General features: G+C 32.3%; 5 protein-coding genes, 1 long non-coding RNA gene and 1 other non-coding gene across 47 annotated transcripts; 4 read left to right on the forward strand and 3 right to left on the reverse strand.

Annotated features, from left to right (window-relative positions):
• Positions 1-9,453: 9,453 nt before the first annotated feature.
• On the forward strand, positions 9,454-14,958 carry LOC107958623 (uncharacterized). Of its 16 annotated transcripts, none has more exons than XR_005916434.1 (10): positions 9,468-9,616; positions 9,728-9,812; positions 9,926-10,047; positions 10,424-10,519; positions 11,106-11,167; positions 11,273-11,341; positions 11,447-11,531; positions 11,734-11,823; positions 11,926-12,038; positions 14,667-14,958. It is a non-coding gene; the product is annotated as an uncharacterized lncRNA (long non-coding RNA). The 16 variants fall into 16 exon arrangements; XR_005916438.1 differs by having other exon boundaries at positions 9,469-9,616; positions 11,273-11,374; positions 11,470-11,531; positions 11,962-12,038; XR_005916436.1 differs by having other exon boundaries at positions 9,469-9,616; positions 11,962-12,038.
• Positions 14,959-15,090: 132 nt separating this feature from the next.
• Positions 15,091-15,197, reverse strand: LOC121219717 (small nucleolar RNA R71). Its single transcript, XR_005916608.1, has one exon. It is a non-coding gene; the product is annotated as a small nucleolar RNA R71 (small nucleolar RNA).
• An 11,424-nt stretch (positions 15,198-26,621) lies between these two features.
• Positions 26,622-30,183, reverse strand: LOC107958620 (casein kinase 1-like protein 9). Of its 2 annotated transcripts, XR_001700677.2 has the most exons (9): positions 29,950-30,183; positions 29,752-29,816; positions 29,518-29,639; positions 28,734-28,911; positions 28,561-28,601; positions 27,922-27,991; positions 27,346-27,493; positions 27,169-27,264; positions 26,622-26,872 (listed from the first exon to the last, which is right to left on the reverse strand). XR_001700677.2 is itself a non-coding variant. In XM_016894447.2 (8 exons), coding segments are annotated over exons 4-8 (336 nt in total). In that variant the 5' UTR covers positions 28,810-28,911; positions 29,518-29,639; positions 29,752-29,816; positions 29,950-30,111; the 3' UTR covers positions 26,622-27,263. The 2 variants fall into 2 exon arrangements, 1 of the variants encoding a protein (XP_016749936.1); XM_016894447.2 differs by having other exon boundaries at positions 26,622-27,264; positions 29,950-30,111.
• Positions 30,184-61,607: 31,424 nt separating this feature from the next.
• Positions 61,608-65,517, reverse strand: LOC107958619 (oxysterol-binding protein-related protein 3A). 8 transcript variants are annotated; one of them, XM_016894445.2, is made up of 4 exons: positions 65,149-65,517; positions 64,795-64,934; positions 64,050-64,228; positions 61,608-61,957 (listed from the first exon to the last, which is right to left on the reverse strand). In XM_016894445.2, exons 2-4 carry the CDS (start codon positions 64,855-64,857, stop codon positions 61,897-61,899), a joined length of 303 nt encoding a protein of 100 aa, XP_016749934.1. In that variant the 5' UTR covers positions 64,858-64,934; positions 65,149-65,517; the 3' UTR covers positions 61,608-61,896. The 8 variants fall into 8 exon arrangements, with proteins under 8 accessions (XP_016749934.1, XP_016749933.1, XP_040953929.1 ...); XM_016894444.2 differs by having other exon boundaries at positions 61,631-61,858; positions 64,795-64,929; XM_041097995.1 differs by having other exon boundaries at positions 61,642-61,865; positions 64,795-64,929.
• Positions 65,518-65,537: 20 nt separating this feature from the next.
• LOC107958621 (tubulin alpha chain) lies at positions 65,538-70,465 on the forward strand. 16 transcript variants are annotated; one of them, XR_005916425.1, is made up of 12 exons: positions 65,538-65,743; positions 65,837-66,045; positions 66,193-66,244; positions 66,482-66,543; positions 66,649-66,699; positions 66,833-66,987; positions 67,073-67,196; positions 67,585-67,624; positions 69,298-69,430; positions 69,559-69,643; positions 69,757-69,883; positions 70,037-70,465. XR_005916425.1 is itself a non-coding variant. In XM_041097991.1 (7 exons), exons 1-5 carry the CDS (start codon positions 65,733-65,735, stop codon positions 66,690-66,692), a joined length of 378 nt encoding a protein of 125 aa, XP_040953925.1. In that variant the 5' UTR covers positions 65,538-65,732; the 3' UTR covers positions 66,693-66,987; positions 67,073-67,196; positions 67,585-67,624. The 16 variants fall into 16 exon arrangements, 5 of the variants coding, with proteins under 5 accessions (XP_040953925.1, XP_040953923.1, XP_040953924.1 ...); XR_005916427.1 differs by having other exon boundaries at positions 66,193-66,287; positions 66,833-67,196; XR_005916423.1 differs by lacking the exon at positions 66,833-66,987 and having other exon boundaries at positions 66,193-66,287; positions 67,003-67,196.
• An 18,351-nt stretch (positions 70,466-88,816) lies between these two features.
• On the forward strand, positions 88,817-91,141 carry LOC107960790 (uncharacterized). Its single transcript, XM_016897069.2, has 3 exons — positions 88,817-89,293; positions 89,339-90,900; positions 91,042-91,141. The coding sequence occupies exons 1-3, from the start codon at positions 88,817-88,819 to the stop codon at positions 91,139-91,141; spliced, it is 2,139 nt and encodes a 712-aa protein (XP_016752558.1).
• A 14,799-nt stretch (positions 91,142-105,940) lies between these two features.
• LOC107958618 (ABC transporter B family member 19) lies at positions 105,941-112,435 on the forward strand. 3 transcript variants are annotated; one of them, XM_016894440.2, is made up of 10 exons: positions 105,941-106,551; positions 106,671-106,725; positions 107,089-107,264; positions 107,534-107,734; positions 107,833-108,092; positions 108,168-108,484; positions 108,573-108,796; positions 108,864-109,683; positions 109,765-110,006; positions 111,021-112,435. In XM_016894440.2, the coding sequence occupies exons 1-10, from the start codon at positions 106,306-106,308 to the stop codon at positions 112,227-112,229; spliced, it is 3,750 nt and encodes a 1,249-aa protein (XP_016749929.2). In that variant the 5' UTR covers positions 105,941-106,305; the 3' UTR covers positions 112,230-112,435. The 3 variants fall into 3 exon arrangements, with proteins under 3 accessions (XP_016749929.2, XP_016749931.2, XP_040953931.1); XM_016894442.2 differs by lacking the exon at positions 106,671-106,725 and having other exon boundaries at positions 106,416-106,551; XM_041097997.1 differs by lacking the exons at positions 105,941-106,551; positions 106,671-106,725 and adding an exon at positions 106,764-106,992.
• The last annotated feature ends 31,744 nt before the right edge of the window (positions 112,436-144,179 follow it).

A 144,179-nucleotide genomic window follows, 5' to 3' on the forward strand; every position in this document is an offset into this window, starting at 1 on the left:
TTTCTAAGCTCAATTGTAAGTGATTTCTTTCCCCGTTTTTAATTATTTTCGTATTTGTATGCTTATTGAAGCTTGAATTTCATGTTTCAACCATTTAATTTAAATGAAATTAAAGTTTAAAACTTGAACCATTCATGATATAATTGTAAATTGATTAGTGATGTTAGATAATGAATGTTTGAAGTGTTAATTACAAGTTTTACTAAATGAATTTCGATGAAAATGTTGAAAAAAGACTAAATTGTGAAAGATGGTAAAGTGTGCAGAAAGTTGTGACTTTGTGAAACTGAGGGCTGTTATGAGCATGAAATATGATTTAGTGAAGTTTGAAATTTAAGAATTTAGTAAATTTTATTTTTACGAGCTTTGGGAGAAAAGTGGAATTTTTGAAAAGTTATGGGAAAAAAATGTAAGTTTGCCAAAATATTGTGTATGAATTGTATTTGAATGGAATATTGATAAAATGCATTAAATTGTGTTAATATAGATCAAGAAAGAAGAAATAGTGGAAGTGATCGGAGAAAAGAGAAGGTTATTGACTAAATTACAAAAATAGTTGTTTTGCATCCGAGGTAAGTTACGTGTAAATAATAGCAATATATTTTTATAAATTGTGAATTATATTTGATATGTGAATTAATATTGAATGTGGAAGGAAAATTGTTCATGAATTATTCAAGTGATAAAGTGTTTAAAATAAAGTGTTAAGTGTAAATTCCCGGTTGAACTTAGGAATAAAGTGGATACAAGTGACATATCACTAGAGATCAGTGTTACAGTGTTACAGTGAGTCCCGGGTGCTGGGTGATCTAGCATATGTTGCAGACACCTGACAGCTTGTGTGAGCAGGCCCGTGGACATTTCTAGTGTTATTGATCAGTGGTAGCTTCAGCTACATATCAGTGTGGCACTTATGTGCTAAATCTCTACGTATCTGTGTATATTTCGAGTGTTCAACGGGATTAATAATGAGTTAAAGTGAATATGAAATGAAGTTTGTATGCAGGTACGTTTAAAAGAATGAGCATATGTGATAAATGTCAAGTGTATAAGTGCATGTGCAAGTGAAATGGGTAAGATTATGCATGTGTAAGTGATTGAAATTGCTAAGAAATGTTTGATTAGTTATATGAGAGAAATGTCAATTATTAAATGAGTACTTATTATTTACATGTAACTTACTAAGCTATTTGTAGCTTACACATTTTCTCATTTCCTTTGTTTTATAGTGATTTGAGCTTGTTTGAATTGGGGATCGTCAGAGCTCGTATCACACTATCATAACCATCTCGGTATTATGTGTTTTCAAAATGTTTAAAACTATGGCATGTATAGAGTCTTAATCATTTTGAGTATGTTCATATGATATGGCTAAGATGAGCTATTGAAATGGTTAGTAAAGATTATGTTTTGGTATTATGTATGTTTAAATGATAGCTAATACAAAGAAGCAGTTTCTTTGACAGCAGCAGTGATGTGAATGTGAAAAATCACCATAAATAGTAGAAATGGAATTAAGGAGTGAATGATATATAGAATTAAGTCTTATCAAGTCTATTTTTACATGAAAGAAACGGTGTAGGCAAAGGAATTTTATATTTTGAGATATTTGAATTTTAGTGAGACAGGGTCAGAATGGTTTTTGAAGTTTCCTATTCTCAATTTAGAAAATCATTATAAATTTTACAAAAAGAATTATGGGTCATAATTTATATGTATAGATTTCTTAGTAATTCTATTTTCAAAATAAACAAACTGTAACATTATATGAATTCTGTACAATGAGATAATTGATTTTTAGTGTCAAGAGGTCAGAACTGTCGAGTATTGAAATAGGGGAGACTTTAATGAATAAACTATACTAATTGGCTAAACAAAAAATTCTAAAGATTTTATGGTAAGAAGGTATATGAGTCTAGTTTCAGGAAAATTTTACGGATTTAAATTTTGAGTTTTGTAACTCAAGATATAATTAAATTAGTGACAGTCGCACAGGTGGATAGTTTTGTTGTGAACAGTGAATTTAATTTTGAAAGTAAATTTTTATGCTCCGAATTGGTAAGTTAAGTTGGATGACATCTCGTACTCGATTCCAGCGATGGTCTCGGGTAGGGGGTGTTACATTTAGCCTAAATCCATTTTTAGTGACAAAGATGCTATTAGACTAACATGAAAAAAAGTCATCCAAAACTATGTTTCTTGTAAAGCTTGTCAGAAAACAAGGAGAAACACTTGAGTCCCGCAGGCATGCTGCAACCACTAGAATAGCCAAATTAGGTTTGGCTGACCTCTCTATAGACTTTATTAATAAACTACCTAAGTCTCATGGGAAAATAGACCTCTTCGTGGTGGTTGATCATTTTCCTTAGTATGCTCATTTTATTGCTATCTCTCATCCTTATAATGTTCTTTTTTGTGGCTTGAATTCTCTTTGATCAAGTGATTTGTTTGCACGGGTTACCTAAATCCATTATTAGTGACAAAGATGTTATTTTTACTAGTAATTTTTGGAAGGAACTCTTTCGTATTTGTAGAACAAAGTTAGCCTTTTCCTTTGCCTACCACCCCAATCCAATAGCTAAATAAAGATAGTCAATTGCATAATTGTGATGTATTTACATTACTTTGCAGGGAGCAACCTAAGTGGTGGTTGACTAGGTTCTTTGGGTAGAGTTCTACTATAACATTTTCTTCCGTACAACCCTTTGCACATCACTATTTCAAGTATTTTATGGTCGTACTCCTCTAAGATTTCTCTCATATGATTCTGGGTCCTCTAAAGTTGATGTTGTGGACTAATCCTTGATAACTCGTGATGAGGCTTTACAGCTCATCCATGTCAAGCTCAACAATGCATGAAAACAACTTATGAAAAAGGGCATCATGATGTTGAATTTGAACTTGGCTCATGTTGGAAAATCGGGTTTAGAAAATACAGTGAAAATATATTTGAGTAAAAATTAGAGTTTTAATTTTTTTTCCAAAACTAGAACTTGGTTGTGTATCTAAACTAATAAATACTTAATCAAAATTGTACATTTTCGATTCGTCTAGATTGAACGCTTCGACTGAGTAGTCTTTCCCGTCATCCTCAAGCTCACGTTTGTCAAGTGTGAACTTGCTTCAAATTAGAAAAATTTTCACAAAATTACTAGTACGGCAATTTCGTAATTTCTTTAAACTTTAGGGGTCAAGTTGTAAATAAAAAAATATCCCTAGAAATTTTTTGAAGTAATTTCTTCGGAGAAATTTCTCTCTCCAACTTTCTCTTGAATTCAAGTGTGTGAAAAATAATGACTCATGACTCTCTTTATATAGGGAGAGTTTAAAGAGTTCAACTATGATTAAACTTAATCATTTTAATATTAAATTAATATAACACTTATCAAGATAAATATTAGATTAAATTTAATATTAAGATAATCACTTTAATATTAAATTAACAAAATGCTATCAATATAAGAATTAAATTAAATTAAATATTCAATCTATTAAAATAATATTATTTTTGGAATCCGGTAGAGTCCCAATAGGAGTATGATTCCTCCATTGTTCAACCGCCGAAGAACCACCTGCTGGCCACTGGAATGTCGCTGTTATCGGCACAGTCATGTCCAGTGGTGGCATCATAGGTGTGACACCCTCACGACACCCTGAGCCGGTTCGATCTGAGCTTAGTGACAGCTTGACCAGTTCGGTCTAACCACCAGTTGGACCATTGAGCCGATTTCTCATATCAGATCGGTTCGACCAAGTTTTGGGTCTCGGTCTCGATTTTGGGTTTATAGGCCCAATTTTCGATCTCAGGTCCAATTCTCAAGTTCAATTACTTATTAGGCCAATTGTTTGACTTAAAATTTAATTTCCAAAAATGTCATATTAATTTTAATTAATTTGATTAATTTAATTTTGTTTGATCAAAATTAATTTTCTAAAAAATCACTACGATTTTCCAAAATTATTTTTTCAAGAAAATTCTTTAATCAGAATTTCTAGTTGAACAATTCCCACAACTGCCTAATTTAATTCAACATCGAATAAATTGACTCAATTAAATTATTTCTAAAGTCGTAGAATTTTCTTCTGATTCAAATGCAATTCAATCGAGTTTTTGTTGAGCTAGTGGAGCTGCCAATCAAACATTTACAATTAGGCTCTAGTAATTGCAATTATGTCTAGAAGCATCGTTCTGATAATTCACAATTTACTTAATCATGGAGTTAGTGTAACACCTTATACCCGGTCCAGTGGCCAAGCTTGAGCTATAGGATGTTACAACAGTAAACCGAAACATTCACAAGCAATTTATTCAATAATACTCAATAATAAAAAAATGCAAGTTAATTCCATGTTAAATATGCATTACAATCAAAATCAAGTCTTAATTGGGCTTACGAAAACCTTTGAGCAAGTTCGGAACTAAATTGGGATCAATCTTAAACATTTACAAAATAACATGCATAAATACAAAACAGGGTTCACACGGCTGTGTGGTGCAAGGCCACACGCCCGTGTAACTCAGGGTCACACGGCTGTGTTGCTAGGTCATGTAACTCACTATGGCTATGCAAACTAAAAATCACCCTGAACGTGTAGCACACACGACCATGTCAACCACCCGTGTGTGACACAGGGTCGTGTGGTAGCCTGTGTGCAGCATAAACGACCTATTTGAGCAAGCTTTCATACCATTTCCTCGAGTGACCTATAATGTCATTTCATGCTATTCAAACCAACACAAAACATGCATATTTCAAAGCCCAAAATACCAATTCACCTAACTATTTTATCAAACAACCAATATGCCCTCATTGGCACCAACAAATCAATAACTCAAATCAAACACCATTCAAACCAAGTCTTACACCATTTCATACCACAATTCAATTCGCATGCATATTACCAATTAAGCTTTGCCATTTCTTTAACATTCAAACATACTTAACTTAGCAAATACCATATATATCAAACCACAACCATAGATTTACATATACAAGGTTATTATACCAAACAGACTTTAACGAGCTTAAGTTCATTCAACCTATGTACATGCCACAAGTAACCAACTTTAAACATAAAAAAGCTACCAAATTGAAATATGGTGGATGTGAGCTTTTTGCTGATCTGATCGACACGTTTCGGATGTCCAAAATCTACATAAAAAGTAATAACATGATAAGAATTATACAATACTTAGTAAGCTCATACAATATAAACAAATTGCTTACCTTAATCATTAAACAAATACATGAATTAATATAAAATAATTTCACCTATGCTAGCATCCAAAAACAACATCAATCAAGTGAGATTTAAATCAAATCCACACACATAAACTCAAATGGTGAAACACCACATTCAACTTAAAATACAACATGAATTCATATTCTAATTTATCATTTTTTCCTATTCACCATTTAATTTGCGTCATATATCCTTATTAAGATTTAAACAACAGTATTAAACACATAAGGTTTTGAGTTTAGTCATATATACAACCACAATTGTTTACATTTTCATTTCAAATCATCTTATATCTTATATCCAAATCATATACATTACTTTGCTATATCTTCACCTTTTCATTTACAACTTTACCTGATGAAACTTTGTAAAAGAACTCGATACATAGGTGCAAATAACATCTGATGCTCATCCAAGCTAATCATATACATCAGTGTCAGGTTACCCACCTGGGCTAAACCTTTAACGACACAATAAATAGTCTAGTTAGAGTTGTATATACATGTAAGGTTACCAGTCTTAGCTAAACCTTTAAAACGACAACAGATTAACAGTCCAAGCTAAATTTGTCACATGTATCTTCAAGTCCGCAACAAATGTTGGAGCTCAGTACCATCAGAAATCAACCTGTACCCTCGAGTACGAGACTTTACTAAGTTCATCGAAATTTAACCTTAATATTTTCATTTCGTATCAATCTATTTTAATTAAATTAAATCATCAATTTATGTAACAATTCATATAAAATTAAAATTATTAATAAAACATTAACATACACTCAAATATAAATTCCACAACAAATTAAACTTATTTATACTATATGAACATACTTGACAAAACAGTAACGCTTTAGATATTAGGGACTACTCGACAGTTTTTCCTTTTTTGCCTAAGTCAACAACTTGATCTAAATAATATTTAAGATTCAAAATATTGACACCAATCTCATAATACAACTCAAATTCATGCTTATAATATTTAAATTTCATTTTACATAATTTCCCTAAATTTTTACATTTTATTCAATTTAGTTCTTAAAATCAAAACAAACATAATTTTTTCAATTGAGCTTCGTTTTTCATTCTAATTTCAATTATGTCCTTCTACAGCTCCAAAAATCCAATTTTATAGAAATTTAATGTCACTTTTGACATATTCACAATTTAGTCCCTAAATGCAAAATTAACAAAATTTAATTTATCAAATAGTCCTTAAACATTACATACCTTCCAAATCTACCATTATCTATCAAAAATATTTAAGATTCATCAATGAAAAGTTTTGAAATATTTAAAAATTTTGAAATCGGAGTTACAGGTTAGTTGGACCTAGTTGCAACGATTACAAAATTATAAAAATTACAAGAAACGAGTTAAAATTAGCTTACCAAATTTGAAGAAAAACTTGGTCGAAAGCTTAGTTTACCCATCCATGGAGAATCGGTGGTGAAGGTGAAAAATAAAAATGATAATGTATTTTCCTTTTTTTCATGTTTTTTAATGTTTTATAATATTTACTTAACTATTTAATTTAATTTAACATTAAAACAAAATATAATTGAACAAATAATAAGCATTGACCGTCCACCCACATTCAAAAGGTGGTAAATTTCCACTTTAGACCTTAAACAAACATTAATTATGCATTTTAGCAAATAAAAATTAATAACGAATAACTTTTACGTCTTTACAATTTAATCTTTTTTCCTTAATTAACTATCCAAACGTTAAAATTTCTAAAATAAAATTAAATATACCAATATAAAAACTTTGTAAATATTTAATAAAAATATTTATAGACTCGGTTTATAGAAATGAGGTCCTGATACCTCATTTTCTAAAACTAATTGACTTTAGGGACAACCTACTTGTACTTAACTAATTATCTAATTAAATAGAAATTATCAAATAAAAATTCACTATATCATAATACTTAACTCGTAAATATTAACTAATAATATTTACAAACTCACTCGTCAAAATTGTGAATTTGAAATCATTGTTTCTGACACCATTAAAAAATAGGTTGTTACAGTCAATCTACAAAAAGTACCATGATTGAAAACTCCTTATTGTATACTCTTTACAAAAGCAATTCATCCAATTGATTTATCCAATGATCCCGTCATGTGTGCGTTACCCTCATATGATATCATTTATTCCTTTCAGCTAAATCTGCTCGTTCAATACAATATTATTTTATATTATTATCACCATTGTGTCTTCTTAATGATTAATATGATCACTATCAACAAATGACTATGATAAATTACTTGTTCGAGAACAAATAACCTGTGGCCACATTTTATATTTATCAATCCACATAGTCGTTTTCCACTTATCTTACCATTCCTATTCAAAATTTTAAACCCGCCTGTCTTCAAGTTTTGTAATCTTTTTCCACCTATCTTACCTTTCTTATTCAAAAATTCAAAATCCCACTTCCTTTTTCTACCATTTTAAAAATAATTTATTTAAATAAAAAATCCACAACTTCCTAAATGGCAATTTGGGGTTGGCACATTAAAAAAAACAATTTTGGGTTGAAATTTTTTTTATCAATAAAAAAGTGTGTGTATTATTTTAGTAAATAATTTTTTTTATATATTATTTTAGTTAAAAAGCTTAATTTTCATTATTATTTAAATAAAAATATTTTATTCAAGAGAATAACTTATATTAGGATAATATTAAAATATATAAATTTAAATCCTCAATAATATAATGTTACCACTAGATGTGCTCATGAGCCAAGTCAAACAAATAATTTTCCTTACCATCCCTATTTAAAATTTCAAAGTTTCAAATCAAATTAATTAAAATAAATATGATATTTTTAGAAATTAATTTTCAAGTTAAACAATTGACTCAATAGGTAATTGAACTTAAAAATTGAACCTGAGATTGAAAATTAGACCCGTGAGCTCAAAACCGAGACTGAAACCCAAAAATTGGTCGGGCCATCATCAGGCCTGGACCAAACTGGCAATAGCCAAACTGGGTCGACTACTATGTGGCATGGCATACAAGTGGACTATTTTTTGGATGTCATTTTAGCAAAATTAACAAACATTAACTTTTCACTTATTTTATAGAAATTTGATAAACAACACAAGTTTAAAGTGCTAAAAGAGGAAAAATTAAATTGAATGTTAAAATCATTTTCTTTTTTGTAAAGTTTAAGGACCAAATAAATTATTATATCTTTTTAATTTACCAAAATTTAAAACAATGAAAATTTTAAAATTTGAAGGGTGAGATAAAATAATGGAAAAAAAGTAAGAAGTACCACTTTCTCTTTTTACCATTTTAAAAATAATTTAGTTAAATAAAAAATTCAAAATTTCTTAAATGACAATTTGGTGTTGGCACATTAAAAAAACAATTTTGAGTTGAAAAAAAGAAGTAATTTTGATAAATAAAAATTGGTGTATTATTTTAGTAAATAATTTTTTATACTATTTTAGTTAAAAAGCTTATTTTTCATTATTATTTAAATAAAAAAATCTTTTATTTAAATGAATAGAGAATATTAGGATAATTTTAAAATATATAAATTTTAATTTTCAATAATATAATGTTATAATTAGAGGTACTCATGGACTGGGTTTGGGTCAGGTCTAAGTATGATATTAACATACTTTATACTTGCTCAAGCCTGGCTCGACCCAAAATACGGGCCTAAAATTTTGTCCAAACTCATACATATTTGCAAAAAGACTAACCCAAACATATTTTAGGCATGCTCATATTATTTTTTAATTTTTTTAAAAAATATTTATATTATATTATTTTAATGTTTACATTAGAGTGATATTATATATTTAGTATATGTTTATTTTTTAATATGTTCTAAATTACATAATATAAAGTACTATAAATTTAAAAAAACAGGCTGGGCTGAGCCGGACTTAAGCCTTAAATGTTCAAGCTCAACCTTGACATATTTTAAATGGACCTAATTTTTTTGCCCAACCTCTCTTAAATTTCGGACAGATCTTCGAGTCTGGAAGACAACCAACCCATAAACAGATCTAGTTACAACATCAAATTTTAAAAATATAAAAATTTTATTATATACTCCCCATATTTAATATATTCTCTAATTTAATTAAATTACTTAAACTATTAAATTTTTTTGAGAAAATGAAAAACCATACCAAAATATTCGAAGTTTCAAATATTCGAAGATCTTTAATTCAAATATTCGAAGTTTCAAATTTTCAATTCAAATTTTATATTCGTTCGAAAAACTCCCCCTTGTTCTTTTCTTCTTGATTTATAGCAGTTTCTAAGCCCCACTCAGTTTCTTCTTTACCCCTAAACCCCTTCAGCCTGAAAGGAAGGTTGCTTCTGTATTTCCTGAGAGGAAGGTTGTGTATATGATCACCCCATGCTCATTTCATTCATAGTTCTATATTGTTTCTTGTTGCTGAATCTTTGTTCTTAGTTTTCCTTCGCATTGATTTTGAATTTGGATTCAGTTTGCACCATTTCTTTGCTTCAGCCTTCCCTGGAAGGGGCTAATATGATAAGATTAGCGAAAAGAAAGTGTCGACTTCTATAGAGGTATGTTTACTTGCCCCATCCCTCGACAGATTGGTTCCCTCTGAGAAATTTAATTTTTATGATATCACTCTTGCTTCGTTGTTCATTGGTACTGGTTTGTGCGTGTTTAATAGGTGCTCTGTAAGTCATATCCATCTGAGTTTTTCTCTCGTATACTGTCGTTCTCTGCGGTTTGAAGATAAACCCGATTATTCCTATTTGAAGAGGCTTTTCCGAGACTTGTTTTTAAGAGAAGGTTAGTTATCATCATTGTGGCTATGGATTCTGTTACTCTTTCGCACACATACACACATACTCAAACCAGAGGATGTTGTTGAACTTATTTCTCCATGGAATGTCAAGTTCTTTGTTTTCTGTTCATTAGTACTGGTTTATGCGTGCTTAATATTATAAAAACGCAAAATTCATGCTTTAATTTCAATATTATAAAAACAACTATTAAAAAAGTCTCCTTCTCTTACTTTGTGTTTTTTCTTTTCCTTTTCATTATTATTTCTCTATGGAATGTCAAGTTCTCTTACTTTCAGTTAGTAAGTATAACATTCTTTTCATGATGAAGAATCAGTTCAGTTTTTTCATAATATACTTCCTTTTCAACTTTTTTTTTTCAGATTAATAGAGTAGAATATATGCATTCAAGAGGTTTTCTTCGCCGTGACATAAAGCCTGACAACTTCTTGATGGGCCTAGGACGCAAGGCAAATCAGGTATTTAAAGTTATCGTGTCTTTTATTTTTTTGGCAAACAAAACATGCACATACATTACTCGTTATACTGCTTGCACAGCAACTTTCAAATTTGAATTTCTGGTCACGAAAAAAATATTATTTCATTTCTACGTATAGGACTTTGTTACACTTGAAAAGTATGAAATATTCTGATGTCAATTTTTCATTACTGTTACTACAAGTATATATCATTGACTATGGTCTTGCGAAGAAGTATAGGGATCTTCAAACTCATAAGCACATCCCATATAGGTGATTATCTTTTTGTTGACTTGTTAACACAGAAACTTGAAGATCTCAAGATTGTTTAGTTCTCATCATATTGCATGACTATCAAGTCAAGATACTAGATAAGAAAGTTACTTCATGGTCTAGCCACGTTTTTCAGCTCAGTTTTTGCTTTACTTATGCAACTTATAATGCCTTGGCATTTTGTACAATTCGAGGAAAATCATATTGCCTACTTTCCTTGTATCAAGTTCCTACTTGGTAAAGATATACCGAATATTTGGTGCAACCAAATACGTTTGTTTGCATAACGACTGATCAGATTCTTTTGCTGCAGAGAAATCAAAAACCTCACAGGCACTGCTCGTTATGCAAGTGTTAACACTCACCTTGGAATTGGTAAGTTGTTTTATTTTGCGACTCAAATAGTAGCAGTAAACCATATATCATAGATGAAAGTTTACTTGTTACTTTTTTTTATACATTCTTCTATTTTATCGGCAGAGCAAAGTCGCAGAGATGATTTGGAATCCCTTGGTTATGTGCTCATGTATTTCCTGAGAGGAAGGATGTGTATATGATCACCCCATGCTCATTTCATTCATGGTTCTATATTATTTCTTGTTGCTGAGTCTTTGTTCTTTGTTTTCCTTCGCATTGATTTTGAATTTGGTTCAGTTTGCACCATTTCTTTGCTTCAGCCTTCCCTGGAAGGGGCTAAAAGCTAGCAATTAGCGAAAAGAAAATGTCGACTTCTATGGAGGTATGTTTACTTTCCCCATCCTTCGACAGATTGGTTCCCTTTGAGAAATTTAATTTTTAAGATATCACTCATGCTTCGTTGTTCATTAAAACTGGTTTAGTTGTGTTTGTCTTATGGGTTGCGAATTAATGCCCGTGATAAATGCACACAGAACTTCTCATGAAGTTCAACTAATTAAATGGTGGATCTTTGCCTGGATCAGGAAGCTAGCAGATAAATGTACTGGAGTTCAAGGGTTTTTGGTGTTTCATGCTTGGATCACTGCTTCTTGAAACGCTTTCAGTGGATTATGGTAAGAAATCAAAATTGGGTTTCACTGTTTACCCTTCTCCACAGTTTTCCACATTTGTTGTAGAGCCTTACAATAGTGTTTGATCAACCCATTCTCTGTTAGAGCATACTGATGTTGCTGTTCTCCTTGATAATGAAGCTATCTATGATATTTGTCGAAGGTCTCTCGATATTGAGAGGCCTGCTTACACTAACCTCGACAGGCTGATCTCTCAGGTACAATAAATGATGGTTTTTTTAATTTGATTGTTTGCATTGTTTGTGTCTACTTATAATGTTTGGTAACTATGTTAATTAATTATCTTAATTATATGACCTTGTATTTTTGGTAACTATGTTTTCCACGAAATTTGGAAAACTAATTTTCATTAACTTTCTTCGTTTATGATAATAAGTTACTATAATTTTAGGTTTATTATTTCATAAATTATATTCATTAAAAATTCTAGGCAATTGCCATTTTTGTTTAAGTTATATGCTAATTAGTTTGCTACCTATTCATTGCATGTGATATGAATATTTTTAATTTAATTTGATATATAACTAATAATTTTGTTTTTTATTATTATCATGACCCATACCTCACGTCTTTAAATTTGATGAAATATAGGATATTGTTCGACAATCATAAGTTCTTGAACAAAATTGTATTACCAATTGAAGTGGGAAAGTTGGATGTGAATTGGGTTCTTTAGGATAGCTTCATTTTATCTAGTGTTCATGACAACACTCATTAGAAAGTGCAGAAGACTTTGTAGCTAATTTGTTGAAATTTATTAGACTTGTAAAGTTTGTCAGCAAAACAAGGAGAAAACTCGAATCTTGCCTAAATCAGGTTTAATTGACCTCTTTATAGACTTTATTGATAGGCTACTCAAATCGCTTGGGAAAATATCTCTTTTTGTGGTTGTTGATTATTTTTTTCTAGTATGCTCATTTTATTACCTTCTCCCATCCTTACAATGTTGTTTCGGTGGCTTGAATTCTCTTTGATTAAATAGTTTATTTGAATCCATTGTTAGTGGCCAAGATGTTATTTTTACTAATAATTTTTGGAAAGAACTCTTTCATATTTGTGGAACAAAATTAGCCTTTTCCTTTGCCTACCACCCCACATCGATGATTAAATTAGAGTTAGTCAATTTTACAATTGTGATGTATTTACATTGTTTTGCAATGGGGCAACCTAAGTAGTGGGTTGACTAGGTACTTTGGGTAGAGTTTTGCTATAACACTTTCTTCCATAGCTTCTACATATCCTCATTTCCAGTAGTTTATGGTGATACTCCTTTAAGATTGTTCTTATATGATTTTAGGTATTTTAAAGTTGATGTTGTTGACTAATCTTTGATAGCTCGTGATTCATATTGTGAAAAACTAACTTTTTTAAGCATATTTAAGTGACCATTTTTCATGATTCTAGTGATAATATGACCAAATCTTAATTGTTTTACATCCATCTATTACAGATTAAAAAATTATTTTTGTGAATAGCAATCCTTACTTGAATGTCATAGAATATATGTTATTAAATTAATAGACACAAAGTCCAATTACATGCCAGGCCCAATACACTAACAACCCAAAATAAAAACCCTAACCCAAAGCTACAAACCCAACACCCTAAACTTTTCAACAGAAACCCTAGCCCTTTTTACGTTGCACCCTACCCTAGTGCCACCGCCGCTCTTAGCCTCTACCACCACCAACTCCTCTGCCATAGTCGGTTGACTTCAAAGATGTCTGCAAAAACGAAAAAGCAAGAGTAGCAACGACATGCAAGAAACAGTAGAAAAAAATATAAAAATAACATTGTAAATTGTCTATAAAAAGCCTAAAAAAATATTATAAAGGGTTGGTTTTTTTGAAATAGAAATCGAGCAGAGAAAAGTACAAAAAAATCAAGTTTCAAAAGGTAGCCATTTTTATTTTCTGATTTTTACTTTCAAAGCAAATAAAAAAATTGTTACCTAGCTTTTCATTTTCGCGCCGCCATCAGTGTTTCTTCAGATCTGTCGTCGAATCCTTGGGGATTTTACCAGGGTCGCGAAAAAGGGCGTCAGGAGTTAAAGGGTCCTTTTTTTTTAGAATTTTGGCCTTATTCTGGCGATTTCAACTCCAAATCAGAGTTATACATGAAAAGGGGAACAAAATGGAGTTTTCTTGATTTTTAGGCCATTGAAGGCGGCAGTCGTCGATGACCGATGACTGATGGCCATGGCGGTCCACGACGACTTTGATGGTCGGACCCTAGGCCGTGTTTCAAAAAAAAAAGCAAAGAGGTTTCTCAAAATTTTTTAAAACTAAGCTGAAAATGAATGTTTTTTGGCTTTTTAACTTAAATAGGGGATCAAAACGACGTCGTTTTGTGATGTGAACCGATTACTGACCTGACACGCCTTAGGATCCGTGTGTTTTTGTTGATATTTACAACTTTAGTCATTCTGCTTTTTAAGTTGTTTTAATTTAATAGGTAAAATCTAGGTGGATTCTTTCTTGGGAATTGTCTCTCTCATTGGTTAATATTCGAGTATTTTCTTAATTCATTCTATGTTGCGCTTTTAGTTAAATTAGTTTAGTAATTTTAGCTTTAAAACCAATCACTCCAATTTGCCGGCTAAATAATAAGAAAATGGTAATTACTAATACTTTTAGTCCTCCTGGATATGATATCTTTACTTACTGTAGCTATATTATTATTCGATAGGTGCGCTTGCTTTTGTCATATTCATAATTAGTTTTGTGACCATCAAGTTTTTAGCGCCGTTGCTGGGGACTAAACACTTTATTTTTATTAATTTAGCCATTTTACATTTTAGTTTTCTTTTTATTTGCTTTTGGCAGATTCCTTTCGTTTCTGATTAGAAGAATCGTCGAGATCATTGATTTACGATCGTAAGATTGAAAGAACAGTTACTGCAACTTCTGTTTCTCGTACTATTACGATTATGCCAAGCTTACTCTGACTGGGGCTAAATCGAGTATTGTGAGACCCACCATTGTTGCAAATAATTTTGAATTGAAGCTGAACACTATTCAGATGGTACAACAGTTTGTTCAGTTCGATGGTTTGTAAGACGAATATCCAAATATTCATGTAGCTAATTTTATGGAAATCTACGACGCCATTCGCCTACGATTATTTCATTTCTTGTTGAGAAACAAAGCTAAATAGTGGTTGAACTCTTTACCATGAGGTTCTATCACCACATGGGCTGAAATAACCGAGAACTTTCTTCTGAAGTACTTCCCACTGGCTAAAACAACCAAGTTGAGGAATGACATCTTTTCCTTTGTTCAAATCGATTTAGAGACTCTATATGATATATGAGAGAGGTATAAGGACTTATTAAGAAGGTGCCCTCACCATGGGTTACCTTTATGGCTACAAGTTCAAACATTCTACAACAGTTTGAATCCCTCAACTAAACAATTAATTGACGCAGTAGTCGGTGGTACTTTAAATGATAAAACACCCGAAATGGCTTATGAATTTATTAAGGAGATGACACTGGATAATTATCAGTGGCAAGTTATGAGGACAAAACAGATAAAAACAATCAATATCTTTTATTTAGATGCAGTTACTATGTTATCAAACCAGGTAGATTTGCTTAATAAGAAAATTGATGGTTTATATCTTTTTACGTAGGTACATCTGGTGATGCAATGCGATACAAATGAAGGTGGAATGAACAATCTAGAATAAAAAACGAGCAAGTCAATTATATGGGCAATAATTTTAGGCTTCAAAATAATCTTTATAGTAACAATTATAATGCAAGTTAGAGGAACCATCCCAATTTCTATTGGGGTGGTCAAGGAAATAAAAAAGCACAACCTCTTCTGGTATTCCAACCACCACCTTATCAGCAAGAGAAGAAGCCAAACCTTAAGGAGATGTTGACAAAGTTTATCTCAGTGTCAGAAATGCGTTTTCATGAGACAACACTAAAAAATCAAAAAGCATTGATTTAAGGGCTCGAGAACCAAATAGGCCAGCTTGTTAAGTTACCTACACGAAATACTAATTCACCCAGGTCGTGTAGCTCCTAAAAACAATTTTATTTGTCCAATTTTGGCTCGTTTTTCTCTCTTTCAGTTCCAAATGCTCTCTTAAGTATAGAAACATGAATTTAAAGGATTAGAAACATCAAATTCACAAATTTTCATAATTAATCATCATTAAAATATATTACTTTTATAACTTATTAAATATCCTTACACTTAAGTGTTTGCTTGTCCTCAAGCAAAATCTTGAACTCACATTTAAGTTAATATTTCTCAACTTGTAATTCCTGTCAATAATGTCTCAAAATAATTTACAAATAATCATGCATTGGCAATTCAACTAAAAGTGCACTAAAGTCTCAAACAATCCAAGCTAACATTTTTAAGCATGAAAACGTAGGTGTCTCCCTTTATTTAAGTAGTTCCTTTAATTAAAAAACAAGAATTGACATACTCACTAAAAATTCACTGAAGCATTCAAAGTGCTTAAGGCTCAATAAAATGAACTCAATAGTCGAACAAGAAATGTCATTACCATAGGCTTGCATGAAAATTAAATCTCCACCACTATGAAATGATATGATATACTAATCAAAAGGTCTTTAAAATGTTGTAATGAGGTTTAGGTTAAGGGTGTGGAGAAAGGCTAGAAAAGTTTGTTCTAATCGAGATTGAATTGATAAGTTACCAAACTGAAAAAAATAAACAAATGTTGAATTAAAAACAAGTCTATAAATCAATAACTATTCAAAAACAAAAATGAGCTTCTTCTCAAAATATGAATTTAACTATTCAAGCTCAATCAACAAATAAAACTAATTAATAATCAATATTTTTTTTCTTTTTAATCTTTTTTCTTTTTCTTTTACAAGAATAATAAGAAATAATTCAGCAAATCAACAAGAATAGTATAGCTAGGCAACTAACCAAATCAAATCTCGACAAAAAAAGGGAGTAAGAAAAATAGGGGATCAAAACGACGTCGTTTTGTGACGTGAACCGATTACTGACCCGACTCGCCTTAGGATCCGCGTGTTTTTGTTTAAAGGGGATATTTACTACTTTAGTCATTCCGCCTTTTGAGTTGTTTTAATTTAATCCTATTTTCGCTATTCTTTCGTTTTAGAAATTTCGCCATTCAATTTTATCCCATTTTCAATTAAGTCCTCAGTTCACTGATCTCCAAGAGAAAAGACGCGTGTCCTGGGGGTTGGAATAATTTTGCACTTAGTCCTTGTCTATTTTTGCGCTTTTCATTTTAGTCTTTATTTACTTATTTTATCATAATTTATACTTATAACTTCATTTTCATTCTAATTTAGTCATTGATTTATTTAATTTTAATTTTTCATGAAAGTTTTTATTTATTTATTTATGTATTTATGTATTCATTGATTCCTTTATTCTTTTTGTATTTAAAGTTTATATTGTTCTTTATATTTTTATTTTGCACATTTTGTTCTTATTATTATTCTCATTATTATTGTTCTTATTTATTTTTCATTTTTTTATTTTTTAAATTTTTTATATTAATATTTAATTAGTATTAGAATTAGTAATTATAATATGATTATTGCCATTGTTAATTGGTGTTTTATTATTATAATATCATCGTCATTTACTAGTATGGTATTTTTTTTTGTACATCATCGTTTCATTTTTATACATTTCCCTTTTTATTTTATTTTGTTATAACAATGCCACGAGTTGTGTTTAAATGTACTTACCCATTTTTATACTATGCCCGAATAAGCTAAATACATCTTTTTTTAAATATTGCATTTGTTTTTGCACGAGGCACAAAAAAAGAAATGTTTTAAATCAAAGTCATGTTCTTAACTTACGAAATATGGCTTCTTTTTAAAACTGAGATAGTCAAATATATACTTTAAGATAAAATAAAAACCGGATTTAAGTGATGATTAAATGGCGTTCATTTTTGTTCTCGATGATCTAAGGCATTGTGTCCTAACTTATAGGACATGATCCTTTCTTCTCGATCAACTTGAAATAAGCCCCTTTCCGTGAAAATTAATTTAGTTAAATGATGTTTTAATAAAGGATCGTATTTTAAAATCTCTTCAAAATTTCAATTTTCAACATTAAAGACATCAAGTAATCAATTAGGTACTAATTTTGGGCGTAACGAGGGTGCTAATCATTCCTCGTGCGTAACCGACTCTCGAACCCATTTTCTAGATTTTTGTAGACCGAAAAATATTGTTTTAATATATCAAACCTCTTATTAAAATGGTCAAATTACGAGGTAACCTGATCATGCCTCTTAAAAGTGGTTGGTAGCGACTTTATTTTCGCTTTTTTAAAATAAAAAATCTATTTCAAAAAATAATGGTTTCGACAATTTGATGCCTCCACTGGGACACAAAATAAGAGAGTCAAGCCACGAGTTGATTACTTTTTGTCTTTTTGGCAAAAATTAAAAATTTGGTTTAAATTTACGATACTTTCATTGCATTTCATTTGACTTTGTTGCGATCTTCATTATTTTTGTTGAGTTTTTGATATATTTCTGCACATTGCATCGAGTAATCGATCGATTTTACCCTTTTAAGTGGGAGTGAGAAGCTATTCATTCGTGAGTTCTTCACCTCCGTATAGGATAGTGGATCGCTTTTCGTACCTATATCTTCATGAGATTTTCATCTCCATATAGCCATAGGAAAATGTATTTTCCTGAACTGAACTCGGTTCATATGAGCCTGTAATGGGTAAGGATCGAGAAATCTGCTGGTTCAGGTACCTTTACGTTAGAACCGAACCCCATATAGCGAGCCTTAATAGCCAACCTTAGGTAGAGTCATACCAAACCCTAGTAGTTACTGGAGTAGGTGCTTTACTTATTATTCTTCGCTTGCTTTAAACTGTGTATGAAGTATTGACTTGTTTTACTTTTGTTGTAACTGCGTGGCATTTTCATTAAAAAATATGTTGATTCACATTCGATTACTAAATAAATAACTTGTCATGGAAAATGAGTTTCTTGATAAAATGGAGGATGATGCGACCATCTGGATATAGGCTGAGACAACGCAGCAAGAGAATGGTGATAGTCTTACAGAGGGGTACGTGTCAGAGTTATGGGATTTTACTCGTATCAGCGTAACCCAAAATAATCTCTAAGAGATGAAAGAAATATGGGATGACGAGATCAAGTAACTATTCTACTGTAATTATGGTGATTTGTCCTATCTACTCGATATCAAAGTTGACAAGTACTTATTCTAAGCTCTCGCCCAGTATTGGAACTTTGCTTATAGTTGTTTTACTTTTAGAAAGGTGGATTTGTTACCTACTGTGGAAAAGTACACGGCTTTGCTTCGTTGCCCGAAGATTTAAATTGACAAGGCTTATTCTAGAGCTGCCAACGTCCCAACATTCTTAAAAAAGCTTATTTAGAGTTGAAATTGCTAGACTAAGGCCAAAATTCTTTAAAAAAAAAGACCCTTCGACTCCCGACGCCCTCTGTCGCGGCTCTGGCGAATCCTCAAGGATTCGACGGTCTCTTGGATCTGAAGAAACACTGACATGGCGCGAAGAGCAAAGGGCAGGTAACAATTTTTTTAATTTCTTACTTATTATTTTTTATTTGCTTTGAAAGTAAAAATCAAAAAAATAAAAGGGCTACCTTTTGAAACTTGATTTTTTTTGTACTTTTCTCCGCTTGATTTCTATTTAAAAAACCAACCCTTTACAATATGTTTTTAGGCTTCTTATAGCCGATTTACAATGATATTTTTATATTTTCTACTGTTTCTTGCATGTCGTTGCTGCTCTTGCTTTTTCATTTTTACAGGCGTCTCTAGAGTTAACCGACGGTGGCAAAGGAGTTGGTGGTGGTAAAGGCTAGAAGCGGCGACGGCACTAAGGTAGGGTGCGATGCAAAAAGGGCTAAAGTTTCTGTTGAAAAGTTTAGGGTGTTGGGTTTGTAACTTTGGGTTAGGGCTTTTGTTTTGGGTTGTTGGTGTATTGGGCCTGGCATGTAATTGGACTTTGTGACTGATAATTTTTGTTATTTTTTTAATTTTAATTGTTGTTTAGAGCCCAGAAAAAATTAGGCACTTATGTCACGGGCCGTAGTTCAAAGCCCGTGACCATCGCACCAAATGCATCCAATGGAGGTCTATTACTCAGATGGGGATCATTTGGCTTACGAGAACTGGCCCGATTCAAAGAGCTATTGGACAAGCCTATCAGATTGAAGCCTAGTTGGCTCGATAATGAAGAGATGGCAACTTAGGCTAATATGGTAACTAATCTTAGAAGATAGAGGGAATCATATCTTGTAAAGATTAGATTAGATTTGATAAGGCTTATCTTGTAAATCCTTAAAACTAAGGGATATGGTTAAATCTCATCCGTCGATGTAAATGTATCTTGACCGTCGGTTTTGGGAGAGCTCAACTATAAATAGAAAGCCTCCCCCTCATTTGTACTCACTTCATTCATTGTTTCATTATTCTTTGTGAATAAGAGAAATAAAGAGCATTTACTCAAACACTTTGCGAGCGTTCCTTCTGTTGTTCTTTGCTGTTCTTCTTTTGGCATAAATCGCTTCTACTCTTCAATTGGTGCCTTGAAGGAGTTCTAAATGAATCCTCACTTGAGTTAAGGCTGACTTGGGCGAGTTTGGATGAACTGATCACCTAAGGTCGTACAGATTGCGAGACGAAAGGTCTAGCCCTGTGACAAGTGGTATCTGAGCCAAGGTTTGAACCAAGTAATATTCGAGTTGTTGGTTCAAAGGCACCATTGGGATGTTGAGAGAAGAGTTCGAACAAAGGTGGGCGAGGAAGTCTTTGAGGTAGATGTTGTCAGCTGTTGAGGAACGCGTGGGTAAACTTGAGGAGTCCATGGAGGACGCAAAAGAGTCGGGCAATGCACTTGGGGAAAGCATTGGTGACTTGAGGGAGCAGTCTAGGGACTTTGTTACCACATATCTCACTTCCCAAAGGGATAACGTGCGGGAATTGTTAGATTCCCAAAAGAAGAAGCTGACGGAGAGGAACAATGCTCTCGAGGCCACGATGATGGCTTTGAAGGAGGAAACAATGGCCACGACAAGGGCTTTGAGCACAAGAATAGAGGAGCTCGAGGGAGAGCTGGCCTTGTGTCGAGCAGCAGTGGGGAAAGGAGTGGCAAATGCATCACTCAGTAATGAGGATGTCTCGAAGCCGAAAGAGTTGGTGAGGACAAGGTCTGCATGCGATGTGGACAATTTCTTGTGGATGATGGAAAACTACTTCCGTGCCAAAGGCATCATGAATGATGCGGTTAAGGTAAAAACTGCTTCAATGTTTCTTACTTACATTGCGCTTTTATGGTGGCGAGGCAGGACCACAGATAAAAGGCAATGTGAGATTGGGACGTGGCAAGAGTTCCAATGTGAATTGAAAAGATAGTTTTACCCAAAATTTGCCGAGGAAGAAGCTCGGGCAAAGTTGCAAGGGATAACGCAACAGGGCACAGTGGGGGAGTATGTTCGAGAGTTCAAGGAACTCATGCTCTAAGTTTCAGAGGTGACCGAAAGAGAGGCATTGCTTGCTTTTCAGAATGGTTTGAAGCCGGGGGTCAGACAAGAGGTGGAATAAAGAGGTATCCAAACGCTGTCGGAAGCCATGACGGTAGTTGAGTCATTGGTCAAGCTTGGTCTAGGGAAAGACAAGTTTGGGTCTTCCAAGTCCGAGGAAAGGGGCGTATGTGAAATAGATCACAAGAAAGATATTATTGATGGCAATGGCAACGGCGACAATGGTGGTAAAGGGAAACCACAAGTTGGGAAGAATAAACCCAAGAGAAAAAGGGACAAACTGAAATGCTTTCTTTTCGACGGTCCACACATGTTGAAGAAATGTTTGAAGAAATTCGCGTTTATGGAGAAGCCGGTGGGTAAGGTCTTGGTACTTGGTTCAAGCGCAAGGGGTGTCGAAGCCAAGGAGACCGAAAGCGAGAAGAAGCCAATGAAGTGCTTCTTGTGTCATGGTCCGCATAGGTTGCGGAAGTGTCCGAGGAAGTCTGTCATCAAGGGGAATGATGGAGCAGACAAGGAGCCCAAGAAGTTTGGTTCGAGCAAGGGAAAAGTCGAAGCCAAGAGGGTAAAGAGGAGCAAAAATAAGCGAGTAAAGTGCTTCTTGTGCCGTGGTCCGCATGAGTTGCGAAACTGTCCAAAGCAAGCCGGAGTCAAAAGAAAGGCAACGTCTGAGCTTGGTGAGTCATCGGAGGGGCTTCCACCTAAGGAAGAGGTGAGTTTGTCATCGGACTTGGAGGAAAGAGTTGCGATGAAAACAGTGAAGTTGGGACCAATGAGGCTCAAGTTGAGTGAAGCATCGGAGTTGGCCGAGTCATCGACAAAGCTTCCACCTATGGAAGAGGTGGGTGGTGCATCAGACTTCAAAGAAAAGGAAGTGATGCTTGTGGGACAGTTTACTAGAGTAAATGTGAAGGTACATTCCGAACACTGTGATAGTGTTTTACATTCTAACTTGTTGACTTGGCAAGAACGTAGGGACCCTTTCGAAGTTCTTGAGCAAAGAGGCTGAGAGACTGTGGGTAAAGTGAAGCCAAGTGTGGTGAATCAAGAGGATTCTGTTCGAGTAAAGTTAGAATGTGGACAAGAGAGTGACATAACTTCTTGTCATCGAGATGTACAAACGAGTAGGACGGTTCGAGTGAAGAAGCGATGTAAGCCGAAGCAAAAGTCTCGAATGAAGGAAAAGGCTAAGGCGTTGAGACGAGACCGAGGCGAATCAAGTCAGTGCCATTCAGAAGTTGCAACGAGGACGTTGCGAGAATGGGTGGGGGAGAATGTCATGGGCCGCAGTTCAAAGCCCGTGACCATCGCACCAAATGCATCCAATGGAGGTCTATTGCTCAGATGGGGATCATTTGGCCTACGAGAACTGGCCCGATTCAAGGAGCTATTGGACAAGTCTGTCAGATTGAAGCCTAGTTGGCCCGAAAATGAAGAGATGGCAACTTAGGCTAATATGGTAACTAATCTTAGAAGATAGAGGGAATCATATCTTGTAAAGATTAGATTAGATTTGATAAGGCTTATATTGTAAATCCCTAAAATTAAGGGATATAGTTAAATCTCATCCGTCGATGTAAATGTATATTGACCGTCGGTTTTAGAGAAGCTCAACTATAAATAGAGAGCCTCCCCCTCATTTGTACTCACTCCATTCATTGTTTCATTATTCTTTGTGAATAAGAGAAATAGAGAGCATTTACTCAAACACTTTGCGAGCGTTCTTTCTGTTGTTCTTTGTTGTTCTTCTTTTGCCATAAATCGCTTTCACTCTTCAATTGGTGCCTTGGAGGAGTTCTAAATGAATCCTCACTTGAGTTAAGGCTGACTTGGGCAAGTTTGGACGAACGGATAGCCTAAGGCCGCACGGATTGCTAGATGAAAGGTCTAGCCCCGTGACACTTACACTTACAATATACATATATTGTGATAACCAAGCAAAAATATAATGATATCAGTGTCTATTTATGGTTACTATTTATTGTAGTAAGTGTAGTTCTGAGTAAGTTAAGTATTAGTTATGGCTAAGTCTGGGATTCTGTGTATGCACCAATTGGCAAAATTTATGGTTTGGCGGATTCTTGTTGAGTATACGCCACACTAGATGTTTTGGCGAAGACGTCAAATTTGTAGTTTTATAGATTTGTTTATTATATTTTTAAGACTATTTAGTTAGTCGAGTGAGAACTGGTTAGAGTGGAACTAAGATACTATAGTTGATAAGACTAAAATTATGATAAGTGCACTTATTCACGAAATTCAATAGTGTTAGTAGAATAATTTGATCCTTCCACTAAACCTTGTCTCCGTGCTTAAGTATATAAGGATATTAGTGTCTTCACCAATAAACTTTTGCATTTTCTTTACATTTATCTTTTTCAAAAACCTTACTTATTGGATTTTTTATGAAGGAGAGGTTGAAACAGAAGCAAAAAGATGAAAAATAGAGAAAATTTTTGGTGAACTATTTCATTAAAAAATTGATGCATACTTTACATGAAAAATCATGCTTAAATAAGCTAAAAATAGTAATAAAATATTACAAAACTTAATTTAGTGACTAGATTTATATAACTTTCTTTTTCATTAGCTAGTTTCTATCTAATCACTTGTCACAATGTTTAATCAAAATTTATCACAGTTTCAATGCAAGTTGGCAACTTGCAAAATGAAAAGCTCGCAGGTGAGATCTCATGCTTGGTGAGCTCATAGTGTTGGTAAGCTCGCGACCTTGGTAAGTTCACAAATTTGGTGAGCTCATAGTTCGCAGGTGAGCTTGCAGTTCGTAGTTTGTAGGTGAGCTCGCAGTTCACAATTAGCATGGATGGTCATTTCGCAACACTCCTCTTTGAACTCTATGCTTCGAACTCCAATATCATAAGGCAGTTTTTCAACCCTCATCTTCCCAAAGGGTTTTGTTAGGGTACCAATAGGTTTGCATCTTTGCCTGCTCTCGAGCATGCGCTTCGATGAGCTCACATTTTTATGGCATCGTACTTTTGCAGCACACGTTTCATTTAGCTTGTAGCTTGCACTTTTCATAACTCGCACATCTATCAACACAAAATTTTGTTGAGTTCACAACTTGCATTTTGGTGAGCTCACAGGCTCACACTTCATCTTGATGCTTGCTTCTGCATGACTAGCCAACTTTGAACGCTCTTTCTTGGCCATTTTGCAACAAGCACCAATGTTATTTTCTTGTGAAACTTCTTAAAAAATTGTAGGCTCTCATATTGCTAAGTCATATCTGTGATAAGTTTCAACAACAGACCTGGTACCTTTAACAGGAAGATTATCAAAGTCTTTATCTTCATCTTCAACTTTAGTTATCTTCACAATTGCTTTTGGTTTGCACACTTGACTAAGGAACTTATTGTTCACATGTCCATTTCTTTTGTGCCAACTATATGATTTATCTACTGAATTGGTATAGGCTCTCAATGCCATAAAATTTCAATCCAGCATAAAGCTTTTATTGTTCATTTAGACAGTCACAACTTTCTGTCCTAATGAATTAAATATAGTGCAGTATTTATCTTTGAAAACAACAATATATTTCTTCTCAATCAATTGACCAATGCTAAGGGGATTATGATCTATCTCAAGAAGTAAAAGCATATCTGTAATTACTTTAGTACCTATAAGAGTGCTGATTAACACATTTCAATTTCCTACAGCTTTGATGTACTAGCCATTTCCAACTCTAACTTTTGAAGTGCAACTTCTTATCAATCCGCTTGAAGATGCTTTCATATAAAGTAATGTGGTTTATACAACCACTATCAACCAACCTATTTTTTCTTACTTTGTCGGAGGGTTCACATGGTGCCACGAACAAGACTTCATAAGGGTTAGCGAGTTTGGCTTCGCAAGAGGCAGTAAACATCAGTTCTTCTTGATTTACTTCTACTATATGTGCTTGAGCATTTTATTTTGTGTGTGCCAATTATTCTTGCACACCCTCTCTATATGACCAAATTGTTTGCAATTTCTAAATTGAATATCTGGCCTGAACCAACAATATCTCTCTAAGTGATTAGTCTTTTTAAAGTGAGAACATGGTTGTTTTTTCTCCTTGCCACCATCTCTCCAATTATCCTCATTCTTTTATGTCCAGTCCTTTTCTTCATTGTTTGAGGAGCTCGAGCTTTCTCTGTTTCTGGTTTAAAAGACTCTCTCAACATACCTCTTTCTTTGCTTACCTTTCTTTGTCCTTAACCGTACAAAGCTTTGATTAGTTCAGAGATTGAGGTGGTTGATAGATCCTTCGAATCTTCCAATGAGGATATCTTTGATTCGTATCTCATAGGAAGTGTGGTAATCACCTTTTCATGGAATTGATCGCCTAGTAGTTTTATCTGGTTCACCACTGCCATGATTTGGTTTGAATATTACTTCACCGTCTTAATTTTCTTCATCTTGAGGTTTTCAAAATCTAGTATAAAATTTATCATTTGCTGCTGCCTTGTCTTTTGTGATCCCTGGAACTCATCCTTGAGCTTATCCTAAGCTTGTTTAGGGATTTCACAGACCATGATTCTTATAAAAATCACGTCTGAAATATTATTTTGTACGCAAAACATCGCCTTATGTTTTTTGGCACATTCCTCACTGTGCTGTTTCATTTAAGCAAGAGTGGGATTAGCCTTAACACTAGTGGTTCTATTTCAGCATTTACAACCTCCCAAAAATCAAATGCTTAAGGATATGTTTTCATTTTTACTACCCAAATGTAATAGCTTTCACCTATAAAAACAGGGGGTGGTGATGGTGTAAAGTTTGCTTAAGACATTTTTATGAAAATAAGCCTCAAAGATAAATGGCTCTTGATACCAATTGTTTGATTTTTTGTGAAGGAGAGGTTGAAATAGAAGCAAAAAGATAAAAAAAATTGATAAGTTATTTTTTGGTAAACTGTTTTATTAAAAAATTGATGCATAGTTTACAAGAAAAATCATGCTTCAATAAGCTAAAAATAGTAATAAAATATTACAACTTGGCTTCATTCAATGACTAGATTCATATAACTTTCTTTTTCATTTGCTGGTTTCTGTCTAATCACTTGTCAAAATGTTTAATCAAAATTTATCGCAGTGTTGGTGAGCTCGCAATTCATAATTAGTATGTATAGTCATTTCGCAAATTGTATCGATATGGGGTGGTTGGCAAATGAAAAGGCTAACTTTGTTCCACAAATACGAAAGAGTTCTTTCAAAAAATTATTAGTAAAAATAACATCTTGGTCACTAACAATGGATTCAAACAAACTATTTAATCAAAGAGAATTCAAGCCACAAAAACAACATTATAAAGATGAGAGAGGGCAATAAAATGAACAAACTAGGAAAAATAATCAACCACCACAAAGAGAGATATTTTCCCTAGAGATTTGGGTAGCCTATTAATAAAGTAACTTTCTTATCTAGTATCTTGACTTGATAGTCATGCATTATGATGAGAACTATACGATCTTGAGATCTTCAAGTTTCTGTATTAACAAGTCAACAAAAAGGTAATCACCTATACGAGATGTGCTTATGAGTTTGAAGATCGCTATACTTCTTCGCAAGACCATAGTCAATGATATATACTTGTAGTAACAGTAATGAAAAACTGATATCAGAATATTTCGTACTTTTCAAGTGTGAATAAGTAGAAATGAAATAATATTTTTATCGTGACCAGAAATTCAAATTTGAAAGTTGCCGTGCAAGCAGTATAATGAGTAATGTATGTGCATGTTATGTTTGCCAAAAAAATATAATACACGACAACTTTAAATACCTGATTTGCCTTGCGTCCTAGGCCCATCAAGAAGTTGCCAGGCTTTATGTCACGGTGAAGAAAACCTCTTGAATGCATATATTCTACTCTATTAATCTGAAAAAAAAAAGTTGAAAAGGGAGAATATTATGAAAAAACTGAACTGATTCTTCATCATGAAAAGAATGTCATACTTACTAACTGATAGCAAGCATCAACAGCGTCTTTAACGAAAGTTTCCGGTTGCAGTAGTTGAACAAATCTTCCAAACTAGGTCCAAGAAGGTCAATTACCATAACATTGTAATCTGCCTCAATTCCGAACCACTTAAGGTGTGGAATACCCGCTGTATCAAGGAGAACCCTCAACAAGTAATTTAAGGATAAAAACAATTGCTTTCTAAAAATTTATCCAAAAAAACTAGCAACATTATTTCAAGATAAGACATCAACCTGCTAGCTTGACCAGGAAAAAAAAGAGTTAGTAATTTGTTCAACAAATTGTTTAAAGACTAAGTTGATAGTGCGATAATCATGTGAAAGAAAAGGCCAGCTATTCACTTTCTAAACCAACCACTACCAAGAGCAATCGTAAATTGAATGAAGACTGGTTTATGAAGATATAAATCAAAGAAATCATCGCTTCCGCAGAGCTTGCATGTTTTTCTCTCTTTTTTTCACTTTCACATAATGGCATTAATGGAACTGCAGTGGACAAGGCTACCAGAGAAGACCATAGTCAAGTTAGGAGAGTGAAGCACAAACATAGACTTACTTCCTCCTTGAAGAAGCATATACAACTTTGACTCGTAATGAAGCTGTGGATGCTTGGTCTTTGCAGATTCCTGCAAAAAGGAAGAGAGAAACAAAGGGTCAAATTAGAAAATAAAATTAATGTTTTGTGCCCATCAGTGTTATAATGGTTAGGAATAGGAAATTTTCATTCTCTTCACAATCACACCTAAAATGACACATTCTAACATGTAAAGATCACCAGAACACTTCATTTCAAAGAGGCCAAAAATAATAAACTGCAGATTGGGAACACTTGTCAATTAGTATAAATTTGTGTAGAATTAGAAAACACTTTTTTCCCCTTCTTAGAATGGAAATCACCAATAACAAATTGTCTTCCCCTTTATATGCTTCAATGAAGAACCATATAAAGCTAAAACAAGGCTGGATATATGAAAACATTCTCTTGAAAAATATAAGCTTTCCTTTTTTTTTGGTCTGTCCAAAATTTAATGCATTTAAAGTCCAAAGCAAGGATAAGCCAAAATAATAATAATAATAAAGCTTGGTTTATTTATAGGTATTCAAGGATCCAAAATCATCATTATAAATACCAAAACTAGAAGCAGACCAACAAAAGCACTACCAAAAACACATTCTCAAGAAAAGATCACCATACCAGTTTGACAGCAACTTCCTCTTTAGTTTGCACATTTACCCCTTCAACAGAAACCCCCAAAAAGATTAGGAAAAGAAAAGCACAAGGCTGACAAAGAATTAAAGAAACAATACATATTTTCCATTAATAAGAAAAGGGAAGAAAGCCATCACAGGGCTTTGGGGATACCATACCTAAATAAAGCTCTCCAAAAGAGCCACTGCCAATCTTTCTTCCAAGCTTGAACTTACCACCAATCACATTATCCATTCTCAAGCCAAACAAAAACAAAACACTATCTTCAAAGCTAAGGGATTTACTAAATTGACAACTCCAAGCCTCCAACAGATCAACAAAAAGGGGGGGGGGGCGCTGAGGTTTTGACCAAAAGAAGAAGATAAATGAAATCCTTTGAAGAAAAAAGCTAAAAAATCAAAGGGAAAAATTAGAGATTCATATCCAACTTCATCAACTACACAGTTTGAAATTGATAACAAAATCCCCAAAATTTTGAAACGGAAAACATAATTAAGGAGAAAAACGCAGCTACATTGACTTGAGAGGAAGCCGATGATTCAACTGGTAAATCCAAACGTCAAATTATATAGAATAACGGTTGAAAAATCAGAAATGGCTGGAAATAATAAATCAGATTTTTTTTTGGGGGGGGGATAAAAATAAAAACCAGAAAACAGTAAAGAAAAGATTTTCAGGTGTTTAACGATGAAAATGAAAAGGAAAAGAAAAAACACAAAGTAAGAGAAGGAAACTTTTTTAATAGTTGTTTTTATACTATTGAAATTAAAGCATGAATTTTGCGTTTTTATAATATTAAACACGCATAAACCAGTACTAATGAACAGAAAACAAAGAACTTGACATTCCATGGAGAAATAAGTTCAACATCCTCTGGTTTGAGTATGTGTGTATGTGTGCGAAAGAGTAACAGAATACATAACCACAATGATGATAACTAACCTTCTCTTAAAAACAAGTCTCGGAAAAGCCTCTTCAAATAGGAATAATCGGGTTTATCTTCAAACCGCAAAGAACGACAGTATACGAGAGAAAAACTCAGATGGATATGACTTACAGAGCACCTATTAAACACGCATAAACCAGTACCAATGAACAACGAAGCAAGAGTGATATCATAAAAATTAAATTTCTCAGAGGGAACCATCTGTCGAAGGATGGGGCAAGTAAACATACCTCTATAGAAGTCGACACTTTCTTTTCGCTAATCTTATCATCATATTAGCCCCTGCCAGGGAAGGCTGAAGCAAAGAAATGGTGCAAACTGAATCAAATTCAAAATCAATGCGAAGGAAAACTAAGAGCAAAGATTCAGAAACAAGAAACAATATAGAACCATGAATGAAATGAGCATGGGGTGATCATATACACAACCTTCCTCTCAGGAAATACAGAAGCAACCTTCCTTTCAGGCTGAAGAGGTTTAGGGGTAAAAAAGAAATTGAGTGGGGGTTAGAAACTGCTATAAATCAAGAAGAAAAGAACAAGGGGAGTTTTTCCAACGAATATAAAATTTGAATTGAAGATTTGAAACTTTGAATATTTGATTTGAAGATTTGTAACTTTGAATATTTTGGTATGCTTTTTTATTTTCTCAAAAAAATTTAATAGTTTAACTAATTTAATTAAATTAGAGAATATATTAAATATGGGGAGTATATAATAAAATTTTTATATTTTTAAAAGTTGATGTTGTAACTAGATCTATTTATGGGTTGGGTTGTCTTCCAAACCCGAAGGTCTGTCCGAAATTTAAGAGAGGTTGGGCAAAAAAATTAAGCCCGTTTAAAATATGTCAAGGTTAAGCTTGAACATTTAAGGCTTGAGTCCGGCTCGGCCCAGCCTGTTTTTAAATTTATAATATTTTATATTATGTAATTTAGAACATATTAAAAAATAAACATTTACTAAATATATAATATTACTCTACTATAAACATTAAAATAATGTATAAAATTATTAAATATTAAAACAATATAATATAAATATTTTTAAAAAATAATATGAGCATTCCTAAAATAGGTTTGGGTTAGTCTTTTTTGCAAATATGGATGAGTTTGGATAAAATTTTAGGCCTATATTTTGGGTCTGGTCTGGCTTGAGCAAGTATAAAGTATGTTAATACCATACTTAGACCTGACCCAAACCCTGTCCATGAGTACCTCTAATTATAACATTATATTATTGAAGATTAAAATCTATATATTTTAAGATTATCCTAATATTCTCTATTCATTTAAATAAAATATTTTTTATTTAAATAATAATGAAAAATAAGTTTTTTTTGACTAAAATAGTATAAAAAATTATTTACTAAAATAATACACCAATTTTTATTTATCAAAATTACTTTTTTTTTTCTAACTCAAAATTATTTTTTTAATGTGTGAACACCAAATTGTCATTTAAGAAATTGTGAATTTTTTATTTAACTAAATTATTTTTAAAATGGTAAAACAGAGAAAGTGGTACTTCTTACTTTTTTTCATTATTTTATCTCACCCTTCAAATTTTAAATTTTTCATTGTTTTAAATTTTGGTAAATTAAAAAGATATAATAACTTATTTGGTCCTTAAACTTTACAAAAAAGAAAATGATTTTAGCATTCAATTTAATTTTTCATCTCCTTTAGCACTTTAAACTTGTGTTGTTTGTCAAATTTCTATAAAATAAATGAAAAGTTAATGTTTGTTAATTTTGCTAAAATGACATCCAAAAAATAGTCCACTTGTATGTCATGCCACATAGTAGTAGACCCGGTTTGGCTATTGCCAATTCGGTCTAGGCCTGATGATGGCCCGACCAATTTTTGAGTTTCGGTCTCGGTTTTGAGCTCACGAGTCTAATTTTCGATCTCAGATCTAATTTTTAAGTTCAATTACCTATTAGGTCAATTGTTTAACTTAAAAATTAATTTCTAAAAATATCATATTTATTTTAATTAATTTGATTTGAAACTTTGAAATTTTGAATAGGGATGGTAAGGAAAATTATTTGTTTGACTTGGCCTATGAGCACCTCTAGTTGTAACATTATATTATTGAGGATTAAAATTTATATATTTTAAGATTATCCTAATATAAGCTATTCTCGAGAGATTTACCAAAAAAAGCCAAATTTTTTATAAAATTACCGAAATAGGCCGGTTTTTTAATTATTTACCGGACTGGGCCGTTTCCTCCAAAATCGCGCCACGTCAGAGCGATGTCAAGAGACGGGGCAGAAGGTCGCGCTGACGTGGACGCGATGTCGACGCGCGCGTGAACAGTGCCCAACGGTCAAAAAATTGACTGTTGCCCCCCCAAACGGTCAAATTTTTTTTTTACTATATAAACCCCCCACCCCTTTTATTTTCACAAACAAATTCAATATCAATTTCTTTCAAAAATTCTCTCAATTCCTTTCAAAATTTCTCTCAATTCCTTTCAAAATTTCCATCAATTTCTTTCCAAAATTCTCTTAAACTCTCAAATTCCTTCCAAAATCCTCTCAATTTCCTTCAAAAAATCTCCAAATCCATATTAAATTTCTTTTTCCATTAAATTTCATTTTTTAAGAAAATTTTAAAATTTTTTATTTTTTTTAAATAATTTTAAAATTTTTAATATTTTCAACAATGGCCGGATCATTGATTCGTCTTGATAGGAATCACATATCGGTGGAGCAAATGAACATGGTAAGTATTAAATTTAAATTTTAAATTTTTTAAAGATATTTTTATTTATGTATTTTTAGATATTTATTAATATATTTTTTGTAATAAAAGGCTGAAGATCGGGTATTGGAATGCAATATTCGGAATATGCATGCTCCATCACCGTTAGTAGAGAACTACCTACGGGAAGCGGGATTTTGGCACGTGGCGACGGTAGGCCGGGGATGCAAGTTGGAGCCGAAACTGATCAGCTGATCAGTGCGTTGATCGAGAGGTGGAGACCTGAGACGCACACATTTCATCTTCCATGTGGAGAGTGCACTATCACTCTAGAAGATGTCTATCTGCATTTGGGATTGCCGGTGGATGGGCACCCAGTGACCGGGTCTGCCCAATCTAGCAATTGGGAGGCGGTGTGCTACGAGCTTTTGGGCGTCGTTCCGGATAAAATGGATGGAGGTAAGGTGGAGATGGGCTGGTTACGTGCCACCTTTCCCGGTCTGAATGAAAATTCAACCGAGATTGAAAGAATCCGATATGCTCGATCATACATTCTTCAAATAATTGGAGGCTATCTCATGGTCGACACATCACGGAGCCGTGTACATCTAAGGTGGCTGCTAAAACTCGTTGATTTTAGAGCAACCGGTGAATTTAGTTGGGGTCTGCCGTCTTGGCAACATTATATCGGGAGATGTGCGGGGCGACCAAACCGAGGAGAGCAAAAATCGAAAGTTGCCTGTCACTACTGCAATCATGGGCACGGTTTCGCTTTCCATTTCTACGTCCTCGAGTGAACCACCCATATACATTCCCACTCGTAACGAGGTAAATTTTATATTACATTTTGAAATTGATATGTAGATTTTGTAATAATAAAAGAATGCTAAAAATTTATCTAATTAGGTGGAACCATCCGGCAAGTTATCGTGGAATACCGACTGAACTTGAAGATATACGGCTTCTATTGGAGCAACGCTCGGAAGCAGAAATAAGTATTATTGCAAATAGATATTTCCATACATTCGCTAGTGGATTGATATTTAGTATTATGTATATATGTAATATTTCTATCATGTTCATGTAGTTTCAATGGACACCATACGAGGATCCGGCAGTCCGGGCAATAATCCCGGAAGAGTTTTTACAAAATCCAAACGCTTGGCACGTGAAAGTGGTGTTGATCAACTATGCAACCGTGGAGCCCCATCAGACAGACAGAGTCCTACGACAGTTTGGATGTAGACAACCGATCCCTGCGGACCTTGAGGAGTTTGACGAGCACCACAAAATCGACCTTCGGCTATTAGGTACGGATTGGCCGTTGTATTGGTCAGTGTACACAGAAATGTGGGAAAATCGGAATGAATATCTACCTACTCGGGAACCAATCATCGTTCCCGAGTTGGCGTGCGTTCCAGAATACATGCCATGGTTTAGGGCCCATGGGAAGCCGTATTTACTTACGCCGGATGAGAGGAAGCGGCAAATACGTGTCGGAAGGGAAAGGCGCGGGCCTCAAAATCCAAGGGGACAAAACTACGAGGGCAGCCCTTCAACGAGGCCCAGACATTCACCCGGTTCATCATCAGCGACCATGTAATCACCGTCCCCAACGAGAGCACCAACGCAGTCACCTGGCGCAGTTATTCAACAGATGATACCCACGCATTCACTTTTCCCTATGATGCCAGGTATGTTTCCTAGCCCTTATATGTACCCTAACCCGTACATGTATCCTTTTCCGAATCCTATGGCAGGTTGGAGCCAAATGCCCGGATCAGCTCCATTTCCTGTAATGCCGAGCGGACCACCGATAACTAGGCCATCGGCGCAGGAGGGGTCGCAAGGGGGGCCGTCGGGGAGCTCTCCTTTTTACCAATCGCCAGCAACGCATGGCTTTCAAACTCCGTCGTCGTTTATGATGCAAACACCTCCACATACACTATTCTTTGAAGGTGGATCATCGTCCCAAGTCCGACAACCAGATGCCGAACCGGAAGAATCAGAATCCCCACCGAAGGAACAACAACCGCCGCTGGAAGCTAGAGAAAGGAGGAATCCAGCGCGTAACCGTCGACGGCCGCCATGTGGAACTGAATCCCCCGGTCATAGACATTGATTACCGTATTAAAATTAATCATTTGATGTAATGAATTAGAAGTTTATGACGATGTAATACAAATAGAATTTTTTCCGAGTTATTTTGACATTATTTGATTAAAATCCCTAACCCTACTTAATTAAAAAACCTAATTTAATTAAATTAAAAACCCTAAACCCTACTTAATTAAAAACCCTAACCCTAACCTAATTTAATTAAATTAAAAACCCTAACCTAACCTAATTAAATTAAAAATCCTAACCTAACCTACTTAAATTAAAAACCCTAACCTAACCTAATGTAATTAAAAACCCTAACCTAATTTAATTAAAAACCCTAACCTAACCTAATTTAATTAAAAACCCTAACCTAATTTAATTAAAAACCCTAACCTAATTTAATTAAAAACCCTAACCTACTTAAATTAAAAACCCTAACCTAATTTAATTAAAAACCCTAACCTACTTAAATTAAAAACCCTAACCTAATTTAATTAAATTAAAAACCCTAACCTAACCTAATTAAATTAAAAACCCTAACCTTATTTTAATTAAATTAAAAACCCTAACCTAACCTACTTAAATTAAAAACCCTAACCTTATTTTAATTAAATTAAAAACCCTAACCTAACCTACTTAAATTAAAAACCCTAACCTAACCTAATTTAATTAAAAACCCTAACCTAATTTAATTAAAAACCCTAACCTAACCTAATTTAATTAAAAACCCTAACCTAATTTAATTAAAAACCCTAACCTACTTAAATTAAAAATCCTAACCTTATTTAATTAAATTAAAAACCCTACCCTAACCTAATTTAATTAAAAATCCTAACCTACTTAAATTAAAAACCCTAACCTAATTTAATTAAAAACCCTAACCTACTTAAATTAAAAACCCTAACCTAATTTAATTAAATTAAAAACCCTAACCTAACCTAATTAAATTAAAAACCCTAACCTAACCTAATTAATTAAAAACCCTAACCTAATTTAATTAAAAACCCTAACCTAACCTAATTTAATTAAAAACCCTAACCTAATTTAATTTAAAACCCTAACCTACTTAAATTAAAAACCCTAACCTAATTTAATTAAATTAAAAACCCTAACCCTAACCTAACCTAATTTAATTAAAAACCCTAACCTACTTAAATTAAAAACCCTAACCTAAATTAATTAAATTAAAAATCCTAACCTACTTAAATTAAAAACCCTAATTAAATTGTAGTTTTACATAATGTTGGATTTCGTAAAATGTTTTGACTGGTACTAACATTTAAGAAATTGTAGTAATTTGATAATTTAACCAAAATTTAATACAATTATCAATACATAATTGAATAAAAGGTAATTTCTTCTATAATTACATTCAACTATTGCGATTAGGGCATGATCGACTTGTATGGCCTGGGTTCCTACACCATCCGCACAATTTCTGTTGACTGGTTGTTTCTCGGATATCCATATTGTTCCGTATTCTAGTGGAGAAAGGTCGACCCTTCGGCTTGCAACGCAATTCTCTATCCGGTAACAGCTTAAAAGGAGCAAGAGATACGGGCGGCCACTTACGTTCATCTGGGACCGGTGGGAAAACGTGTCTCCATACGTTGTACATGTTTTCTAATTTGTACACTTCGTCCACATAACTCAGCGGATCCAGACGGAGATTCTGACAGGCTGCAATAACATGAGCGCATGGATAACGAAGTGCATCGAACTTCCCATAGTCACAGGTCCTGTTTCGCAAGTGTACACGATATTGGCCGCCAACAATGCCTTGGTGCGGTCTGTCGAACTCCGTCACGCGAAACCATAAATTGTCTCGATCGTGACACACAGCGTGCATGATATTTGCCCTCGCCTTCGCCTTGTTCATTTCTTGAACTACCTTACTGCACTATACATGCCCACCCTGCATCTGGCCTACATAAGAAGCTGCTCGCTTTGGAAATAGCGCCGCCAAACGGAAATATGTCTCTCGCACAATCGCTGTTATCGGTAGATGGCGCGTTCCTTTAAGAACAGAATTTATGCATTCTGCCAGGTTCGACGTCATATGGCCATATCGTAGGCCTCTGTCGTATGCTTGTGCCCACAGTTCGAAACGTATGTTGCAAAGGTAGTCCGCCCCTTCCCTGTTTTAGGATTGCAAGATTGCCAACATCTCGTGGAAACGATCTTTATTCATTTCATACCCTACCAATATAAGAACATAGCGAATATTTTATACCCCTTCTACGAATAAAACTAATTCAATTTGACAAACGAAATAATACAGTTATACAGTAAATACCCATGTTGGTCACTTGTCGTCGTTCCGTCTTAGATGGATATTGCTTGTAGTAGTTCGAAGCAATGTGTCTCAGGCAATATCTATGGTGTGTACGCTGCCACAAGCTTTCCTCTCGATCAAATGCAGCTAGTATACCGGCGCCCCAATCTGAAATAACACAGATATCAGGTTGGGGGCACACATGCCTCCTTAACCTAGAGAGAAAGAAATCCCAGTCATCAGACGACTCCCCGGGTGTTATTGCATATGCAATTGGAAGAATTCTCCCACCGCCGTCCTGTGCCACTGCAACCAGTAACCGATGAGTGTACCTACCGAACATGAAGGTACCGTCAATTTGTACCAACGGCTTGCAGTACGGAAATGCGTCTCGACATTGCTTAAAGGTCCAAAATAGGCGTTTGAACACTTGGCATCCACGTAGCAATCAGTCGTTGTAGTACGCATGTTCCGTTTGAAGGTCTGTGATGGCACCTGAGACGTATCTCTCTAGCACCTGACACCATTGCCATATTTCATTATAAGAGGCGTCCCACTCACTATGCATCTTCTCTAATGCCTTTTGCTTAGCTATCCAAGCCTTGTGGTAAGAGGGCGTGTACCCCATTTGGCTACGGATATTGGCAATTATCACCGGCACTAAAGTTCGAGGATCTGCTTTTATCGTGGGCAGTATCAAGCTAGTCAACATAGCTGAATCCATTTTCGGATGATCTTCTGAAACACCTACATAGGGAGGGAGTACATTAAGTAATGCAACATTGGAAAATCCAAAAATTATTCATACACATTCAATACTGTACCTGCAGCACATGTATGTGGACCTTTGTACTTTTTGATCTCCCACAACCCTGTCCTCTTCCTTAACGAGGCGACGATTTTCCATGAACATGTGCCGTCTTGCACCGCACACTTCGCCTCAAACTTATCAGATTTTGATTTAACGACGTGGTAATTAACGCCGTTTTTGATGCTATGCTGTTTCAAAGCACCAATAAAACTATCCTTATTGGTAAACTGATTACCAACTTCAAGTTCACCAACATCTACTCCCAAACTTGTACGATCGCGCACCCGGTGTGGTAGATCTGGAAACTCTAACGCATCATCTGCTGATAGATCGACATTATGCATGTGGGCTGGAGGTGAATATGCTCTGAATCGTGGATTTTCTTCATCATCTGCACTCATATCACCATCTTCACCTTCTATTGGAATAGGCTCTGGTTCAGAAAATAATCCCACCTCTGCACCATCCGGCCCAGGCTCTCGAGGTGGATCCAGATCGGACTCACCTTCTAACCCACAATCATCTGCAGCGTACGACGTCCCCTCACCGGTTGATGTTATAGGTAGTACGTCATCCCTTCTTCTGGGCATTTGATAACGCCCCCAATTGGATGTAGATTGCCATCCAGTAGAACTTGATGCAGTTCTCCAGCTCGTATTTCCAGCGTCAACCGTCGAGCCACCGACGTACATGTCCCATCCACCGACAGAGTGTCTTGGGGGGATGTGCATTCGACACCGCTACCGAACATGGGCTGTTCCGTATTTTGTAACACGCTAACCGAGTGTCGGCCAGGGGTCGTGTATACATCTCAAACACCGGATGGAAGAACATCATTTGGTGACGTAAATTGTACATATAACTCAATATAAGTTGCTCCACTAGCAAGATGAGTCTGCACCATTGCCTCCAAGCTACGAGCACATTTTATGTCGAACGAGTCATATGTCACCGGATCAACAGAAGAACAAAATCGATACGTCATTGACTGAACTTTCATTGGCGTGGTTCCGAAGATTTTACGCCTAATTCTTTTACGAAGTTCTGTCAAATCTATGTTTTGGCTAAATGACAGTCGCATCGTATTCTCCGACAAAAAAACAACACCATTCTCGGTGTGGCAAACCTCACCATCGTAGTAAATAACAGCACTAATACGTTCACTCATTTTGAAACTCTAAATTTCCTAACCCTAACCTAAAATGTTTCTACTCTAAGTTATGCATTCTAAGAAAATTCTCTGCCTAATTTATAGCCTCAGCCCAAACTTGCTACTGTAGCGAAATCGCGTCCACGAGGGCGCGATTTGACACTATTTGCTCAGAAACGTCAAAAAAAAATTATTTCCTACATGACCAACTGTAGCGAAATCGCGTCCACGAGGGCGCGATTTGACACTATTTGCTCAGAAACATCAAAAAAAATTATTTCCTACATGACCAACTGTAGCGAAATCGCGTCCACGAGGGCGCGATTTCACAATTTCTTCTCATATAGCATCCTGGTATCAGCGATTTTATACTATTTCCTCAGAAAACGTCAAAAAAAAATATTTCTCACATGACCATTGTAGCGAAATCGCGTCCACGAGGCCACTATTTCACAATTTCTTCTTAAATAGCATCCTAGTAGAAGCGATTTCCCACTATTTAACCAGAAACGTCAACTCGAAAAAAAAATTTCCTGGACCCCTAACTCCTAAAAAGCCTGCACCCTAAACCCTAAAAGCCATAAAACCTAGGCGTAAAAATCAGGGTCAAAATCACGTTCCCGATACCGCGTTAAGTGACAGGAGGTCGCGTCCACGTCAGCGCGACCTGCTGACGTGGACGCGACCTTCTGCCCTGTCCCCTGACATCGCTCCGACGTGGCGCGATTTTGGGGGAAATGGCCCAGTCCGATAAATAATTAAAAAACCGGCCTATTTCGGTAATTTTAAAAAAATTGGGCTTTTTTGGTAAATCCCTCGCTATTCTCTTGAATAAAATATTTTTATTTAAATAATAATGAAAATTAATATTTTTGACTAAAATAATATATAAAAAAGAATTATTTACTAAAATAATACACAAACTTTTTTATTGATCAAAATTATTTTTTTTTGTTCAACCCAAAATTGTTTTTTTTAATGTGCCAATCCCAAATTTCCATTTAGGAAGTTGTGAATTTTTTATTTAACTAAATTATTTTTAAAATGGTAGAAAAAGGAAGTGGGATTTTGAATTTTTGAATAGGAAAGGTAAGATAGGTGGAAAACGATTATAAAATTTGAAGATAGGCGGGTTTGAAATTTTGAATAGGAATGGTAAGATAAGTGGAAAACGACTATAAAATCTGAAGATAGGTGGATTTGAAAATTTGATTAAGGATGGTAAGATAGATGGAAAAAGACTGTAAAATTTGAAGATAGCGGGTTTGAAAATTTAAATAGGAATGATAAGATAGGTGGAAAACGACTATAAAATTTAAAGATAGGCAGATTTGAAAATTTGAATTAGAATGGTAAAATGACTAAGAGGTGTGCAAAACATATAGAACATTACTCGTATGCTCTTTTTCCTCTATTGTCTTAAGATAGTCATCCAAAGAAATATGAAAACTTGATGCAGTTGGCTGAGCGTCTGGCTTTACATCGGTCATTGCAAACTGTTCCAGTACCTTGTTGATGTATGAAACTTGTAACAGAGCTATCATTGTATTCTTTTGATCCCTAAGGATTCGAATTCCAAGAATATAACTAACTTCACCCAAGTCCTTCATGCTAAACTGTTAAGTTAACCATCGTTTAACCGATGACAATTCCCCTACATCGTTTCCAATAAGTAAAATATCATCGACATACAAAATGAGGAAGACTACCTTTTTGTCCTTTATATGCTTATAAGCACAAGGTTCATTAGCGCTTTTCTTAAACCCATAAGTCTTGATTGTTTGATCAAATCTTTTATTCCATGAACGGGATGTTTGCTTAAGTCCCTAAATGGATCTTAGTAGTTTGCAAACTTTATGTTTCTTTCCTTTGACAAGATAGCCAATGGGTTGAGTCATGTAAATGGTCTCATCAAGATAATCATTTAAGAATGTTGTCTTGACATCCATTTCCTAGATCTCGTAATCGAGAGCAACAATAATGGATAAGAGTATGTGCGTAGACTTGAGCATGACTACCAGAGAGAATGTCTCATCTTAATTGATGCATTCTTTCTGTGTGTAGCCTTTCCCTACAAGTTTGGCTTTATTGTTTCCATTTTACCTTCCACATTTCTCTTCTTTTTGTAAATCTACTTACACCCTACGGGTTTAATCCTAGTGGTAAGTCTACAAGTTCCCACACCGTATTAGATTTCATAGAATCCATTTCGACATCCATGGCTTATTTCCAAAGCTTGGAATCAACGTCCTACATAGCGTTATCGTAAGTGAGTGGATCGTCATCCTCATGATTGGTTTTCATATTATAAATACTACCATCATAGATGAAGAAGTCTGGTTTCTTATAAACTTTTGCATGGCGACGAATTCCCCTATACTATTGATTATTTGTAAGTCTTTCCACAAATTTCTCTAGAATTAAACTTTGTGATTGTTCTACAACTCCCGAAAGTTCCTTGAGTATCACTTTTTTCTAGGCTTAAAGTTATCCATGTAGCCCTCCTCAAGGAAAGTAGCATAAGTAGAAACTTTAATTATATTATCTTTCGGATTGTAGAATAATTCACCCTTTGTTCCTTTCGGATATCCTACAAACATGCACAATTATGTTCGTGCATTCAAATTCTTTGCATCTTTATCTATGACGTGGGTCGGGTAATCCCATATTCTAAAGTGATTTAAAATGAGTTCTCTCTATGCCACAATTTATAAGGTGTCTTACAAGTAGACTTGGTTGGCTCATCATTCCAAATATAGCAAGTCGTATGTATCACATATCCTTAAAAGAAAGTAGGGAGTTGTGGAATTAACATTGAACGAACCATGTTAAACAAGGTTCTATTCCTTCTTTAATCTACGTCATTCTACTGTGGAGTGTCTGCTGCAGTCAACTAGGATAAAATCTCATTCTCTATGAGGTATCCTAAAAACTCGTTTGACAAGTATTCCTTATCTCGGTCAAACCGGAGATTTTTTATGAATAAACCTAATTGTTTTTCCTTCCAAGCAATATTCACATTGTGAAAGACTAACTTCCTTAAGCATACTTAAGGGACCATCTTTCATAAGTCTAGTGATTACTTCTTGGTTAATAAGATCAAGTCTTAAGTGCCATAGGTACCTCTCATTAGAGTGAGAAGTTTTAAGCTTCTTATTTACCATTTCTGTTTGAAGCATCGAGTAGTTATTTGGTTTGATAAAGTAGAGATTATTTTACATCCATCCATTATAGATTAAAGAACAATTTTTGTGAATAGCAATCCTTTTCTTGAATGTCATGGAATAACTGTTATTAAATAAACATGCTACAAAAATTAAGTTCCTCTTAAAATGAATTACATAAAACACGACCTTTAAAACAATCTTCCTAAAATTATCAAAATGTAAAATAACTTCTCCCACTACTTTGGCTGAAACATTACTCCTGTCTTCGGTCCGTAACAAGAAGCTCTTGTTGTAACACTCAGGGTTAAAGAGCATTACTGTACAATTCAAAACAATAATGTTATTTTAGATTAATTACCTATAATTTATTACAAACCTAGCAAACATATAAATTTGAGCCTTAAATTGAGCCTTTGAGGCCCTAAAAACAGTTTGGAACTAATTTAAAACAATTAATAAAATTTGGAAAAAAGTTGAAATGGTCGAGTGACATAGCCAAGACCATGTGATAATCGAAAAATGGGACACACGACTGTGTCCCAGCCCGTGTCTTAAACCGTGTAACTCACAGACTTGAAATAATAAGTGACGCATAGCCGTATAGCCAGGCCGTATGTGTCACACGGACGTGTGACAGCCCATGTGCTTCACAATTTGACCCTAAAAACAAGCCATTTTAAGTCCAAAACTTGCCCAACCATTTACTCCATTTATGCATACATTCAATAGACCAAAACACCTCTCAAATATACATAAACTTACCAAATCAATCAACCTAGTTCTTTTAACCAATATGCCATTCAAAGGTGCTTCATTTATTCTAAAACAACTTCATCCAAAACAAGCAATATTGTCACATTTCAAGCACAAAACCTAGTCCATATAACTATCTAATAACATCAATTATAACCATTCACTTTTCATCATAAACATATAAAAAGAACCATATGTTACAAGTACTTAAAAGTGACCAAATGACTTCAACTTTCTAAGCATTATAAGTCCAACATACAAAATATATACTCCAAAGACATATTCATACCAAATTGTACATTAACCTACTCAAAAACTACCATTACATGAAGTCCTATACATGCAATTTATAACCTTGGCCAAAATAACTCAAAAACTACTGAAATGATTGTTGGATAGTGTGATAGATCTCTGAAAAGCTTCCAACCGGTCGAGCTTCCGATAATCTACGAAACCAAAGAAAATAACTAGTAAGCAACTAGTACTTAGTAAGCTCGTATAAACTCAAGCAAGAACTTACCATTCTTAAACTCAATTTAAAAATTATGCATAACATCATTACCATGATCATAGGCTTAGTAAAATCCTATATAAGCACCATTAAACTCGCAAGTTAGTAAGATCATACATGATACATACAAGTTCAACTATATCATAAGTAGATTTCCATGTACCCATCATTCATCATATACTTATTTTGTTACATTCACATCATTTACAGTCATCAAATTTACCTTTTCAATAGATTATGATCAAACATCCATTTGTATACATACATTGCCATTTACCTTTCATTACCCGTTGACCCATCTAGAATTACATTGGATACTCGGGAATGCTCACACATAGTGTACCTTTCCATATAACTATAACATTTCCTTTTCAATAGTCCTCACATGAGCTGTGGGTCAGAATGTTAGCTACACGATGCTACTCACACGAGTTGTGGAGAACCCTCACCCAAACCATGAAATCCCTAATGACATGTCATTCGTATCCTAATAATTCTTAAGGTTTAAACGAGATTATTTATCCATCAATTACTCAAAACGTTGATATATTCATATAATCAAGTCAGTTTATACTAACATAATATAACATATAATCAATCAAATTATCATTAATAATATTATAATTCATACGAACTTACCTCTACAACTATGGTTGCAATAACATAGTTGAAGTCTAGTTCAAAGCTTTAGTTTTTCCCCGATTTAAGTCCAATTGTTGTTTACCTTGATCTAAATAGATAATTTCATTCAATTAAGTACTTCAAATAACTTCAAGTAACTTCAAGTATTCAATTCAATCTATAGTTCATATTAATGTAAAATTATGAAATTACCCCTAATATTTAAACTTTTATACAACTTAGTCTTTAAGCCTATAACTTGAGAATTCGCCATTTTTCTAACCCAAAACATGATAGCTGATTTTTCCTTATACCTATATCAATCCACATTTTTACTCATTTCACTCAAAATTCATGGAATTTACCATTTAAACAAGTTAATCCCTAAACCTTAAATTCACTAAAATTCACTTAACAAATCATGTTCATTTAACAATCAAAATTAATAATCTATCAACTAACATCACAACACATCAAATTCATTCATGGCTAGTCCCTCTAACTTTAACGGCTTTGTAAATTAACCCTTGGGCTAAGTAGATTAAGCTAAAATAAGCTAGAAAACATAAGAATCACTAAAAATGGGTCACAAAATCATACCATGCAATGCTCCTATGTTGGTCGAACCTTAAAGCCAAGAAATGGTGTTTTCCTTCTTACATTCGATCATGGCCTCAATGCAAGCTTTCAGTTCTGTGTGCTCCTTAGTGAACCTTCTGATTAGTATACAAAAAGTGTGAGTATTCACCTATGTTAAGTCTCATTCTACATGTTCCTTTAAGAACATGAGCTTTTGTGAGCCTTACTCTGCGTGCTCCTCGAAAGCATGGACTTTTGTGAGTTTTGTGATAAGTTTCACTCTGCGTACTATTTAAAAGCATGGGTTTTTGTGAGATTTGTGATATGTCTCATTCTGCATGCTCCTTGTAAGCTAGGTTGGATATAAATTTTTTAATGAGGCATGTCTTCTGTTTGACGAACCAATTGCGTAACCTAAGGTTGACTATGTTCATAATTTCTTATATGTGTGAGTTGGTCTCATGGTTATGTTATAAATTCAGATTTGTTTTTTTAAAGAAATATTGATTCGTAAGATTTTAATGCGAGTCCCTTTTTAAAGTAAGTTTTCAAAAGAAAAGACTTGTACACATCACTTTTAAAATTTTTTCACAAAATATGTTTACAGATTTGAACTGGGTCTCGCATTCTCACCTACAAACCCAACATGCAAAATGTTTTTCAAATTGAAATTTTCTATTGTTTTCAAATATTGTTTTAAGGAATGATCTAATGGTTTCCGATTATTCATTGGCTTCTCCCCGAACTCACCCACTCCTCTCTTACTTTTCAGGTAAGTAGATCGTAAATAGCATAGGTGAGGTCGATGATCCGGCGAGGCACCTGTCTGATATAGGCAAACTATAAAGATGGGCGATGGGCTTTTGTTGTGCTACTTAGAACAATAAATTACATCGTTAATTGATTTTCGAATTATTTTCTTAGTATAAAAATACAATATGCTATGTTGTTAAGTTTATTTCTAAGAACTTGTTATGGATTTTGACTTCTATTTTATAAGTAATAAATAGATGTTATTCATAAATGTTTATTTTGTTTGCAATCTATGCACATAAATTACTTGCTTACTCTTGTAATGATACATTATTCACATGTGTGTGAACCCGTGAATTTATGTGAACCTTGTTTAAATATGATAATCTTAAGTGCCATATTTTTCCTTGTTTGTGAAGCATGTTATTTAGTAAAGCTATGATGTATGAGCTATTTAGGTGTTAAGCGAACTATTAATGTATGTGATCTGTTGAATCCTGCGAACTTATGTTTTTGTGTGAGCCTATATTAATTTGCAAACTTATATTTATGTGTTGGTTTATGATCTCTTATGATGATAAGGTATGAGAGCTATGTTTAATTGTGATGTGAAGCCTTTAAGTGTGATGCGAATGTATAAATATTTCTAAGTGTTTTGAATTACTGTTTTGTCTAGTAGTGAACTTTTGACTTATTTTGCATACGAACCCTTATGTTGTATGAATGTATGGTCTTCCGTTGCTTTGTTAAAGATTAAAATTATTTTCACGTGCTATGTATAAGTGGTTTGTTGGAGGTTAAATAAGGAGTTAACAGAGAGTTATTTCGGTGGCTAATGTGGGACGCCGAATATGGGTCAGATCTTTTCAACTGAGTTTAGGGTGTTACAGATACCAACTTGTAACACCCCAAACTAAATCCTTTAGGAGGATCCGAGTATGTCGTGTCAATATTTAGAAATTATTATCTTAAACTATTTTAGGCGTAAATTTTATAAAACCATAGTTTAAATTATGGCTATTACAATAAAAGAAGTAAATTACCAACCAATTGGCGTACAAGACGCAATAATATAATACACTTTAAAACCCTTGAAAATTTACTGTAACTTCATTTGAAACTTAGTTTATCAAACATAAGTTTTATATACAAATTATTTTTCAAAAATAAACATCTAGACAATCATCCCCTCATGTCATGCATAATATAAAATAATAGAAGTCTCACAACAGTTGATGTCCTCTGGCTAGTCAAACGAACTTTATTTTTCTTCACAAGCAAGCTTGAAAGGGTAAGGCAACTAAGTAAGTTTAAAAGAACTTAGTGACTTTTAGAAGAAAACATATCAATAGTTAATAATAAGTCAACCAGATTTTTTCAAAAATTCAAAAACAATCACACAAATTCGCCAGATGGCGAGTACCATACCCAGACAGTCTATACACCGATTTACTTTTTATTTGGCATATATAATACATACATATGTCCATAGAGACAAACCTTCTTCATGTCAGCCACGTACCCAAATTCTTAGAAAAATTCATATCATACATTCCGTATATATTCCTTTGGTTTGTATCCTTTGTTGTGTTTTGCTAGTCTGGTTTGCAATATACTTTTGCCCTATCAGAGGCTACACAACCATTTTCATGTATCGCGATCTACCAGTTCAATATACATTCCATTAAAGACAACATCATGAATATACTTCCTTAACATCATTTCCATGATTTAGTCTATATCATTATTATCAAAAGTAGAAGATAATGGCTTAAGTATGAAGAATGGTTTTTACACTTTAACACAAACCTTACATACTTAGATTGACAAATTTGAACAACCATTTTTCATATACACACATTTCACTTTTGTAGAGTATAAGTATTTACCTTACACGAATTATAAAATAAGAATGTTATACACATGAAAATAAGAATAAACTCACCAGAAATACAGTAAAGTCTATAAAGTAGGACCTTTGACTTTGTCACTTGGTCCTGCAATAGCAGCATAAGCTAAAATGTGGATAATTACACTTATCAAATCATTACTTCATTGAATCCAAACATGCATGCAAGAAATACTAACACAACCCAAAATTAGGAAGCTTCCTTCGTTACTTATAATTTTAACAATTATGCATGTAGAGCTAAAAATACATAAACAATTATGAAAGTAACTTAGGGTTCATCAGTATTTACCAGAGACTAACACAAACGCGTAAGTTGGTTGAATACAACAAATACAACCTCAGTAAGGTTTCTGGAAGAAGATGAATGTAAAGAAAACACAAAAGTTTATTGGTGAATACACTAATATCCTTATATACTTAAGCACGAAGACCATGTTTAGTGGAAGGATCAGATTATTCCACTAACACTATTGATTTTCGTGAATAAGTGCACTTAATATAATTTAAGTCTTATCGGCTATAGTATCTTAGTTCCACTCTAACCAGTTCTTACTTAACTAACTAAACAATCTTATAAAGATAATAAACAAATCTATAAGACTACAGATTTGACGTCTTCGCCAAAACATCTAGGGTGGCGTATACTCAACAGAAGAATCCGCCAAACCACAGTTTTTTCCAATCGGTGCATACACAGAATCCCATACTTAGCCACAACTAATACTTTACTTACTCAGAACTACATTTAGTAACCATAAATAGAGACTTTTTCGGGCAGGTTGTTATAGATTATCACAAGAAACCTGTATTTTCTACTATTGAAGGGGACGATGAGCCAGATAACTCAATGATAAGACTGTTAGATCGTGCATTCTATCAAAGCCAAGAGGTTTAAAGAGAATGATAAGAACTTAGTGAAGTATTTTTTATGTTGTGGTCTATATAGGATGCAGGACTATTCAGAGCAATTTAAGTTGTTCGCAATCAATAAAAAATATGTAGCAGAGCCAAAGAGTAAGGCTTTAAATTTTGGGTTAATCATACTTAATTCTGTGAAAGCAAAGATGGATTACAAGTAGAAATAGTTGATGTATATGGACATCAATATCGTAAGACAAAGAAATAGTGGTCTTGTTGATACGAGGGTATTGAACTTGTTCATATTGGAGAAATCTATGGGTAAACTTGATCTCTCGGTTAGCAGATCTATTAAGAATATTAAGTTGGTAAATTCCAATGAGGTCTCAACCGTGGGAGTAACACAAGGAGTTGAGTTATAGATATTATAATATAAGGGCAATGGAGACTTTAAGGTAATTTATATGGATGATTACGATTTCATGCTTAGCTTGAATTTTATTGACAATATTAATGCTCTGTTTTTTCTTTTTGTTGATCGCATTTGTATTCTAGAATCAAATTACGTCGACAATCCAGCTATCCTAGGATGTTAATGACGAAAAGAACATTGACCTGATAGATGAGAAGCCTATTGAGAATAGAGAAAAATGAGATGTTGATGTTGTGAAGAGTAAAAATAGTGAGAAGAAGAAAGAAAGAAGTTTTGGAGGCTATTGAAAATGATCCTGTAAGGACATTAGGGCTTTATATTCATCACAACGTTAAAACTTGTTGTTGGAAAAAACCCAGTTCGAAAACGACTTTCTTGCACAGCGAAAAAATAAAATTTTGAAAATTGACACAGTTTGTGATATTTATAAAAATAACCCTAGATCGAATTTGCACCTGTGTTTTCGGATAGATGGATTCTTGTCGTTCTCGGCTTTCAACCAAACGATCTTCTTCTCTATTCTCGTACCACAAATTGCTTCGAGTGTGGGCTCGAACAAATCGAATCAAACACAAAACCAAAAATATTTTTCTTATCTTTTGGGATGAAAACAAAAATATTTTCTCAAATAAAAACCTACAGAATCATTATTTTGGAAAATATATTTAATTCTTATTAAATAAAAGTTTCTATTTTTTGGTGAAATCTGGAAGTTGTGTTAATAGTCCTACTGATGCCGTCTATTTATAGGGAGAGAAGGCATAATCCTAGTTGAAATAGAATAATACAAATAATTCAAATAATATTAATTTGATAGAAAAAATCTCCAACTCCTTATCATTTAAGGAGAGAGGTGGCAACCCTAGATAAGAATATTAGGGTTTGTTGTCTCATGCATATCATAAAAGGGAACCTGTATTAGGTGTAATTATATGTGCTTCTGAGACTTTAACCCAGCACTTTATAATTTATTTTAACTCAGTTCATGTTTTTTTCTATTTCCAATTTAATATTTATTTATTTGTTTAATTAATTTAAATTAAGTTCTCAATTAAATAATTTTTACAGCCCAATTCTAATTCCATTAAAACCATTGCAAATTTACCATTAAAAATATATGAGAAAATATATTTAATTTTCTATATTCAACGAATTTTACAATAACCAATTAATTTAAATCCATTTTCAAATTTTAATTAATTAATTAATAATTCAAAAAACCATAAATTATTTTTAAGGTCATTTCCATACTTAGTGAGAAAATCACATTCTATTTCGAATGTAACCCATTTCTCTAACGTTATTATTTTCATCTATTTCTATTTATTTGATTCATAATACAATTCACGAAATCATTCCATTATAGTATCGTGACTAAGCTCTCATAACGACAAACCATTATAAAAGCTACTCGATCTGTACTTGTCCAATTATCTTATCATTAGTGTGTTATCCTCAGAGGATATTTTTAATCTCTTTAGGATAATATTTATTCTTTTAATACGATCTTATTTTATCTTATGGTAATCATTATATCTTTTCTTTATTAAAAGTCAATTACTATAACAACTTCCTAAATTGTGATTTGGTGTCCGACACATTAAAAAAAAATTGGGCATCCTTAATCTCTTTAGGATAATATTTAAGGGAATAAATTATATTAGGATAATCCTAAAATATATAGTTTTTAGACATCAATAATATAATGTCACATTATCAACTTTTACATAAAAATATTTAAATGTAAAAGGTTTATTATACATTTTTCCATATTTAATAATTTCTCTAACTTAATTTAACTGTAATTAAATTACTTAACAAATTAAAAAAATTAATAAATAAACAAACATATTTTTTTATAATTTTAAATCATTTTAGTTTTTTAAATTTATTTTATTTTATTTCTTTGCTTTCAAATTGTGTTTTATTTTTATGCAGTCAATTTTTTTAATTCTTTTAATTTCTAGGCAAGTAATTTTTTCTTTTTCTTTTTTTTAATTTTAATATAAATTATATTTTTTTATTTTTAATCAAAATTCAGAATTGGATAAAACCACCGATGGTGATTATATTTTTTCAAATTTCAAGTTTTTACTAGATTTTTTTTTCTAGATTTTTAATGGTTGATTTTAGTTTATTTTTTCTAATTTTGTTTATTTTTCCCAATTTTGTTTATGATATTTTATTTTTTTAATTTTTTAAAGGTAAATTAGTTAATTCGTTCAACGAATAGAACCATACAATCTAAAGAGAAAATAATAGCAAACACTCGTCGTAGATGGTGAATGATAAGCTTCATCAACACGACAAAGACTTTAGCCTTAACATCAATAGAAAATTATGACACGTTGACAATTGGCTTTGTCACAACTCAAACATGACATATCTAGAGTGATTGCAAGCACTTAATACGATAAGGAAATCAGCCCCGAATGGTCCAAAGCGACAAGCAAAAATCGACAAAAGAATCGAGCATTCACCAAATTAGAGAGGACGATAACAAAATCATCCCTAAAATCACTTGTAAAACTAAGATTATATGCATAAGTAAGACTAAAAAACGTGCTACAAAAATAGACAAAAACTTATAAAACTGAAGACTTATTAAACAATGGAAAAACAAATAAAAAAACTTAAGACAACACAAGTCCAAATTGACACATGAAATCATTTATTATTTTGAAATACTCTCAAAATAAAAACAAATTAAGAAGATGACGAAGAGCTACCCACTTTCCAAAAAAAACTACTGGTGGTTGGTGGAGTTTTAGCGAAGAATAGGCATCGTCATTTGTTTATCACAACTTGTGAAAACAACAAAGTTACTTACAAAATAGAACTGCAAACTGAAAAGAGATAATACGTGTATAATGAATGAGAAGAAGAAAGAAAGAAAGAGTTGGTGGGAGAGGAAAAAGGTAGGCGATAGTTGGCCGGAAGCTAACACTGCCGATGAGAAAAATAAAATATAAGAAGCTTGTTTTTTTTTTAATTTTTAATTATTGATTTAAGAATTTTCAATATTTATTTATTATTATGTTTTTTCTTGCATATAATTTTAACATTTCCTCCTAAAATTTTAATTATTTTAATTAAATTCAAATTAAATTATAGATAATATTACTTAATTGTAGGGGTGAGCATTCGATCGAATCGAATCGAATCGAATCGAATCGAAAATTTTCGAGTTAATCGAGTTTTCAAATCTCATTTTATCATCTTAACTTTATTTGAAATTTTCTCGAATCGAGTCGGGTGAGATGGAATTCGAATCGAATCGAATTGAATATATTTGTTCGAGTTAAATTTTAAAAAATAATTTTGGGTCCTTGTAACCACTATCACCCATCGTAATAAAATTTGTCCATCTTAATCAAATTTTTTATTAACTTTCATCACCTCATAATTTATTTATTAATTTTTTATATACTGGTTAGCTTCTTTGCTTGCTTAGTTGTTTCAATTATCTTCAGATTCTTATCACTATATATTTTGGAATTAAAATATATATTAAATGTAAAAATATGATTTTTTTAATAAAAGTTATTTTAAAAATAAAATGTGAAATTGATACCAATATAAAATTTTAACAAGAATATTTTATGGCATAATTAATAATTCAATTTTAATATAAATATTCAATATGACTAATCAATTCAATAATATAAATAATATAAAATGTGAAATTTAATTTAATAATATAGATAGTAGATATAAATAAAATTATTACTATTTATGTTTAGTGTTTTTTTTGGATAATTTTGATTTTTTATTTGAGAGTAAAGGGTGAGAAGTAAAAGTTTAGGGGGAAAATAAAAAAGTTTTGGGGAATAAAAGTTTGAGGGAAAGTAAATAGGAGGAGTAAAATTTTGGAGGAAAAATATTAAAAAAAATTGGAGGGGGGAGGCCTTGGGGTAGATGAGAGGTGGGATGGGAAGAGGATAGAAGTTTTAGGGGAAAAGTGGGAGGGAGTAAAAATTTGGGGGGGAAATAAAAGGTTTTGAGGGTTTTTGGGAGTAAAATTTTGAGAAAAAACAAATGGGAGAGTAAAATTTTGGTAGGAAAAGGATTTTGTGTAAATTGGGGGGTTGGGAGGGGAGGAGAGTCAAAGTTTTTGGGGAAAAGTAAAAAAGTTTGGGAGTTTGGGGTAAAAATGTAAAATATTATAGTTTGATATTCGAATTATTCGAGTTATTCGAATTCAAAAATTCAACTCGATTCGAACTCGAAATTTGAAAAAAAAATCAAGTTAATTCGAATAACTCGATTCGTTTAACTGAAATTCGAATTTTTTTCCAGTCGAATCGAGTTTTACTCACCCTTATTTAATTGAGTAGAGAATAATAATTCTATATCTTTAAAAACATATTATTTGATATTATTTTATTAATACTTAAAAATTATATATTTTATAAATATTTTAATATAAGATATTCGTTTATTAAAAATTTGAAAAGTGAATTTAAGAAAATATGTTAGTATAATCCCTATTCAAATTTCCAATTTTCAAATTTTCAATCCCGCTAACCGTTACTCTTTATCTCCTTTTTATTCAAATTTTATAACCGTTACCCTTTGAACCCCTTTTTCAGCTTGTTTAAAAATATTTCCATTATATTTTTTCAGTAAATTAAAAATTAAATAATTTTAAGCATTTAAAAACATGAATTGACCGAATTTCATTGGCTCATAATGCAATATAATCATAGAATATTGAAATGAGAATTGTTGATTTTTTAATTTAAGAAATTTATTAATGAAAGATGAAGATTTTTGCGGATCAATATCATTTTCCTATTAATTTTCTCTTCTTGGAAGTTTAATTATAAATCGATAAACAAAACAATTTACTTACAAATATGCACTAAATTTCAGTTCCTCATTCAACATAAACAAGTCTTCCTATATATAAACATAATGGCATACTAATTCTATGTAGAAATCTTCTCGATATCAAATTCTTTCAAGATCGAATCTCTTATTTATGATAATTTCAATCACATTGAAAGTCTTGATACAATCTTTATTCGACTTGATTCTTACATGACATATCTTAAGTAATAAGCTACTAAAAGTTCTCAAAGATAAACATTTAAAAACTCCAAATAGTTTAAAAACCTTAAATTTTTTCTTTCTCCATGTCGTTTTTGCCCAACAGTGATGTCAACCTTTGAGCTAGCTATTGCCTGCATTTTTCTCCTTCTCACCAACCCTTTCTTTCTTTTTTCTTTTCATTCACTTCATATGTCTTCTCCATTTTCAATTTGTAGATCTATTTTGTGGCTATATTTATAGTTTCACAATTTGTGATGGACAAATGACGATGCATGTCGTTCGCTAAAACTCTACCGGCCACCAATAATTTTTCTTGGAAAGTGGAGGGCTCTTCACCAGCTTCTTAATATGTTTCTATTTTGAGAGTATTTTAGAATAATAAATAGTTTGACGAATCGATTTGGACTCGTGTTATCTTAAGTTTTATATATTTTTTTTTGTTTTTTCCATTGTTTAATAAATTTTCAATTTTAAAAGTTTTTGTCAGTTCTTATAGCACTTTTTTTAGTCTTGTTTATGTATGTAATTTTAATTTTACAAGTGGTTTTAGGTAATTATCAGATTACCTATTAATAAAAAAAATAGTTAGTATTGAAATCAAATATTTGAAAATTATCTGTTTTTTTTTATTTGGTAAATAAAAATTTTAATAAAATATTAATGATACTATTAATAAAAAATTTGGTAAATATTAACGTGTGTAAAATATGTTTTACCTTGTTTTAAAATTTTTAATTTACCAAAATTTAAAGAAAAACGTGATAATCTTTATGAATTTGATTGTGATATTGACTTTTTTTTATATAATGATTTATTTGTCCCTCTAATTTTATAAAAAAATCATTTTAAACCTTAATTTAAATTTTCACCTCTTTTAGTATTTTATCTTGCATTATTTGTAAAATTACTCAAAAAAATGGATGGAAAATTATTGTCTTTGAACTTTGTTGAAGTGAAAAACGTATGGATGCCATGTCAACAATTAATTAAAATTTTAAAATAAAAAAATAAAATTATAAAAATATTTTTTTTATTTTTAAAAAATAATTAATTGCTGACATGACATATATGTGGATGTCATTTCAACAAAATTAACAAACATTAACTTTTCATTTATTTTGGAGTAATTTGACAAACAATAAGTTTAATGTGCTAAAAGAGATGAAAAATTAAATTGAATGCTAAAATAATTTTTTTATAAAGTTTAAAGACCAAATAAGTGATTATGTCTCTTTTAATTTACCAAAATTTAAAACAATGACAATTTTAAAATTTTAAGGGTGAGATAAAATAATGGAAAAAATAAAAAGTCCCACTTTCTCTTTTTAACTATTTTAAAAATAATTTAGTTAAATAAAAAATTTACAAATTCCTAAATGGCAATTTGGTGTTGGCACATTAAAAAAAACAAATTTGGGTAAAAAAATATAATTCTGAGCAATAAAAAAGTTGGGTAGTATTTTAGTAAATAATTTTTTTATATTATTTTAATCAAAAAGTTTATTTTTTATTATTATTTAAATAAAAAAATTTATTTAAGAGAATAGTTTATATTAGGATAATATTAAAATATATAAATTTTAATCCTTAATAATATAATGTTACAATTATAGGTGCTCATAGGCTAGGTCAAGCTGAGTTTGGCCAGGTCTAAGTATGACATTAACATATTTTATGCTTGTCCAAGCTTGACCTAAAATATGGGTATAAAATTTTGTTCAAACTCGTCTATATTTGCAAAAGACGAAACCAAGCTTATTTTAGACGCACCTATATTATTTTTAATTTTTTAAAAGTATTTATATTATATTATTTTAATATTTTATATATTTTTATTTATTAAAATTTTTTATATAATATTTTTTTTGAAAGATCGATTGGATATTTATAATACCACAAAACAGATCAAAACAAAAAGGAAAATAGTTCCCAGCCACGCTAGGCTTTAATCCAAAGAATAAAACAACCAACCCAAAAGCAAAAATCAGATCCAAAAAATAAACAGAAATGGCCTATGAAACAAAATCAAAGTAAAAAAAAAAAAAACCTAATCTTAATCTAGTCAAATCAACAACTTTTTAGATGATAGTAGTTTCCCAAAAAGCTTTTTTATCTTCTGCTATCAATTCTCCATGGAGGTCTTCCATAATCACATTAGTCTGGATGCCTTGGTCGCCGTTTCTCCAGTTCGTGACGAATGTAGCCTAGAACAGCTCCCATAAGATATTGTCCTTCTCCCCTTTTCAATGTTTCATACGCAAGAGTATGGGCACATTCATTATTTGTTCTAAGGATAAAGTGGAAAACAATCTCTTGAAAATGAACCTTTTTGCTGTTAATATCTCTGATGAGTGCCCCAATAACTGATTTATCTGGATCTGTAGTTTGACATTTCTTTATTATTGTTCTTGAGTTTACCGCTATTTCTAGAGTGTTAAATTCCATTGAAATTCCTAACTGAATGGCTCGTAACCCTGCATGTTCTTCACCACAAAAGGAGATGATATTGCAGTGTGAATGACTGTCTTTGATGCCAAAATCTCGCCCCCCCCCACATCCCAAACTACCAGTCCCGAAGTAGATCTGGAAGAACGCTTGTCGAAGGCTGCGTCAAAATAAATTGTCACCCTCGTTTTCCTTTAAGTCTGTTTGTGGCCTCTGTCAACATTTAAGGTGAGTTTCCTCTCCTTTAGGCCTTCCAACTCAAAAATGTAACTTTGGATTCGTTTCAAGATATCCCTACCCGTCTTGATTTTTCTTTCATGAATTATCTGATTTATATGCGTCCAGATTGACCATAGTCCACCGTAAAAAAGACGACACTGTTTACTATTTCCCCAACTAAAAACCCAGGTGAGCCATTCCCACATACTTTGAATCACATTATTAAACACCCAGGAAAGATTTAAGTTCTGCCATACCTCAATTGTTGTAAGGCGGTGGCAAAAAATGTGATTGTTGTTTTCTTCAGAATTACGACAACGAGGGCAATAAATTTTCTCTTCCATTCTTTTATGCTTGAGATTAGTTAAAGTAGGGATATAGTTCCAAGAGATTCTCCATACAGTGATTTTGACTTTCGAAGGAAGTTGTAAATTCCATAATTTCCTGTAGAAATCTTTAGTCTCGGTCTATATTAAATTATTACTAGGACTCAAATTAGCCACATGTAATAGTTTATAGGCACTTCTGACTGAGAAATCGCCTGAAGGCTTTCTTCTCCAAACTTGAAAGTCGTCGTGTGCTGTCTCTGCCAAAGGAATTTACAGAATTTTCTTTGCAGTATCCGTATTAAAGGTATTAATAATTATATTTGTCTTTCAAGATTTGTTTGTGGCATCAATTAAATCCGATACTAACTTGATATTTTCATTGTTGGCATCATTGTATAATCTATCTGTATCGGCTCTCGATATCCACAAATCACCCCAAACAGAAATTCGATCCCCCATACTGACCCTCCAACATAGACCGCTTTCCATGAGTCCCTTTGCTGCCCAGACACTCTTCTAGGTAAGCGAAGGTAAATTCCCTAATTGGGCATTAATAAAATTCAAATTCGGATAGTATTTGGCTTTCAAAACTCAAGCTAACAAAGAATTAGGGAAATTAACAAGACGCCAACCTTGTTTGGCTAACATCACAACATTAAATTTATCAAGATTTCAGAAACCTAAACCACCATTTCCTTTTAAGGAACATAAATCCTTCCAAACTCACCAATGAATACCTCTCTTACCTCAACTTTTTTACCTCTAAAACTTAGAAATAATACTCCAATTTAGCACATAAAGACTTAGGAAGTAAAAAACAAGCCATAGTGTAGGTTAGTATAGACTAAAGAATAGCCTTTATAAACACCTATTTTCCTCATTGAGAGAGATGCCTTACACTCCAATTATTGATTCGCCGCTTAAATCTATCCTTTAAATTTTGAAAAGAAAATTTCTTCCTTCTACCCACCATATTGGGAAGACCGAGATAGTGCTCTAGGTCATTGGAGCTCTGCACACCAAGGGCGTTAAAAATCATTGTTCTTTCCCCATCCTGCGTATTAGTACTAAAAAAAACGGTAGACTTGTCATAATTAACACACTGACCTAGACAATTCTCATATTCATGCAAAATCTATTTCAATAAATGAGCTCATCTTTCTGTTGCCTCCCCAAACAAAATACAATCGTCTGTGAATAATAAATGCAAGACCTACGGGCCGCGTCTACTTACCTTAACCCTTCTAAGTAAGTCTTTCTTCATTGCAAGCCGCATAAGACTGGATAAGCCTTTACCATAAATTGAAAATAGAAACGGGCTCAAAGGATCACCCTGTCTTAGTCCTCAAGTAGGACAAAAAATTTCTCCAATATGACCATTAAAGACCACCGAATACGAAACCGTGGACTCACTTTTCATAATAGAATCAACCCAGCCTGGATCAAAACCCATTCGCTTCATCATCTGTTTTACAAAATTCCATTCAACCTTATCATACGCTTTACTCATGTCCAATTTCACCGCCATAAACCATTTTTTCCCACCTTTTTATGTTTTAAAGTATGTAAAATTTCATAAGGCAGCAAAACATTATCCGAAATCAACCTCCCCGGTATAAAGGCACTCTGTGCAAGATCAATGCATTTGTTTAACACTTCTCGAAAGCGATTTGCAATAACCTTAGTCATCAGTTTATAAAGCATGTTACATAAGCTAATGGGCCGAAAATGAGTAATATTTGCAGGGTTTGAAATTTTAAGAATTAACACAATATTAGTTTTATTGATCGAGCTGACATCCATACCTCCATTTAGAAAGTGTAGACGAAAGGATGTGACATCTTCCCTAATGATTGACCAACATTTCTTATAGAATAAAGCCAAAAAACCATCCTCTCCCAGTGCTTTTGTAGGACCCAATTCAGATAATGCCATTCGAATCTCCTCATCTGTATATCTCGCAGTTATCTGACAATTGTCCTCATAAAAAATACAACGATCAATACCCGAAAAAAGGTGTTCATAATTTTCCCTTTCCCCAGCTGAAAATATATTCTAAAAATAAGATCTAGCAATTACTTCCATTTCTGGAACCACCTCCGTTTCCATTCCATCTTCATGCTGCATTTTACGAATAAAATTCATTATCCGTCGTTGTATAACTTGATTATGGAAAAACGCAGTGTTTTTATCCCCAAGTTTCAACCAATTCACTCGTGCCCTCTGTTCCCAATAGCACTTATCCTTTTCAATCTCAAAATTAAGTTGAATCTTTGTGTCGATAAGTTCTGACAAATTTTCATCATCTCTTTCGATTTCCATTAACTCTGTCAGTCTAGAAGTTAAAAACTTTTTTTTTCTCTTTTCTACTTCTATGAATTCGATTTGCCTATCTCTCTAAACCTTTCCTTACACTTTTCAACTTTTGTAGCAAATCTTCTGTTGATGTATCCTAGATATGTCAGACCTCATTGGCGAACGATTCCTCCAAAACCCATCAAGCTTCGAACTTGAAAATTTTTCCAAGCCACCATTTGTCTTCTCTTTTAGTAGTAATAAGTAGTAGACAATGATTCAAAAAAGAGTACGGTAGATGTTGAATTAAAGCCTCAGGAAACATAAACATCCATTCCTCAATAGCCACTCCCCTATCCAAACGTTCTTAGATATTCGTTTTCGAAAAATTTCTTCTTTCCCATGTAAACCAGTTTCCAGAATAACTCACATCCAACAAATGACAATCTTCTAACACAGTGCGAAATGCTTTCATTCGTCTCTCATCTCGAGGTAAGCCTCTATTTTTTTCAAAGCCATACATAATTTCGTTAAAATTCCCACAAACAAACCATAGAATCCCCACAGTGCTACGTAGGTTTTTTAAAAGATCCCACGATTCGTCCCTATCTTGTGCATAAGGAGTGCCATAAAAACCAATATATCTCCACTTGTTACCATCTTCAAGGTCTTCGATCACCACGTCAATGTGCCTTTTTGAAAACCTTTGAAGCATAATAGTAACATCACCACACCATGCCAAACATAATCCTCCTCTAGAACCGATAGAGTCAACATTAATACCATTAGCAAAATTGCAACTCCATCGAACTCTTTCCATCTAATTTTTATTAATCTTTGTCTCCATAAAGAAGACCATCTGGGGATTATATATCTTCAGTGAATGCCAGATTCGTCACATAATCCGTGGGTTTCCTAAACCACAGACATTTCAATTTAAGATTTTCATTGCGCCCAGTTGGCTTGCCTTTTGGCAGCCACCGATGATAAAAGGTTACTTCCCAACATTCTCCTATTCATTAGGACCGAATGATTGGGTTCTCCAACTATCAACCCTTCAATCTCTCCCATTTTCTCCTATTAAAACACCTTCTTCAGCATCATGATCCATTGTAAATTGATTCTGCTCTATTGATAAATTTTCTCCCATTTTAAAAGAGGAAAGCGAGTTTCTTTCCAAATTGAATCCTAAAATGGGATCGGTAATAGTCCTAAACCCAAATTTATTATTCACACCCCATATTCTACTTTCAGATGCCCAATTTCCATCAAGATTTCCACTCCTTGCTCCCTCTTCACCCTCACGTAACTAGGCACTACTTAGTGCTTGAGCTCTTCTAGATTGCACTTGTAACGATATATCCCAACCCATTTCAGCAATCTCCACACCTAAAGCCATTTTCTCCTCACAAAATGAGTCACTATGTCCCAAGCGACCACAATAGAAACAGAAAAGTGTCAATCTTTCATATTTGAACCTGACATATGAACGATTTCCGAAAAACATAACCTGCTTCTTCCTCTTTAAAGGGCGACGTACATCAAATTGAACCCTATTTAGTAAAAACTTCTAATATCCCTTCACCAGATCTATACCATCATATTCTAAAAACGTGCCTATGAAATTGCCTAATTACTTTGCCAAAGCCTCAGAAAAAAAACTGCAGGAACATCATGAATTTGAACCCAAAAGGATGTTAAAATTAAGGGGACTCTTAAATGGTCTTCCCTCTATTGTAGCGTGTGCAATAACAACAAATGATTGTTAAAAGTCCATGGTGAGCCCTTTAAAACCCTTTCCATATCCATGATATGAAAAAACTGAAATAAAAACCTTTTTCCCCCTAAATCTAGGATTTGGACACCTCTAACCGGATGCCACAAATTTACCATGATGCTTTTCATTGCCGGAAAGTGAATAATGCTAGCTATTAGGAAGCATCCCACCCGTCGAAAAGCCCCTTCTTCTTTTTTTGGGATCGGATTAAGTTGTATTTGTAAAATCGCTTCTTCTTCTTCATTAAGCGTTAAGCCAGCAAAGTCAGCTTCCATGAATACTAATTAATTTCCAAATGCTGGAAACAATAATTGAAGAAATAATAAAAGTCCCAAACAACTGCTGCCTCAGTAAACAAGACTTAAGCACAAAAAAACCTAAAACCCTGCCAGAGAGGATAGACAATATCGTGCTAGGGTAGCAGACTTTTCGGTGAAAATTTTTAATTTCATGAAAGAATGTTTACATTATAATAGTATTATATATTTAGTATATGTTTATTTTTTTAACGTGATCTAAATTACATAATATAAAGTATTATAAACTTAAAAATAGGTCGGGTCGAGTTCGAGCCTTGAATGTTCAAGCTCGAGCCGACCCATATTTTAAACGTACCTAATTTTTTTGCCCAAGCTCATATTTTGGGCCAAACCAAATTCTCTCAAATTTCAAGCAGACCTTCGAGCTTGGACGAATAGTTCCACCCATGAACTTAAGTTAATATTAACTTTAAAAATATAAAAAAATTTATTATACACCTCATATTTAATATCTTCTCTAATTTAATTTAATTTTAATTAAATTGCATAAGCTATTAATTTTTTTTTGAGAAAATGAAAAACCATACCATCTTAGGGCCAGTTCTTCATTGCTTTTGAAGAGTGCTTGTTTTTCATTGCTTTTGAAGAGTGCTTTTGAGAAGTACTTTTGAAAATTTTGAGTGTTTGGTATTGTTGTCAAAAAGTGCTTTTGAAGAATAAAATGTCCATTTTAGACATGATATTATAAAGTAACAAATATGTATTTAAATAATTTTTAAATTAGTTAATATAATGATATTTTAGCAAAAATATAAAAAACTAATTTATTATAACTTATTGTTAATATTTTAATATATAATATTAATTTTAAATATTTCTAAGTAATTAATATTTATTATTTATAAAATTTAATTAGAATATATAAACTATATTTAAATATTTAAATATAAAAATTAAATATTTGTAATTAGATATTGACACAATTGTATTATTATAAAAATTATTTTTTATTTTTAATTAATGCTTTTAACACATTTGTATTATTTTATTTTAAAATGTATTTGAATATATAACTCATATTATATATTAACATAACATAGAAAATATAAACCTAACAAATTAAAATATTTGGATTAAAGTTTTAAAAAGGGATAATATTTATATACCAAATATAAATACTAAAAATTTTACAATAGCATTTACAATTTAAAATGAATTCATTAAACTAGAAGCTATAACATCTCTTGTTAATTCCATTTCAAAACCACTTGAATTGTTTGATTCACTGTCATCATCACCATCATCGTCGTCATCATCATCACTTTAAACTTGCAAAAAAAAAATAGAAGAAGAAGAAAATCACCAAGGGTTGCAAAAAAATAAACTGCCATTCGAACTTACTTTGAAGAAAGTTGCCTCTCTGTAAAGCAATCAGTAAAGAATTTATTATGACCATGAAAAGAGTTTCCCTAGCATATCTCACCCAAAATATTGAATCCACAAATAGAAAAAGGGATAGATTTGACATCCATATTTAGACACAAGTAAAAGTGTACAAGCTGCAGTGTTTGCAAAAGCCATATTTGCCTCTCTGTAAAGCAATCAGTAAAGAATTTATTATGACCATGAAAAGAGTTTCCCTAGCATATCTCACCCAAAATATTGAATCCACAAATAGAAAAAGGGATAGATTTGACATCCATATTTAGACACAAGTAAAAGTGTACAAGCTGTAGTGTTTGCAAAAGCCAATCATGAAAATATTGGTCAACAGATTGTTGCAGCACATCAAAATCTTGTTGTAAAAGATTGTTGATATTAGCAAGAAGTAAACTTTGGCCTCTAGCCTTAACAAGTAATGTGATAATAGAAGTTTCCAACTTAAGTTAAGTGTTAAAAAAAATCATATAAAACGAAAAAAAAAATGGGGAAAGCAAATGTTTTAGTCATTCACATCTGAGCCTAAGAATCAAAAGAAGTTTATAAGAAGAAACTCATTAACATACATTACAAAAAATAGGCTAAAAACAAAAAAATATGATAATATGGGTCAAACCATCTAGCCAATGGAACTGATTGGTCAAGAAATTTACATTAGACGTTTCTAACTTTATGAACTTTGAACAATGGATGAGGACCAGCATTTGTAACTCCATGACACCATGATATTTTACCATTAAAATGGGGTTTAAAATTTTAATCAATATCTTGTGAAGTGCCTTGATTCAATTATGTTAACCATTGTATCAAATATCTACTACATGAATGAACTAATCCACCCAGTACTAACAAATTCAAGAACAAAACAAACATTTTCAAGCCCAGTCCAAATACAAGAAGAAATGATCACTTCAGATCTCATCATATGAAACGGGGATCAAATAATCAAAGAGCTGAGTTTCAGTTAAAATTCGTTTTCTTTCCCTAAATGAACGAGAAAAACAAGAACCCAAAAAATCTTAGTAACAAACAATCCCACATTTCTTAAGAAAAAAGAAGAAGCAAGAAATGGAATTGATTGGGGAATTTCAACAAACAGAAGTAGAGCAAAATAAGACAATGAGAGAAAGGAAGATTGAAACAAGAAAAGAAGTCATAGTTGAAATCATTTGTCTCAAGAAATACCAGCTTAAATCAACAGCTTCAAACTCTTAATAAGATCATAGGTGAGCAGAGGAAATTAAGAAGCTGCTACCCTACGCATTATATGCCTGTTTAGGACCTTTGTTCCAGTTCTTCCATAAACACATTCCACAAAATGAGAAATTTGTGAACCCGTGATATATTATTTTGTCAAAATGGGATGGTAATGGCATAGACAAATCATGCACTATGCTTTCCACTTTCAACTATTATTAAAACCAAACGTGTTTATTTAATTATTTTATCACACATTCAATCAATACATCAATTTATTATTATGGTTTTTTTTTTCTGGTTCTTACGAAATAAAGTGTGTGTTGGGGTCATCTATTTGATCCTAGCTACTGTATAAGTATGATAACACAAATAAAATAAATCCTAAAGCCAAATACGTGTATGCCTTGTGAAAGCTACGGCTGTTATTTTATTATTAGGTGATGAAAGAACAGAGTATTTAGCTACTATCATAACAGAATCTAATTCACAGATGAGGCAGATAAATGGTCATAAACTCACATATTTAAAGTAATTTATGTCCAACCTAGGTATCATCCCTAAGAGTATTTTATAACAATGAAGCATAAGATGGCAATCAAATTCATGAGAAGGACATATTAAACACCTGCACTAACTGATTGGTGGGGATCTAGCAATCGCTAAAACAAAGTAGAGCAAAGCAGCAGAGGCACAAAGCAGAGCAAAAAAGTAAAGCAAAAGAGGCATAACAGAAAAAAGGAACACTAATTCTGAAAGAATTACAACACCATAACCTGTTTCACCTCCATTAACAACGATCATACAATCAGCAACATGATGTGCATAAATAAACATAAATTCCAAAATCTAGTTTGATGGGGAGGGGGAGAAACCTGCTCTTTTCAAAGCCTGCCTTAGAGAGGTCACCCTGCTCTAGTGCATGCCTGTCGGGACGTAGGCGAGAATCAGATGCCAATAGCTTCTTCGGAGTAGTATCAAAGCTGTTAATCTTATGCGCAAAATGTGTGTACTGGAATTTATCATTTTTTGGAGCATTAGCAAGTTTCCATGCCTGCATAACAACAACAGAGTAATGACAAGCACTTCAGTACTAGGGCCATAATCTTTTCTGTACTTCTTAAAGCGTCACAAATTATTAGCAAATGTAAGCATATTAGTCCTCGACTGCTTCAATTTTGAAATCAAAACACTCATCATGTCAATAGAGAAAATGTTATAATATGTAAACAAAACTTTCAACATCGCAGATAAAATACTACTGAAACCAGGCACCAGGGCTCTCTTGTTCATTGTTAGAAACAACACCATTTATTTAGCATATCTGAAGCTATTAAGAAAAGTAATACGTATGATACTTGGAAAACAAATCTGTTTTTCACCATTCTGACATGAAATCTTGTCTCAAAAGTCCAAAGTTAATAACTATGGGGGAAGGCTCAGCATGAATAAATTACTTTCTGATTAAGAATCCCATGTAAAGAAACATCATTCTTTGTTTCGGTAATTTTTTGACAGGAAAAAAGAATATTCCAGAATACAAGCATCAAAAGAACTAAGAGAGTGTTTCCGAGAAGAATAAAAGATGAAAACAACTCAGAGATGCTGAAAAAGACTAACCTCATTTAGTTCAGTGCTTGGAAGTGGTTCCCCTTCACTATCACAAGGTTGACATTGACTCATTCCATTTCCCAGTCATCAATATCTTTAGCTCCTCAGCGGAATTATACACGTATCCATCAATCTCATACCGGCCTGCTCTGTGAACAACCAAGACCTAATGTTAAATTGTGAAGTGAAATCCTTTCAAGATTTTGATGAACCCTTTTTTTTTTTTCTTTTTCGGTCTTCAAAGAATATAGAGAGAAAAAGACACTGGCAATTTGTGCCTGCATATGCAGATGAATAGTAATTTCTCGTAACAGAACTATACCCAAACTATTTAAAGAGAAGAAGAAGAAAAGAAACTCTCACCTGCGGAAGATGAACAAAGAACAAGAAAGAGTTTTGAAAGCCGAAAATGTGAAAAAAATTGGGTATACAGCTCCAAACAACCAGCTGAGGGGGAAAGAACGTTTAGGGAGAAGACAAGTTAATTTGGTCAATTATCAGCCAAAAACATTTCAAGCTGAAGAAAATGAGAAATTTTTAGCTTCTTCATATGAAAAAAACCCTTTTCTGATGGTGAAATTTTTAGGTGAAAGAATGCTCTTTTTCATTCATTTTAAGAGAAAATGACTTTTTATTAAAAAAGTCTTCTAAAACGTGTAAAATAACGAGCCCTTAATCCACTAGGCCATCATACCATCCTTATTCAAAATTGTAAACTTTCAAATTTTAAAACCCGCATATCTAGTCGTTTCCCAACCAATTTCTTCGAAAAAGAACTCTCCTTGTTCTTTTCTTCTTGATTTATAGCAGTTTCTAAGCCCCATCCAGTTTCTTCTTTACCCCCTAAACCTCTTCAGCAATATCCCTTTGTTAACCAAAATGAGAGTGCATTTCAGTTCACATTGGTCAAGCTGGTAACGCCTGTTGGGAGCTCTACTGTCTTGAACATGACATTCAGGTCTTTTTGTGTTCTTTTTACCATATAAACTCAATATTTTCTTCTTTTTCTTCGCTTGGTATGTAATCTTCTTTCTTTATTTTTGGGTAACAGAACAGTCGAAGGTGGAGACCATTCTTTCAACACCTTTTTCAGTGAAACCGGCACCGGGAAACATGCCCTTCGTTCTATTTTTTTGAATCTTGAACCGACTGTAGTTGATGAAGTTAGAACCGGGGCTTATCGTCAATTATTCCACCCTGAACACCTTATTAGTGCCAAAGAAGATGCTGTAAATAACTTTGCCAGATGCCACTTCACAAGTAAGCAATAAATGTTCGAAAGTTGGGTTTTTTTCTTCTAAATTAACCTTTTTGGTGTTTCGTGCTTGGATTATTGCTTCTTGAAAGGCTTTCAGTGGATTATGGTAAGAAATAAAAACTGGGTTTCACTGTTTACCCTTCCCACAGGTTTCCACATCTTTTGTAGAGCCTTACAAGCGTTCATGACAAAACCCATGAGGTAGTGCAGAAGACTTTAAAGTTTGCCAGCAAAACAAGGAGAAGTACTTGAGTCCCCATTTATGTTTCCATCTATAATACCCTTTTCAAAAATCTCACTCAGTTTCTTTTTTACCCCCTAAACCTCTTCAGCAATTGCCCCTTGTTAACCAAAATGAGAGTGCATTTCAATTCACATTGAAGCTGGTATCCAAATATGTTTGTTTGCGAAACGACTGATCAGATTCTTTTGCTGCAGAGAAAACAAAAACCTCACAGGCACTGCTCGTTATGCAAGTGTTAACACTCACCTTGAAATTGGTAAGTTGTCTTATTTTACGACTCAAATAGTAGCAGTATATCATATATCACAGATGAAAGTTTACTTGTTACTTTTTATAATACATTCTTCTATTTTAACGGCAGAGATGATTTGGAATCCCTTGGTTATGTGCTTCTGTATTTCCTGAGAGCAAGGTTGTGTATATGATCACCCCATGCTCATTTCATTCATGGTTCTATACTGTTTCTTGCTGCTGAATCTTTTTTCATAGTTTTCCTTCGCATTGATTTTGAATTTGATTCAGTTTGCACAATTTCTTTGCTTCAGCCTTCCCTGGCAGGGGCTAAAAAGCTGGCACGAAAAAGCAAAAATATGATAAGATTAGCGAAAATAATATGTTTACTTGCCCCGTCCATGGACAGATTGGTTCTCTTTGAGAAATTTAATTGTTATGATATCGCTCTTGCTTCGTTGTTTAATAGGTGCGTGTTTAATAGGTGCTCTGTAAGTCATATCCATATGAGTTTGTCTCGTATTTTCACTACTGTCGATCTTTGCGGTTTGAAGATAAATCCGATTATTCCTATTTGAAGAGGCTTTTTCCAGACTTGTTTGTAAGAGAAGGTTAGTTATCATCATTGACTGGACAGTATTAAAGTACCTACAGATCGGTGGCAGCTCCCGAGTGCGGGTGAGTACTTATAAAACTTCTAGCATTCAGTTACAGTCATCTCAGGATTTATACTAACCTCTATGCATTCTTGATTAAATCATTCAGTGGGAAGAGAGATTCGGGATATGAATCTCTAATTTTTCCCTTTGATTTTTTAGCTTTTTTCTTGAAAAGATTTCATTTTTCTACTTCTTTTAGTCATTGATCATCATAATCCCTAACCATGTTGTCGGGATTTGCCCTGTTCATAGGAATAGAACACATTCCATGGTCAAATGTGCGTCATTCTAGGTGTGATTGTGAATAAATGAAAATTTCCTATTCCTAATCATTATAACAGTAATGGGCACAAAACAGTAATTTTATTTTCTAATTTGACACTTTGCTTCTCTCTTCCTTTTTGCAGAAATCTGCAAAGACCAAGCACCCACTTCTTCAAGGAGGAAGTAAGTCCACGTTACCCTAAACCCTTAATCATAAGCCATAAACCTTAACATAAATCATAAACTTAAACCCTAAACACTAAATCCTAAATTTTAAACACTAAATTCTAAAACCATAATCTTAATTACTAAACCTTAAAACTCTACATCAAAAACCATAAACCTTAAACCATGAATACAAATACTAAATCATCAATATTAAAACCCTAAATCTTAAACCTTAAAACCCTAAACCTTAAACACTAAACCCTTAAACTTAAAACTTAAACCCTAAACCTTAAACTTCAAACTCCTAAATATTAATATTAAACCCTAAATCTTAAACCTTAAATGCATAAACCCTAAAACCTTAAAACTCTAAACCTTAAAAACATAAACACTAATCCCTAAATATCTAAACATTAAACCCTAAACCTCAAATGACCTTAAATATTAAATTCTAAACCTTAAACCTTAAACTCTCAAACCTTAAATCTCAAACACCTAAACAATAAAACTTTAAACCCTGAACCTTAAAACTCTAAATCTTAAACTCTAAAACCCTAAACACTAAATCATAAATTTTAAACCCTAAATCTCAAATACATAAGCCTTAAAACTCTAAACTTTAAACCTTAAACCCTAAATCCTAAACCTTAAACTTCAAATATATAAACCTTAAACCTTAAACTTTAAATGCATAAACCTTAAATTATAAACCCTAAACCTTAAATACTTAAACCCTAAACCTTAAATCATAAACCCTAAACCCTAAACTTCAAATGCCTAAATCCTAAAATCTTAAAACCTTAAATTATAAACCTTAAAATCCTAAACCCTAAACACTAACAACCTTAAACTTTAAATTATAAACTCTAAACCCTAAATTTTAAACCCTAAACTTTACATATTTAAACTTTAAAACCTTAAACTCTAAATTATAAAGCATAAACATTAAACCTTAAAACCCTAAAACTATAAATTATAAATACTAAACCTTAACCCTTAAACTTTAAACTCTAAATAATAAACCCTAAAATGTTAAACCTTAAAACACTAAACCTTAAACCTCAAAACATGAATACAAATACTAAATCATAAACCCTAAAACTTAAACCATAAATAGTAAACCTTAAACCCTAAAAACAAACTATAAATACTAAAACCTTAAACCCTAATTTAAACCCTAAACACAATCCTTAAACCTTAAATATAAATCATAAACTTTAAACCTTAAACTATAAACTTTAAAATCATAAACAATAAAACCCTAAACATAAATATTAAAACCCTAAAATCATAAGCCATAAAACCTTAACTATAAACCTTAAAACTTTAACCCATAATTTAAACCCTAAACACAAACTTTAAACTCTAAAATTATAAACCCTAAAACCCAAAACATAAACTTTAAAATCCTAAACTTTAAAACCATAAACTTTAAAACCCTAAAACACTAAATCTTAACCCTAAATTCTAAACATTAAACCATAAACACAAATTTTTAAACCTTAAACCCTAAATACAACCCTTAAACCCTAACACAAACTTTAAAACCTTAAACCCTAACCCTAATTTAAACCTTAACCCCAATGCCTATGCATTTTGTACAATTCGAGGAAAATCATATTTATATTTATATACCGAATATAAATATGTTTGTTTGTGAAATGATTGATCGTATTCTTTTGCTGCAGAGAAAACAAAAACCTCACAGGCATTGCTCGTTAAGCAAGTGTTAACGCTCACCTTGGAATTGCTAAGTAGTGTTATTTTGTGACTCAACTAGTAGCAGTAAATCATATATCATAGATGAAATCATATATCAAGGTTATGTATATGATCACCCTCATTTGATTCATGGTTCTATATCGTTTCTTGTTATTGAATCTTTGTTCTTAGTTTTCCTCTACATTGATTTTGAATTTGATTCAGTTTGCACCATTTCTTTGCTTCAGCCTTCCCTGGCAGGGGCTAAAAGCTGGCATGAAAAAGCAAAAATATGATAAGATTAACGAAATGAAAGCGTCAACTTTTATAGAGGTATGTTTACTTGCCCCATCCTTCGACAATTTGGTTCCCTTTGAGAAATTTAATTTTTATGATATCATTCTTGCTTCGTTGTTCATTAGTACTGGTTAATGCGTGTTTAATAGGTGCTTTGTAAGTCATATCCATCTGAGTTTGTCTCGTAGTTTCACTACTGTCGTTCTTTTCGGTTTGAAGATAAAACCGATTATTCTTATTCGAAGAGGTTTTTTCGAGACTTGTTTATAAGAAAAGGTTAGTTATCATTATTGTGGTTATGTATTATGTTACGCTTTTGCACACATACACACATACTCAAACCAGAAGATGTTATTGAACTTATTTCTCCATGGAATGTCAAGTTCTTTGTTTTCTGCCCATTTGGTTAAGAAAATCGTATTGTTGCAGGTTATCAGTTTGGCTACGTCTTTGGTTGGACCGTATTTCTCTTTGTGGTGGTTGATCAATTTTCCTAGCATGCGTATTTTATTTGCCTACCCCCATCCTTATAATGTTATTTTTGTGCTCAAATTTTCTTTGATTAAGTGGTTTGTTTGAATGGGTTTCTTGAATCCCTTGTTTGTGATTAGGAAGTTATTTTTGGAAGAAACTTTTTGTATTTGTGTATCAAAGTTAGCTTTTTCCTTTGCCTACTATCCGAGTTTGATGGTTAAATAAAGATAGTCAATCACATAATTGTGATGTATGTACATTGCTTTGCCGGGGTAACCTAAGTAGTGGGTTGACTAGGTTATTTGGGTAGAGTTTTGTTAAAACTTGATGAGCCTTGTACAGATTGCTATCGCAAGTATTTTATGATCGTAAGATTTCTTGTGTGATTCTGGGTCCTCTAAAGTTGATATTGTGGACCAATCCCTTGATAACTATTAATGAGGCTTTACAACTCATCATGCCAAGCTTCAACAAGCTTAGCAACACGAAAACAATTTATGATAGAGTACAATGATGTTGAATTTGAACTTGGCACTTATGTTTAGTTATGCTTGTCTTATAGGTTGTGAATTAAAGCCTGTGATGAATGCACACAAAATTTCTCATGAAGTTCAACTAGTTAAATGGACTTGTTTATCTCACTTTAATTATCTTGAATTATGGAACATTGTATAAATTTATCTATTTGAAGCTTTGATGGCTTAGTGGAATACTCCAATAAAATTAATGTTACTATGGTTAATATGTTTTAAAACTTTAATATAAACCGTTGATGTAATTTATATTGTATCATTGGATTTTTTAGAAGTTCAATTAGAGATCTCATTTATTTGTAATCATCTCATTTAGAGCTATAAAATATTTCGAGAGCTTTTTTTTAATCTATTGTTTCTTTTGTCTTTTGTGATTTGCTTTCGCTCTATTTTGGTGTACCGAAGAACTTTTGTGAATTTTCACTTTTGAAAGTAGGGATTGCTTAGACGCATTTAAAACTACTAAAATTGTCTAAGGTCATGAATTTTCACTTTTCGAGATCAGTTAAACTTGCCTTGATACTATCACAATCGGAATTCATGGCCAAGGAAGTTTCAACAAGGGGATTAGCTAGCAGGAATGTACGCCAAATAAAGTGGTAAGAGGTTTGTCAGTTCCATTGCGAGGTGTGATGGCTAATGTGTAAGGTGAGCTGGGGTTCTCCAGTCTGTGTAACGAACTGTATTTGCTGGTCAAAGATAGATTAGATAAAGTGATTTAGTTTATCTAGGAATTCTTTACGTGCATGTAATGTCTTTCTTAAATTTGATAAAGTATCCAAAGATATCTAAGACTCTTAGGTCTATATATAAGACCTTTGATTTGGTGAAAATCTTCACAGAATATACTGTTGTTAAGTCTCTGTTTTGAACATCCCATTTGTAGTAAATGGGTAAGTCCATGTCTTGTTAGGGTTGATTGTCCTTAGAGCTAGATTCATATGCATGTGTGAATTCTGAATGTTCTGTTAGTAATATGTTTGTTCGTTGTGAACTAGCCAGACCATCTTCTATCAAGGATAAAAGCAAAACCAAAATCATTTAAGTTACCCTATTTTTCGGTGAGTGATCGGTAACTGTCAGTTTATGGGTATAGTTTTTTTAAGGAAAACCTTGTTTTCAAAACCCAAAAGTAATATTTATGAAAAGATCTATTTTAAGCTATGAACTTTGTATGTTTCTTTAAAAACATGAGCTTTTGTGAGCTTCACTCTGCATGCTCCTTAAAAGCATGGGCTTTTGTGAGATTTGTGATAATGTTTCATTCTGCGTGCTCTTTGCGAGCTAGGTTGGATATAACTTTTTCAAAGAGACATGTCTTCTGTTTGATAAACTAGTTGTGCAACCTAAGGTTGACTTTGTTCGTAATTTCTGATATGTGCGTGCTGGTATTGCGGTAATGTTATAAACTCGAAATTATTTTAAAGCAATTTTGTGAAAGAGAAGATTTGTATACATCATTTTTAAACTATTTTCACAAAATATGTTTTCAAATGCAAATTGGGTCACTTTTGGACCCAGCACGCAAAACGTTTCAAACTTGAGTTTTCTACTATTTTTGAATCTTGTTTTAAGGCATGATCTAATGGTTTCCCATGTGTGTTTCGCTAACTACTAAAAAAACCTTGGATGTGAACATCTTTAGCAATTCAACACAAAAAAAAGCTTTATTTATAACAAAAGAAAATTAGAAAAAATCGAGTAGCAGACCACTCATCTCTATATGCGCAATTACCATGGGCTCTCACTTAACAAAACCATTTGCTTTCCCCTTTGTTTCCACCTTTCCCAATTTGTTCATCTACTACCATAGCAACGGCAGATGCCATTGTAGTCGTTGCCTCATTCACCAAAATCATACTTTCCTCTAAGCATCTATTCTTGTGTCAACTAGGTTTGGTGGTATTGAGGTTGAAGACCCGTTTAGCATTAAATGTTTTCCCTTTAAGCCTTTCAACCCTGACGATCCTATTTTCGCTTGTATCAACCCAAGCTCCTCCAAAATCATTGTCTATTGTAGAATTCTCGTGCCCTTATTGCCATCACCACACTATCTTTGCTAATTGGGTCACTTTTCTTATTGGGCTTAGGGCCACTCACCAAGTCACTTTTATGCTTGTTTATTCTACCCACCTCATTATTCCCACTTCGCCTCTTCATAATTTTTGTCATCGACGGTTCCGATGATTCTTTCTCATAAATAGAATTAGCAATCACAATAAATCTTGATCCTATGATTGTCGATGTAAGCTCCTTATCCTCTGCTAATTTCCTCATTGATTGTTGCCTATAATTTTTGGATATTGTCATCCATGTCCCTAGGGGCCTTTTTCAGATTTTCTGTCAAGTTTCGCCGTTGATGGTGGCTTTACTATTGGTGGTTTTATCTGTCCTCTTCAACTCTACCATTGGAGTCCGATCCTCTCTTTGCTATAATTTTCGAGCATCCCTCATTTATACACCTTGGCATAAGATCTAGTCACATGTCTAGACGAGTGAGAATTCTTACTTTAACCTATGTTTACTCAAAAGAGGTAGATTTGTTATTTACTAAACTCCTTCCAAAATAATGTTTTTTTTATAGAATAATTTTTTTTATCTCTTTATTTCATATTGATAGCCTTTTATAAATTGTAAATAACAAAAGAAAGAGTTTTAATTGACATAAAATAGAATTCCTAACTTACAATTTATAAAAGAAATAAAAACCTAATATAATAGAGAAAATAAGTAAAACTAAATCTCTTAATAAAACCTAATATAATAAACTAAAATTCTTATTGCAATAAAAGCGTCCATATCATTACTCCCCTTTTCGGAGTTGAGCTTGTCCTCAAGCTCAAATTCACAATAAGCTTCAGAACTTATCCAAAATCTACTTCATCTTCATCTTGCTTGCCTTCAACATTTGTTATTTCTATCCAAAATAACCTTTTACATTTGTGTCCCATGGAATAGGACACGTCACAATTATAGCATATCCCCTTAGCCTTTCTTTTCGCCATTTTATCCCGTGTTAATCTATTAATAAATGGTATAAAAGAACCTATTTTGCTATTATTCCCTGTTGGTTCCGTTGTTTGTCCCTTCCCTTTGGAATGATTGAATTGTTGCCAGTGTTTTGGGAAGTTGGCCAGTCCAAGATGGCTCAAGACGATAGTTTGGAAGAGACATTTTGTTTACATTCCAATGTTTGAGCCATATTCATTGCAACTCCAAGGTTTTTGAGTTGTTGCATCTCAATATCAATTTTAAGTTCCTCTACCAATCTAGTAGTTTAGAGATTTACTTGTTGTCGAGGTTTAAGATTAGCAGTCTTAGCCAATAGTGATTGAAATTGGTGTTGATATTCCTCCACAATCCTAGTTTGTCTTAGGTTAGCAAGTTCCCCTAAGGGGTTATTACTCATAGGTGGCTTAAATATTACATGACAATACTATTTGAAATGCCCCTAATCAGGATTTGCCTCTTCTTCTTCCATTTGATCAAACCACAATCGTGTTTCTCTTAAGAGATGGAATAAAGGTAAACCTATTTTGTTAGTTCGTTGATTGCCAAAAAAAAATTCATATATTTTTAACCACCCTAAATGATCTTCAACACCATCATAAGTGGAAAATTACATCTTAAAGTATCGTGGCACTATGAACCCACTTTGTTGTGTGCCTGAATTTCTTTTTCTGCCTTTGCTGCTGCCTTGTCCCTCGCTATTTTTCTCTAAATACCCTTTTGCTATCTTTTGGACCGAAAGAGAACACCGCCATCTGCTCTTTTAATGCCTGTTGCCTTGTAGTTATTTGTGCCATGAAAGTATCTAGTTTGGCTGCCAAAGTCTCTTCGTCACCCATGACAGAAGGCTCTGATACCAAGTTGTTATGTGCTTTGGCATAAGATTTAGTCACAAGTTTAAACGAGTGAGAATTCTTACTTTGACCTATGGTTACTCAAAAAGGCAAATTTGTCCTTGACTAGACCCCTTCTAAAATAACTTTTTTTTATAGAATAATTGTTTACCTCTTTATTTCATATTTATAAACTATAAATAACAAAGGAAAGAGTCCTAAATGACATAAAATAGAATTCTTAACTTAGAGTTTATGAAAGAAATAAAAACCTAATTTAATAGAGAAAATAAGTAAAACTACAACTTTTAATAAAAGCTAATTTATAATAAACTAAAATTCTTATTACAATAAAAGTGTCCATATCACATGACCAAATCAACCACATTTCATACAAACATTAAGTAAGCTTTCATACTCAACCCTTTATACTTTACCCTTTATTCTCAATTTCGATATCAACGGTTGGCGAAGATCGACAGTAATCGCCAGTCGTGTAAACCTTTCTTGATAACCATTTTCAATGTTATCATCCATTCTGGCTACTTGTCCAATTGAGTTTCCTACTGCCTCCAGTAAACATCTCTTATACTACGCACTAAGGAAACATGGTTGTCGTATCCATACAACCACCTGTATAGGATATTCATCCTGCGTGCTAAATAGTGGGGACCTAGGCTACACCATCAAGTATTGACCGTAGATCACCCACGACCCCTCTGTCAAAGCTTTCTCATAGTCTCTCTTGGCTTGAAACTTCATTATATAGTAGTCATTAAACCTGATTTTTCTTCCCAACATTTTAATTACCATCAATTTTGTCATACTTCTCTGGACCAAAGTATGCACTCTCTCAAAAAAACGAATGTCTGGCATCCCATCAACAACGGACGTAATAATATCACCCTCGTTTAGATCAAACTCATCACTCTCATAATCCTCTTCATTCTTTGTAGCCGACATTCCATTTGTAAGCATTGACTTAAATAACAGTAGACCACCACCCTCCATCAATCCATGGCTCTTCACATCTCGTGGATCCTCCTCTCGACGACACACCTTTTTCAGTGCTCGCTTACCGCTTGACTCCTTTGCTTTTTGCTCCATTTCAAATTTTCAGCCAATCCAAGACTTTCAATCAAAAAATTTTGTAAGACCTAACTCTCATCTATCCAAATAACAAAACACACTCAAAAGAATAGATATTAATCTTTTCTTAGTATTTAAATGATATGTCAATTCATTTGTTTGTTTTTATTATAAATTATTAAATATGTTTAAAAGTTAAACGACCAAAAATATTATTTTTAAGTTGAATTAAATTTTGAATTATCAAAGAAGGCCTACGTTTTTATTTAAAAAAAGTTTAAATACTGAAACGCACATCACATGAGAAACTAGTTAAAAGTAAAAAAAATGCAAGTAGCTGGAACCAAACTGTTATAGGGGTCAAAAACCCCTCCACTGGAGGTTGATTCTACCAACTAGAGCTTAATGCTCCGATAAAAAAAACGGTGGTGCGGTGAGGTGAAGTAATCTTACCATTGTTATCCAAAGGCATTTATTTTATGTCAATGAAAAAGGAACAAAGGAGAATATACTCTTTGAAAGTTGTGAACTGAACCTCCTTTTGCATCTAAAGGAAGCCTTTAGATTACCATGGCGCAAATGAAACGTATTATGTTAGAAGAAAGAAGTTGGACTCGAATTTAGAGATACTGAAGTTTTCAATACGACACTCATATGCAAAGCGAGGGTGACGTTTACTTTACAACAAGAGCTCGTTGTTTTTAAAGTCTTGAAAGAAAAATATTTTGCTAACCAAAAGTTTCCTTGGGTGGAATGCATCTTATGTTTGGCGTAGCATGAGCGCTAAAGAGGTACTCAAACAAGAGTGTAAGTGGAGAGTGTCACACAGATATTTGGCTACGGTTGCTGGTTCTTTTAAGGTGCACTCAATGCCTAGGTCTTTTACCACATGATGAGGCAAATGTGGACAGCCTTTATTTTCTTGTAAATGAGCATAGGTGGAATGAAAGGATGATAAAAAGGAAGGATTTGTTGTTAAAGACAATATGCAGTATTCCTCTGGCAACAATAACACTCTAAAATGAGTTCAAATGTTGACATACATGTATTTTACAAATGAGATCAAGTTGCCTTTAAGGTCCAGAAAAAACAATCCCTTGTCTGCTTATGAATACGTTCAGAAACAAGCAGCAACAATACAAGCTAAGCAGCAGTAAAAGCAAGTTTCCTTTAAGGTCCAAAAACCGATGCCTACCTATGTATGCTTTCAAAAGCAAGCAGGAGCAATGTAACTAATACAAGCTAAACAGCAGATAAAGCAAGTTTCCTTTAAAGTTCAAAAAACAATGCCTGCCGATGTATGCTTTCAGAAGCAAGCAGTAGCAGAAAGAACAATCTGTCAAGATCAATTGATCTTAAAATCCAATAGATATCAAAATGTTGCCTACATGAAACCATGGTCAACTAGACATTTTGGTTAATAAGTAACACACATTGATAAATCACATCACACACAAGGAATAAATAACTAAATCTAAACTTAAATAGTTGTGTTATATAATTATAATAAAAATAACTTGTATCGGGATTCGACCCGAAATCCGGATTGAAAGACCCATGGTATAATCCCAGACACTCCATTTGAGGAGAGAGATACATGCAAAAGGTGTTAGAGTATGCCCAAAGATCAATCATGAGATAGTTGTAATAACATACTTGATTTATCATGTTTATTAATATAAGGCGTTACCATTATTATTTTAGTTTCTTTTCTGTGTGTATAAATAAACTGTTTTCTGATAATGTCCTAAGAATAGTATGATTATTCTTAAAAGGTCCTTAGTCAAGTATTATTATTGGATAGGACAACGATAATGCATTAAGACTAACATGTAGTTGATTGATGATAAAGAGTTCTCATTGATATGGAGTATCAGAATCGATGCATAAATATGTGTGTTAGAGAACAACATATTGGACTGACCCGTTATGAGTATGTTTCTTGGATTATTATGAAATTGTCACGACATTACTCATAGTGATTAATATGTATATGATCCTCAGACTTGAGATCATCATAATCCCAATATCGTGAGTTGTATATTTTGATACAGTCAAACTTAAACCGTAACTGGTTTTCTACAAAGGCTGATGTTGGATATACCACAATCTATGTAGAGGGATATGGTTGATCGGTATAGGATAAGTCTCTCCTACATAATGGGAGTAATATCTTAGGCCACTTGATTGAGTGAGACTAGAAATGCATGGCCATACTCAAATAAGTTGATATAAGATGTCATACTTATTTGTATATCATAGTCTACTTAAGATATCAAGGAACATGGAATGGACTATACAAGTGTGACTATTCCATGACTTGTGTTCAATCCAGAGATAAAGGACTTAAGGATTAGTGCATGAAAAGATTAATCATAAAAAAGTTATGTTGAATCATGATTTCTTGTGACTTAGATAGCAATGATGCATTGCTAGGTGCCACTCATTGTTTGTAACATTGGAATCGTTCTAACATTACTGCTAACGTTACAAGAACCTACAGGGTCACACCCTATAGTTGAATTGAACGGAATAAAACATAATTGGTATTGTGTTTGGTTGTCGCATGAATTAAATTAATTATAGAATTAATTTAATTGGGTAATCAAATATCGAACACATTATATGTACAAGGTTGTTGTACACATAATGAGAATATGACTTTGGTTCGTATATAAATAAATATAGTTTACATAAATCTTTATTATAATTAATGTAATTATAATTTTCAATTTTTAAAACATTATTATATTTATTTAATTTTGAGAAACCCTAAAAAAATAATAAGATATAAAATCTCGTTTTTCTTTGCTTGGTGAGTTTAGCAGCTGTCAAAGTTAAGTCTTCTCCAAAACTGTTTAGGGATTCCTTCCGTTCATAGTCAACTAGGTGGATTATGTAGAGGTCGGAGTAATTAAAGATTGCGGCTTGGTTCGATAGTAGATCAGATTACTCGTTGCTGAGGCGTCGCTGTCTACTCAGAATCACCATTCAGTAATTTTGAAACCTTTTTTCACCCCGATTCGTTCCTCACACATAGATCCATAGTTAAGATCGCCGGATGTTTTATTTTTTCTGCTGGGCCGTAGGGGTGCCGGCGTTCCAACAAAAGGGTCCATGACTTATATTCTTTTTCTCCGGAAAGTTTTTGGTCTCCTTACTCAAAAACCTCCTTCAAGATCATCTTGTCTTCCTTTTTTTTACTTCCGTTGATACTGTGTATCAACAAGCAGCAAACTTAAAAGCACATTAACCATGTGAAGGGTTTTGAGAAAACAATATCATTGAATAACATAGATACTGAATTGAAGGGTTTAGAGATACACACCTAAGGAAACTGAATTCCATTTTCCGTCAATCTAGTCTTGGTGTAGCCTTAACTCAGAGCGTTTAAATTGCATTTCCTCTTTGGTAGCCTTGAAATAGATATGATACTTAGAATCAGAAAGGACTTTAACAATCACACCCCTTCGTCAACCATCTTCGTACAAAGCATCCATTAAAAAAAAACATTAAGGACATTTGTTTATGTTAGTGAAAAAGAATAAAGGAGAATATACTCCTTGAAAGTTGTAAATTGAACCTTCTTATGCATCATGTAAAGGGAGCTTTAGATTACCATGGAAGAAAGAATTTGGAGTCGAACTTAGAGACATTAAAGCTTACAATATGACACTCCTATGCAAAGGAAGGATGACGTTTACTTCACTACAAGAGCTCGCTGTTTTTTCAAGTCTGAAAAACAAAATACTTTTCTAACAAAAAGTTTCCTTGGATGGAATGCATCTTATGTTTGGCGTAGCATAGAGAGATACTCAAACAAGGGTGCAAGTGGAGAGTGTCGCAAAGATAGTTGGTTTTTTTAAGTTGCACTCAATGCGTAGGTCTTTTACCACATGATGCAAATTCCATAAACTTTTCATTCGGTCAGGAGTCTGCAGAAGCTGTCTTATTTTATCTGTTCTGTATTAAAGGGTTATTTGGTTTCGGGTTGCATTTGTTTCGAGTTGAGTTTGCTCTGTGTTTCCAGTTTTTGTTAGGTGTTGTGAAATACTTTGCTGCATGGATCTGATTTATGTTGCTGATGAGGTTGTATAATTTTCTCCATTTTCTGCTTTGTGGTTTGAGGTTATGCTTTGTGCTTGGCCATTCTCAGTTTTTGTGCTCATCTCTTGACTTGGATTGATTGCTCTTTCATGTTATACTGTATTTTATATTAGCATGTTTATAAATTGATTAATCAAACATTCAATAATTATGAAAATAAAGTATAAAAAAAATATAATGATATATGCAGTTTGAGAATATTCCGTCAAAAATAAAATTTATTATCAAGTAATGGATATTACAATAAAATTACATCATAAAATAAAACACCTCACCTCCAATGATAACATGTGAGCAACATTTTTTTCAATCCCAAAATGTATGCATTATTATCCTAGCATCCTATCAATCATCAATGGAGACCAAATGAAAAGTTTAAGCTTCTTGTTCGTTAATCTCTGTTGGTTAGTTATGTTATCCTTTAATTTATCTTGTAACACATCAATTTTAATATTTAGAGTTTCAATTTCATCGTGCAAATCTTTATCATATGATGCATTTACTCTAATTTGTCTAACGTTCTATTATCAATTCTTAACCCTACATTTTCCTTCGGAATTTTTTTGTAAGCATCTTTTAGAGCAATCACCACTTCTCTCGTTCGTAAATTTTCAATAAAAGGACCACACCAATGAAAAAAAATCACATTCCCCAACTTAATATTTACAAAAAGTAATATCTAATCAAGTACAAAATCTTGATGCAAATTATTATCACCATAGCAAACATTGTAATTTTTACGCTTATACGTAGTGGTCTTTCCATTAAATTTATCTAGGAGCTTTACTTCCATATTAACAAATAACATACGACTCTCCATAATTATAGGGATGCTCAAAACTTGGAAGATTGCTCCTATTTTCACCCTCAAAAAGCTTAAATTTCAAATATAACCAAACAAATTAACATTAATAAAAAAAAGCCCCCACAATTCCATACTACATTCTTTCTTCGAAAAAAAACCAAATGCCTAAACCATTACTGAATCCTCATGTTTCTTTTTCCTATGCTGCAACATGGTGATGAAGAAAGGTAATTCCCTTGTTTCTTCGAAGAAAACCTTCTATAAACTAGCCTAGTTTTTTTTCTAACAAAACCAATTACTTTTTTGAACAACTTAACAAATTTGGTGTTTTATAAACACCATTGTTTGCTTACACTTCATTCAATAAATTTTAACACCATTACTAACCCAAAATCTTGAGATTCATTGAGTAAATCATTATTGACTAACCCCTAAATCCCAAACCATGAGCTAACTAAAATGTCAAAGAAAACCCCTTTTTTTGGTACATAAAAAAAATCATTAGCTAACTAAAATATTTAGACCATGAACTGACATGCCAAAGAAGGTAAAAGTTTCTTTGGAAGAATTGTGTCTTCTGACCTTATTGATCAACACAACAAATTTTGGGTGTTCTTCTAATTTCCCTGTTGCAATGAGGATGATTTTTGGAATGAAAATGTTTTATCTTTTTACATTTGGGAACATGGCTGTAGATTATAAAGGGATACAAATGAGTTTGGGATAGTCAGTAAAGGGTTTTCAAATGCATGTCATCATTTATTTTCATGTTTTAATTGAAAAATCCAAATAATTAGTTAACAACAAATTTAAAAAAATATCCGTTAACAACAGATATCGATATTTTTTAAGAAAAGATTTAATTTACTCTATTTTTTAATAAACGAGTCAAAATACAATCCTTCCTCAGACTATTTCCTATACTTCTACCTTTTTAAGTCTCATAACCAAACAAACTTTTTATTTGAAAAGCATGAAAGTCTAATACTAGGAGATTTGTGAATTAGACTTTCTCTAATTTTCTTTTCTCTAACTCTTTTAATGTCATTTAACTCAACTCCCCCATTCATTAAATGATATGACACTTCATTTGTTTTTTTTTAATTATAAATTATCATATGTACTTAAAAATTATATCTCTAAAAATATTAATTTTCAGTTGATTTAAAATTTTTAATGAATTATAAAAAAATATTTATATTTTTAAATACACGTGTAACACATGACGTAAGAAACAAGTATAAGCAAATATATTTGTAATTTACTTTTAATGTGTACACAAACCCATATAATGTTATAGTATTTTTAGAACATCTAAAAAAGAACATATTATAATTTGTTATAATTAATCACATATATACTTGGTCATAGTTTTTTTTTTAAGAAAATACTCAGAGATAGCCTTATTATTTTGTGAAGATGAAAATAAATACTTTTGAATCATATTTAACCCTTATAAAATCAAAATTAGAATCAGGATATTATTATGAATATAATTTATCAAGTTACTATCATAAGATAAGAGGTTTCTTAAGCATACAAATAAAAATAAAATGGTCAAATAATAAAATATTATTTTATTAAAATAACAATTATTGTTAGGGTTAGTGTTTAGTACATTAACGATATATATTTTTTATTCCACAAATAACTTTAAAAAATTGTCATATATTTCTTTTTTTAATATTTTGTTATATCTCTATAAAATACTTGTCAACCTCTAAACTTTGTTTGTGGAGTTTAAAAATTTCACTGAACATATCAAATATTTTCCATTAGTATTATTATACAAGACAAAATACTACTCAGCCAAAAGCCATTTATACAACACAACATACTAACAAAAAAGTAGTAAATGACCGTACAAAAAATAAAACTGAAAGTTATTTTTGGTGAAAAAATAAAATAAAATAATTTTATTATAGGTTCTGATTATAACTGCTTTGTTTAGAACTACTTATAGCTCCACTCTAACTCATAAGTAGGAGGATGATACACTTCAATGCACTCAAACTCATATCTACATGCATTAGTAACAGTATCCATATTAATTGAACTAAGACTCAATCGGAAAAAAAAAAGTTATAAATGAAGGAAATAGATATGAAAGATGATTTCTGGCTTCCTCACTCATCTTCTTTTATGTATTGTTTTTAATAAATTAAAATTTTGTGAGTATCATTATAATACTTAGAAGTAACAAATATTTCGATTTTATTATTAAAATAATAATACTTACTTAGTTTCCTAAATTTCATGACTATTGATATTTAGTTGAAAAGGCTATTATGATAAATATTAACAATAAAATATAAAAATAGATTTAATAATGATTTTAAAAAGATTATTATATAAGGACTCATAGGTTCAGGTAAGTTACCCATTAGTCACTAAATTATGAGTACATTTTCATTTTAACCACTTAACTAAAAAAATTACAATTAGTTACTAATGTTTTTAGAATTGTATTTTTTTTTGGCCTCCCAACTGTAAAGTGACACTTTTTTAGTTGATATAATTACAATTTTAGTTCTTAGTTTTTATACTTTCTATTAATTTGACCATGAATATATAAAATAATAAAAAATAAATTTTTTAAAATTATAAAATTATAAAAATGAAAAATTATATAAAAGTTAGATAAAATTTTCAAAAATAAAAAAGTGAGAAAATTAGGAAATTTTGTTTTTAAACCCTCCAAATTTTTGTTGTTTATCTTTACCAAAATATACAATACAAATTTCTTAAAATAACATAGAAAAAAAAAAGATAAAGTAAAATTATTGATTCTCTATTTTTCACCTCTTTTATTTCTTGACATAGCTTTTTTGTTATAAGAAACAAAAATAAATAGACTAGAATTTTTTTTTTTACAATTTGGGTTTTGAAAATAATTTAAATGAATTGAAAATTTAAATTGAGTTTGAAAAAGAAAATTTTGTAGTATATTTTGTACTTTTTTGTATAAAAAAGGCATCAGAATCGATTTCACAAGCCTCTATAATATAACTTCTAGATGTTTTTGAAGGGCATGAAACTCAACTTGAAGATATTACTAATTTGATTTTGAGAAACACTGAGGAAGCATGTAATGATTTAATTTTTTTTTGTTTTAATTTGTTATTGGATTATATTGAATGATAACTATTTCCTGTGCATATTAGTTCTTCAACAACATATTCAAGTTTTTTTTCTAGAACTATTATATATAAATTTCTATTTTTTAAAATAAATTTTATTTCATTTATAATTTTTATATAGAATTAGAGCCAAATTAACAAAAAATATAAAAAGTTGAAGGCTAAAATTGTTATTATACCAACTAAAAAAGTGTCACTTAAAGTTGGGTCATAAAAAAATTAATTTAGAAAACATTAGCGACAAAATTGCACATTTTTGAGTTAAGTGACCAAAACAAAAACTTACTCATACTTTAGTGACTAATTGTGCAGTTTACCCTAAAATCTAATAAAAGAAAATATAATGGAAAAAGTAAAAATACTAAATTAAAAATAATATGATTGGACCTAAAACAGGTTTGTGTTAGCCATTTTCAAATATAGGTGGGCTTGGACAAAATCTAGAACTCATATTTTAGGTCAGGCTAGACTTGGATAAATATAAAGTGTGCTAACATCATATATAGACCTAGCCCAAACTTGATCTACCCGGTCATGAATAACTCTAGGTGTAACATAATTTAGTTATGATAAACCTTCTCTATAACAGCTCTGTTTGTTTGTCCAGATTTTACTTGTTAAAGAGATGTGGTTGTTATACACGTATAACATATTGTTATAGAGAGATAATTGTTGTAAACTTACCATAGAATTTATATCATGAATTTCCATCAAATAAAGAAAGTGGGAAATATGTTCAGAAAAGAAAAGCGGGAATCAAATCAACAAAATTAAAAGACATACAATAGGGTATGTATTATTGCTTTTATACATATTTTATTTTACATTTTTTCACACGATTAATTATAAAATTCATAAATCTAACAAGTTCAATTAATCAATGAGTTACCAAAATTAATTAATTAATTAATTATGAGTTACTAAATTCAAGTAATCAATTTATTAGTTTATGTTGTTTCAAATTCTTAGCAGAATATTTAACTAAGAAACTTAATAGTTTATGAATTGATATATTTAATTCTGCTCGTTGAAAATTATTTTCATTTAATAAAATATGATTATTTATGTTATTGAAATAATATTTTAATTAAGATCAATTTTATTTTATAAATGATAATTAATTGACTTACTTATATGAAATAGCTATAATTTTACTTAAAAATTTAGACCATGTGTTGCTATAGATAACTAATTTAATAAGAACGCATTTCATAACTATAGATATTGTTGTTATAAGTGAAAAGCTATTATAAAATATTAAAATAAAATATAAAAAATTGATTCTTCTAAAAACTTGACTATTATACTAAAATACTATTATAATAGGTAGTTGTTATAAAAAAGGACCGACTATATTTTAAAAATATTTTTTTCTCTAATAATAATTATTTTAAAAATGTAATATTTAGTAAATAACTACAATGTTTTTCTTCAAGCTTTTCACATCTAAAGGTAATCGTCTAATTATTTATTTATGTTTTCCCTAAATTTCGCACGTTTTGCATTTTTTTATAAAAAAAATGAAAAAACTAATTTTAGATTAATATTATACAAATTTATGATTAAAATTTTAAATGATTTCTTTATCATTAAATAAGAATTTAAGTGAAACCAAAGCAAATTAAATTCATAAAATTGTTATCCAAAACTGGACTCGTACAACCCTGCCTGACCACTTGCAAAGCCTACGACAGTTCTATAACCAACGTGATGATTTATTTTTACTTTATGTTAATTTAATATTGTTTAAAAAATTATAAAAATATTAAAAGAATTCATAAAATGTATTGTTATGTTTAAAATTTTAATTTTTAAAAAAACAATCTTGTTTTTCTTAAAATGTTGATTAGATTTGACTCTCTTCATAAATGTAAACATTATATGTATTGAATAATTAAAATTTTTATGACAGCTTGAGGACCCCTTCGAAAAATTGCCAGTAGGTATAGGGGATTTATTTTCTCTAGTGAAGAAAGGGGACCCTAAGAAGGTCTTTCCTTTTGCAAAATTTTCTTCTCATGGCTACCATAATTCACCACATCATTTCAGTATATAATCTGTTGTTTAGTTGGAGAGTTGTCATCCTACTGATTTCATGAGGATACTTTTTATACAAACAGAAAAAAAAAAAAAAAGACATACCAATTTTTTTTAAAAAATGTTATATAAATTAATTGAATTCAACCCATATATATATATGTATACTTTTGGTAAGATGTCCACTTGATCAGATGTGTAGGCCAGTTTTAGCTTATAGGGTTTTCTCCATGTATATCAAATCGTATAAACAATCATGCAAATGATGATGGATTAGTTGGGATTGCTTGGCAAACCGGATATTTATGCAAATATTATTCATACAAAATTAGTACAGCTAAACAGATACAACCGATATAAGCTAGACCCTCCCAAAATGTGGTCCATAAGTTTAGACTCCTACAATATTGTGGTCCATTCTTTCATTCTGCTGCATTTACAAATGCCATTCCTTGCTTCATGCTTTGGTTCTAATGTTTCTTCTATTTTATTATGTATCCTTTTCATTTTATATTCAAACCTATTTGTAGCTATCAATAGCTCCAACTTCTACTTAGGTTTCCATGTTGTCAATGTGTAGAATGTTGGACTATTAAGAGGAGGTCAAACTCTCTTTAGAAAAGTCTTCAAAATGTCGTTTAATGGGAGTTGATGAATCCCTCAACAGTGGGGGTATCGTGTCCGAAGTATTTATGCTCAACTTTATTCTCGAGTTCATATAATTCAGGGAGCGCCTCGCCCACCAAAGAAATGTTGAACATTTGGCCTAGGTGGAGTTCGAATCGAATTTGTCGAACTTACAAGTAAATAGTTTAGGGCCCTTGAACAAGAATACAATTAGGGATATAAATGTGATATTTATCTTAACTCTACTGAGCAAATTTAATTCATCTTAAATTGAATTTCGAGCTGAGCTCGATACATTAACTGAACTACACTCAATTTCATCAACCGAAACCCTATCATTACATAGATAGTGATTGGCTATATTGGTTTCATATTGTTGATAGAAAAGATTGAAGGTTTGTTAAATGTATACATATTATGGGAAGAAAAAACCTTAACCCATAATTATTTGAAAGAAAGCATATCACATGCCTATATAGTATAAATTACTATTAAAACATAAACAAGCACCAATTTTTTCTCACCAAAAATGGATCTAATGTTCCCAAAAGACCCTACAAGTCAACCAAAGCCCACTCCTTCATTTCATTTATAATAATCCTTTTGGCTCTCAAACAACTTGGCTTTGTTTTTATTATATCACTAATGATATAACTCTAGGGTTGGACATATAGGGTCGGACGTATAGACTAAATCTATTCAAAGGTTGGTTGGATGATTAAATTTGATCTCGAATCTTAAATAAAATCGTTTCGAATTCGAATTGCTTCCAATTCAAACTTAATTTGTTATCCGATTAATTAACATTATAGCATCAACCTCTTAGGACTTAAACTAAAACTTATTAGTTGAAATGGACTAATATATAAATGAATTGCATGACAATTTATATTTTATAATTAAATTATATTAATATTAATTAAAATATTTTACCCAACCAATGACATTTAATAAGAGAATAGAAATCATTAGGCCGACCATTTTCCTAGTCCTAGGTCTCTTATTGACCTTTGATCTGACCTTTTTTTATCATCAAAGCATGCATCTCCGATGAGTTCCTAATTATTCAACCTTTTAGGAAGTAGTAAGGTTTCATTTTCAAAGTCATGTCACATTTAAGACGGTATACTATCCTTAAACCTTCATTAACCACATTAATTGGATAAGAAATTTAAGTAATTGAATTAAGAACAGAATCAAACTAATTGGTTAATAAATCATATTTTATAAATAATGGATAGGATTTTTTTATTAAAACATATTTTATAATTAATGGATGCCAATTTTTTAGCTTTACAATTTGATAAATTATATTAATAGTCTTTTAATTATTATTTTTTTCTTTTTTTGCTACTAAATAATCTAGATTTTAACCTTTACAGTACAATAATGACTTAACATAAAATTTGGTACCTACCTTTGCCCTTTGGATTTTTTTATCGCAAGTGGTATCTAAATTACTTTTTTTCTCAAGTTAGTATCTATGTTAGTCAACACATTAAGTCTATTTTAAAATAGGCTTAACCCAAAAATTGGTACATAAACTATATATTTTTCTCATTTTGGTATCTAAATATTTTTTTGGGTCACAAGTGGTACCTAAACTATTTTTTTCCCAAGTTGGTACCGTTATGAGTTCAACCCTTAGTTAAACCATTAAGTCTATTTTAAATAAATCAATTAAACATTGACATGTGGAAAAAAGAAAAAAAAATATTATTTTCTCTTATATATATTTTTTCTTTTTTTTTCTTTCTTCAGAATTAGTTTGAAGGTCGAACCAATCAAGCCACTGGTTTTAAATTTGATTAGATTGTTCGGTTCAATCAAATAAATTATTAAAAATTCATAAAAATAAAGATATCTAAAAAAAGAGGAAATTAATTCAATTGTTTTTTTAGCTAGGTTTAGCCCCTATCTCTCGACTAGTGTCATGGGTTACGCATGGGAGCACGCAACCATGACAAACTTGTGCGACCCATCGTATTTGAGGGAGGTCATTTGGCCCAACCAAACTGGCCCGTTGCCTGGAGAGATTAAAAGCCCATCTCAAGAGCATGGTAAATATGGAAAGTGATCCAATAAGATATGATTATGTAATCTTAGAGTTCTAATTGTATACAGCTTTTAATTGTAGCCATTAATGTACTTTGATTTACACCGTTGATTTTAGGGAGGCTCAACTATAAATAGAGACCTCTCTGCTCATTGCAATTCATTCAGTTGTAAATAAGAATTTTGAGAGTATTCACTCAAACTTTTCTCTCAAGTGTTCTTTCTCTTCTGTGGCTTTTGTTCATCTTTCAAAGTTCGTTCTTACTTCGTTCTTCTGCTGTTCTTCGTGGGTGCCTTGAGGGAATTCTGTTGAATCCTTTATCTTTGCGAGATTAGGCTGACTTCGGTGTTTTTACTGTTGAATCCATTATCATTGTGAGTTAGGCTGACTTAGGCGTTTTTAAGCAAAGAAACTGCCTAAGGCCGCACGGATCGCGTGGAAAAATTCTAAGTCCGTGACAGTTGGTATCCGAGCTAAGGTTCAAAGCCACCGTTGAAAGATGTCGAAAGAAGTTGAGAGAATGAAGACCCGTGGGAGGGCTAGGAAAGCTAGCCGCTCGAGGGACATATTGTCAGCTTTAGAGGATCGTGTCGTCACTCTCGAGAATTTCGTGGGGGTTATCAAGGAGAGGATTGATGATGTCGATGATAAGCTTCATGATGGATTGCAGTCCATGAAGGAACAGCTCAAAGTGTATGTGTTGGACAATGTGGAACAGTTGACGGGTAGAGATGATGCCATTGAGACTATGGTGGCGGCCTTGAAAGAGGAGATTGCGGAGCTCAAGGGTGAACTCACAATCCACAAGGCTGCTTTGGGCAATGGTGGGTTAGCTGTTGTCGCACCCAAGCCCAATATTGATGTTCCCAAGCCCAAGGAGTTCAAGGGAACAAGGTCCGCAAGAGATGTAGACAACTTTCTGTGGGGAATCGAGCAATACTTTCGTGCCAAAGGCATCACAGAGGATGTCACTAAGGTAATTACTACTGCGATGTATTTATCTGATGTTGCTTTGTTATAGTGGCGTCGTAGGTCCATTAATGTGAGACGTGGTGAGACCGAAATCAGAACTTGGGAGGAGTTTCTGTGTGAGTTCAAAGCACAGTTTTACCCAGAGTATGCCGAGGATGAGGCTCGGGCAAAGTTGCGTCAGCTTGCTCAACAAGATACTGTGAGGGAGTATGTGCAGGAGTTTAGCGAACTTATGCTTCAAATCTCATATATGGGGGAGAAAGAGGCATTCTTTTCCTTCATGGACGGATTAAAACTGTGGGCAAAGCAGGAGTTGCAACGTCGAAGAGTTCAAGAACTCACCAATGCTATGTCCGTAGCAGAATCGCTTGCTGAATTTGGTGGGAAGAAAGACAATGCCAATTATTCTAAGCTCAGATTTAATCAAAAGGGTAATAGTGGAGGAGATAAAGAAAGACCCACTAGGAACGGAAACGGTAAGAAGCCTTGGGACAAGAAAAAGAGTGGGCCTATAAGTTGCTTTCACTGTGATGGTCCACATATAATCAAGGACTACCCAAAGAAGGCCGCTGTCACGGCTATGAAAGTAAAGAGGGAGTCCGATGTGGAGGATAACAATCTTTGTTCGATACTAGGGGGTGTCGAAGATAGAATGAGCCATGGTTTGATGTTTGTAGATATCATTGTGGCTGGCAAAAAATTGAATGCGCTCGTTGACACAAGCGCTTTTGATTTGTTCATGTCCAAGGAGGCTGCTTGTAAACTGGGCCCCAAGATAGATAATGAAGTGGGTCGGATCAAAACAGTGAACTCAGAAAGTATTCCAATCAAGGGGGTTTCAAAGAGAGTGGATCTTCAGCTCGACAAATGGTCTGGAAAGGTATCCATTAAGGTAATACCACTTGATGATTATGATTTTATGGTTGGACTAAGCTTTCTAGATCAGGTTAATACTCTTATTGCCCCTTCGAGCAATTACATGGTGATTTCAGACGTGAAACATCAATGCATGGTGAAAGTAATAAGGAAAAGAAGCTTTGAGGGAAAAACACTGTCAGCAATTCAGTTTGCTAAAGGTGTACATAGAAATGAAGTATCATATTTAGCAACCTTGAAGATCGAAGAGACCGCTGAGTCTGTTAGTGAGACCCCGAAAGAAGTGGGTCAATTGTTGCAATCTTTCCGAGATATAATGCTTGCTCAGTTGCCTAAAATTTTGCCACCTAAGAGGGAGGTGGACCACAAAATCGAGTTAGTGTCCAATGTGGTGCCGCAAGCAAGGGCCCCTTATCATATGTCTCCGCCAGAATTAGAAGAGTTGCGGAAACAATTGAAGGAACTTTTGGATGTGGGATTCATTAGACCATCTAAATCCTCATACGGTGCCCCAGTGTTGTTCCAAAAGAAACATGATGGGTCCTTGAGAATGTGCATCGATTATCAAGCTCTAAACAAGATCACTGTGAATAATAGGTACCCTATTCCTCTTATTGCAGATTTGTTTGATCAACTTGGTAGTGCAATATGGTTTACCAAGTTAGATCTGAGATCGGGGTATCATCAAGTTCGGATAGCCAAGGGAGATGAACCAAAGACAGCTTGTGTGACACGGTACGGTTCGTATGAGTTCCTTGTGATGCCTTTCTGACTCACGAATGCCCCAGCTACATTCTGCACCCTAATGAATAAGGTACTTCAACAATTTCTTGATTGTTTTGTGGTTGTTTACCTTAATGATATTGTGGTGTATAGCAAGTCTCTTGAAGAGCACATGGGACACCTGAGGGAGGTGCTCCAAACTTTGAGGGAAAATGAGCTGTTCATCAATGAGGAGAAATGCTCATTTGCCTAACAAGAGGTGTCATTCCTAGGCCACATTGTAGGAGATGGTAAGATCCGAATGGATAAGAGCAAGGTTTGAGCCATTTCAGAGTGGGAGCCTCCAACCAAGGTAACAGAATTGAGATCCTTCCTTGGGTTGGCAAATTACTATCGACGCTTTGTTGAAGGCTACTCTAGAATTACGACTCCCTTGACGGACATGTTGAAAAAGGGGAAGGTATGGGATTGGAAACCGGAATGTGAGAAGGCTGTTAATCAATTAAGGTAAGAAATGACTAGGAAACCCGTACTTGCCTTGCCGGATTTTTCGAAGCCTTATGTGGTACACACGGATGCATCAGATTATGCTATAGGGGGAGTACTAATGCAAGATGGGCACCCAATTACTTTCGAGAGTCGAAAGCTTAATGAGACGGAGCGTAGATATACGGTCTAAGAGAAAGAAATTACTGTGGTAGTACACTGCTTGCGCACATGGAGACATTATCTATTGGGTTCCAGGTTCGTGGTCCTTACTGATAATGTTGCCAATAGTTACTTTCTAACCTAGAAAAAGTTGTCTCCCAAGCAGGCTCGTTGGCAGGTTTTACTAGCGGAGTTTGATTTTACAATGGAATATAAACCAGGAAGTGTCAACATTGTGGCTGATGCACTCAGTCGAAAGATGGAATTCGCAGCAATTAGTCCACCTGATGGTTCTTTGTTGGAACGCATTCGAGAGGGATTGTCCCATGATCCCACGACCAAAAATTTGATTGAGCTTGCCAAAGAGGGAAAAAAAGATTTTGGCTTGATGGGGAGCTGTTATACACTCATGGACACCGCCTCTATGTGCCCCATTATGGGAAACTCCGTAAGGAAGTCATGAAGGAGTGTCATGACTCGAAATGGGCAGGCCATCCAGGGATGCATCGCACTTTGACCCTTTTGGAGGAACATTATTATTGGCCTCACATGGGTGCTGATATGGAAACCTATATGAAAACTTGTCTAGTGTGCCAACAAGACAAGGTTGAGTTAAAGACTCCAGCCGGTTTGCTTCAACCCTTGCCAGTTCTAGAAAGGCCATGGGAGAGTTTATCCATGGATTTTATTATTGGTTTGCCTAAGTCTGACGGGTTTGGGAGTATTCTTATTGTGGTGGACAGGTTTTCAAAGTATGCGACATTTATTCTGGCGATCAAGGAGTGCCCTACTGAGGAAGCAGTTCGGTTGTTTCTTAGATACGTGGTGAAATATTGGGGAGTGCCACTGTCTATTATCAGTGATCGAGATGGGTAATTTACGGGCCGGTTCTGGACGGAGTTGTTCAAGTCAATAGGCTCAGATTTGAACTTCTCCACCAGCATGCATCCACAAACCGATAGGCAAACTGAACGAGTAAAAACATTGTTGGAGACATATCTTCAACACTACGTAAGTGCCACACAAAGGGATTGGCCAAAGTTGTTGGATGTGGCCCAATTTTCATACAACTTGTAGCGAAGTGGGGCCACGAATCAAAGTCCATTTGAAATAATGATGGGTCAATAGCCACTCAGACCCAACGCTGTTGTGACCCATTATACAGGACCAAATCCGGCAGCCTATCGATTCGCAAAAGATTGGCAAGAGAATAATGACTCGGCTAGAGCTTGTTTACACAAGGCAAGTAAGCGTAGCAAGAAGTGGGCTGATAAAAAACGAAGGGATGTGCAATTTCAAGTGGGTGACTCAGTCCTCGCTAAACTACACTTGATTTTGCGATATACTGGTTTTCACAAGGGTCTTGTGCGAAGGTATGATGGGCCGTTCAAAGTTGTGAAGATAGTAGGCAAGGTGGCCTACAAGCTTGAGCTGCCAGCAAAACTTAAAGTCCACCCGGTTTTCCATGTAAGCAAAACCATTTCATGGGGATCAAGAGGATCCGAATCGAGGCAAGTCCGAACAAGCACCGATGGGGGTAAAGGTGTCGTACGATCGTGAAGTTGAAAACATTGAGGCAGATCGGGTAATTAGACAAAAGTACCACCGACCACGGCATGAGTACTTAGTTCGATAGAAGGGACTTCCTAATAGCGTAGCAAGCTGGGAACCTGCCGAGGCATTGTGGCAGTTCCAAGGGAAGATTGACCAGTTCCATAAAGAAGATGCGGCGAGGGCGTCACTAGAACAAGTAGGGGAGAATGTCATGGGTTGCGCATGGGAGTACGCAACCATGATAAACTTGTCCGATCCATCGTATTTGAGGGAGGTCATTTGGCCCAACCAAACTGGCCCGTTGCCTGGAGAGATTAAAAGCCCATCTCAAGAGCATGGTAAATATGGAAAGTGATCCAATAAGATATGATTATGTAATCTTAGAGTTCTAATTGTATACAGCTTTTAATTGTAGCCATTGATGTACTTTGATTTACACCGTTGATTTTAGGGAGGCTCAACTATAAATAGAGACTTCTCTACTCATTGTAATTCATTCAGTTGTAAATAAGAATTTTGAAAGTATTCACTCAAAATTTTCTCTCAAGTGTTCTTTCTCTTCTGTGGCTTTTGTTCATCTTTCAAAGTTCGTTCTTACTTCGTTCTTCTGCTGTTCTTCGTGGGTGCCTTAAAGGAATTCTGTTGAATCCTTTATCGTTGCGAGATTAGGCTAACTTAGGTGTTTTTACTGTTGAATCCATTATCATTGCGAGTTAGGCTGACTTAGGCGTTTTTAAGCAAAGAAACTGCCTAAGGCCGCACGGATCGCGTGGAAAAATTCTAAGTCCGTGACACTAGTACCCTGATCAATTCCCGGTCTAATTTTGAAAACCCTGATTTTGATTGATGAAATAACTTTTTTGATCTTGTTAGGTAGAGCAAGAAGGCGGTGAAGTTTGAAAATAAAATTAATTGTAAGCGTCTTGACCTCGACAGGAAAATTTTTAAGCATTGCTAGTATTGCTAGACATTATAAAGGAAGAAGAAAGAAAAAATAGAAAAGAGAGAGAGAGAGAGAGAGAGAGAGAGAGAGAGAGAGAGAGATAAAAAATGTAAAAGAAAAGAAAATAATTAAAAATATATATTTTTAAGTTTATATGATGTGGCGGTTTATTATTGGCTGAAAATTTTTAATGAATATAGCAGTTTAGTGTAAATTAGAAGTGCTCATGGGTCGGGCGACCGGACCCGGCCCAATAGTCCGCCCGAAATATGGGAGGGTTCGGGTAAAAATATAGGCCCGAAATATGGGTTTAGGCAAAAAAATGAGGCCCGTTTAGAAAACGGGCGGGGCCTTGGGCACCACTTTTTTGGCCCTAGCCCGGCCCGTCCTGAATATATAATAAATATTTTTTTTATTTTTTTAATTTTAAAATACTTTTAAAATACTTTTTTTAAAAAATAAATTTTTGGTGTTTATTAAAAAAATGGGTCGGGCCGGGCTCGGGCTTAGGAATTTTTTCTCGGGCTGGGCCTGGATAAAATTTCAGGCCCATATTTCGGTCTAGACCGGGCTCGGCCTAGGACGGGGGCCGATATTTTTTTTCTGGGCCTGGCCCGGCCCATGAGCACCTCTAGTGTAAATTAGGTAACAAAGGAATAGTTTAGGTGCCACTTGTGAAAAAAATTTAAATATCAACTTGAAAAAAGGGTATAGTTTAAGTACTAATATGTGGGTTAAATTCTTTTTAAAATAGATTTAACGGTTTGACTAGTAAATATAATAACTTGAAAAAAAAGTTTAAGTACCACTTATGAATAAAAACAAATTTAGATACCAAAATAATAATAAGATATAATTTAGATAACAAATTGTAGATTAAGACTAAAATAATTTAAGGTTTCATTAGATAATCAAGAATCAAGAAGAAATAAAATCATCATGCAATATAATATATATTAGTTATTTTGAATTCAGGGGTGTTGCCAGGGGCTAGAAGGGGCCCTGACCCCCTAAGATAAAAAATTTCTCATTTAAGTCTTTTAAAATTTTAAATTAGTAAAGGTAAAATTATACTTTGTCCCTTAAAAATAATAAAAATTTGATCTAATCCTTTAAATTTTTAAAAAATATAGACTATTAAAATAATAAAATTATATTTTTTCTATCATAAAAAATACAATTTAATTTTCACCCTAAATTTTTTTTCTCAATCTCACCCTCTTTCAACTTATCAAGGGTTCACTCAAAAACCTAGGAGGCTAGATTTATGTTTGATGTTGTAATGTTAACTAATTAAATAAGAACTCAAATTTCAAAGATGATCAACAAATCATATGATAATTTGACGGGACAGTTCAGGATTTCTATATCATTAGAAGACGAAAAATAAATAAAACATGATTATCATAATATATATAGCTATAATGTATTTTACATTAACTAAGTGTTAGGATGGTTGATTTTGTTTGATACTAATCGTATTCATATAAATTTTTTAAGGGTAAATTACAATAGGGTTCACTCAATTATGGTCTTTTTTTAGTCTCCTAAATAAAAAAAGTTATAAAATGACTACTCAATTATTTAATTTTTTTTTTGGTTATCCAATTGATTTTTTGGGTGTTTTCATTTTTATATTAGCTAACTGGTGGCTAAAAAAGACAAAATTAAATAGTTGATGATTATTTTGTAATTTTTCATAATTAGATGACAAAATAATCATAAATTTTTTAATTCAACAACTCCATAATTTTTAGGTTATGCAATTTTAGGTTAAATGAAACCCCTACTAAAAGGATCACTAGGAATAAACCTAGTTTCCATGATCGGGCTGGGTTTCCCCACGATTCAAATATAAAAGAAGGTAAAGGATAAAATGATAAATATTGGGAATAGATAATTTGGGAGACATAATGATTAAGGATGAATATGCGTAAAAGTATGATTGATGGGGTAAAATGGTAAATAGCATTTAATAGATATTTTTAATAGATAATTACATGGCAATATGTAGAAAAAGATGGAGAAATCCACCCCTCTTTATATAGCTATTCACGTCTCTCTTAATGACCACCATTTCAACATTTCATTTTATTACAAATAGGTCCTTTCCACCATTAATAAGCCAATCAAGCTTAAACCTTCCAATTTCCTTGACGATTAGTGAATGAAATCAATAGAGAAGTGTAGTAATTACCTAAATTTCATGATAAGCCCAACCATAGTTGTCTTGGAGGAGAGGGAAAGTAAGGATTGTTAGAGAATACAAGTAATTGAGGTAAATATTATGAACTTTCTTGCAATATATGTTGGTTTTAATTGAAAAACATGGATTTTGATATGAGAGTATAATTTTAATGTTTAAATATTGTGTATTTTGATATGGAGAAAAGAAGAGAAATTGAAGAAAAGTGAGAAACAAGTGGAGAAATAAAGCAAGGAGGAGCTCAAGGAAGAAGAAAGCTTAATTTCAAGCCTTGAGTTGTAAGTACAACTAGCGTATTATTTATTTTAATTTTTTTGCTAGTAGTTAGGTTGAATTAGAGGTATAAATGCTTGAATATAATATTTTAAGTATAAGTTTATATGTTACATGAATGAAGAATTAGACATTATGATAATTAAGTATTAAGAAAGATGAATTGATTGTGTTTACTAAATAAATTATAATGGAGAAATAGAAAGAAAAGTGAGGAAAAGACTAAATATGTGAAATAAGATTAATTTGTAAAAGATGGAAAAATTGATAGGAATGTTATTGTTAAAAATAAGTGTATACATGAAGCAGAATATGTAAAAGATTGATATGAGAAATTTTATAGTAAGGTTATGAATAATACTAATGAAGTATGGATAAGAAAGGATTAAATTGAAAATATGCAAAAGTGATGTGTGATAAGTGTGATAAAAATTAATAGTGAATTGTGGAGATTTTGCTAAGTAATGTAAAATGCTATGTGTATTAAAGAAACTGAAAATTTTGAAATTTTTATTATTGTTATAAGGACTATATTATTAAAACAATGTAAAAGTGACATGAGATAGATATGATAAGGATTAGTGAAAAATTATAGAAATTATATTTAGTAATAAAATATGTTATATGTATTAAAAAGTGTTGAAAGTTCTATTAATGTCCTAAGGACCAAATTGCAGTATGTGTAAAAGTGACATGTGAAATGAGATAATAATAAATTATAGTGAATTATGATAATATTGTTAAGCATTGAAATACGATACATGTATTATTGAAAGTGGAAAACTTTGTTACATGGATTGTGGTTATAAAGACTAAATTGAAATAAATGTAAAGTATATAAGTTCTATTCTGAATTCAGAAAATGCAATTGATACTGATGAGAATGCCCAAGTAGACGAGATAAGAACAAGTGGGATATAGATGACATGCTGTTAAGGAATATTTAGCGCGCTTACCATATTTTATGCACTTCGGTGCTTACTGCTACGTGATTAAACTATGTGCTTACCGTTACGTGATTGCACTTTGTTCTTACTGCTACATGAAATGCATGCTAATGCATTACTGTATCAGTTTCACATATCCTATGTGTTCTGTTTAGTCTATTGGGCCTCTGTCGAAAGGTAAAAAGTTCTTTTATTAAATGTTAAAATATTGCATCTGTTAAATGAAGAAACGGGAAAATAAAGTTTATTAAAGATGGACTAAAATGCAATAGGATAAATGATAGCAATGAATGAAAATATGCAATAATTAAATGATAGGCTTAAAGATGATTACGAGTATAAGATCTGAATACTATTACATAGTTTATTTCTAGTTGTACTTACTAAGCTTGCAAAGGCTTAATGCGTGTTTTATACGCGTAGGTAAAGTAAACAAGAGAAGAGGATTCCGAGGATCAGTAGCATCTCATCTCATTACATCAGCAAGCCCGATAAAAGAGTAAAGCATTTTCTCTGTACTATTTGGTAAATGGCATGTACCTAGGTACATTTTAAGGTTGAAGTGTTTAAGGGACTAAATCGTAAAAAATGATACTTAACTAAAATTATATGAAATACATTACATGTTTATATATTATGTGTAAGATAATAAGAAATGGGTTTTGAAAATACATAGATTGAAGGTGAATTTGATTGATTTAAAATGTAAATTGAACAGGGGTTAAAACAGGTAAAATAGGAAGGGTCACTTAGATAAATTAACCCTAGTTTAAAATAAAATAAAAAACAGAATGACATTTTGGTATCGATACCAAGGGTAAAATATTGATACTTTGAAGAAAGTAGAGGTACTTTGAGCAAAGTATAGGTACTTTGAGCAAAGTATCGATACTTATGACTTCTATCCTCAGATCCTTGGGACTATCTGGTATCAGAGTCAAGAAGGAGCAGGTATTTCTAAGTTTTGAAAACATTCAATTTGTTTTCAATATTTCCAAGTTCTGGTTTAACTGTCTCTATTAATGTATTGTTATTTTTGCTGAGTATTGATACACAGTCCAGTTAGCCATGAGTTAGACGTGTCAAGAACAAAGTATCTCTATAGGCAATTATAGTAATCCATAAATCCTGATAGTAGAACACCCTTGTAGGAAATAAGAAAGCAAATAGTGTTTCCCTTCCTTAGAAGAACCAATTCTTCTACAAGCTTTCCTTCTAATCTATCCTAAGAGTCTGACCAAACCTCAAATAACACTTTTAATGAACAAGAAGAACATTATGAAAATATTCCTTAAAGATTTGATAATTGGACTCTCCCCAGAGTTCCAACAAACCAAGTTTACAAGAAAACATTTGAAAATTTAAATGCTTTTTGTAGTTACGTTATAAAAACAAAAGAAATGAGTTTACCTATTAAAAAAGAATTTGAAACGATCCAATTATTAGATAAAGTTGTTATTAATAAACTCGAAGAACAAAAATATACATATGTCCATTTTGGATTAGTCCAAATTAGTGTCAAACCTCTTAGTGTTGAAACCACTAAAAATACCTCAATTTTAATTGTCTTAAGATACCAAATATACATTATGTTTAATGACTCATTATTAGGAAATTTTTGACCAAAACATCTTAGATGTTTTTTAGCAACACATTGTTGAAGACTAAACAAGGAGAATCAAGTCAAGCAAGGACTTTATCATGAGATAGAAATCTACATAGATTGTAATTAAATAGACCAATTTATAATTATTTAAGTAAAGGCTTGTTTTAGTTTATGGAGAGTGGCAGAGACAGAGACAGAGATAGATAGAGAGAACTTATCTTGTTCATTGAGAGACTTATTTTTTTATGTAGATTTGTAAGTAAATTATTCTAGTTGATCAGTTTACAATTAAACTTTCAGGGGGAAAGTCTTAGTGGGGAGAATGATCCAAATTTTGTATAGGAGTGAGGTTGCAATTTGGTGAGCGAGTTAAACTTAAATAATGTCTTGTACTAGTTGATTTATAATGGATTACTTTTTGAGAAAGGTCTTGTAGATGTAGTAAGTTTCCAAACTGCGTAACCAAACTTTAGTGTCCATTTTTATTTTATAAATGTTAGTAAGTTTGTTTAGCTACGACTAAATGAAAATATAAAATATAAATTCACTAAAGTTACAAAGTTGATGATGCCACTAGCTTAGTCGGGAAAAAATGTATGAGTTTCAAGTTGATTGACACGACGTCTAGGGTTTCTATCCTTATGTTTGTAAGCCATTTCTCCTCCCACATTGTAATATAATTGCTTGCTTGCAGAGGGAGGGAAGGGAGAGAGAGAGAGAGTAAAGCAACTTCCACAAGATTTTATCTACAAGTTAAACAATGTTAACCCTGACTTAGACTGGTTTTGTTGTTCTTGTACATTATTTCTATTAAATTTGTCAATTGATAAGTTTTTAAATCTTCAATTATATGTAATGAGACATGCTAAAATAATAATACGTCATATCAATTAAATCTTGAATTGATTATGATTTTGCAACTTCAATAAGAATTTTCCAATGTTTGCTTATACAAGATAGGCCATGGTAACCCTTAGACCCATCCAAGGAGTTAGGCTTGATAGGTTTGACCCTCCTAAGTTGGTCATGGTTCAACTGGATTTAAGCTAGGCAAAAGTTTAAAAAAGAATTTGAATCGAGACTTGACTCATGTACAAATATAATGTCCCCGATTCAAACAAGCTTTATGAGGACCTGATATGAGTCATTAGAACACAATGCGCTGAAGGGACCAAACAGAAGCTGCAGGCAAAACCAGGTTGAGTTCCTGGTCTAGCCCAACAAATAGACAAGGCAAGTGATATGCATTAGAGTTTAGAGATAGCTTTTAGGGACGGTTTTCAAAGCTTCTAGGGACAATTTTGTCGCCCAAAATATGATTTAAATTTTGATCCAAAAAAGAAAGAAAGCATATGATTTTATCCCTTGAGATGTGACTTAAAGCACCATTCGTGAGAATATTTTTGGAGGGTTTCACTTTTGGACAACAAGATGGTGATTTAGATTGTAGCATTTTCAATTCTGACATGTTATATGAGAGGTTGCAAATTGAGATGATATGAGAAGAAAAAAAATAGGGTGCCTATTTGATTTAGCCACCTTACCTACCTTTTTCTATTACATGCCCCATTCCCCTTTCCTATAATTTTGATTTGATTGTCATTTATCAAAGGGTTCATCTCCCTTATCCTTTAACACTGCTCCAAAAACATCCTTAGCCATGTTGATATAAAAATAAATTATGAATTTGTTGGTACCTTTCAAGTTTCATCCTAGATGTAAAGAGTTTCGAGCTATATAATCGAGATTTAGTAAATTTGATATTTGGGTCTTCCAGTCATTAATGTACATCAATTCATATTAAACATTTAGAGATGTTGTTTTAGTTATCCAATAAATAAAATTCTCGTTTTAAGTAGATAAAAGTATTATAGGTTTGTCGGAAAAATATATATTTCTACTCTTAATATAAAAATGTTAATGCTACTATTACTTATATTATTTGAAGATTTGAAACTGAGTATAGGACAAAAAATAATAAAATTATAATTTTAAAATTATAAAACGGACGTTTAGGTCACATGAAAAGTTTGGGCATTTGGCTTAAGGTAGGCTGTCATTTTGTTTCCTTTAAACATTATTTGCACACGAGATGACTAATTTCAAGATTTCATCTTAAATAACTTACTTTTTGTAATTTAATTTTTTCTGACATTCAATTATTACCAAGCTTTTTAGTTTAATTTGGATCTGGTCGACCGACTTTGTGAGTTTTATTTATTATGTTAAAAAATTATAAATATATTATATTTATTATTAGATAACAATTTAAGTCATCGATTAAGTCTTAGTTCAATTGATATGCACATTGTTACCAATGTAGGAAGATGTCATCCTCCTATTTATGGGTTAGGGGTGAGTGTTCGATCGAATCAAGTCGAATCGAGTGAAAAGATTTTGAGTTAAACGAGTTCACGAGTTCAACTTTATCATCTTAACTCAATTTGAATTTTTTCGAATCGAGTCGAGTGAAATGAAGCTCAAATCGAGTCGAATCAAATCAAGTGAAATTTGTTTGAGTTAAATTAAAAAAATTAAACATGTTAAATAAAAATATTGTTATAGTATAACTAATTCCATGTTAGAGCACATAAATTTGAAATCATATATATTTGAATTTTTTCAAAGTAAAAAAAAATTGAGTATGATAAATTTGAATCATCTCAAAATTATTATTTTAGAAAATTTTTTAAAATTTATATTTTTTATAAATATTTTTAATTTTTAAAAATTATTTTGAATTACTTTGTAACTTTTGTTGAGAGAGAGAAACTAATTTGCTTATTTTCAAAGTTGACAAGGACCAAAAAGGTATTTACACCAGTCTGTTATTCAAATTATTCGAGTTATTCGAATTATGAAATTAACTCGACTCTAACTCAAAACTTGAATCGAGTTATTCGAATAATTCGAATTTTTTTTAATTTTTTTGAATCGAATCAAGTTTTATTCACCTCTTTATTCGGGTAATAAAAGTGAATGATATTGGACATCATTTTAACTTTAGGGTTTTTAAAGAGTTGATGACTTGGGGTCTATTTTGGTGTGTTGCAGCCTCACAAAAGATTCATTAAGGTAGCGTTTGAGAATTAAACTTGTATTTGAATTTAGATTTTAAATGTGTAAATTGAGTAATGAATTAATTTATGATAAACTTAACATATATTTTTTAAATTAAGTTTATATAAATTTTGATAATTAAAGTTACAGTTCATTTGAACCGTGAATTCAAATATTATATGGTCAATGCTAATTATGTGAATACAAAATGTTTTATTGCATCATATCGTGAAGTATGGTACCATTTGAGAGAACGATGCCAGACACAAGCAATATAGACAGCTTGTGAATTTTTAAATTTGAGATATTCAAGGCTTTGAAATGTGGTTGAGAAGACATTTGTCGTTCTAAAAAAATATTTCTCATATTAATAACATCACTTTAGTATAAAATAATAAAATAAGGTTGGATCATACTAGTAAGTTGCATATTTCATAACTTCAATTATAGATGAAATTGAAATTATCTATACTACAAAGAGTACATGGAAGAAGGAGATATTGATGATCTTAATTATGTAAATTCAAATTCAAATTATGATTAATTCGGTCAAGGACCGACATATGATGATAAAAAGCATATATTAAATATTAAAGAGAGAATAACCAAACAAATATGCACTAGAATAATTGGATAAAATGACAAATGATGTTTATTTTCCTTGTTAATTTTACTAGTAATAATCCTATTATCAATTACATTTTTAGACTAACACAATACATTTGATGATTTGATTTTAATTTTTGTTACTTGTTTAGAAATTATTTTTATTACCCTAATAAATTTTTATAGTATTGATATTTAAAAAATATATATATATATAAATTATGCAATTATGTAATTACACTCTATCAGTCAAACACATGTAGGAAATTATATTTCTTTGTAATTAGAAGAGAATGTAAGAATTACGCAGATAATTTTGAGTTCCCTTAATCATTTTTATACTCTCTCATTGATTTGGAAACATATGAAACTATATTAATTTCACGTATTTATTTGTAATATATAAGGTCATATACCAATGTCATAAATACAAAAGAAAATAACCGTTACAAATTCATAGATATAGGAATCAAAGAGGATGTTTCGATACCTCATACGCAAGTATCAATGCCTCTTGACATTATTCCCCTACCCACCAAGTTTAGCTATTGATTTAGAATGTTCCTATCCATCTAGGGCATGGATCTATACGATGCTCCCCTATTTTGTATTGACTATTGACTTGCACTAAAAAAATTAGAAATTTGTTTTGAGTTCTATACCACTTGTGTCAAATTAATTTGCAATTTTGATTAAGGAAAAAATTGAATTTATTTTATTAAATCAAAATATTTGAAAATTAAAGCTAACAAAATTTTATTCAATAATTATAAAAGTTTAAATTCTACTATTAGATCTTATACTTTGTGCAAGTTGTGGATTTAGTATTTGTACTTTAATTTGATTAAATTTAGCCTATATATTTTTCGAATTTTGAAACTTTAGTCCTTACTAAACGATAGCAGTTAAATTTATTTGGTTAAATTATGCTATTAGTCTTGTATTATATATAAAGTTATAGATTTAGCCTATGTTCTCCAATTGGATCATTCTTAGTCGCTATATTTTTTGAAATTTGAAATTTTAGTTTTAATACAAATGGCAATCATTAAATTTGTTAACTGATTATTTTATGAGTAAAATGTGAAAAGAACAAGTTGGCATAGCATTACACATACGATAATATGTTTGATGCATCAGATTTTGAAAATAACAAAATTTAATTTAATGAATTTAATAGTTACCATTTGATCAAGACTAAAATTTTCAAATTCTAAAAAGTATAAGAATTAAAAATGACCAAATTAAAAGTATAGGTACTAATTCCACAACTTACGCGTATAATAAGGAGAGAGTTTCACCAAACTTTCAACCTTTACAGTGTTAAAAAAACAAAGGTTTTGTTAACTTTTCATTTTATTAAATACTTTTTTTAATATAATTTAAGTTAAAACATTATTAAAGAGAATTAATATAACATATCACACTATTGGCGAAACTTTGGGTAAAATACAAAAATATCACTAAACTTTGGTTTTTCTTTTTTCTTTTTTGTCTTTTAATTATAAAAAATTACATTTTAGTCATTAAAGTTATCAACGTATAACATTTTGGTCATTAGTTTGATAATGACCATTACAACCTTTATTGAAAAGTGAAGTGGCACATTAATTCAAGAGTTAATATTCGATATATCTCTTAATTATAATTAAAATATTTAATTTGATATTTTTACAATACTTTTAACAATAATTCTGAAAATATTATTAAAAAATCTAAAAAAAGTCTGAAACTAGCTAGTGTTCCATTGCAGCAGCTAGAGCCCATATGCTGATTCTATATTGGCTGGCTTTTCACCAAACGAAAGCTACAGGTTTTCAACAATATTAGAATTTGTAAATATTTTTATAATTTCAAAGAATAAATATTGAGTTTTCAGAATTTGTTAAGATTTTTTTTATAGTTTTAGATTTTTTAATATTTTTTTCAGAATTATTGTTAAAAATATTGTAAAAATACTAAATTAAATATTTTAACTATAGTTCAGGGACCAAATTTGACCACTTAACTCTTTGAAATTGACCATTTAATTTACCCTTCTATTAACTTGCTAGTGGATCAATGTGATCCGTTAAGTCATTAATCCTTAAATACATTGTTAATCACTTAATTATTAGTAAATTTTCGTTTTAATTACTCAATTATGAAAAGTTATAAAATGATCATTAACATTATCAGTTTATAATAATTTGGTCACTTGTTTGTTAACTTAGTACTAGACTAATGATATAACACATTAATCCATAGGCTTAATAGCTAATTTGCTCCCTAAATTATAACTAAAATATCAATTTGATACTTTTAGTTTAGTTTTACCAATAAATCCAAAGCAAATCCAACAAAATTCTAAAAATTAAGAAAAATTCTTTATCAATTTGAAAAATTCATAATTTATTTTCTATAATTATAAAAAAGTTATAATTGTACCAAAATTCTTGAAAATTTTAAAATGTTCATAAAATTCTAATAAAAAATAAAAATTACCTAAAATTCCAAAAAATCTAAAAAATTGATATATATTTCTATTAACTACTATAGTTTACTCTATAAATTATTTCGGTTTGAAAATTGTTTGCAAATATCAATTCACATTCTAAACTATTGACATAATTATTTTTGTTCTTTTATGTGTTTTGTATTATTAATTTAGCAAAAATTGATATTTCATTTAAGTTATGTGTTTACATCATTTTTATTTTTGTGTGTTTTGCATAATTAATTTTAATTTATGCTCTTATGTAAATGTATAATTAAATGGAACTTTTTATAATTAATTAAGCTACTTATTTATTGTTGAGTTGTTATATCTCTCCTTGGATATATACATATAGTATAGACAATGTTGATCATCGGGGAAGACTTCTCTTGATCCATTTATTATGATCAAATGAGTATTAATCCCATGCGATAATTTGATGGTCAAAAGTATTTACTACTTAAAGTGTGATCTAAATTTAAATTGCACTAATCATATTTGTTATTCGAATCTTACCTTGTTATTATAATTAAAAAAAAATCAACCCATTACTCTCATCCCTCGTAATTTATATCAATAATACTGAGTAATTTACCATTTTTTTTCCTGTTTTTATTGAATAAAAAATAGTGTGAAATTTTTGATTTTTTTTTTTCAATTTGGTTTGACCAATTGTCTAACGCATCTTTTTCTTACAATTTCTCTCTCTATATATACACTCACTCAAACACTCTAATTGTGCTGGCTGCTTTGCCCTTTACTTTTTCCCTTCTCTTCAGCTGAGTTCTCGAACTTGATAAACTCAAAAACGGCATTGTCAGATTTTCGAGACCTTAAAAAAAGAAAGTGTGAGAGAGAAAGAGAGAGAGAGTTATGTAAAAAAAGAGTCTCTTTTAGATCTCTTCTTCTTCTTTCATCTTCAGATCTTCCCCCACTCCACTCGTCTTTTTCTATCTTTCAATGGCTATTCTTCTCACACTTTAACTTAATTTCCACCGAGTCATCCCAACCCATTGGACCTCTTTCTCCCTTTCTACCTCTTTTTTTCTTGATTCTGAAACTTGGGTTAGCTTTGGTTTCTTTTTTTGAGTTTTAAAAATGGCTGAAACAACAGAAACAAAAACAGTTCCTGAAGCAGAGAAGAAGAAAGAACAAAGCTTACCGTTTTACCAACTTTTCACTTTTGCTGACAGATATGATTACATGTTAATGATCTCTGGTAGCTTAGGAGCTATTATCCATGGTTCCTCAATGCCTGTTTTCTTCTTATTATTTGGTGAAATGGTTAATGGCTTTGGCAAAAACCAATCTGATTTGCCCAAAATGACTCATGAAGTTGCCAAGGTTCTTTTTTCATTCTTTCTATTTTTTCATTAAATATATATATATATATTAAAAACCATTTTTTTAATTAATATATTCAGATCTAAGATCTGTTTAACTTTGTTGTTGTATTAATGCAGTATGCACTCTATTTTGTCTATCTTGGTCTTATTGTCTGCTTATCATCTTATGCAGGTATATTTCTTTTCCTTATAATAGTTAAGAGCTTTGCTTTTATCTTTTAAATTCGTAAAATCATCGAAAGGAATCATTACAGACAACATTGTTGCACTACACCATGGTCTTAGACTCTCAGTCACAAGTGTCTCGTGTTTTAGTGTAACCAGTTTCAAACCATAACGGACCAGTAGGTGATTCTCCACGTGGTCTTAAGGGCTGTCTCTTTGTCCTTTTATTCAACATTATCTTCTCGCTATTCACTACTGTCCCATCATTTCCATTGTAAGCACATTAGATTCTTACTGTGATGGGGGTTAAAAAAAAGTTCAAATATTTTTACCATTTCTTTTCCTCTTCCAATTTGGGTTTTTTTTACAGAGATTGCATGTTGGATGTACACTGGGGAAAGACAAGTGAGTACATTAAGGAAGAAGTATTTAGAAGCAGTTTTGAAACAAGATGTAGGATTCTTTGACACTGATGCAAGAACTGGAGATATTGTTTTTAGTGTTTCAACTGATACTTTGCTTGTCCAAGATGCCATCAGTGAGAAGGTTGGTTGATTTAGTTCTTGGAGTAATCCAATGGTGGCAATGGCTTTAATTCTCAATTTATCAATTTGGATTTGTTGGTTATACATAAATGCAGTCCCCCACCATACTATTTTTTGGGGTTTGAACCTTAGACTGTGCATGTTAGCATATCAATGTTATCATGCAGCTTCAATGGAGGTCAATGCCTTAAGATAGAGGGAACAGTTTGGATTAAATGAAGTTTTGTTTAAGAATTTAATTGTTTGTGTTTTTTTGGTAAAAATCATTAGGTTGGAAACTTTATCCATTACTTGTCAACTTTCTTGGCTGGTTTGGTAGTTGGTTTTGTATCAGCATGGAGGTTAGCCTTATTAAGTGTAGCAGTGATCCCTGGAATTGCATTTGCTGGAGGTTTATATGCATATACTTTAACCGGCCTCACTTCAAAAAGCCGGGAATCCTATGCAAATGCCGGCATAATTGCCGAGCAGGTGAGCTATTTCGGTCTTAGAAAGCTTGGATTAAGACCTTTATGTTTGGGAGATTATAATGTTATTAATCTTGTCTAAGGTGTTAATCATCTCGACAGGCGATTGCACAAGTCCGTACCGTTTACTCATATGTTGGTGAGAGCAAGGCCCTTAATTCTTACTCAGATGCAATACAGAACACACTAAAACTAGGATACAAGGCTGGTATGGCCAAGGGTTTGGGGCTCGGGTGTACGTATGGCATAGCTTGCATGTCTTGGGCGCTTGTTTTCTGGTACGCTGGTGTTTTTATCCGGAATGGACAGACTGATGGAGGCAAGGCGTTCACTGCAATTTTCTCGGCCATTGTTGGTGGCATGTAAGATCTTGAGCTTATCTATCTTATATTCTGTCATTGAAGGAAAACTAAGTAAACCTGTGGATTATATTGCAGGAGTTTGGGTCAGTCATTCTCCAATCTTGGAGCCTTTAGTAAAGGAAAAACAGCTGGTTACAAGTTGATGGAGATTATCAAGCAAAAACCCTCCATAACTGAAGATCATTTGGATGGAAAAGTACTTCCCGAGTTCAATGGCAACATAGAATTCAAGGATGTCACGTTCAGTTACCCTTCAAGACCTGATGTTATCATCTTTCGCAACTTCTCAATCTTCTTTCCAGCAGGAAAGACCATGGCAGTTGTTGGTGGTAGTGGTTCTGGGAAAAGTACAGTTGTGTCTATGGTAGAGAGGTTCTATGATCCCAACGAGGGTAATTAAGAGATTTTTTTGTCGTGTTTGACGAATGAATCTTTGACCCTTTTGATGTTAGAGCTGATATTTCTTTTTTGGCTAAGCAGGACAGGTTTTGTTGGATAATGTGGACATAAAGACACTGCAACTAAAATGGTTACGCAGTCAGATTGGATTGGTGAATCAAGAACCTGCACTCTTTGCAACTACAATCCTCGAGAACATACTCTATGGAAAGCCTGATGCAACAATGGATGAAGTGGAAGCTGCCGCTTCTGCTGCTAACGCTCATAGTTTTATTACCCTACTTCCTAATGGGTATAGCACTCAGGTTGGTCTCCTTAAGTTTATTATCCTAGTTCAACTTTGATTCTTAGCTCACCACTATGCAAATTCAGGTGGGAGAGCGAGGAGTCCAATTGTCGGGTGGCCAAAAACAGAGAATTGCTATTGCTCGAGCCATGCTGAAGAACCCGAAGATCTTGCTCCTTGATGAAGCAACAAGTGCACTTGATGCGAGCTCCGAGAGTATTGTTCAGGAAGCTCTTGATCGTCTTATGGTTGGGAGAACAACTGTAGTTGTTGCACATCGGCTCTCAACCATAAGGAATGTTGATTCTATAGCTGTTATACAGCAAGGACAAGTTGTTGAGATTGGAACTCATGAGGAATTGATTTCTAAGGCAGGAGCATATGCTTCATTAATCAGATTCCAAGAAATGGTGGGAAATAGAGACTTCGCTAACCCATCAACGCACCGTTCTCGTTCATCACGTCTAAGTCATTCACTGTCAACCAAGTCCTTAAGCCTCCGGTCTGGCAGCTTACGGAACTTGAGCTATTCTTACAGTACTGGTGCTGATGGCCGAATAGAGATGATCTCGAATGCTGAGACGGAGCGTAAAAATCCAGCTCCACATGGCTATTTCTGCCGGCTTCTCAATCTAAATGCTCCTGAGTGGCCCTATTCAATTATGGGAGCTGTTGGTTCTGTGCTCTCCGGTTTCATCGGACCAACTTTTGCCATAGTAATGAGCAATATGATTGAGGTGTTCTACTATACAAATCCGACCTCGATGGAAAGAAAGACAAAAGAATATGTTTTCATCTACATTGGGGCTGGTCTCTATGCTGTCGTCGCATATTTGATTCAGCATTATTTCTTCAGTATCATGGGAGAAAACCTCACAACAAGAGTGAGGAGAATGATGCTTGGAGGTACTAATTCGCAACAACGACAAGTTGACTTGGCCGTTTAATGTTATGTTTGTTAATTTTGTGTTGTTTGCTTCTCTTCAGCAATTCTTAGGAATGAAGTCGGATGGTTCGATGAAGAAGAGCACAATTCAAGTCTTCTTGCAGCCAAATTGGCTACTGATGCAGCTGACGTAAAATCCGCCATAGCTGAGCGGATCTCAGTCATACTCCAAAACATGACTTCACTTCTCACCTCCTTCATCGTTGCCTTCATTGTAGAATGGAGGGTCTCTCTTCTCATCCTCGGTACCTTCCCTCTTCTAGTCCTTGCTAACTTTGCTCAGGTAAGCTCACATTCCCCCAATGTCTTCCCTTTTCAGCTATAATTCAACCATCTTGTCGACTAATGCAGTCCAAATTCACACTACAAAAAACTGTAACTTATTTAACTGCACTAGGGGCATACAGAATCCAGATTATCGCTACAGTTGCATGGTTTGCTTACATAAGTCAGTTCTCAACTTTATTTTTTTCTTCAAAGGACCGACACTGCACCTTACAGTGTATATCAGTTCTGTGTTTAGACAAGTTAAAGTGCTTCTGTTTTTTTTTCTTATACTAGATGCCACTAAACTATATGATAGTTTCAAGAGATTCTTTTATCCCGTGATCATATAATTCATGATATTATATATTTTGAAGATATTATCTTCTTCTTTTCTCTGTTTACTTTGGTTTTATTTCCCTGGAGAATGTCAGTTTGTGACAGTAAAACAATTTTATTTTGCTTCGACACTTATTCTTTTGTGCCGATTTCCGATCCATATGCTTGAGAGAGAACATGTGCAGGATTGTGCATATTTGCAGTAAAACCCTTAAGTTTAGGCCTCTGTGTACAAGGGATGTTTAGAATCCGTTTTGCTTTTTATTTTATAATATTTTTCAAACTAAGATTAACATGTCCGTGTGATGGACGGTGCTCGTAGTAGATGCATGCTTTAAAAATAGTAATATAGGACTGCACTTGCTATATATGTACAATGTCATGATCGCAATCATGTCCTAGCAATGAAGTTAAGCCTGATTTGGCTTAATGTTGATTGGTCCCACTTCATTGATGCCACAGGCCACTGCCATGACAACTCTTTGGAATATTACTTGTGCTAGATATTTGTGTCATATGGATAACTAATGTTAGAATAACCGGTTAGGCATGGTAAAAACCGACTACCAAATGGTTTCAATATTATAAGTCCTAAATTGTGTTAGTTTTAGATGACTAACTTTAGAACCACTTGTGTCTCAATTTGATATGTAGGGTTTTGTAACAGTTAATTCGGTTTTATTTTGCATTGCAGCAACTCTCTCTCAAAGGGTTTGCTGGTGACACTGCGAAAGCACATGCGAAGACTAGCATGATTGCCGGCGAAGGTGTAAGTAATATCAGAACAGTTGCAGCCTTCAACGCACAAAACAAGATCCTTTCGCTATTTTGTCATGAGCTCCGAGTTCCACAGATGCAAAGCCTTCGTCGCAGCCAAGTTTCTGGCCTCCTTTTTGGCCTATCTCAACTTGCTCTTTACGCTTCGGAAGCTCTCATACTTTGGTATGGTGCGCACCTTGTAAACAAAGGTGCCTCCACATTCTCGAAGGTGATCAAGGTTTTTGTGGTCTTGGTGGTCACGGCAAATTCAGTGGCGGAAACTGTTAGTCTTGCCCCTGAAATCATTAGGGGTGGTGAAGCTGTTGGTTCAGTGTTCTCCATTTTAGATCGTTCGACCAGGATTGACCCGGATGATCCTGAAGCAGAACCAGTTGAATCAATTCGTGGAGAAATCGAGCTTAGGCATGTTGATTTTGCATACCCTTCACGACCTGATGTCATCGTGTTTAAAGACCTTAACCTTCGAATCCGTGCTGGTCAAAGCCAAGCACTTGTTGGAGCTAGTGGCTCTGGCAAGAGTTCAGTCATTGCATTGATCGAACGCTTCTATGATCCTACAGCTGGAAAGGTTATGATCGACGGAAAAGATATCCGGAGATTGAACTTAAAGTCTCTTAGGCTTAAAATCGGATTGGTACAACAAGAGCCAGCCCTCTTTGCTGCTAGCATTTTCGATAATATTGCTTACGGGAAAGAAGGAGCAACTGAAGCTGAAGTAATTGAGGCAGCCCGAGCAGCTAACGTGCATGGTTTTGTCAGTGCATTGCCTGATGGGTACAAAACACCTGTTGGTGAAAGAGGGGTTCAGCTCTCTGGGGGTCAAAAACAAAGAATCGCAATTGCACGAGCCGTGCTAAAGGACCCAACAATACTATTACTCGACGAGGCCACCAGCGCACTTGATGCTGAATCGGAGTGTGTACTACAAGAAGCACTGGAACGGCTAATGAGGGGTCGCACCACAGTACTTGTGGCTCACCGTCTCTCAACGATAAGAAATGTAGACAGCATCGGAGTAGTGCAAGACGGTCGAATTGTGGAACAAGGCAGCCACTCGGAATTGATAGCCCAACCCGAAGGAGCCTATTCAAGGCTGTTGCAACTACAACACCATCACATATGATATAATATAGCTGTAGATATGGGAATGCTGTAGACTGGCTGTATCAATGGCCCCCATTTCCAATGAGATGAAAAAAATGTTAAATTATTGAGATATATATGAATGGTGGATAAGCCCCAATATGTGTTGATTGGCTTTTACTTTCTGTAATTGAAAATTTTATAGTACTATAAAGTGGAAACCCTAGACATCACCTTTCCAGCCTTTATCAACTCCTTTTTTCTTCTTATAGCTTTACATTGCATGTGTTTGCTGAAGGGTTCTTTTCTGTTCTTAGATAAGGCCAAAGCATTTTGAGGGTCTGTTACATAATACATATATAGTATATATATAAAATGTAAGAAGAAATGGTGGGTCATGGATTAAAGTGATGGCAGAGATGATGCATCATGTCCACATATGGGGATGGTTCCATTGCCATTATACATGATACAAGCATGAACCTCTGCAAAATATTCTGCAATATTAGGTACACTGCAAACTGCAATAGCCTGCCCAATTCAATAATATCTTTCTATAATTCAGACCCCAAAATACATAAAAAACCATCTCAATTCTCGACTAAAGATTAAGAATCAAGAAAACCAATTGATATAAAGATGTAAATATCCAATTCATCATAAAAATATTATATTTTAAAAAATTATTTAGAAAAATTCGGTGTTTTTTAGATTATTTAGAAAACTATAATAGTTTCTCTCTCCAAATCAAATGGCGGGTTCATTGGTTTTAAGATTCAAATTGGTACCTAAGGTTTTTTGTTTGGTCCAATTAGGTACTTAATATTGGTCTCAAAGTTTAATTAGGTACCTGAACTTTGCTTTTTGATTCAAATTAGCACTTGAACTTAGTTTTATAGTTCAAATTGGTTCAAATAAGCCATTTACCAATTTGAATCAAGAAGTCAAGTTTAGGTACCTAATTGGACCAAAATAAATTTTAAGTACCAATTTAAACATTGAAGCTAAATTTAGATACTTTTGAAAATGAAGTATAAATTAGATAGTGTCTCATAAAGAGAAAGGAATAAAACGAAGAATGAATGTTTAGAGTGAATAAACAATGTGGTGTAATCCCTTAATCATGAAGTTTAAGATTTAATCGTAAGAATAAAACATGACAAAAGAATTAATCACTCGATTAATACCCTAATTACTGAAAAGAAAATAAAGTATAGAGCGAGTAGCAATGGCAAGGCAAGGCTGACAAAATCACATGGTTTGATGAATAAAAGTAGCAGAAAACAAAGATTGAAATTTAGTGCAGTGAAATTGGTGTTAGATTCTTTCTTTCAGGACTTCACCAGTGGTGTAATAGTGTACAAATGTTGACCACTGCTTTTGTCATATTCAATTGTGCCTGAATGCTTCAGCCTCGGCTTCCGGAGATTCTTTCCTAACCCCTTCTATGTCTCAAATTTAACTAATCACAATAATATTAAATTTGAGGTATATGCCAATCTTATAAAACATTTCAGTGAGGCCATGGATTAGGGTCCATTACACCCAACCAAACATGGTGTTAAGGTTTTAAGTTGGTTTTTAGATATTTATGAAAATATATTGATTTTGAAGAAAAATAGAAAACACATTTAAAATTTTTTTTATTTGTGTTAGGTGTTGAAAATTTGAGGAAAAAATTTATTTGTGTTTATGTTTGAGGTAGACATTGTGATAGTTTTAAGGTATATTTGAGTTCACGGTGATGTGATAGTACTCGCACACTCACATTTCATCTGTCGTGTCGAGATGAAACTATCACCATAGAAGCCCATTGCATTGCAACTTAGACTCCCAATTCATGATGTTTATACGGTCATGGAATGAAGTATAACTAGGGTTCCTAGTTGACTGTGGTTATGCAGTGGGTTGGAGTATAACTCAGGAGCCCAGTTGATAGTTGTTATGCGGTCACTAGTTCAAGTTTCGTGATACCGGAAGAGAATATTTTATAAACCCCATACATAAGTTTGAGACTATAATTATAAGAAAAAATAAATGGGCTTTCTAGTATAATGAACTTATTCTTTTTATCCATCTTCACTAAAAGTAGTATCCTTAACATAGTTGTCCGAAACTTGTGACAGAGTTGGATGCAAGAGGAAATGTAGAAGGGGAGTCACTGTAGTGGTGGAGAAAAGTTAAAACTTGAGTCGGGACGACATCGGTTGTAGTTATTAATGAGTTGTTTAATCATAACAATCGTTGTTGGCCTGAAAGGACATTCACCTTTTTCTCCACCGTCACCGTCACCGTCACTCCTCCTCTCGGAAGTCTTTTTGCCCCAAACTCTGTCACAAGTTTTAACAATGAGGTTAAGGATATTGCTTTGGTGGAGATGAAGAAAAATAATAAGTTGATTATGTCGAAAAACCCCTTATTTTTTCTTATATTATGGTCTCAAACTTATGTATGGGGTTTATAAAACATCCTTTTCGGGTGGCATGAAACTTGAACTCGTGACTGCATAACCATCGCCAACTGGACTCCCGAGTTATATTCTAACTTGTGTCAGCATAACCGAGAGCCATAGTTGTCGAAACCATTTTTTATTTTTTGAAAAAAAACAAAAATTAGTTGTCGACTTAAAAAAAACAAAAATTGGGAGTCGCCACTTTTATTAAGGTGTGATTGGATCACTTAAAAAAATAACTTTGGTCTACGAGTTTCAGAAAAACGGATTCGGGAGTCAGTTACGTACGAGGAAGGATTAGCACCCTCATAACGCCCAAAAATTGGTACCAAATTGATTAATTAATGTCTTAAAGTCGAGAGTTTAAAAAAATACTATCCTTAGTTAAATGAAATTATTTATTAAGACTTTCTCTTTTTGAAAAGAAAAATATCACACCCAATGCGTTAAGGCACAACATTTTATTCTCTTCAAGATGAGTTGGTCCAAAAAACTCGTATAATAAAATTTAAGAAAATATTTAATTATTTAAAATTTATGAAGAAATCACAGCCCAATATGTTAGGGCACGATTTCTTAAAATCTCAAACATTCAATATTTCCTTTATATATATATATATTTTAAAAAAAATCTTGATCTCGAGAAATCAACGTGTCACATCCAATACGTTAGGACACAATACATTAAATTCCCGATGACAAGTTTTATTTTGTTTGATTAAAGAACAATCCTCGATTGTTAGATTTTACGAAGAAAATCGGAACCCAATACGTTAGGGCTCAATTTTCTTGAAAATCCTAAATACGAGTATTATTTTTATTTTGAAAATTTTCCTTTTTTAAATTCGAGTAAAAGATAATGTAATGTTATAATGTATGTATAAATATCGTGATAACAAATACAATAGTAATAAATACAACAATGGCATAGAAATAATATAAACAAACAAATAAATAAAAATAAATCAATAACATGCAAAGCATCAAATAAATGAGCGAAATAAAAAAAAAACATATTTTTAAAATATAAATGAAAACATAAATTGATAAACAAAAAAAGGAAATAAACAAAAAAAAATATAAAGAGAAAAAAGTGTACAAAATATATACATGTACATATATATAAAAATTATATACATTATATAGATTATAAAAAAGATAATTACATATATATATATATAAACAAATAATAATAATTACATATATTAAAATTAATTAATTTAGAAAAAAATATATAAAAAAATTTATGAAGAATAATATAAGAAAACATACGTATATACATATTTATCAAAGTAAAAAATATATAAAAGTATATATATATGCATATAAAAGTTAGGAAATAAAAAATGTATATGTATATAAAATGTAAATGTATATATACGTATATACAAGTTATGCAAATAGAATAATAATAAAAAATATATATATATAATATGTGCATGTGTTTATAAAAGTTTTTTAAACAAATGTATGTATATATATTATTGTAAAAAAATATGCGTATGTGTATATATAGTAATAATAATAATTATAATAATAACAACTTAATAACAAGAAAATCAAATTTAATAAAAATAAATAATAAATAATAAAAGACTAAATCGAGCTTTGACATAAATTCTGGGCCTAAATCCGCAAATAAATGAAGTCGAAAGGACCCTATTGAACACGCCAAAGAAAATAAAAATGCAATAAAAAGAGAAATTTGAGGGAATACTCTTAAGAATTATTATTACTCCAAACTTCCCCCACTTACAATGAAGGGAGAGACATCTATTTATAGTTGAGCCTCCCCAAATCCAACGGTACAGATCAATTACATCAACGGCTAAGATTAAAGGGTATCTACAAATTAAATCTCTAAGATTACAAAATCATATCTTCTAAGATTGCATATATCATATCTAAGATCATATCTAAGATTGCATATCCTTGAAGATTATGTTTCCATAAGCTTGTAGATGGACCTTCAACCTTTTCAAGTTAATGAGCCATTTCGATCGGGCCAAATGATATAATTTTGTACTGGACTTAGACTTTGTTTTATTATTGTGAGCCCGGGCTAAAATTGAGTATTACAATAGTTATACTTCAATCGTTGACCATATAACCACTATGAATTGGAGCCCAAGTTGCAATGTAATGGGCTTCTAAGGTGATGATTCGATCCCTACACCGCAGATGAAATATGGGGGTCTTCGAGCGCTACACATCATCGTGAACTCAAACACACCTTAAAACTATCACATATCTCCCTCAAACACAAACACAAATAAATCTTTTTGTCAAAAAATTTCAACATTTAACCAAAAAAATAATTTAGGAGAGAATTTTTTTATTTTGTATGGGACGGTGGCCGAGGGAGTTTTTTTTATTTATTTAGGAGAGAACTTTCTTCCTAATGTTTTAGGTAATGTAAATGATTAAACGATGTTCGTTTAATTAGTTGAGTGCTAATTAAACTAATGAACCTACACCGATTACATTGGTTACCACTCTTAGTTGGGAATCTCCTCTCGATCTCATCCTAGACTAAAAGATACCACACAAGATTACCTCTCGGTCTCACCTAGGCATATAGATTACCTCTTGGTGTCACTACTCAGCACGATTATATCAAACTATCTAAGGATAAACTCTCATTTCGGTCTCGTTTATCTAGGTTTTCCGCTAGAGGCGTCAATTCTAACGTATTAAGCATTTCGATATAATCGAACAACCAGTCAATCAAGAATAAACATTAACTTAAGCTAACAAACAACCAATCAACTAACCATCCAACAATTAGCACATGATAAAACCTAACATCTAAGCAGACATTTCATTGAACAATTAATAATCACAATATAGAGATAAAGATAAGAAATGTTCGTTTAAATGTGGAACCAATGTCACCCAAAAGCTCCATCCATCTTCATTAACAAAGTCTTTTACAAAAAAAGAAGAAAGAAAACTACAAGAATATAATCTTTAAAAAGAAAAGAGAAAATCTAACCTAAAAACTATAAACCCTAAAGAAGCTATTTAGCCACCAAAAATCTGAATTGAAAGGCTTATAAATTTTTATTTATATCTTACTAACATTTAACCTAACAATGACCATTTTTCCTTTAAGTGAAAAGAAGACATAATCTTGTTTGGACACAAAATTGCCCTTGTATTTTTTTTACTCGTCAGGCAGCGATATTGCGATACCCACAATAGTCTTGAGATTGAGAGTCTTGGGGGTCTCGATATCACGATACCGATGGTCTGGTATCGCGATACCATTGTAGATGACCTCTATTCTCCTTATTTCAGCACTGTCAAGGGTATCATGACTTCCATACTTTGATATCATGATACCTCATTCTAGGTGATGTTTTCTTCATGTTTGGGCCACCGTCGACTCTCTACAACACACAATCAACTTGTTAGGTTCCCCATGGCATGATTGGATAATTCAGGTCTAAAAAATGACTTAAAACTAATAAAAATAATTTATTAACAACAAAATTAATAATTGACAAACACATATAAAAGACACTTAAATTGCTTGAGAATAAGCTCATTGAGTGCAATGGATAGCCTAATTTGACGTTTCAAATTACGGTAGATTAAACTCCCCCACACTTAACTCTTTTTTATCCTCAAGAAAATACACATAACATGCAAAATAATGACCCTTAGCCTAATTAGGTCACATAGTGGTATAATATTGAACTTGTACGAAAACTACTTCACATGCAACTTAAGAGTGATATCTAGCTAACTCGAGTATTCTTAATGCAAATACAATTATTCAATAAGTTAAAGTGCTAATAAATATAGAGGCAATTAAAATGATTGTATGTACAAGTGTTGTCCATCAAAATGAATTACATGGATAACTCATAGATACAAAAAACGAATTAGTCATGTTCATTCAGATAAATACAAGCAATTCAAGAATTATTCGGGTCCCAAAGGTCTTCTAGGCTTGTAATGTTTTGAGGCTTAGGACGATTCGGAGTTGAAACAATAGATAGCTCAAAACAGTTTCAAGCACTAAAAATGGTTAAACACATGACATTGTTTCCCGTTCGCCCCCAATTTATTTATAAACTCACATCCTTATTTCTCCTTCTCTCGCCTACCTTATTTCTCTAAAATTTTAGAAGATACTACACAATATCAGCACATACAAAACTAGTAAGTGTTAATACATTACGACTTGAAAGATTTTCTTTCCGAAGCTCGACTTTGATTTCGTTAAAGCTCTTTTTACTTTCTGCACTTTTTCACTCACAATGTTTTTAATCCTCACCTTGCTTTTATTCATCTCAACAATTTTTTTTGTATTTTTCTCTTTTTTTTTTATAACTCGATTTAGCAAGGTTCTATATGTACTATATCGCATAGTCTCTTCTTTTCCTTTTTATCACACAAGAAGCCACCTTAACGTCTTTACCTAACTCTCAATGTCCATGGTTCGATGTCCACTACATAGTGCATTTTAACATTCGAGACAACGAATGTCACATCCCAAAAATTGGGTTGGAAGAAATTGAGTTGGTGAAATCATGAGTGGTTACGTCCGGCTTTTGAGTTAAGATTGTGAAAATTATGTTAAGGGAATTAATTTAGTTAAGTGGATAAGTGTTGTGTTTGTGTATGAGAGGTTCTGGGTTCGAATCCTTTCATTGAATTTTTGCTATTTTTGCCTAAACCTTTATCTTTGAACATCAGTTTATAAATTATTTCACTCGATTGTTGATAAGAATGAGCTTGCTAGTTTAGTGGTAAGACTTTAGCCTACCTAGAGGTCCTATGGTCAAATCCCTGTGGGTGTAAAGTAAAAATTATTTTTATGTTAACTCTGAGGGAATCTGGTAAGTAGTTAGTTATCAGATTTAGTGGAGGCTGTTAAGAGTTAGTGGGTAGTTTTAAAAATAATAATAAATGGAGGGATTATCTCCTAATTTTGCTTCCACTCTCCCATTCTCTCTCTCATTCCCCTCATTCTATTGTTTCACGTTTCCATTTTCTTTCTCCATCTTTGAGTTTTGTTTCTTTTTACATTAATTTCTTAGAGTTACCGAGAATGCTTCTGGTCATCTCTTCTCTACCGTTTTTCCTTTTCAGGTTCTCATTTCACTTTCTTTTTGTTTCTTTGTCACTTCTTCTTTTGTCGCCGGTGATAACTTTAGTTTTTACTATTTGTTCATGATTGAACTCTCCCTAACAACATACCATTACGAAACCAACTACTCAGTACTCATCCAATTACCTCAATCCAACATCTTTGTTTATGGATTACTTAAAAATGATTGGAAGAATGAGTTTATATTTTTGGACTGTTTTGAAGCCCGAAAATAAAAATAAACCATTCAGTCATAGTGAACACGCTGAGTTGTGAAATATTGAACATATTTTCTCAAAATTTTTCCTAGGGCAAAATTGTCAAAATATTACCTGGGGTAAAATCATCAAAATTTTGCTGAGGTAAAATATGGATGGGAATTTTTTTATATATAAATATTAAATTTTATTTTGGGAAATAGAAAACTGAATTGGGTTGGATTATATTATAGAGTACTGGGTAAAAAAGGCCCAGAAAGTACTCGTAATTCGACCTGATGTGAGAGAAACCCAAAAACCCTTTATGGACATGAAGGGGGGACAACCCTAGTAGGAATACTAGGATGTGCTGTCCACCCTAGTCCTATTCTAAGTAGAGTATTTTTTTTTCTATTTGAAATAAATCACTACAACTAAATAAGGGTTGTACCTTTTATTCCTATAAATAGATGACACCAGTAGAGCTATTAATACAAATTTGAGAGATTGTTATTCTACCGAAAAATAGAGAGAATTTATTTTCAACTATTACATATATTTTTTCGGAATAAAAATTCTACCAATTTCTATTAAGAAGAAAGAATTTTTGTTTTCACCCTAAAAAGAGAGAAAACTTTTTCTAGTTCTGTATTTCAATTCAATTGGTTCGAGCCCACACTCGAAGCAGTTTGTGGTACGAGAATAGCGGAGAATATCATTTTGGTTGAAAGCTGGGAACAATGAACATCTGCTAAGCCTAAACACATGTATGAACTCAGTTAAAGTTTATTGCTATAAATATTATAAACTGAGTCGGTTTTCAAAATTTTAATTTTTCGTTATGCAAGAAAACCATTTTCAAGCCAGATTTTTTCCAACACTGCTTCACTTTGCTTCATCCCATACTCTTGAATAACAACATCAAAGCACCTGACCCAAGTCCTAAAAGATTGTTTCATTCCATAAAGAGATATTTCCAATCGACATACTAACCCAAACTCCCCCTAAGCAACGAAACCTAGTGTTGCTCCACATATACTTCTTTAGTTAAATCACCAATGAAAAGAATATATTCTTAATATTCAACTGATGAATATTCCAATGATACATTATAGTGACAGAAATCAGTAGTCAAACTAAAAAAATTTTAGCCACCAGAGAGAAAGTCTCTCCATAGTTAAGATCTAGAATTTGTGTATACTGTTGTGCAACCAAACAAGCATTTAGTGATTTTATCTTTCCATCAGAGTTGATTTTAATTGTGTACACCCATTGACAACCAAAAGTAGTTTTGTCCAACGGTAAGAGAACAATATCCCAAGTATGATTAGTATAGAGGGCATTCATCTCTTCCACCATAGCTTGTTGCCATCCAAGATTTTCCTTTGCTACATTAATAATATTGGGAATGGAAACATTGGATAAAGACAAGGTGAAGGAATAATATAAGGGTTATAAGTGGTAATAACTCAAAAAATTGTAAATAAGATGAAGATTACGAGAAGAATGGATACCTTTTCGAAGTTTAATGTCTACTTGAGGTATGACCGAATATGGAGAATATGGTAGTTGAGTAGATGAATGACTTGGATCATACTCCTGTTCAATACATACATGAGAATTATTAAAAGGATGCTTTCTAGCCCTATTACAAAAAATATGATCGGAAGCACATGAGTCAAATATCCAAGGTCCATTTGAGGGAAACTAAGTCAACCAAGCAAAAGAATTATCTGGGTAAACAGTAGAGACCAAGGTTGAATATTGTTGTATGGAAGTTTGGTATTGTAAGTATTCATCACAATATGTTCCAAACAATGTAATAGATTTGGCCCCTAAGCAGTTGGAAGCGAAAGAAGTCCATCTCAGCGAAAACAATCGGAGTAATGTGTTGATTATTATGAGAAGGTTGACCATGTATAACCCAACATGAATAATGTATGTGGAAACTTTTATCACGATATGTGCAATAAAGTCGAGATCCTCTGCCTCTTCCTCTCCGATTATCTCTTTGTTGGTTGTTTTTTGTATTGCTAGCACAAAGGATTTTGACTTGGCTTGGGATTGGTTTGAGGAGATTAAAAAAATTGAGTCGTCACATCATTATGAGTGGGTATGGTTGGGCTAGCAAGGATTTGATCAAAGTAAGTACCATAAAAAAAATTGTCCTGTTATTGCTCCTAATCAACTATAGTCTCAGAAAGGGTAACCTGTCGTATTTATTTACGCCAAATTAAGCTCTTTAAACACTTAAAGAGCTTATTCTTGAGTATTTTATACCAGATTTTATTAATTTTCCGTGATATTATATTTTATGCTTAATTTAAGTTTTTATTGTGTTTTTATGCTTTTTGGAATAAAATGACGAGTTTATTCATTAGGAACTTAATCGTTGAGTTAAGCTTGTTTCAAGCATTTGGTTGATGCAAAAAATAAGGAGAATAGCCTAAAGTAGAGCCAAAGTCGTGACACCAAGGTGTTGATGTCACAACACCATCTCCTAAGGTTACAACTGTAGCCTAACAAGGTCGCGACACCGGCCAAAGCCCCTACAAATGATGAAGCCAAGTTGCTTGATGACGATGTTGCGACACCAAAGGGTTGTTGTCATGACATTGAAGCCCAAAAGCATCCTTGAAGTAATTTTTTGCTGATGTTGCGACATCGACTTTAACAAGGCTAAAATTTTGATGGGCATTTTGCAGTCCAACAAGGCTTAAGTTAGATTTTAAATGAGGGCATAATTGTCTTTGTAAGGTTAAATGTTATTGGACTATAAATACTATTTTATAAGCTTTTGGGAGGGGATTTTGGAGGCTAGACATTTTCGTTACTTTTCATATTTTTAGATTAGGGTTCTTTTCTTCTTCTTCTTTTTTCTTTTTTTTTCTTCTTATTTTTAGATTAGGTTTTCCCTTTGTTTTTTAGAATATATATTTTTTATTGATTTATTTCTTCTTTCTTGTTAAAGACTTTTGTAAATGGAGATGGGTCAAACTTTTGGGTGCTATAGGTTCGACATCTAATGAGCATTTCTTATCCTTACATTTAAATTCTTGGCCCATCTACATTTAAATTCCTGACCCAAGCAGCTTACCATATTTTGTTTTGTTTTTTTTTTTTTGTGTAGATTAAGAATATCATAGGAAATTTTATAAATTTGTTGAATATCATTAGTGTATAAATTCTTGGCCTTAACCTACACATTGTAACATGTTTTGCAAGGCTAAAACAAAGTGAATAGCTTCGGCTCAAGTGAATGTCATAATAGATCACACCATTGAGCATTGGGTTTAGCTTAGGTATCTTTATTATTTTCATCAATTTGATTAACCTCTTTTTTTAAGTGATCTTTGAAGCTCTTTCCTATAACCAAAGTTCAATTGAAGTAGCCCATAACACATAATTATTGCTACCTTGAAGTTTAACAATGGTAATTGGTAGCAGAACTAGAAATTGAAGAGAACAAAGGTTTAATAGAATCTAATGGATCCATATCGAAGATAGAACTCAAAGAAAAAATAACAATTGGGGTCGAAACAGTAGGTGGTCAGCACCATTATGGTCGAGAGAGAAGTGCACAACCTGATGAAAACTTGTGACATAAAATGATGGCTAGAGAAGGCCTTATGCGCGTTCATGCACCGGTAAGTGGGAAAAGGACAAAAAAAATTATGATGGCACATGTGGCTCACACACGGTTTCTGGCGATGGGCTTTCGACTGAAGGGTTGACTGAGGCTAGGTATTTTAATGGAAAGGGCGGTGAGGATTGATTGGCTCTAATACTATAAGAAACCGAAAGGAGAAAAAGAGAATAAAAAGGGGTTGTTGCTGTAATTACTATTTTGTTGTAACAATCGTGAAAAAGACAAAGAAAAGAGAAGAAAAATACTGAGGAAAAGAGAAAATAATATTTTGAAAAATATTCTCATGTATATACACTTTATTACACAACCTATTTATACTAATACTCAGAAATACAAAGAAGGAAAGTCAAAGAATACACATACTAATTTTGTGCTAATCAATATCTAGATTCATGATGCATTAAAACCTTAAGATTACAGTTACAAAAAATCCCACATTGCTAAGGATGCAAAAGGAAAGGTGGTTTCAAGTCTAGTATTTGGCTTTTTCAAAACCCTACCTTTTACTTGCTTGAAAGTATTTTCTCTTTTATTTAGAGTGTTTGGGAGGTATGGTTAAATATTTTGCTTTGGGATATGAGTGTACTTTGGCCTTTTGAATTGAGAGAATAGCCTGTATGTTGTAACAATTTTTATATAGTGGTTTCTTTTAGTTGTCTTTTACAACGGTTAGTAATTTGTCTACTAAATTCTTGTATGCTTAAATTTATATTTGCACCAAAAATTTATAATAAAAAGAAAACTCTTTTACGATGAATAAAATAAGAGAATTCTCAATATAAATTTATTAAATAAATTTCCTAAAACAAGCAATTCCATTTTAAAATTTCAAACTTAAAATTTTCTTATTAAACTCGTCTAGAAAATTGAAAGAGAAAACGAAATTATGTTTATAATAATATATATTTATTGTACTCAATACCTTGGTTCTTTCAAACACTTAATTGAAGGTTTTAACAATGATTTAAGTTGTCATTTAAGTCATGACTCGATTGATATGAGTATTGTTGTCAGTGTAATAGGATATAGGTTCGAGTGTGTTGAACCGCATTATCTTCCTATTTATAAATTGCGAAGGAATTATAAATAATTTTAAACATTATATAAACTCAAAACTAAGAAAAACCAATATAAAAAATTTCACTTTCCTCTTATCTCGAAGATTCATAATTGCAATCACTCATAGCTCAAAGTCACATGTTAATAAACAATCTTGAAAGCAGTAAATCCAAATTTACTAGTTTCTGGTTTTCACATCAGCAATTACAATGATTGCCCTTTATTGATGTTTAAAGCAACAATATATGAAACCATACAATAAATACTAAAAAAGTTAGGCATGCTTAAAAAATTTACAACTTTGAAATCTAGCAATAATGGAAGCAATAATGTAAATTTGTTATGATTGATGTCCAGTCTTACAAAATTAAAATAAAAAGAAATTAAATTTTAAACCATACCTCATCTTTTATATTAGGATATAAACAAAGTTTCATGGATGACAAAGAATGATTTCCAATAATGATTGAGACATTTGAGGATACTAGTATTTATTTTAAAAAATTTTATCTTTTGGATTTAAAAATATAAATTTAATTGAGGTTTTTTTTTTAAAAAAAATTTCAAGATATTATACATACAAAAATTTTAACAATAGTAATAATTAGATTTGAATTTTGAAATTTTAAAGTAAAATGACCAAATTCATGAAAATAAAAGTAGAAGAATTAAACTTCAGATGTACGAAGAGTATAAAAAATTTAAGCACATTTTCATCGAGATCAAATACTTTACTTTATGTGAGATCATATTAAATATGACATTTGTATCAAAATTGATATAAATTTAAAATATTTGAAATACAGTTTTCAAGATAATGTTAGGGATATGTCAGCCAACAATATGTTTCAATAATTTTAAGCAAAGAAATTGATGCTCTTATTTGATAGAAAGATAATCACTAGGGGAGAGAAAAAGAAAGAGTTCCATGTATAAACAAACCCATGTTTTTAATCAATCAATGGCAAGACTTTTTATGCCTAAGTTTGGCTTGCTTTTGTTTGTCATCACTCTTTTGGTGAACAACCCCATTGATAATGACTATGCATAATTATTCCCATTTTTTAGGTTATAAATGAAGAAAAAAATTATAAGAAAAATTCATGGTTAAATTAAAACTTTATATGGAAAACCTTTTTTCTGTTACACTCTAATAAATCTTTAGTCTTTAATTTGTACCTCAATAAATAATAAAAATTAAGCTTTTAATAGGATTTATTTAGGTAAAAAGAATAGGTCTATTTAAGTACAAAGAAATGAAATGAGATGAAGGGGTTTTTGTTAATATTTTTCAAAAATTATCTCATTCACTTTTAATTAAGTTTTTAAATTTTATATGGATTGAGTGTTAGCTCAATTGGTACTATTATTATTGTAACGACTTATTGGGTACCTTTTAAAATATATACTAATTTAAGTTTGGTATATTACTAATGTATTAAAAACAAATTTAAAAATACAAAGTTCAAATTAAAAAAAATAAAGGAAAACAAGGAAATAAAATAGAAGAAACCAAGAAAAAGAAGTGGGGTTTCAATGTTTATATATTGTGCTTAGTCCAATTCCTGTCTGGCCTGACAGTGATGGTTCAGGCCCTGGAGCTTCCTGTTGAACAAAACCAGCCCAAGCTAGATTTTCTTTTCTTTCCCCCCTTTTCTATGGCTTTATTCATCTTGTAGATTCTTTTTTCAATTATGTCCCCCCAAAAAACCATTTTTGCATTACCTTTTCTTCTTCATATTTATTAACTCAAACCTTTTAAAGCCACATCTTATATTTTGGATTGAAATAACCTTTTTTAATTTCCCCTAACTCCATTTAGTTTTTACATCTAAACTTGTATAAAAATTTTTATTGGGCCTAGTTCCAAAATACTCATAGAATTGTGGGTCATTTTGGTAATGGGTTAAAACAAACTTTTGAACCTTATGGAACCCAAAGTGAGCATTTGGCAGAGCCATTGTCAAGTAGCTTAGAATCAAGCAAGTCATGAGATGTAGAGGAATTTCAAGCCCAACCAAAATCTCCATATTATGGTATGGCATCATCCCTTGTGGAAATGATGTTTTGGACCTTTTGATCTATGGATGATCCAATGTGCACACTATTTTGCTTTTCATGTTTGGACCTTTTAGGTTGGAAGGTAGGATTAGATTTCTTTATTGGTTGGGCATGGTTTGGACAGAAACCTTAAATTCATTGTTTATTTAATATTAGAAACAACTTTATTTTATGAATAAATTAAATTTAAAACAATTTTTTATCATTAAATAATCATTTAGATCAAATTGACTCAAATTATCAAAAGCTTTATTAAAACTGGTCGAGTGAATAATATGATCAGGTGAGTCTCCAAGACACATCATGTGTTGTTGCTATGTGTGGATTTTAACTTAGTTAATTTTGATATGAATTGTTCCAGTTCATAGTCTGTCTGTTTGTACTATAATTTTTTAGTTTTAAACTCTGCTCCTATTCTTATTCCATTTATGCGTTAATAATTTGATTCTAAACTTTATGGTTACCCATACATAAATTTTACCATTTTATTAACTATTAACTTTATAAAATATAATTTTACGACATAAAGAAAGTCAAGGTCTCTATTAACCCTAATGTAGTCCTTGTTAAACAAGTTGTGGATAAACTTGAAATTTACACATTATTTTCCACTAAACCAATAAATTGGTGAGGCGAAGGGGAGTAGTTTGATATCAAGCTTTTCTTTAAAAAGAGTTGGGCTAGAAATAAGTTATTGTGGGTGAGAGTGTCAATTATGTATAAATCCATGGAAACCATACATTCTAATGAAGATTGCTTTAAGTTGTGAACAAACTTGGTGGCTTTTTTGCTTAAACATCATTTATTGTATGTTTGGGACCATACAAGATTAAAAAAAAAAAGCAAATTAAATTACTTATAAAATTTGATTTATTAGTGATTAATTAATTAAGCATGAAAAATACAAGAGGTCGTCATTTTTTAATCTTATTATTATTAGATTATGAAACTTACGATAAGTAAAAAAATTATGTAAAAAAAATATGAATTTTGATATATTTGTGATATTTTTTCATTTCTTGTTTTAAATTTTGCATAATTTATTATTGTTATTCAATTTAAAGAATAAATTATTTGTTGATATTTTATCTTAATTCATAATATTTTTACTTAATTTGTAATAATAATTCAATTTAGAGAGAAAATTAGGTGTATGTGTTCGAGTTCTCACTATTTTTTTCATTTGTAAGGTATTGTAAATTTATATAAATTTATTTTTCATGTATTTTGACATGTTTATTTATATTGTGTCGTGCTCATTTATTTTTTTGACATTTTAGTCAATTTTAATGTTTTTTTTCAATTTTCAATTTATTTCATAATTTGCATAAAGTTTAATTAAATTTATTTAAAAATTAATTCATTAATTTATGTGTCATATTTAAAAATTTAATATGAATTGCGGAACAAAAAGCATGTTATAGTATATTAAAGAGATGCTTCATATATGGATCTCAAAGGAAAATGACATTTGGATTAAGGTGAGTGGATTGATTTTTTGGTCAAATTTTTTACAAAAACCAAACCGTATGGCAGACAACCATGCAAAAATTTCAACTTCAACTTCAGGCATTGGTGGTGTTTAGGCTACTACTGCAAAGGAATGTTGTCTATTTCTATTAGACAACAAGGGAGGGTGTGCTTCTAGTTGATTACGTTGGCTGAGTTTTATTTGTTTAGGATATAAGCTTTAGAATTAGGATTAAATGGCAGGGGTTGTTTTTTTTTTTTTAGGGTTGGAATTTTTTTTATTTCCAAAAATAAGTTTTTTTTTTTGCAGGAACATCTAGACACCCATGATTGTCGAGTACCGTATAAGTTTTTTTACCTCGAAACATCTTTGGGATCAGAAAGGGGATAGGAATGTAATACCCCGAAAATTTTTATAGTAAGATATTATTTTTGATATAGTAAGGAAATAAAGTGACAAAAAGGAGAATTTTGAGTTATGACAACATTGGGAAGTATATTACGACATACTCAAAATTTTAGGGGTTAAAATGTAAATATGAAAAAGTTGAAGGATCAATAGTGTAAATATTTTAAGGGTGGAATAATCTAGAACCTAAGGACAATGGATGAATTGAGACCAAATTGAATAGATAAAGAATTATGAGGGACTAAATTGTAATTTTACCAAATTAAGTGATGACTCAATGATGGAATTTTAGAAGATCTAAAGAGAAAAATGGTCAATTAGAAAAGAGAGAAATCTAGAAAATAATGATGATGTTGGAGATATTTTAGATTAAATAAATAAATATTAGTTTATTATATTTTGATTTGATTTTTTTTCTTAATGATATTTTATTATTTTATTTAGTGTATATATATATGTGTGGAAAGAAAGATGGAAGCTATCATCCCACCATTTTTCCATGCATCAACGTGAGAAGAAGATAGAAAGAAAGAAAGTTTTACTTTCTTTACAATTTGGTCCTCACACAAAAAATTCACCATTTTCACTTTGAATTCAAAGAAATTTCCATAGCCACCAAGAGAGAAAATTGATAAGGAGACTATGGGGAGCTAGAATATCAAGTTAGATTCAAGAAATAGGGGCTGGAGGAGAGAGAAAATCAAGTTAAAGATTGAAATCAATATAGCAAGTTAAGAACATCAAGATTTCAATATATTTTTGAGTTTGATATTATTGAAAAAGTATGAAATTGATGTTAATGTAGGGTTTTATTATATAAGGTTCTATGTTCTTGATATGTTAGTGAAGAAAAATAAGAGAAAGTGATGAGAAATACTAAAGAGAAAGGGAATAAGGGTGTTATAAATTTAGTAATCAACATTTTGCACTAAAACAGTTTTGGACAAAAATAGTAGGTTAACTTTGAAAAATCACCATAAATTATGGAAATTGAATTAGAGGATGAAAAAAATATTAAATTAAATATTATTGAGCCTATTTTCTCATAGAAGAAACAATGTAATCAATGGAATTGTAAATTATGAGATATAATAAATTTTGTGAGACAAGGTCAGAATGAATTTGGGTTCCCCTCTTCTGACTTTGGAAAATCATTAAAAATTGTACAAAAATTATTATGAGTTATAATTTATATTATTTATTAGAATCCTTAATAAGTCTATTTTAAAAAGAAACAAACGAGAACATCATCCGAATCCTGTACAAGGAGATAATTGATAATTAATTTTTAGTGAAGAAGGGTCAAAACTGTCAGATAGCAGAACAGGGATGACTTTAAAGAATAAACTATACTTATTGGCTAAACCAAAAATTATGAAAATTTTATGGTAAGAAGATATGTGAGTCTAGTTTAAGAGAAAATTTACAGATATCAATTCAAAGTTCTGTAGCTTAAGATATAATTAATTTAGTGACTATAACTCAAGTGAACAGCTTGTTATGAGTAAACAAGTAAATAGTGGTAATATATATATCAAGGATGTGGAATGGAGTGGAGGAGGAGGAAAAATAATATATGTGAATATCCAGCTAATATGATTTTATTTTAAAATAGCTAATTTACATGTTTTAGGTTTAGGGACTAAATTGAATAAAAGTAAAATTTTAAGGGTAATTTTGTAAAAATGTCAAAATGACCAAATTGCATGAAATGAATTGTTTTATCATTTAAATTAATAAATTGAATGAAATATTAATTTAGATCAAGATTTGGGTGGAAATTCAAGAAAAATAGAAAATTACCAAAATGTCTCTGAATTTTGATATTTCTGCAATTTAGCCCGATAAGTTCGTGTAACTTGAATCATATTATTAGATGCTTGAAATGTATGTTATTGATGAAACATTGATATATTTGATAAAAAGAAAAAAAATCCCGGTTGAATGGAATGAAAATTCGATGGATCTCTGAAAAGGAATTGACGGTAAAAAGGATCTAGCCCGGACGGGTGATCCTATCCTGATATAGCCCTCCGGAAGAATATGTGTGAAAAAGATCTAGCCCGAACGGGTGATCTTGATATAGCCCTCCCGAAGAATATGTGGAAAATAGATTTAGCCCGGATGGGTAATCCGAATTAGGGTCTGAATTTAGCCTGGACTGGTAATTCAGATCCAAGCTTATTAGAGTAATTGTCGTTGCAGGGGATTTAGCCTAGACTGGTAATCCCAACAATAATCTATGAGTTTATATTATAGGGGATTTAGCCTGGACTGGTAATCCTGCTGTAAGAAATGAAGTTTGCGGGAGTGTGCTCTCTTGCAGGGGATTTAGCCTGGACTGGTAATCCCGCTGTAAGAAATGAGGTTCGCGGGAGTGTGGTCTCTGAATTGAAAAAATGTGCGCACATGAATATGAATTGACGGATAAAAATAGAAAATGATAAGTACATAAAATCATGAAATTAAACTTGAAATACATAGAAATGATAATTATTTGATATACTAAAATATGACATGGAAAATACATGTATGTGAAACTTGACTGATAATTATGCATATTCAAGATTATGAACTGCCACTGGAATAAATATACATTGAACTTATAAAAAAAATTATGGCACATGAAATATTGTCACAATGAATTGAATAATTTATATTTAAGAAGAAACAACAAGAAAATGATATGTATCATGACATGTAAATATGAGACTATCTTTGATACGTTGATACAAGGAAAATTATGTGTATTAAGACGAGTAATAAATTTAAGTGAGACATGGCGAGAAAATAAGTTTGTCAATATTAAAGTATGCTAACCAATGTTGTTGCTTGAAGTTTAGGCAAGTGCCAAATTACTGTTGAATGGTAATATGTTTAATTATAAGGTGCATTGGAATGGTAAGTGCTTAGATGAAAATATAATTGAGCTTATGAAAGAGTGGAAAGGTTTCAGTTATGCAATTTCTTATGAAAAGATTTGTTATGTGATACGCCCGTATGAACCCTGCACCTAATTCGGAAATAAAAAAATTTAAAATCTATATATATATTTAGGATTCTGCGAAAAATTCCCTATGATTCTGATTTAATCCCAGTAGGTTCCTAATAAATGTTTTGGGCTTCGAGAGCCCAATAGAGAGACGTTATGATTATTTTCAGAATATGAATAATAAATGGTTCAGAATTATTAAAAATGTTCAGTAAACTCCGGTAATGCCTCGTGCCCTATTCCGACAACGGATATGGGTAGGGGGTGTTACAATTATTGGTATTAGAGCTACGATTTAGTCAGTTCTCGGACTAACGTAGTGTATGTGAGTCTAGCTATATATGTCGTATTACTACTCGTGATAGCGTGATATCCGGTAATGCCGTATTACTTCCAATCGAGCTGTTTTCAAAAATGCTAAAAATTTTATATTGATGTGATTGAAATGTGTTTGTGATGAAACAAAACTTAGAAAGGTATGAATAGAAGTTCATGATAAGTGTGTGTTAATGTACGAAATGAGATAACTATAAGTTGAGATGAGAAATGTGGAAACGTAGAATAAAATGAAAGTTTATATAGTGATAAGCCTATTCGTGTTTGCTTGGTATGCATATGATGTTATGTCCTCAACATATTTGATTAAGTAAATATGGTAAGCAAATATACACAAATAGATGGAATGTGTGTTTATGTACACTTGCTTGAATAAGTGTAATCAGTATATTTATTTGATAGAATCTTATGTTTAATTGTTAAATTAGAAATAATATAATTTTTTGTTTATGTCTTTATTATTGAACTACAAATATTATAATAGCATGAAAATTGAATTGGAAGATCAAATTGAGTAAAACGCAAGAATGAGTACTTTCGTTCAGTGATATGTGATGAATTGACGGAAAAGACCATGGTTTGACCATGGCACCATGTGAAAATGTGATTATGTGATTTCCGTGTAAGGCCATAGTTGGGCTATGGCATCAGTAAGTGATATGTGATTCCGTGTAAGACCATAGCTGGGCTATGGCATCGGTATGTGATATGTGATTACGTGTAAGTGTCACGGACTTAGAGTTTTCCCACGCGATCCTTGCGGCCTTAGGCAGTTTCTCTGCTTAAAACGCCCAAGTCAGCCTAACTTGCAACAAAAAAAGGATTCAACAGCAAAAACGCCCAAGTCAGCTTAACTCGCAACAATAAAGGATTCAATAGAATTCCCTTAAGATTTTCACGAAGAACAGCAGAAGAACGAAGTAAGAACGAGCCTTGAAAGATGAACAAAAACAAGAACACTTGAGAGAAAAGTTTGAGTGAATACTTTCAAAATTCTTATTAACAACTGAATGAATTACAATTAGCAAAGAGGTCTCTATTTATAGTTGAGCCTCACAGTACATCAATGGCTACAATTAAAAGCTGTATGCAATTAGAACTCTAAGCTTACTTAACTAGCTATATACAACTAGAACTCTAAGATTCCATAATTATATCTTCTAGATCACTTCCCATTTTTACCAGGCTCTTGAGATGGGCTTTTAATCTCTCCAAGTAACGAGCCAATTTGATTGGGCCAAGTGACCTCCCTCAAATGCGATGGTTCGCACAAGTTTGTCATGGTGGCGTGCTCGCATGCGCAACCCATGACATAAGACCATAGTTGGACTATGTCATCGAGAAAATAAAGTACTTAATTCCATGAGGCGTTCTCTAATTTGACAAATGTCAGTAAGTAAAATGGAAGCGAAGTATTGGAATTTAATTAGATATTAATATTGAGCTCGAGTAAGTAAATCCATTGTGTGAAATTGTGAGTGACATAAAACATTTGTAATAAATAGATGTGTTAATTTGCTTGGAATGAAGTATGTGGTTATGATGGTATTACATTGATGATGAAAGCTAAGTCATATATATATGTATTTGTGGTAGAGGAAGTTTGGGCACTTTTGTGCATTCTATTGGTGTTTGTGTGTATATATATGTGGCAATTGTGTACATTATTAGAGTGTCAGAGGAAATCGTGTTTTTACACGTATTGGTGCATTGTTTGCCAATTTGGCACTTGTGTGCATCTATGTAGAGCGTTACAAGATTAATCCATGTATTTGTTATTTATCCATAATTGGTTAATAGGGGCCTAAATTTACTTTTGATCGATATGTTAATGATAAAGATTATATGAAATTGTTGATGACCATGTTCTATGCGAATGAGATATGCAATGTTGAGACAATACAAAGTATGATTTGAAAATGTTATGAAACTTGAATTATAACATTGCAAATGTGAAAATAAGACTATTATGATGTTGTATTCACTATATTGAACATGTTTATAGGTGATCATTTGTTGTGTTAATACGCTTTATTGTTTAATGGTTTTATGTTATGAGTTTGGGTTTTTGTTAGCACCACTAAGCTTTAAAAGCTCAATGTGCGGATTGTTTATTTTATGTGTAGGTATTAAAAGTGGGTTCGAATTGTGATTTGATCTTCCACAACATTCAAGTTCTCGAGTCTCAGTTACACTTGCTATCCATTTTAATTTCTCACTTTTAAAATTAATTTTGGGCATGTACTTTGATCACCAGGGGCATTTTTATATCTTGAAGTATATTTACATATGGATTTTCCATGTTTGGAATATATGGCATGTTTTGGTACATTTTGAAACTTTTGGTTACTTTTAAATTAAATTTTTATGAAGTTTCCTAAGTTGAAAGTATAGTTTTTGGTTTACATTTTACATGCCTGGTAAAATTTTGATCTGTTGTGTTAATGATCATGTTTTTGTTTGTTTTACACTTGTTTTAACATGTCAATTGTGTTTGTGTTGAATTGGTTGCATGTTGTACATGTTTAGGTGCTTATAGAGCACAATTGCAGGACTTGCATTGCTTAACTTTTTTCATTTTTGGGCATGTCTCGAGAGCTCAAGAATAAAATCATGTGATTCATGCATTTATGGGTAAAAGTCTCAAATAACGATCTTCCGATCTTCCACTTAAATAACGAGTTGGCAAGAACTATATATCTTCTGACCTCACAGTCCAGACCGGTTTGAGGCTAAGGTGTTCATGGATAGGCCATACCAATTTTGGGTTAATTCCCACCTAAGTGACTTCCTAGGGTTGTCAAGCCTAGGGTTTAAATTCTTCCTCTCCCAAATAGCTGATCCGCTAAGAAAACCCTACATAACAATTAATTAATCATATCTCTACTGGCTAATCCCCCATAAGAGGATTACTTCCTTATGGAATCAATAAACATCATAAACTTGGTATTGAATATATGCATAAAGAATGAAACTGTAACAGCCCGATTTAGACCCTAGTCAGACAGTGGTTTCGGGACCACAAATTCGAGTCAAAAAATATTTTAATATTATTTTTAGTGTCTACAGCATGATAATTTATATGTGTGAAAATTTTGTGTGAAAATTTTATCGTCTGTGTGCTCGATTTTATAAAAATGACTTAATCGTATAAATTGTAAAAGTGGGCTTCTAATTCTTAAAGTGCTTAATTGCTTTGAATAATTAATTATGGAGTCCTTAAAATGAAATATAGCTATTGAGTACATGAATGGATGGTAATGGCATTCATTATATGGTTTTATTATTAAATCATTAAGGTTAGTTTTGTAATTTAGTAAAATATGTTAATATAATAAAACATAAAACAAAAACCATGCATTAGCTCATCCTTCATTCACTGAAACAAGAAAAGAAAAAGGGGTTTTAAGCTTTTGTACATTCGGCCTTGGTTCAAGCTTGATTAAAGGTTCGTTTTTGCTCAGTTTTTGATAATTTTTACGTTTTTGAGATCGTTGCTTCAAATAATAGCTAGCCCATGTTGAAATACTTGAATTTGTTGATGTATTCATGATTTGCCATTGATGAAATGTGTAATACCCTGTCTGGGACAGTGGCTTCGTTATTTGATTACATGTAAGACCATGTCTGGAACGTTGGCATTGTACGAGGTTTTTTTAAGCCGTCCGAGTATCTTTTGTTTGAATCTGAATGGTACAACAGGAAATTATACGATAAAAATTGAATGCGAGTTTGAATTAAGCAATTCAGGTATGTTTGAGTTATACGAAGCCTAATAGTAAAGGTAAGCATTATGTATAATATCAAAAGATGAATTATTCACTTTAAAATGAGTATATATATGTGGTCAAGAATAGTTAAATTCGGCCTATTAGTATAATTTATATGTATTCATTGAAATTTATTTGCTTATGACTTACTGATACGAGCCAAGGAGGTGACACTCAAGGGGTTGTTTTTCCTAGTGGTCCAATTACTCGAAGCAAGGCACGACAATTAAAATTAAAGATGAATGCTTTTGTCCAAGACTTTGTTGCTACAAATTTAATTCATCATGTTCGTGACATTGACAAATACGAGAATGCAATTCACTGGACCAATCTTGGAATAGTGAAAGCCCATAAATTGGTGGATTAATCTTTTATGTATATTATTATTATTATTATTTACTTAATTCTTATTGGTTGGGACACATCATTTATGAGTTAAGTAATTTTATTGGTTAGGTTATTATTTATTTATTTTCTTAGATAATTTTAAAGAGTTTTATTAGGATTCAATTACTCTTTAAAGAGTTTTTATTAGGATTCAATTACTCTTGAAAGAGTTTTATTAGGATTCAATTACTCTTGTAATTTGCCTATAAATAGGCTTGTTTTCTACACATTGGGGGAGGAATAAAAAGAAGAGTATTTGTTTTTTTTATTTAGTTGGTTTGAGTATTCTTGGGTGATCAACTCAAGATGTTTAATTTGTGTTTCTCTTGTGGCAAGCTATTAAGCTTGCGATGTGTTTGTTCATTCATTGTTTTATAGATTGTGGAAGCTAGTTACGTGCTTGGGGATCGTCAAGGAAATCCGTCACACTATCGAATTTTATCTCGGTATTTTGAAAGCTCAAAACTTTGAACGTATGGCATGTATAGGCTAGAATTTGTTTTGGTTAGTCTTGAAACTTGTATATATTTAGCCATGCGAAAATGGCTCAAATTTTATGCTAATGTTCTAATGTTTAAGTAATTTTGGTCATGATATATGTACGTTAATGATGTTCACGATATATGTTAGAAAATGGCTTGATATATGGATGTGTTTTGATTGTTAATGATGTTCATGATAATGCATTTTTGGTCATGATATAGATTATGTGGCTTCTGATTATTTTAATTTGATATTTGCTTATTACTTGAGCTTGTTATGGAGAAATGATCATTTGTGTATATGCTTGTGATGTTTTGAAATATAATTCGGTAATGAACAATGAAAAGTTTGGTATATGAAACATAGGTTAAATAATGGTTATGAAAAGTTTGGTATATGAAACATAGGTTAAATAATGGTTATGTCATTATTTTGATTGATTATTTAAATGTGAATGGAGATATTAAATTATGGTTAGGTTTTATGGTAGTTAGTTTGGTCATATGAGTTTGAATTTGGGGACCAAATATATGACTAATGATATGGTTGAACATATATTATTTGGTTGGTTTTAGTTCATGTGAAGTTGGGATATTTGTGATATGATTATTTGTGGCTTGGTTATTTTTGATTTGGTTTGTGGTGTCAAATATATATATACACATCAATAATATGTTTGGTCAGGTTGTATTGTTACTAAAGTTGCTTATGTGATTGCATAATAATTATAGTAATTCAGTTCAAATGGCTTTATTATATGATTGTGCAGAAGTTGTGAAATGTTATGTTTGATATTTATCGAATGAAATATACGAATGCCATTAATATTAAGGTTATGTGGTTCGGACGTTAAATTGTATTAAATACATGAAATTTGGTTTTGTTGCACAATAGTTAAATTCGAATATGTGGTTATTTAGATTATATTAATATGGTTGAAATTGGAGCATAGTTTGTATATGTGTCATAAGTAATAATTCATGACAAGTTTTATCTGGTTATGTGTTTCATATGTGCAAAATTTAATTAACATGATTTTGGTAGATGATTGATATTGGATTTAGAAGTTATATGGTGTAGAAGTTTATATAACCATGTGTATAAAAATGATAAATGATTATGATGATCTGTGTTTTGTCCGATAATGCCTCGTAACCCTAATTCGAAGACGGATACGGGTTAGGGGTGTTACATTAACAATAGTAGAGTTTAGAGAATCCTATTTGTATTTGATATATGAGGTGCTGAAATCCTCAAACGTTTGATTGCGTCTACAAATCAAGTTCTTTGAAGAACACTAATGAAAAGAACTGAAAAGAAGTCTAAACCCTAAGAGAAAGAAAAATAAACTGAAAACTAAATTCTACAAAGGAAACTAATAATCTCAAACACTATCCTTTAACAAGTGTTTAAGAGCCTATTTATAGAGTTAGGGTTGCCGTCGTCCTCAACCCTAGGTTAACTGATGTTCTCATGTTAAACATTTAATTGTGCAGACCAAAATATCCCTGGCTCATAAGTGTTTCCCGTACAGGATTGATGTCGCGATACCTTAGTGCCTGTGTCGCGACATCAAAGGCAGTATGCTCATATTCAGGGTATCTTTAGGGGTGTGTAGCGACATCCTCAGATCGGGTTGCAACACCGAAGGCAGTCTTGGAATTCTTCTATTTTGCTTCCTATGTTGCGACATCAAACTTTGCGTATTGCAACACAACGACCAGTATCGAGTTAGCACGCCTTTTAATGGTATCCTGCTCACTCACAAAGTATATTAGCTCACCCTTAGGCCTCATTCAACCCCTAAGGTCAATAAAAGACTCAAATTACACTTTTTATTGAATGTAAATGAAATTATGAAAACATGACTAAAACATAACAAAAGTTCTTGTATTCAAACTCTTCAAATGCGAAAACTAGTTTAATCTGCAACATCGAATTACAACAGATCAAGGCATTATTACAGAACATAAACACATAACTGCAATACTTAATGGTTTACCACTTGAGTATGAATCAATGATCATTTTTATTTTTAATATTAATATAATTATTTTTATTTAATATTAATATTTTATTTAATTAGATTTTAATGAGCTGATGACGTGGAGCTCTCTAATTGATTTTAACTTTTTTTTAATGGAGTATAATGATAGAGGTCAACTTTGGTTATTGAATAAATTTAGATAATCAATTCGACCAAAAAAAAATTTAAGTACTTAATTTGAACAAAAGACATAATTTTAGAACTTCCTATTTAATTAATCCTTAAAAAAATAAAATTTCAAGATTTTAATTTGTACGCTTAAATTATTGGCTTAAAATAATGGCTCTTCGCTAAACCATTAAAAATTATATATTATTGAACTTTTATGTTTTTAAATGTACTTGATAATGATAACAAAATTTTATTTGATTTAAATTTTTAATAAAAAAATTAATTGATTTGATTTTTTAAAAGTAATTTAATTTAATTTTAAGAAAAATTATATTCAAAATAAATTATTTCTTCGTTTTTTTAAATAAATGAAAATTTGAAATTATTATACTTAATTTTACCCAAAATTGTTTATAATAATATAAAATTTTATATTAATAAAATTAAATTTATGAAATAATTAAGTAATTTTCAATATCAACAATTTTTATTACCAAACAAAATACTTATATTTCATATTTAATTTTTCTTCATATTTAAGTTTTAGTAAACTATACAAACAATTTTAAATTTAAATTTATAAAATTCTGTAGTTAATTTTTTAATTTCTCAAACAACATTTAATTAAAAATATAAAATATCATTAATTTTTTAAAGTCAATTCATCAATTAAAAATTAAAAAATAACTATTCAATTGGATTATTAATCAAATAAATGGAATGAAGAGCCGTAGCTACAGCAACTAAAAGGATAGCAGAAGAAAGAAAAAAAGAAAACCCTAAATTTTTAAAACCAAAGGAAGTGTGAAGACTATCGTCTTGTACGGTTCTTTCACGCAAATATCAAGCTATCATGTGAATAGGTAACTGAAACTGACATATGAATGATTGATGTCCGAGGAGCTTTAATAAAGTCGTATATTTAATTATTTTATAATTTAATAAAATAAAGTAAAATTTAGGGTTTTTTTTACTATATCATTGTAGTAAAGTATACTATGTACTGTTTTAGGTAAGTAAAAGATTTATTTCTCAAAATATATTTTTTAAGAATTATTCGATACTTCGAGTTAGATATGTACGTGAGACCAAAATTTTCATGCTTTATTGAAATTATGGTATTTATTATGATGTGATTGAATCACCTTCACATGTAAATGTTAAGTATAGGTGGAAATATTCGAAATTAAAAGGTTATTGTCAATTAAATTAGAAATTAATGTAAATAATATGTTGTCTTAAACTCAACATTTATGGCAAGCGATTTTTAAATAAAAAATTTATAAATAAAACAAATAACATAATTTAATTTAAACTAAAAAAAATATCATAATAAAACTTGACACTTGTGGGTGTCGACTTCTTCAAAAAAACCTACATAAACTCTAAAATGGAAACCTATATGTTGCTACTTTAAGTTGTTTATTTGCTTAACACAACAAGTGCAATAGAAGTGTTAGACTACAATGGCCACTACGGCTTGGCATTGCGAAACTGTGCAAACAAAACAACAAATAACATCAATGATTTGTTTACACGGTTCGGTTTCATTACATCTATAGAGCCTAGTTCAGTGAGAAATGTTGTTATCCTTAGTCACAAATACAACAAGTGACTTACACTCTATCACCTTCCAAGTACAAAGACCTCACCGTTGTACCTAAAGACCAGAACTCTCACCTTTAAATTCTTCCCCTGAGAACTTGGGCAATAAACACTCTTAACAATGTTTACAATACAAACTTTTCACTCACACACACTATCGTTCCTTCAATGAGCAGATTAGAATGAACTCAATAAGCTCTCATACAAAACCTATACAAGCCTCAAAGCATATATCCTATTCTACTTGCTAACATAGAATCTATGTGAATACAAACATAGCTCCTTGAAAATAGCTATTACAATATCAAAAATCAAAGTACAATCAATCGAAGATTTGATTTTCAAAACAGCTACATAATCTTCATTGAGCCTCCATGTTTCAAGGGTTGATTTGAGTCGCGCAAATCCAATCCAATCTCCATGTACCAAGGATTAGTTTTTCAAAGATGGGCTAAGTATCTCCAATAAAATAACACACAAATAGGTCCAAATATTTTCTTTATTAAATCGTCAAAATAAATAATGCAAGTATTTAACCACCTTAGTGGTAGTCTGTAGTTGTCACTATTGAGTGCCACTCATCAACTCTCAGTACGTAAGCTTCACAAAGTTATCTTTGGTTGTTGTTGAAGTGGCTCCAAATATGATATCATCAATGTAGGTTTGAGCCAAAGTAGTTTACCTTCTATGCCTTCTAATAAATAAGGTTTTATCAACAGAACCCCTTTCAAAGCCTTGAGTAATAAGGAATTGAGTTAGTCTTTCATACCATGCCCGATGTGCCTGTCTGAGACTACACAAAGCTTTACTCAATTTTTACATATAATCATGATGTATAGGGTCTTCAAAACCTTTTGGTTGTGCCACGTATACCTCCTCATTTATGTAACCATTTAGAAAGGCACTCTTGACATCCATTTGATACAGTTTGATGTCAAGATAAGTGGCCACAAAAAGTAGCATCCTGATAACTTCAGGTCTTGTCACAAGTGCAAATTTCTCATCAAAATCAACAGCGTCCACTTAAGTGTACCCCTATGCAACCAACCTTACTTTGTTTCTTGTTATGTTCCCTTGCTCATCAGTTTTGTTCTTAAAGATCCATTTGGTGCCAATAATATTGCAGCTACCTGGTCTAGGCACAAGTTGCCAAACATCATTCCTTTCAAACTGTTAAAGCTCATCCGGCATGGCTTGGATCCGTTCTACATCTTCCAAAGCTTTTTCAACACGTTTAGGCTCAAATTGAGATGTCATGCAAGTCTCACCATGTCTCGATAATTTTGTCTAGGCTTTTTTCTTGTTTGAACATCATCATGAATGTAAAAAAAGGATATTACTTGTAGGGTGATTCTTTCTGACTCAATTTCATCTTCATCTTTCTTACTATCACACTACACCAAAACAGGCTTTTAGCAGCGTTTGAATTAAAAACGCCACTAAAAATCAAGCATTAGCGGCGCTTTTACAAAAACGCCGCTAAAGATCGAGCATTAGCGGTGAATTTTGGAAAACGCCGCCAAAAATAAGCATTAGCGGCGTTTTCCAAAAAGCGCCGCAAAAAACCTAAGCCCAACGACACCATTTTCGGAGTTTTTGGGGCATTTAGTGACGTTTTTGAAAAAGCGCCACTAAGGCTCTGACCTTTAGCGGTGTTTTTGAAAAAGCGCCGCTAATGCTTGTGCCTTTAGCGGCTTTTTTGAAAAAGCGCCGCTAATGCTCTTGCCTTTAGCGGCGTTTTTAAAAAAGCGCCGCTAATGCTCTGACCTTTAGCGACGTTTTTGATAAAGAGCCGCTAATGCTCGTGCCTTTAGCGGCATTTCTAAAAAAAGCGCCGTTAATGCTGACCTTTAGCGGCGTTTTTGAAAAAGCGCCGCTAATAATAAAATCTATAACCATTTCAATTGTCTCATTCTTTGATATATTCTCAAGTAATGTTTCAATTATATTTTTTATTATAAGTGGAAAAATTAATATTTCGTTGTATTTATTATATATTGGTCAAATTTACACTTAATTGATAACAAATAATATTATTTAATACAAAATGTTTTTATTAAAGAGAAGTCCTAACTCCTAACTATTTATTATTATTTTTCAATCACAGTTTATTTAAACTACTTTACTAGAAAAATATATTAAATTATGAGTAAAATAAAATATCATAAAACTTAAATTGTTGTGTTGTAAATAATAAAAAATAGAATAATTTTTTATAAGAATGATAAATTTTGATAGTTCGACTAAATAAATCAAATAAAGTAATATAAAACACCAAATATCGTGATAAATAATATTATATATTGATAATTTTATTATCAAAAATAATTTTATATTTAGTTAATCAAACATGAACACAACAATGACCTAATAGTACCTACTCAAGGGTAAGAACTGAAAATGAATGAAAAGGGACAAATGAGGTTGTTACTTGGTCTAATACCCACTAGAAATTAATACTAGGTTTTTTAGGCTGAGAAAGGGTTATAGGAAAATATTATAAATATTGAAATTCGAATAAAATTTATTAAATATTGAATTTTAGAAAATAATTAAGTGAAGTTGGGATTCAATTTAGCTGGTAGAGTCGGTGGGGTTAGTTGGACGATTTGCTCCCGAAAAGAAAAAGTTGTTTGTTTTTTCTTGATAACAAAAAGTGTTAGCTGGGTCTCGAGTCTAAAGCCGAATGCTGCTTCAGGCGGTATAGTGGTAGTGGTGGACAGGTAGGTTTAATTTATCTGAATAGCCCAATTGCAAAAGAAAGCAAATATCTTATATTTGTAATCATTAATCGAATTACGTTGGGTACTTCGTTAGGGTGGGTGAGTGGCGAGTGCTGAGGTCCAGGGTTGGGAAAACAAAATGAGCAGAGCAGGGTTTGCATTTGGATTTGGGTCGGGTTAGTGGATAATGATGAATAAATATCATCATAATGTTTATTATTTTAAGATTACAGTTTTGAGTTCAGGGTTTAGGTTTAGGGCTTGGGGATTGGGATTTAAGGTTTAGAGTTTACATTTTAGTGTTAATATGAGGTTAGTGTTTACGGCTTATAAGATAATGATCAAATTTACTGTTTTAGGGCTAGATGTTTAATCTAAACCATTTTATATTTAAAAATGCTTTTATATTTAAAAATATTTAATCTAAACTATTTGATATATTTAAATATTAGATTTAAAAAAATTGATAAATGAATAAAAAAAAGTAACATATTGATATGAATAGGCAACTAAAGTAGTTCTTCAAATTAATGCTTTTATATTTAAAAATATTTAATCTAAACCATTTGATATATTTAAATACTAGATTTAAAAAAAACATTGATAAATAAATAAAAAAAAGCAACATATTGATATGAATAGGCAACTATCTATTTTAGATAAGACCAAATTATAACAAATAAAAATAAAATACAAAAACTAAAATCATTCCACGTCGAACATCTAGCAAAATAATAGTTATATTTTAGTTAGAAAAAAAATCTCTAATAAAATGGAGATTAGATCAGAAAAGAATAATTTAGAATCTTGATTAACGTCTCAATCTTTAATAGAAATTTGATATGTGAGAGATTGATTGTTTATATTGGATAATTCTAAGTTAATAATTAATTACAATCATTTAATCATTTATTTTCTTATTAAAATACATGATATTTATTTTGAGAATACTTAGCTTTTTTTAATAAAAATCCAATTTATAAAAAATAGTAATAATAAATGTTTTATAAAATTACTTAACTAATAAATTTTAGCAACAACAAAAAAAAATTTAGCAGAACAAAACAGCATCATTTTATTTAAAATAAAATAATTTTTTGTGACGTTTTTGTGAAAAACGTCGCAAAAAATAAGCAAT

The sequence above is a fragment of the Gossypium hirsutum genome, chromosome D07, assembly GCF_007990345.1.
Source record: "Gossypium hirsutum isolate 1008001.06 chromosome D07, Gossypium_hirsutum_v2.1, whole genome shotgun sequence".
NCBI classification, from domain to species: Eukaryota; Viridiplantae; Streptophyta; class Magnoliopsida; order Malvales; family Malvaceae; genus Gossypium; species Gossypium hirsutum.

What these genes read in the sequence shown, in the direction of transcription:
- LOC107958620 (XM_016894447.2), bottom strand. Translation starts at nt 28,809, where the DNA reads ATGGATAATGTGATTGGTGGTAAGTTCAAGCTTGGAAGAAAGATTGGC. An exon ending in TTTTGGAGAGCTTTATTTAG is followed by an intron (nt 28,602 to 28,733) that starts GTATGGTATCCC and finishes TTTCTGTTGAAG; the next exon opens with GGGTAAATGTGCAAACTAAA. An exon ending in AGGAAGTTGCTGTCAAACTG is followed by an intron (nt 27,992 to 28,560) that starts GTATGGTGATCT and finishes TCCTTTTTGCAG; the next exon opens with GAATCTGCAAAGACCAAGCA.
- LOC107958619 (XM_016894444.2), bottom strand. Translation starts at nt 64,857, where the DNA reads ATGAGTCAATGTCAACCTTGTGATAGTGAAGGGGAACCACTTCCAAGC. An exon ending in CAAGCACTGAACTAAATGAG is followed by an intron (nt 64,229 to 64,794) that starts GTTAGTCTTTTT and finishes GTTGTTATGCAG; the next exon opens with GCATGGAAACTTGCTAATGC. An exon ending in GCAGGCTTTGAAAAGAGCAG is followed by an intron (nt 61,859 to 64,049) that starts GTTTCTCCCCCT and finishes GCAAGTTTAAAG; the next exon opens with TGATGATGATGACGACGATG.
- LOC107958621 (XM_041097986.1), top strand. An exon ending in TGCCAGATGCCACTTCACAA is followed by an intron (nt 66,046 to 66,192) that starts GTAAGCAATAAA and finishes CCCTTCCCACAG; the next exon opens with GTTTCCACATCTTTTGTAGA. An exon ending in TAACACTCACCTTGAAATTG is followed by an intron (nt 66,544 to 66,648) that starts GTAAGTTGTCTT and finishes TTTTAACGGCAG; the next exon opens with AGATGATTTGGAATCCCTTG.
- LOC107960790 (XM_016897069.2), top strand. Translation starts at nt 88,817, where the DNA reads ATGTCGAAAGAAGTTGAGAGAATGAAGACCCGTGGGAGGGCTAGGAAA. An exon ending in TCACAGAGGATGTCACTAAG is followed by an intron (nt 89,294 to 89,338) that starts GTAATTACTACT and finishes GCTTTGTTATAG; the next exon opens with TGGCGTCGTAGGTCCATTAA. An exon ending in AAGACAGCTTGTGTGACACG is followed by an intron (nt 90,901 to 91,041) that starts GTACGGTTCGTA and finishes TGTGGTGTATAG; the next exon opens with CAAGTCTCTTGAAGAGCACA.
- LOC107958618 (XM_016894440.2), top strand. Translation starts at nt 106,306, where the DNA reads ATGGCTGAAACAACAGAAACAAAAACAGTTCCTGAAGCAGAGAAGAAG. An exon ending in GTTCTATGATCCCAACGAGG is followed by an intron (nt 108,485 to 108,572) that starts GTAATTAAGAGA and finishes TTGGCTAAGCAG; the next exon opens with GACAGGTTTTGTTGGATAAT. An exon ending in TCCTTGCTAACTTTGCTCAG is followed by an intron (nt 110,007 to 111,020) that starts GTAAGCTCACAT and finishes TTTGCATTGCAG; the next exon opens with CAACTCTCTCTCAAAGGGTT.